Source organism: Anguilla rostrata, chromosome 17, assembly GCF_018555375.3.
Source record: "Anguilla rostrata isolate EN2019 chromosome 17, ASM1855537v3, whole genome shotgun sequence".
Classification (NCBI taxonomy): Eukaryota; Metazoa; Chordata; class Actinopteri; order Anguilliformes; family Anguillidae; genus Anguilla; species Anguilla rostrata.
In genome coordinates, this window is record NC_057949.1 from 8,231,666 (window position 1) to 8,368,891 (window position 137,226).

Sequence of the window (137,226 nt, forward strand, 5' to 3'; positions counted from 1 at the left end):
ATGGCTAAGACATAGATAAGGCAAATATATATAATGCTAATACATGTTCAGATGTTATTTACCACATGTATTTTGTGCATTCTGTAAATACTGTAAGGAAAAGAATCAAGAATTTGATGGTGAGGTAATAATGGGAAAACAATTACCAGGCATATTAACAATGATCGACTGGGAGATATCCTGAACTGTCTTCCAAAGATCTTAAAATGCTTGAAAGTCTGGGTTGTGCAACATGCACCCGGGTGACTATTTTACAACAGAGCCCATCCAATTCACCCCAGGATTGATGATATGACCACACTGGGAACAGAGGGTGTGCCATTTCATTATGACACCGCAACTAACTACCCTCAGCCTTATGATATGTGATGAATGCCGAGTGAACTATGCGAGGCAAAGGCAGAGCGAGAGAGCCAGACCCATGAAGACTGCACCTCCTGCAGCACAGTGTCTTCATCAGTACACCAAGGCACCATCTTCAAAACACAAAATTCGATTATCACCAATTCAGGATTCACCTATAGTTATTTCCTATTTCCACAAGGAAGTTTTCCCTCGTCACTGCCGCCCTGTCGTGGCTGGAATGTTCGTAAATAGTGCTTTGAGACTTTAAGGTCCCTTGTGAAAACAGCATGCAAATAAGGCCAAATCAAACTGAATTGTTCTATTAAAGCCAATGAATACCAATTCCACGAGCGGGCCCATTTTCTGTTCAAATTGCAATGAAGCTAAATTCCTGTAATTTACTGCTGGGGCCTAGAAGGATATACCATCTTTTGCACCATAAAATAAAACTTGCTATATTTGATCATTTTTACAGGACAATGGGCCTCATTTACGGGATATGCATACGATCAGATTTGATAATAGACTGTGTTTACAAATGATTCCATGAACATTTCGGTCGTCATTTGGTTTGTGCAGAGAAGGGTATACACGCAGGAGATATTTCTGTTTTGACTACTTTATTAATATTAAAGCATTCTGAATAGAAGCAGAGGAATTGTGAAGTTATGCAAAACAAAAATCATGTTTAGTATGTGCTTTTGATGTACTCTTTCTTTCATAAAAAAAATTATAATTAAAACAGAAAACACAACATTGAATGAATATTCAGAGAAACCTGAAGCCTTAAACACAGGGGGGTGTCTTGCATTTACAGGAAACTTTGGCCCCCGACAATTAAATCCAAAATGCTTAATTCCAAGTTGTCCCACTCACTCAGTGAAAACAGACTGTTTTGAAGTAAAAGGTTTGGGAGAGCACACATTGTACCGATAACACGCCAGCATGAGAACAAAGCCCTGATTCAGCACAACGAGGGGAAGGAGGGGCCTTGTTTATGAGAACGAGCCCTGTTTTCCTCTTCGTGAATACAGGGACAGATCAACAGCGCTCTTCTTTTTCTCCCCTTTGTTTCTGAGATTGCTTCACGCAATTCCCATTCCTGGGCCAGATGGCTGGCTAATAGCTATGAGTTATTGGGGATGTAAGGGACTGGAGTTTAGTAAGCAGAATTGCATCCAGCCTGGACTCGCGAGTCCACAGGAGATCACTGCACATCTGCCTAAACTCAGGCTAATGTGACACTTCTCAGAATCAGGGCGGAAATGGAGATAATGGAATCGGTGCGGAACACACAAATTTTGTAAACAGACTGCAAACAGACTTTCGCGAAGTTTCGCGAAAGCAGTTTCATGCTATACGTGGACTACGCGCTTGTGTCAGGTCCCCCTGTGACCGATGGGGGCCCCCGTTGCGCCAGTCAGTGGAATGCATCTACCTCGGGATGGCAGAGTGACCACAGGTGACCACAGGTGACCTCAGGTGACAGTGTCAGGATGATGGCAAAGTCAAGGTCCAATCAGGACAAACCGAAGACGCTCTGGCTTGACCGTCACGCTTTCCCACAATACAAGCTGAACGCTGACATTGTTCTATTACCTCAGGTTACTCATTAGTTCAGCAGATGTTTGTAACTATACTAGCAACATGGCATAGTAAAGGAACTAACCATGGGTTTGGATCCAAGGTGGGTTGTTGCACCTTTGAGCACAACCCTTAATTAACCCAAATTACTTTGGCAAATTGATTAACTTTCTAGCACAGAGGTGCGCTAGCAAGTCAAAGGTTCCTGGCAATGCTTAGCAACACACAGAAATCATATAACACATGTAAAACATGTTGCAATGTATTCCGTTGTACAAAATGAGCTATACAAATAAAGATTGATTGATTGATTGATTAACAAAAGCCCTTGTTTTATGCTGAGTGCTGCAGCTTTCATTGCGTACCCACGAGTAAAGGTAATGCATTTCAACATAATGACAATACTGTCACCTCAGCCAGCCCTAATGACCCGACACCAGTGGATTCAGACCCGAAATTTGGGAGCTGCTGCTCTGCAAAAATCAACACAAATCCTTCGGCAGCCACATGGGTCGCAGAGCGAGCACTCACACACCTGTGGACCCGTATCCACGCAGATGTTCCGAGAAATCGAGGCTCGGGGCGTAGGGTTACAGCTGCGCAAAGACTCCGCCCATTTCTGTCAGGGACGGAAGGAGCCCTGGGAGGAGCTGGGGAAGAAGACAGAAAAAACATCTGCACATTCCAGTCTCTGCGTGGGTGCTGGAGTTATGGGGAATTCAAATGTAAAAAAAAAAAAAAGGAAAACTCCACACACTACTCTTCATTGCTTCCCTTTATTAAACTATGGTACAATGTTCCAACCCACAGGTCTGCATCGCGTAAGGTATGTGCCAGTCAACAAGCACTTCAGGTCCTATTTACATCACCCTATTCCAGGAAGTGTTGCTATTAGGAACTTGGAAGAGACAGACAGGAGGGAAACAGCACAGAGAAAGGAAAGCAGCTCTCAGGCAAATTTAACACAAGCAGCCACTGCAGAGAGCTTCAAAGCTATGCCCGAGATGGTAATAGTCTCAGAGACGACCAATTACAAGGAGTTTCTTTATAGGAACTGTAATATTTAAATGATCTCACTCTGGTTCCTCAGGAGGGCATTGGTCAATATTTAGATTACAATATATGTTATGGTCTGCAAGGTCACAAAACTTAATTTGTACAATGAAATGAGGTAAGAGTCAAGGGGTATTAGAAAAGTGAGTATTTAATGATAATTAAAAGGAATCATTTTCATTCATGAGCTTTTTTGTGTGTAGTTAGTGTGTGTATCAAATAGATTATTGATAGCTTTGGTTTGATCTGCTGGCTTCAGAATAGCTTCTACAGGGTCATTGACAGGTTTGTGGTTTATGGCGAGATAACACACTTTAGGTAACAAAAAAGCAGCTCGTACAGTAACAATGTGTGTTGCAATCCTTGTGAGAGCAGGAGGTCAAGAAATCCGGCAAGAAGCCCGTGTGAATTTCCTGTTGTTTTTTTGCTTCTCCCAACATTCTCTCTCCCCGAAGGCTAATTGAGCTGAATGAATGCTCAACAAAGCACAAGCAATACAATATGTGGAATAACTTTTCAGACAGGATAGCCTAGCAGTTACCAAGACAACTAATGAACTGAGAAGAGGAATTCAATTTATACTTCTGCTCTTAGTATACACCAGTCTTCTTTTTTATTATATTTTTATTTCACCAAGGCGCTCATCATAATTTATATGGAATGAGGGTCATAAAACCAACCATTTAAGATAATCTGATTTTTTTTCAAAAAACAGAGCACCCATCACATACAAAATTACACAAAGCTGGCAAGGCAAGGACTTGTAAGTTTACTTACGAGATCCTTAACCTCTTCAAGCCTAGAAAAAGTAAAAGGAGACTTGGGGACCATTGGGGACCATTGGGGACCAGGACCTTCTATGAATTTAAAAGCCTCAAAGTGAACAACAAGTGATTCTTCTGTTAGTAGAATGAAGAGGCATACATGGAAATGAGCAAAAGGTAAATTCTGCACAGACATTAGGAAGTATTTTTTCACACAGAGAGTGGTCACTCTGTTGAATAGCTTGCCAGGTCATGTAGTAAAGGCAGGAACTCTGGAGGGTTTCAACACCAGGCTTGATACGGTGCTAGATAGGCTATTAACATGTTTTTAGGTGAACAGTGAGCACTATTTTTGTCACTATGTTATTTTTGAGTTGCTTGCCCTCAGTTTGCAAGCTCATGAAATGAAATGCAGGTATAAAAATGTGTTTCAAGAAACCGACGCACAGCAGTGGCTTAACTTTTAACCCTTACCAGAAGTATATTATCTGATCCATCCAGCTGCAGACTGTTTGCAACTATCACTGCTTCCTTCACCACATTGACTAGACTGCAAAAATAGTTGCAGTGCATGCAGGCTGCATAGTCTATTCATTTGAGATAGCTCTGGTAACATTTCAAAACATTTTACATAAGTAGGCTACAGCTTTGAGGACAGTCCCTAGCAATATATCAATAACTGGGTAAACTAAATCCAGTGAACTAATTATGTTCTCAGAAATAAAAATGCAGGTATGCAGACTAGAAGCGTCTCTGCAGCATGTTACTTCTCATAGGTGAAATTAAATCATTTCAAAGAAGCAAAAAGAAAAATCCAGTAAAGGAGTGGTTACATATAAGTAGTACATATTTAGTAACTGAACATTCTATGTGGGCTACATATACACAATTTTAGGACCACATTAGGTTATTTAAAGTTGTCTAAAAACTAGACCTGTTATAGCAAGATGACTGAAAAGCTCAGAACCCGCAATAACAGTCGTTTGGTAGGCCTACGTCAAATATTCAGACACGCACACTTCTGCTTTATGTCTACTGACCGACATTTTTCATTTTTTACCCTGAATAGTTTTAAATTAAATGTATTCCACACTGTAACCAAGCAAGTAGATATCCTTCTAGCTTTCGCTTCAAAACACCCCCCTTCTCCGAGGCAGTCCACGCATGAGGACAGCTGACAGGGTAGTGCCTTGGATGCAACCGCAGAGCTGCTTCAGGTAGGATCATCCCTTAGGATACTCTAAACGTTTGGCACACTCGCGTTCCTCGCACCGACAAACGTATCCCAGTGAATACTGAACAGTCCAAGTAGCCTAATCACCACGGAGGGCATTTGTAGGACATAAAATAGATATCCTATGCTGTTATTGACACATTGCTAGGCTACATACTCAGTTTCAGATGAAAGGGCACGAAGCCTACAAGGGATTCAGCCCGAATAGTTTATCATCTCGCCGGTATATCACTTCTAGTCCAGCTAGTAAGACATAGCCTACAGTTTTGGTATGATATAAGAATGGATAATTTTTTTATCTGTGTATTTATTGTTTAATGTGTGTAGGTTTAATGAATAGTATTATCACTTTCGCAAGTCTTCCTTAATTAGCTTCAACCGTATGGCACATCATACTTCTTCCACCAAGTGTCATCGCTCATCGCATGACCAATACAACTGCACTGAACGTTCTTCAAAGAGGCTACATTCTCGGCACGACTTTCTTATTCCAGTTGTCCTCGCTGATCTAGGTAGACTGACGCATGTGCGGCATGCCGCCTGGCTGGCGTGCGTCTGCATGTTCTTCGGTCTGCGTTCTGCTCCACCTTTGTTAAAGCAATAAATAAAGACAACTGTCGGGCTGTAATATCGAGAGTCCGGTAGATTTGAATGCAGTGTCAGGTATCCGTAATAAATAATTATTTCAAGTTCCAAATAATCATGAGTACTACGGTTTAGCCTGTAGGCTACACTTTCGGAAATAAAGGTACAGTGGAGGAACAAATTTCCAAATGGAAGGTACAAGGTAATAGTGGTTGGGTAGTAGGCTACGGTTTTGCTGTTATGTGTCATCAGGCTGCCATCGCGGACCGAGGGAGAGGGCCGTCTGAGATCGTCTTAACTCCCCGGACCCCGGACTCCCCCTTAATCTCCGTTCATGCATAGATGCAGTTACGTTAAGGTGTAACACACTGGTAGGCATGTTAGTCCAACAAAGAGATTAATAAAACAAAACAGTAAAATTCATGAATTTCACGAGGGCTGTGTTCGACATCAGTGTCAGTGTGACCTTCAAAGACATAACACATTTTAATTGCATGTTGTAATGGGGCATAGAAATGCCAGCCAAATTTATACTGTAGATGGATTCATTATTTATCATCATATTCAGAATGCATGAATAAACCAATAGGGCCCATTCATGCATCTAATATATGCACAGTCTGGTTTTACATTCATTCAGTACATTATTTTTGCGATTGTTGTCTGGATTTCTCAGACTGTCCAATAAAGGAATTATACAATGTCTTATGTTGACACCCCCTCCTTAAAACAGAGAACATAACATGTTGAAAAAATAAATATGAACATGCAGAATGGGGCTATAAACCCAGAAAGGCTTATTTGGGGCCCAATCCTCATACAAAAAAGAAAAATTAAAAAAAGATTTAAAAAATAAATAAATAAAAAAAAAATACAATATAGTAAAAGAAATGAGAAAGACAAGGATGCATGTTTATGCGTACGTGTGGCATGAATGAGTGCTTGTGTATTCGTGTATAAGTGGGTAGTTTATGACTTGGTTAATCAGTAATGTTCCTAAGTTTTAAATATATAATCTTTTCAGGTTATTACACCTTTGTCTAAAAAAAATAAAATGAAAAAAAAAACTGACCATGGATGGTGTGAAAATAGAGATGGTGAAGATTGTTTTGTATTGTACATGTGAACTTTGAGTTGACTTTTAAATAACTGGTAAAAATGTTTGGGAATTGAATGAGGAATATATGTGTATTTGTAGATAAATATGCAAATTTGGTAAATATTGATTTTATATATAGGCAATCTGAAGATTTTTAAATACTGATACAGAAGGATGAAGTTGCTTTGAAAAAGTACATTTTTATTTTTTTGCATTTGACAAATGTTAAGGAGGTAGGAAGCATATATACTGGCTAATACAATATTACAGTGTATGAGATGTGGGTAAATCAAGCTGTAATGCAGAGAAAGCAGACATTATTAATCAAGCCACAATTTTCTGATGAGACCAATTGATTGGGATTTTACTGCAAACAAAATGAATGTGTCCTTTCCAGCCTAGCATCTCATCAACCCATACTCCAAGAAATTTAGATTTTAGTGACCCTTTTTTGTTTGATAATGAAATTAGACATTAACATTTAAAGAAAATGCATTTCATTGAAACCATTTTGATATTAGTTCCACAGTAGTGTTTGCACCTGTGATAAGTTTGTGTGTTAAGATCAGGTTGGTGTCATCAGTGAAAAGAATAGGGCAAAAGGCGGAATATACAGCAGCAAGGTCATTGAATACATAAGGAACTCACTGTCCCCCTCAAATGCCACCACCCTATGAGGATGAACCTTGGCTATTACTGAAGTGAACAGGAGGGTAGGTTTACCACACTGACTGATTATTTCCTTCACTAGAAGGGTTCAATTCACAGACAAAATAAGGCTTCAACGAATTAACATGGTAAAGTTTAGTTGATGTTCTGTGATCAGGAGTAGCTATTAAATAGTTCTGATCAGAAACTTCCCATTTCCTTTGGTGTGAAAGTTTACGGCAACCCTTTTCTAGTATTAATGTTGTGCTTCCCTCTGGTGGCCAGTTTCATTTCCAACTTGCGCAGGCGGCAGGTGGAAGTCCAACCAGAAACGCATTTGATTTGTCCTTGTGGTTTGAACCACTGAACACAGTTCATTGGTTTGAACGACAAAATGTGGATCTAAAAATAAAAGATGTATAATAATAACAAATGTCAAATGCAATATTATTTTGTCATACATCAACGTCAAGTGGCTTTTCATTCATTTAGAGTATGGGGTAGGCTGTGTCTATTTTTAAGTCAATTCGTTTTAAAAAGGTGTGTGTGTTCTCTATACACTCCCAATCTAATTTACTCTTGTCGTCTGGTCACTATATAGCCCTGCGTACCACCTGCCATAATTGTTCATCTGAAGTGAAGAGGACAGGACGTAAAATTACCTTCGTCGGGCTAAGAGCACTTGCTGCTTGAAATGCAGTATATCGGTGAATCCTGGTAGCCAAATTGCTGTGTAATGTATCTTACCATAGCTTTACCGGTAAGATACAGGTAGTATTGACCGCTGCCACCACCTTCGATTACCAGTGAGGTTTGGTATTAAAAGAATGCCACAAAAGGCAAATACTCACTGATTTAACTTTAATAAAAACTTTTACAAAAGGACGATAGCGCCCTATAGTAGCAGTTGACAGCAAGGGTTATAAATCAGTTGTCAAATGTAATGCCTACACAGCCCACCATATGTTCACCAAAGTGAGAAACTGTTGCAACACTAATTTGAGGACTAATTTGAAGATCAACATAACCACCCAATTGCCAATACAAGTGTCACTAAATTACACACCACAAGTGGGCTGTTACTTATGACACAAACACAATATCACACAGTGCCTAGGTACAAAGTTACACACCATTCTGAATTAGTGGATGGACACATTTAAAAAGCGCACCACACAAGAGCATTTCACAATTGGCAGGAAACAATTTACACCCCAGTCCAAAGTTAGTTACCCTCATTAAGGCAAAACATTTGATGTGACATTGCAGTTACCAGGTTTCCACCTTCACTCAATAGTAGCCCTCCCTTATTATCAAAACCCCAATAGCCTTGCTGAATTACTAAAGCGGAGATTTTTTTCACTACAAGGTAGGACTATTTTAGTCTAATAATTATAGAACTTAATTCAGCAAGTCTAATATACAATATAAAATTAGTTGTATCTTTAATAAGAAACTGCGGTAAAATTGAGGGAATAAATTAACTGGTGCCCATACATACACACACAATATCGCCGATTTATACGGGAGTCAATTCAGCACACATACAACACAGAATAGATTAAAACCATGCAATCGAGGGGGGTGGGTACTTTCACCCCAAATCAGGGTATACTGACCCGATGAATCCCAAGGAATTACATTACATTACATTACAGGCATTTGGCAGACGCTCTTATCCAGAGCGACGTACAACAAAGTGTATAACCATAACCAGGAACAAGTATGACGAAACCCCTAGAGCAGTGGTTCTTAACCTGGGTTCGGTCGAACCCTAGGGGTTCGGTGAGTCGGTCTCAGGGGTTCGGTGGAGCCTCCGCCGCAGAGGTCCACCCCTCAGTCTAGTCTGCAGTTAGTGGGCACAGTCATTGAAAGCGTTCGGTGAATGAGCATATGAAACTGGTGGGGTTCGGTGCCTCCAACAAGGTTAAGAACCACTGCCCTAGAGAGAAGTACCGGTCCAAGTACAGGGAACAACCGCATAGTTCAACTTGGACCCTGACGGTTAAACTGATTAACACTAACAACGAGAACGGCAACAACGCAATCTATGGAAAAATAAAAATAAAAATAAATAAAAATACAAGTAGTCGTTAAGACAGTTGATGCGCCTAAGTCACCTATGAAACAGCTGCCTAGTTACAACCCTAAGTTTAGTCATTTACAGGGGGGAAGGGAGGGATGGGGAGAGATGCAGCCTGAAGAGGTGAGTCTTCAGTCGTCGTTTGAAATGTGTCACAGTCTCAGCTGTTCTGACCTCCACAGGGAGGTCATTCCACCATCGTGGGGCCAGAACAGACAGGAGACGTGTTCTGGAAGTGCAGGTGCGAAGAGGGGGAGGTGCTAGGCGTCCTGAGGTAGCAGAACGGAGGGATCTGGCTGGCATGTCATTGGTGAGGGAAACAGTCCAAATACTCACGGCAATCACGCCGTTTTGGTAACTCCATAAAGGGAAAATGGAGAGTGGAGCGCGTATCCTTGTTAAAATCTGCAGCACGGCGGCCGTCCGTAGTTCTTTTCACAACATACAGTGAATCCGCAACATGTGGCTCTGATTATCAGTAGTCAGGTTAAACGTGCACAGCCCCCCGTGCCCTCCGGAGCGCATGTAAAGGACATCATTTAAAAACAATCGGTGCCCTCGCGTCACAATGAGCGCCTACAGGCGTTGTTGCAGTCGTCCAATCAAAATAAAAACACATGACTGGAATCGCAATTAAATAGCGTTCTTTTTATCAATCAAGCCATTCGCGATCACTACAGCTGCAATGAACAATATCTTCAGCATTTTAGGGCAAAAAAACTTGAAGGCGAACGCCTTGATCATCCAAGTTAGTAGTCTAGTACTCGTTGTGGAGAAGTGGTTTCGTATCTAGTTTTGGACGCTAGAGGCCACTATAGCACAAATATTCATTGAAAATTAAACGAATATTTTGGCTTAGGCCCGGTAAGACGGAAAGAATGGTGATTTGTCAAACGTACATATAAAAATATTCGTGTAACAGGTGCGGATATAATATTGTTTTGTTGATGATGTGTCTGTAAACAGTTTCTACATGGTATAATTAGAAACGTCCATAGTAATGTAATTTAATGTGCAATGTTGAGTTTTCAACTTAACATTTAATCAATTTGGTGGATAGGGAAACGTTCGAACAGCTGGAAATTGATACTTTCGCAGATTACTGTAGGTACTTTCATTGTAAATCAATGCAAAGGTGTTGCTGCAAAATAAATACTGAATTTGCAGATAAAACCCAAAAACAATAGGCCTATCTGAAAAAACGGTTATCCGAAGTACATTCATTCAAGACTGCAGACCAAGTAAAACTAGTCAAATAGAGGTTGGGCCCCACGGTCTGCTGACCGTTCCAGCGCCGACTGGGGCCGGTAGCCAGGTAGGGCTGCGCACAATGAACGGGCTCCAGCGTTGCTCAGGTATGGGAGGGTTTTACAGTCGCGAACTGCGGTGCGCTAAGATGGCAATCCTACTTCGGAAAAAAAAAACTTCTGCACTTTTATTAATAAACAGAACAGTTAAGTACAACGAAATTGAGTCTTGAAGACTCGTTCAATCAGATTGCCTTGAGCGTTGCAGTGTGAGGATGACTGGGCATTCAAAACGGAGAAAAAATGGGTGAAGATATGAAATAATTAAGAATGCTCTTAATTCTTGAAAAAGACTGCTAAGTAATTGTTATTGTAGTGTATACAGTTACGGCATTTCTCATTTTTGAATTAACACCTCCACATCCATCTTAGTCTTTAGACACTATGAATTAATGCATTTATTTCCAATTCATATGTTTAAAAAAAAAAAAAAAACCTTACTGGAATAATTGTGCTGCTAAAACCGCCATTTTTTAAAAGAAGGGTCCAGATTTACGGGTACAAACATTGGCAGGAAGATCATATTGACTTCATATATATGTCTCTTTGAGTAGTCATTGCTGACGACACCATGTCGTGCCTCGTGTACACTGGACCTAGCTCTGCTTTTCAGTTCAAAATATTCCCGCTGCCCAGCTTCATGATATGGACATAATGGACTATGCATATTATGGACCATATAAATCCAACCTGCCAACTGCTGGTTAAAAACAGCATAGCATGAAACATCCTAATATTCTAGTTAGTGGGCCACTACCTTGCACAGAACCTACCTTGCATTCATTGACTGTAAGCCTCTGAATTCCTTTATTGGTCTTCCCAAGGCACACTTCCAACAGAAAACCAAAATTTTCCTATAGCTTATAAGCTGTTACGAAGATGGATTGGAAGGTGGGCCGGGTCAGAGCAGTTATGTTCTATCATTATTGTTGTTTCATGGGGTGTTGTGAAATTGGTGTGTTATTGTCAGATACACTTGACCTTAAAATTAGGGCAGAGTATAAGCCATCCTTTACACAACACCAGCTACAACACTGTGGCTATTAAACACACCAATATATAAGCGTGTCTAAATCACATGGATCACATCATGGTTCTATATGAGGCACATATAGCTATTTAGCATAATCTAAATAATAAATACAACGACATAGTATTACCAAAGGTGCATAAACACCACTTCAATAGTTGTGCGCATGTATTTGACCAACGAACAATTGTTCAATAAAACAAAACTTCTTGTGTCACTACTGAAAATCGAATAAACTTGAACTCCAACTGACATTGAATTTCTAGGTAGCAAACATATCTGAAAATGTCCATATACACACAGGCTTGCCCATATGCTGGAAAAACTGCAACTTTATAGAACAAATATTCTACGAGTATTTAAAAAATAATTTTGGGTTGATTAATATTTGCCAAAATATGGTCATTAATTGATCATGCTGTTATAATAGATCATTCTAGCCTCTGCATGTCTTTGTGCGCGCACACATTGGTAGGCGGGAATCAGCTAACAGTGGTCGAGTTGATTCAATTGAGGAGGGGCCAGGTCGTATTGGAGGAATATCACTGGTGCAAGAGAGAGAAGGAGAGTGTTGCTGGTGCAAGAATTTTGGTAACTGCGCTAAATAAAAATAAATTTTAACGGGAAATTTGTCGGGAAAGTCGCTCTTGTTTCTCCATAGACTGCAAGTGGTAAGTTATAAATGTCTTTAAGTCACTATCATAGCAGTTCCTCTTATGTGGCAATAAGATCTAACGTTAGCTGTCTAGCTCGCCGGCTAACGGATTTGCAACTGTTCAACGGTGGAGGTCAAGCTTGCGTTCCACTAGCTAGCTGGTACAACTCGCTAGCTATTGTAGCAAGGTGGTTTGCGCAATATGGAATTTACCAAAATGTGTGACTAGCTTACCTAACTGCCTAATAATATTTTGAATTAAACTTAGTTTTTTTAGTTGTTATATTTAGTTAGATATTTCTAGACTGTAGCTAAACCATGATGGAAATGCGAAATTGTACATTTGAGAAGCGAGATAGTTGGCTAGCGTTTGCTAGCTAGCTGGCTAGTTAGGTGTGATTTCACATTACCTATTTCAGTAGGAGTGATAGAACACTTTGCTGAGGGCGGTGTACAATACAAATTAGCTAGTTACTAATAACACCTGCCTGGCAAACTAGGCTGCTTCTAATAGTTTATTTGTAATGTTAACCAATACTAGGAAACTAACTATCTGTGCTTGCAGATGGATGAGTTTTCTTTCATATTGATATCTGTCGCTATAGCTGACTAGTGTGGAACTGGACGCTAGCTAGACTATAACATTCAGTGTCTATTCAAACAGTCTTGCTAGTCCTCTTACTAGCTAGCTAGCATGGCAGATTAAAAGCAAATGGATTAAGAACTGGACCTCCCATTCACTTTATATAAATCACTAAATTACAGCTCTTCTTGTTTACCTATAGTTTTGATTGTGTTTTTTTACTTTTATATACGCTACGCAACTGTGGTTAGAAGTTAATCATCCAGCTCGCTCATGCAATGGAATACGCTTGTTGGGTGTATCTGCGGAGGCGCACTGACACCGTGCAGTGCAGTAGCCAGACACTAATCCTTCAATTTTCCTTCACTCTAACTTGGGAGTACTAGCATTGCTTGTTTAAATTCCTAGTCAAATGAAACGCACGACTGTATTCGCTTATACGGTGCGTAAAAACGTTAAGTCGTTGGTGGATGGGGTGGATGGACGGCTGCAAGACGTTAGGTTACCTATTAAAACAGAGTTAATTATGACGGTGGTGACCTCTCACTTTGCATTTTATTGACTGACACCACTAACAAGTGATTGTAAACCGGTCGTTCCAGCTGGTTCCAGCTCAGATAGGCCTAGACTTAAAAAAAATTTTTTTTTAACAAATTTGCGACCTGTATGTTGCCGGAGAATGTAACAATTTGCAAATGCACAGTTAGAGCCACGGTTTCAGCCGTCTCACCTCTGTACCATACAACACGGCTCCGTTCCCTGCAAATGCCTTGACGTGCGAGGTAATGCTATCCTAGATTAGGTGTGCAGTGCAGTCGAAATATATTGAGTCACGCATGTTACACCTTTTCTTGCCGCATTTTCTCGCTGCCTTGGGCACATATACTTATGGTGATGCGCAGTGCTGGCATGCACATGCATTTTGTATAGCTAAGTAGTTCATTATAGTGGGTTTGAGAAACAAGTAGTAACTGCAGTGATAACTGGCTTTGCTTCTCTTTGCTATACGGTTTATGGCTTTATTGGCTTTTATGGTTGGCATTGGCATTACAAACACCAATGTATAATTGTTACGTTGTCTTAATTAAACTTGTAAAAATGATTAAAGGGATGTTGAATATGAAGTGAAATGAAACGTACGACCTGCATTGTCATTTAAATATATTTCTCATTCATTCGATGAAGAAATGTATGCGTTTGCGCAAGGGCTCATTGTCGCTGAAATTCTTTGTGAACAGGTGCTAGGCAACAGATGGACAAGAATTATTTAAACTCCCCTGATCATACGGCAGTACATTTCATGTATCAGTCCCAATCTGTATGATATGCCAGCCTTTCAGTTTTTCCAGTCTTATGTGTCAGCTTGCGTGTGTATCGGCTGTTCTGTGTTTGTTCTGGCTTTCGGAAAACAAAGCCTGTCATTGTAAATGAATTGCCACTGGTGATTTTGATTGGGTAGTTTGACTGATTGTAACGATCAATGTCATTCTTGTTTTGTTGCAAGTCCACTGGTAACCAGGCCAAAGGATGTAGGGACACATCTTGTGTACATCTTGTGTACTGGGGCAGAGGTGTTTGTATTTGTGGCAATAGAAGACTGTAATTCTTGAGTTTCAAGAGGGCTAGTGTGACCGTTTTGTTACTGAACACACATGTATGTTTGAGTCAAATATGGACCTGTGTAGGGTGTGTATGACAGAAAAGAATTGCTGTCAAGCAAGGTCTGGAAAAATACATCAAAATGTATTTTGATATAAAACACAAAATATCTGAAATGTATAATAATAAATAGCAAAATACTGGTTCCAAAAATGTATCAAAATAAAATGCAGGATTTTATCGTTTGAAAATACATTTTTGAAAACCATTAGCCTATGTTTAGTTGTGAAAGGACCACATACTTTTTACACGTAGGCTAACCATTGTCTGGATAATTTCTAATTGGTTTTCCGAAGAAATATTTGTCCATTCTGGTAAAATGGAAGGGGCTTTGTGGAATAACAGTTCTGCAGTACATCAGAAATTCCCCTTATGTCATGGCAGTTTTTATAGAACTGGGACATGCTTTAGTCTGAAAGCACACTTTTTCTAACTGATGAAATGAGGCCCCGCGTCCTGGAAGATAAGTAATATTGATCAGGGCCTAGTTTCCCTTGCAGCACTTGACTGTCTATGGGGAAATTCAGCTGTGATTGTCAATGAGTACTGCTGGTTAGCACATAATTAGCCAGAAAGGGAGGGTTGCGGTTGGGAGGGTATTGAAGCGCATCAAAGATTAACCCACAAGATGCACAAAATCACAGCTGTGTCTTCGGTTTGGCTTTACCGTTTGCTTTAAAGTAATAAACTTTTAAAAACCAGGGCTTTTCTTCAGCTGGGGCCTTTCTCAGCTATTTTTACTTGCATGTTGTGCAGGTGTTACCACAGAATTTGATCTTACCGCTGGTAGCAAAGAACTTTTCCGTGGTTTTTTGACAAGGGAAATCCTGGACTGTAGGACCCTTTACGGACACCCTTGTGCAAAATAGAGAGAGCTGTCTCTTTACCATAGCAAGAAAAGTTTGTATTTGATTGAAGGGAAGGGAATGGACCTTGAGAAATGGAAGTTGAGAAATATTCCATATCCAGAACAACCAAAATAAGCACAATGTGCATATGTGCAGAAGTGAAGTGCTGCTTCATGGTGATGCTTCAGTTCTCCTACTCGGCATATTTAACATCTAGCTTAACATGTCTTGCGGGACCATAGGCCAATTTTCTGAATGAGGTGTACCCTCCTAAGTGGGTGTATACCAATAGGCAGTGGTGTTTTGGTGGGCACAACGCCCCCTCAAGGCTACTGAAGCGCATCTGATGAGTATGAGTATGCCCACCCCTACCCCCCTCCCCGCCCCTCTCCAGGTGGCTTGTTCTGGGATCCGGCAATGGCGCAGCGTGGGCAGGAGGACCCGGAGCGGTACCTTTTTGTGGACCGGGCTGTGGTGTACAACCCCGCCACACAGGCCGACTGGACGGCCAAGAAGCTGGTGTGGGTGCCGTCGGAGCGGCACGGGTTCGAGGCCGCCAGCATCCGCGAGGAGCGGGGGGACGAGGTGCTGGTGGAGCTGGCCGAGAACGGCAAGAAGGCGTCCGTCAACAAGGACGACATCCAGAAGATGAACCCGCCCAAGTTCAGCAAGGTGGAGGACATGGCCGAGCTCACCTGCCTGAACGAGGCGTCTGTCCTGCACAACCTGAAGGACCGGTACTACTCTGGCCTTATCTATGTGAGTACCCCAACAACCCTTATCCCTACACCCCAACCCTACTACAGCCTTATCTATGTGAGTACCCCAACAACCCTTATCCCTACACCCCACCCCTACTACAGCCTTATCTATGTGAGTACCCCGAAAACCCTTATCCCTACACCCCACCCCTACTACAGCCTTATCTATGTGAGTACCCCGAAAACTCTTATCCCTACACCCCACCCCTCCTACAGCCTTATCTATGTGAGTACCCCAACAACCCTTATCCCTACACCCCACCCTACTACAGCCTTATCTATGTGAGTACCCCAACAACCCTTATCCTACACCCCAACCCTACTACAGCCTTATCTATGTGAGTACCCCAACAACCCTTATCCCTACACCCCAACCCTACTACAGCCTTATCTATGTGAGTACCCCAACAACCCTTATCCCTACACCCCACCCCTACTACAGCCTTATCTATGTGAGTACCCCAACAACCCTTATCCCTACACCCCACCCCTACTACAGCCTTATCTATGTGAGTACCCCAACAACCCTTATCCCTACACCCCACCCCTACTACAGCCTTATCTATGTGAGTACCCCGAAAACTCTTATCCCTGCGCCCCACCCCTACTCAGGGATCCTCTACGTGAGTACCCACAAAGCCACCCCAGGGTCCATTTGTGAGTACCCTGCATGCTTTTATCCCTGCCCCTCTGCTACCCCAACATTGTCTATGCAAGTACCCCAAAAAACCGCCCACACCCCATGCTATGTCCTACTATGTGAATACACCTACAAAAAAAACACCGGCGAACACATCAGTTCCCAGCCCCCTGCCCCAGTCTAAAATATGTAACTACCCCAAAAACCACTGCATCCCCCCCCTCCCGCACTCCCGCAGGCAGGAAGTGTCTGGGCCCCCGCAGGCAGGAAGTGTCTGGGCCTTAGCGGCTCCAGGGGCCCCTGTGCCCTGCAAGCCTACCCAGCAGTCCTTTCTGCCCTCCGCGACCGTCCGCCTGGGCTCGGCCCGCTAAAAAAGCGCAAAAAAACCCACGCTGCTCTTCACGCTGCTCTTCACGCTGCTCTTCACGCTGCGCTTCCCCAGCTTCCCCGCCCCGCTCACATGCTGCAAGTCTGGGGCTCGTCTGGGAACGCTGCGGGAATCGTCTGGGGAAAGGGGAAACGCTCGGAAGGAACTGCATTGTAGCCGAGTACGAGAAATGGCATTACAGTCGAGAGTGTGCAAGCGATGTGAACGCAGTTTGTAATGACTGCGCAAATTAAGAAAGAGAACTTTGCCGTCCCGCCCTTTCAGAGCCCAGAGGCACGGGTAGAGACTGAGTGTGTGTTCTCTCCCCTTTTTGCACTTAGTCTTTTTTCCTGCCCTTCCTCTCATTAATTACCCACATTTTAATGAGGGGAAATGTTGGTGGCCTTGTTTTTTTACATTTTTTTTTACTGCAGTTGGCCCTCTGTGGGCCTGGTGACGTGAGAACCGTTGCTTTCATCTCGGTGGGACCGTCCCGTCAGGCAGAATAAAGGGGCCGGTCGAGGTAATGAAAGAACCCCCGGGCTGTTTAACTTTTCCGTCGTTCTCTGGAGGCTTGTCCAGTTCAGATGAGCAGGAGGCCGCTGTGGATCCCGCACGTCCACACTGTTCCGCACGCATTGTTCTAGCTCCCCCCAGCCAATCGGCTTGCGCCCTGTGAATGATGACTGTCCCTTCGGTAGGATGGCAGTAAACCACACCCTTCCCCCCTTTCTAAAACTTTTTCCCATTTTTCTTGGGTACGTTCTTGGGTTAGTTCTGCATTGCAGTGTGCATCCTCTGGTTTGACGCCGATTCAGTTCTGATGGTTTTGCTTAAACTTAAACTACAGACTCCAGCGAGTAGATTTGACAGTGATGACATGCGTTGTAATGAGTCTTGTCTTCGTTGATCACTGACACGGACATGATCGGTTTCAAACGTGGCTTTTTGCACGTTGCTCCATTTCCGTAACACTATGGCCGTAAAGCCACAGAGGACGGGTCTGCGCTAGGACGGAGTGTAGCACAGTGGTTAAGGAACTAGACTTGTAACCGAAAGGTCTCAGGTTCGATTCCCGGGTAAGGACACTGCCGTTGTACCCTTGAGCAAGGTACTTAACCTGCATTGCTTCAGTATATATCCAGCTGTATAAATGGATACAATGTAAAATGCTATGTAAAAAATGTTGTGTAAGTCGCTCTGGATAAGAGCGTCTGCTAAATGCCTGTAATGTAATGCTCCGTTTCCGTAACGTCATGGCCATAAAGCCGCAGAGGGCGGGTCTGCGCTCAACGTGCGATCGCGCCAACGCAACGGGAAGTCCGTCCCACGCGCGTCGGGAGATGGGCCAGCTTCATTCCCCATCGGCCCGTCGCCCGGGGACGCGGGTTACCCGCTTTCAGTACCGTCCCAGATCGGATCTCGACCCAGTTTTTGTGACGCACGTTCAGGAATAGAATTTGGGTTGGCGGTCACCGGAGACGGCGGCGAGGGAGGCGGGGGGAGGAGGCCGCGGCCGCAGCGGCGCTATTTCTTGCAGCCCGGGCCTCTGAGGGGCCTTGCCTGGTGGCGGCTTTTTTTTTCCCGCCGTTTTCACCGCTCTGTTAAGGCTCTCCGTTTCCCCCACTGCCCAGGTGTGACTGTGTTGCAATCAGTATCCATTAAAAAACAAAAGCAATGAAAAGAAATGTGATTGTGGTCGAGCCACGCCCTGCCATATTGGTATACCCGTAGCTTCTTGTATCTTCTGTTTCTGGGTGATAAATTCTTGTCGATGGGGGAACACTGGTCATGCAAGGCCAACCCACTCACCTAGACTGTTTTGGGGGAATCCAGGACAGAGTGTGACATGTCTCACCTCCCAGCAGAATCAGAAGGGTGTGTGCGTGTGTGTGTGTGTGTGTGTGTGAGTGTGTGAGTGTGTGAGTGTGTGTGTGTGTGCGTGTGTGCGTGTGTGTGTGTGCGCTGAGTCATGGGCCTGACTGAGCCCCTGTCCTGCTCTGGGCTCTTTGTCTCCACTGATAAGCCGCAGTGCAGCTGGCTGGATGTCTGGCATATTTTAGACATCCTTGTTCCTCAGATTAAGAAATGGCTCAATGCCAGTTTGCCCCTGTCCCCCCCCCCCCACGGCTCATTTGTGCTCCCTCTAACGCGCTCACCATCTCGTTATTTGACCTCCTCCTCTCTCCACCCCTGCCACCACCTGTTTTCTCTCTCTCGCACTCAGTTCCATTGGACTTGAGTTCTTTAATGGCATGAAACAACAGGAAATGGCTACGCATTAAACAGCGATCAGCGAGGAAGAAATACAGGACAACGCGCCGCACAATTGACTTGGTCCCCTTATCTCTGCCTTTCTCTTCTGTCATGTTCTCTCTCTTTCTGTCTTCATCATTCTGCCTGCTTTACACTTCAGTAGGATATCTTTTTGCATCGCAGTCAGTGGTTTGTCAGTGTGTGGAATTTGCGGGTACTGACAGACACAGGAATGTTTTTATTGACTTTGTGTCTCCTATGCCCGAGTGGCACATTTCTCTGTTTTCCCTTCCGGTCCTTAAGTTTGGGAACCGTATCAGAAGGGCTTGCTAAAGCGGTCGAGTTCAGCATTATAATCTTGGACTTCATTTCTAATTATTCATTTGTTAATTTCAAAGGCAAGCAGACTCTTTTTGCTTGTGTGAATTGTGGGCTGATCTGGTCTGACTACAGAAAGTTTCTGTAACCTTGAGCTGGAAGTTATGGCAAGTTTTATATTTCTATAGTAAAACAATAGCAGGACCTTTGCCAGTCCTCCTCCTAATGAAAAGATTGTAAAGAGGGGAAGATTAATTTTTTTTTTTTACTTCAGTTAATTCCAAGAAAGACACAGTAAATTGTGCATTATTCGTGAGTTGTCATATATGAAAGACAAAATATGGATGTGAATCTGTTTTGTATTTCTGGAGAACTATGTTTTGAACAACAGAATCTCGCTGAACCCTGGTCGAGATTAAGATGTTTCGAGCCCAGGCTGTTGCACAGGGCCTCCTAGCTCCCAGCCTAAATGGCATGTGGGCACTTTTATTCTTAGAAAGGATCTTCAGAGCCCGCGGATCAAGGCCGAGGAGTTCCTGCACCGCAATTGGTTCCCAGCTGTTTCCTATGTGTTGCGCACACACACACTTCACCGCCCTGCACCACCCTGTTTGGGGTCAGCCTGCGGTTTCCCCACATGCTCGCGGTTACCATGGCGCTGCGTTGGCCCCGGTCAGACGCTGCAGCGGCAGTGGATGGGAGAGCGGGCCTGTGATTGCTGCGGAGAAGGCCCCGTCTGTGTGGGGGTCCCAGAGCTGTGCACTTCAGCTGGTCAGCTCTGCTCGTCAGGAAAGGTTGGGTACTCTCACTGACCCACCCAGGATTTGAACCCGCAAACTCTCGAGCTGCAAGTTACATTACGCCGGCACCAGCGTTTATTCACAGATATCAGTCCTGTAGACGGTTAAAGGGTGAATCAGGGTCTGACAGAGGGAGAGAAAGAGAGAGCACGAGAGAGAAAAATGAGGGGGGAGGAGAGCGACTGGGAGCCTGGTAGCCTTTTATTATTGTTTCTTGGACATATAGGAAACCAAGAATTTCCCTTTTGTTCAAATTCTAGCCTTTTACTACAGCACAGTGACCCACCCAAGGGCGCAGCTACCCAACCCCATAAAACTGTCTTCTTTTTTCCCCCTCCACTGTAGCCCATGTGACCTGAATGGAACTTCAGTCACTGTAAAAAAAAAAACAAAAAAACAAAAACAAAAACCAGGCCCCTCTTTTCCTGCTACGGACCACAGCTTGGGTAGCAGGGCACTTGGGCTTGGGAGGGGGTGAAGCAGGTAATGTGGGTGCTCTGCGTCATCGCTTATATTTTTAGCTGTCTGTCCAGAGTCACAGATCAGAGGGGAATCCATTTTAATTAGCTTCAGAATGGAAAGTGGAGTTTGAGGTGCCGAGGGCCTGGCTGTACTGCATGTCCTGCGTGAGCGCGGCTGGCCTGTCAGATCAGCGGCCTGCCTCATCAGTGGGGTGACCGCACGCACGCGCCTACTTTTCTTCTCGTTTTAGTTGCTGTGTATGGCCATCCCGTACCCCCCAGGCCTGAGGGCCTGTGAGCCGGTGGGCTTGGTCTTTGGGGGCTCATTATGACTGCCGCCTTAACGAGTCCACCTGTCCTGACTCTGGGCCTGCTGGGAAGTGGATGGAGAGTTACCCCCAAACGTACCTGAGCACCCGCGGCGATGTTTCTGACCTGACGTCAGATCACCTGTGGCTGTAAACAGTAAACTGTTGCCTGGTTGGCCGTGGCGGCGTCCTGAACTTGCGTCTGGTCGCCCACGGCGACGCCCCAGACTTTTGTCCTGGGGCGTTCACGCCGTTGCCTCTCGTCACCCAGCTGACTGGCTGATGTAGCGAATCGGAGCTCAGGATTTCAGCAAAGCGGGTTTTGGTCTCTTGGGGGGGTTATATGGTGACTAAAAACATTTTGAAAGCCTCTTTTTCATAAGCGGCGGCCTCTTGGTAATTGTCTTGGTGGGGGAGAGCTCTGTTTGCTTGCGCTGTGGCGGTGTGGCGGTACGGCGTCCCCAGAGCGTAGCTCACAGTAGCTGGTGTGATTTGTGACCTTGGCAGGCCCCCCCGGGCTTGTGTCGTGCACATCTGGATCCGCTCCCCAGCGCGCCGCTCAACGCTGTCCCAGCGGGGCCTCGGAACAACAAACCTCCCGTCTCAGCCTCAGAGTCTGCCCCGCCCGGCTTCCTGCCAGGACCACGCGCATTCCTGCGACTTGAGTCCACACCCACCCGCACCCCACTTCGGGTCCTGTTTGTGGTCCAGGCCGAGGCCCAGATCTCCGCTCTCCCCCCTTGATTGCGGGAGGAGTCTTTGTTTGCCGTGGGGGTCGTCTTTTTTTGGCACTCCTTTTTCTTCGTTCCTGAAAGGCGCGCACGTACAGCGCTGTAAGGCCAGCGCTATGGAAACTGCTCCAGACTGGCGTGTGGGCTGAACAGGGAAGCCCAGAGGGAGGCTCCGCCTCCATACCGGCCACGCCCCCTGCTGCTCAGTAATTGTCACTCTCAGTAACTGGGATTGCATTCGGATCCACTTGAACACATTCCCTTTCCTTGCTCTCTTCCCTCGAGCGAGCGACCTTGTGATGAAATTTGGGACATGAACAGGTGCTCTGCACGGGAGAAGACAAGGACCAGACCAAAACAGAATTACACGGCCCTGTCCTCTCTTCTACACGTGGAGCATTGCATTGTGGAATTCCCTTCTTGCTGGAAGTTGCATTTTCTGCCTTTGGCAGGAGGGAGGAAAAAGGAGGGAGCAAGGGAATGTGACTGCTCTCTCCCATTTCAGAAACTGGATCCAATCGCCATTTGCTGTGGCTGCCATATTTCGTCCAGGCATTTTAGGAAGTCCCCCCTTGTAGCAGGGGAAGGGAAGGGAACATCAGGGAGACTGCATTAAACTCAGACAAACGCTCCCTGGGTTAGCTGCCCCTCCCACCCTGTGATTATCAGCGTCATAATGACAGGAAGTAGGGAGGAGACCACCAGAAAACTGTCAATATCTCTAATCGGGTATAAATTGTTCAAAATGTTCATGTTTTAATATTTCGAATGAATATTCCAGTCGTGATCAGTTATTTCCCCTGCCTGAACACAATCTTGCTTATTATTAATCCAGTCATGTGATTGGTAATCAGTTAAAATTTAAATCTAATTTTATATTAATATCATGGGATCCTTAATCAATTATCCCTCTGCACGAATACCATCATACTTGTTAGATAAATAGTTGAGTTCATTACGCAATTACCTCCCCTGCTGAAAAATTGACTTGTTCTTTTTAAATCGTGATCAGGAAAGTAAGTTATCCTCTGCCTGAGCATGGTAATATTTCATCGTGTGATGAGTAATTACTTGAATAGCTGTTGAGGTGCTTGATAAGTCACAAAAAAATTTTTTTTTTTTGTTTCTTCATCAGTATTCATGACAGAGAGTGTCATGAGAACCCTGCATAAAATGGCTTCATTAAATAATCATTTTCCCACCTCAATAAATGCAGGTTTACTGTGAGTGGTGGCTTGGGTAAATGGAAGAGGGGAGTTGTGCTTGGGGAAGATTAAGATATTTCATTTGGGGAGGTTCCAGATGTTGACCGTTTGATTTTGGGAGCTGTTGACTTAAGTATCAGCTTTGGAAGCTATTCGCTTAATGAATATCAGGAATAGACATTTCGATAAGAACCTTTCTTCCACGTCATTTCTCTGTTAGAAGGCACTTTCTCTGTATCAAGGTGTGATAGTAGCTTACCTTTTTTTTTTGCCAGGAAAACATAAAATTTTGATTTGAGAATTAATGCCATTTCTTTGCAGGTATTTAAAATGTGATATTTCAAGGATTTCTTGGCCAATCAGATTCCCAAGGTTTTATTTGTTAGATCTGCCCTGGGCACCTCTTGCTGTACCACTGGTTGGCATAAGCCTGAAAAGGTGTCTGTCAAGTTCTGCACTGAGTACTTCCTGTTTTTTCAGCTGTGGTGAAGCTTCGAGCTCAAGTCTCTGCACATGCAGTTTCAGAATGTATTTGGCACATTATAGGTAGAAAAGAAAATCAAGACACACGGATGGGGAGTTGAAGATGCAAAGCCTTCTGTCAGATGGACTTAAAACATCTACGTAATTGCCAACATCGTGCATTGTGGCTTCTGCAGCCTCTGCCAGGCAGGATAAATTTAAGATTTATTTTATGTTGCATTGCAACACATTCGTTTTGCAGATGCTCTCATCCAGATCGACTTGTAATGCAGGAGAGCGTGAGTGCATCCACATGAGTAATACTGCCAGACCTGGCTAAGAGCATTCGCAGACCAGTGACATCACTGAAGCACTAAATGCAAGTTGACTATACTGCACTGATGCTAATGCAGAACCGTACTGCATTTTTTGAAAACTTACTGGTAATTCTTTAAGAAGCCCTAAAAAAGTCAATTAATTTGAATTTGATTTGGCTGGAAGTGCTCGTATGTGCGAATGGGAGGGGAACCATGATGCTGGCTGAAGAGGGGGGGGGATTCTGCCTTCCTGATCGCCATGGAAACGGCTGGTACCAACCATACCCGTGCAGAACTCTGGTTGATTTCTGTCTGATTTATGTAGGGTTTCCGCTCTTGTTTTTATCGCTCACCTGCGTCTTGTCGTCTCTCTTCTCTCTCCCTCTCTTCCCCGCAGACGTACTCGGGGCTCTTCTGTGTGGTCATCAACCCCTACAAAAACCTGCCCATTTACTCCGAGAACATCATCGAGATGTACCGGGGCAAGAAGAGGCACGAAATGCCCCCCCACATCTATGCCATCTCGGAGACCGCCTACAGGTGCATGCTGCAAGGTAAGGCCCCCAGCATGACGGCGGCGGCGGGGTGGAGGCCTCAGGAACGCTCTGGCAACCTTTCTATCGCAGGCGTATCTGGCGTGTGCCGAGTGAAAAGTCTGTAAACTCAACATTTGTCTGTAGCTTTGGCTTTGAGTTGAATTTGTGTTCTTTTTTTCCCTTTGCAACCACAGTTTGGCAAGGTTTGGGTTGTTTCTGAATTCAGCAGAAACAATATTTAAAGAGACTCTGATTTAATTGTGAGTGAATGTTGAGGGCAAACGTTGATTGAAAAATCTGGTTAAGTTTCATTGCTACTATACCTTATTGTTTCCAGCCTGGATGGATTTGTGATAGACGAAGTGCAGTATGGAGTAGGAACATAGCCTAATGCTTATTATACTGTATCTTGCCAGAAAATTTTTCCCCCAAAAGTCCTGCTGTCAGTTGGCTCCAGTGTAATTTTGAAAGATTTCCCATTCATAACTCCCTATTAAATCCTTCATCTCTGACTCCCATGCATTTTTTCCCTCTGGAGATTCGGCCAATTCAGCCTTTTCATATCACTCAGCAAATGTGGGGGGTAATACCCAAACCCAGGCAACCCAGCACTGAGCCAGAAGCCTCCCTCAGAGGTCGAGCTGAAGCACAGCCAGCACTGATACTGGGAGAAATGAGCAACAAGGGTGATTTCAGCTTATTCTTTCAGCCAGAAAATGGGGAGGTTTGAGAATTAATAACATTTCTTTGCAAGTGTTTATGACATGATTAGAAAGCCAAGGATTATTTATGAACCCTTGGTGTGTCCCAACAGTTACCCTAGGATTTATTTACCCGCAGGTCTGCCCAGGGTGCGCGTTCACTGTGCCACAGGCTTACAGAATACCACAGGGGTCACGTACCTTGTCCTGAGTCACGTGCTAAAGTTTTCCTGCTTGATCGACTGTGCGGAAAGTGTTTTTCAAGCCTAGCTCACTGTCGGTGCCATTTTAGAACAAATCTGGCAACTTTATAGGTAGGACAGATTTCCCAATCAACTCCACTCCACAAATCCTTCATTAGGGTTTTAAGTCGTTTTAAAAATGGTCAACGTGTGTGTTGTGGCCCCGGGGGATTAATTTGTAATTTGTGGCCCTTTCCTGAGCTATGTTTCTGTTGAAGGGGCCGAGGTCAGAGTCTGCAGTCTTGGTCCCGGGTTCGGAGTCGTGTGGAGTCGCAGGCTGAGCAGGTGGTCCCTCCCCGAGGATTGTTGTGGATTGTTTCTGTGTAATCCAGGAGATTACGGCGTGTGAGGGGGGGTGAGGGGGGTGAGGCGGAGGTTACGGCTTTTCCGAGTGATCATTAGTCCCCGGGGCCACCGCCCTGTCTGCACCTGCACCCACTCTAATGCTGCCTCACACCGCCACTGCAAGGGCTTTTATCACTCCCTGCCACACACAGATGCGCTGCAGTTGCATTTTTGTCCGGAAAGTACTGTACTTTCATTAGGGGTCCAAGCAGCGAAGCTGGTGGAACCCTATTGTATCTGTTAGGATTATTCTTATTATTATTATTATTAGGGGTCCAAGCAGCGAAGCTGGTGGAACCCTATTGTATCTGTTAGGATTATTATTATTATTATTATTATTCTTATTTTTCTCCGCTAAAAGTGTCTGAGGCTCAGCAACCATAAGTCCTGGAGCAACCAAATTTGGCAGGTAGGTTCCTATGGCCCCCCACTACTCAGGCACTAAAAATCACGTACGTCGGCCAGATGGTGGCGCTATAACAAAGGGTTATGCGTAAAAGGCCATAACTCCCACACCATAAGTTAGATCAACACAAAACTTCATCGACCTATGCATCTCAACGTGATCTACAACTTTGCCATTGGGACCACCTGTGTCCGCCATATTGTTTGCCCGCCATTTTGACTTTTTAGTTGGGGTGTGGCAGTTTTCTCTGCTAAAATGTCTGAGGCTCAGCAACCATAAGTTGTAGACCAACCAAATTTGGTAGGTGCGTTCCTGTGGCCCCCCACTACTCAGACACTAAAAATCACCTATGTTGGCCAGATGGTGGCGCTATAATAAGAGGGTCATACTTTAAAAGGCCATAACTCCCACACCATAAGTCAGATCAACACAAAACTTCATCGACTGATGCATCTGAATGTGCTCTACAACTTTCCTATTGGGAGCACCTATGTCCGCCATATGGTTTGCACACCAATTTGCCTTTTTCATTAGGTGGGGTGCGGAAAAAGCTGGAGCTCCAAATCTAAACGGTTACGACATCGAGTAAACTTCTTTACGGCAAGGGACAACCATGGCGACGCAAGTAATCCGACGCCGTAGGGTCTAGTTTTTATCAGTGAAAGGACGGTCTTACACTGCCACCTAGCGTGCATGCTAGGATAGCCTTCTGAGAGGATGAATAATTACTTTTCTTTGGCATGGATCCATTTGAAGACAGTATCGGGTGAGTTCGTTTAGTCTTTGAATATGTCATTATGCTGAGAAATAGTTAAACCATTTTATTGATAGGTTCTGAGTTTCTGTGCACACGCGCGAAAACACGCTGGTATAATAAAACAATGACGGTAACACATATATAGTCCGCTTCGTTCCGTTGCTACCATAACATAACGACCTACAGCTGCAGTTTCTCGCTGCAATTTCTAATATTGAATAAACAAAAACGCAATTTATGCTGTATCTGCCAATGTCTAAATAACTAATATACGGTCCATTTGAAGACAATACGGGTGAGTTCCTTTAGTCTTTAAATCCGTCATTATGCTGAGAGAATCGTATTCTCAATTTAATCTCTAAATTGACTGTAAGTTAGGGTTGTAACTAGTTAGTTGTTTCGTAGGTGACTTAACTTCTGTTCTTGTACTTTGCATAGACTGCGTTGTTGCTGTTCTTGTTTGTGTTAGTGTTAATCAGTTTAACCTACAGGGTCCAAGTTGAACCATACGGTTGTTCCCTGCACTTAAAACGGTAGGCTGCTGCCCTCTAGGGTTTTCGATATACTTGTCCCTGGTTATGGTTATACATTTTGTTGTACGCCGCTCTGGATAAGAGCGTCTGCCAAAAGCCTGTAATGTAATGTAGTGCAATATTCCGTAGCAACAAGATGAACCCGACATTAGCCCTAAAATATGCCATTACAACAGTGACAACGCTGCTCACTGAATAACGACATACACGAGACAATTTTTCTGTAATTATACCATGTCATTCTACAGTCAATATCTGGGACTAAACATTGAATAAATATACAATCTTACCATTGGTTTTACGCGTAGAGATGTCCCTTTTGCGACTGAGTGGTCATATATTGCCTTGGACAATCCGTTTGTGATTCCTGTTGCTTACGGCGTTGTCGCCGTTTTTCGTACAATCTGGCTTGAATGACAGTTCATTTATTCAGTAGGTGAGAGTATAAGCTTTCTAACGATGTATAACATGTATGATTTTTCATTTGGAATAGCGTTTTATAGTTCAGCGCAACGGAATATTTTCTTATCGCACTCACTGTGGCGTAGCATAAAAGACGATTCACCTAACTAAACGTTGTCAACGATTTTCATAATTTCTTGTAGAGTACTATTATTATTGAGGACTTCAGGGCTTAGCTAAGCAATTTCTTTGCTGATAGACCTATCTGAAATCGTTTTCTGACGCAAAACAGAAGCGGATAGGACTTTGTCATTGATTTTCTGTCTCTATACTAGGCTTCTAAACAGATAAAATGTCATGTTGCTATGTAAGTATTACTGCTCAAAATATTTCGGTTATATACGTTCTTTTAGTTATATACGTTCTTTTTGAAATTGGGTGTCTTTAAATAGGTTAGTGGTATTATATAATGTGGATTTTTCACACTGCAATGTAAGCGTTAGTGTAATAGTTTTTGTGACCCATGGAACAGTGATGACGAGAGTGTTGGAATGTTGCTAAAATGTGGTGGACGGTTGAAAATTATTTTCGTCCCATCTCCATCCGTCATTAGGCTATGCTGAGAAATAGCTAAACCATTTTTATTGATAGTAATTGAGTTTCTCTGCAAACGCGCGAAAACACGCTGGTATAATAAAACAATGACGGTAAATATAGCCTATATATGTAGTCCGCCTCATTCCGTTGTTACCATAATATAACAAACTTTCTTGTGTCTACAGCTGCAGTTTCTCGCTGGAATTACCATTGAATATAAACAAAAGACGCAAATGCTGTAGTCTGTCAATGTCTAAATAAATAATAAGGGATTCTTCGCGCAGCACGCATGCTAGCAGGAATGTCCAGTTGATTTTTCGTGTCGTTTTTTTTAATGTCGTATTTATTAGGCTATATGAAATATGTATTATTATCCTATCTGTCTCTGAGGCGCTCTGAAATGTGCATTCTCTGCTAAGCTGAGCAATGGATTGATATATGTGTCTGACGTAGTGTTGCACAGTACACCGACACTTCAGCACTTTTTCGGTACTTAAAAAAAAAAAAAAAAGAAACGGTTCGGTATTAGAATTTTCCGACGTTCGGTAGTTCTGTGTCAAATGTAAAAGCCAGGGAAATGTGTCTCCCGCATTACTGATTTAGCGGATGAAAAGTGTAATTTGTCAGAATCTTCGCTAGATGGCAGTAGCTACTAAGGTTGCCAAGTGAGGTGACCAGCGCTTGTGCATTCACTTCCCTCATACAGCACAAGCTTTGACTCAGTTCATTTCAGTAGCAATAGGTGTTCCAATTTGGAAATATTTTATTATAGATAGATGCTTTATTGTTATTAAAATATGCAGTTTTTAAATCTATTTAAAGGTGAAAGACCTGTTTTAAAGATTATTTACTTTACAACTGTTTAATTTTTGAAATATATTTAACATGTTTTTCTATTGTTCAGTGTTGTAACACTATAGGCCTATGCATATTAATATGTTGAAGAGACTTCAACTTACAGGTTGTTAATGACCCAGGTTGTTAATAAACCATGAATTAGAAAATGAGGTCAACCCTTGTGGACATTACGTTTCTGATCTATTAAGGTAATTTCACTATCGTTAGGTACCGAGTATCAAATTAGCACCGTTTAAGTTTCAAGTATCATTTCAGTATTGAGTATCGTAATACTAAACCTGGTATCAGTATCAAAGTCAATATTTCGGTATCGTGACAACACTAGTGTGACGCCTTTTTTAGTTGCGGCGCAGAAACACTGCAGCTGTGCATGCACACCAGACCATCTAAGTGTTACGACATGCCATCTAAGTGTTACGACATAGTAAAGGCCTTGACGGGAAGCGGCCAGGACACATCCATGGCGACGTAACTAAGTCATCCGACAGCGTCTCTTAGCTCAAAATTGGCCATAAGTCATCAATATTTCATACGATCATCATGATATTCAGTAGATATGTTGGGTGAAGGCATATGATCATGAGGAAAAAGCCATTTTAAAATCGCTCGATAGGGGGAGCGATGCTGCCAATGCTTGGACCCTTCAAGCGCCATTGCGCTTCTAATTTTTTCATTATTATTTTTTATTCTCCGCTAAAAGTGTCTGAGGCTCAGCAACCATAAGTCCTGGAGCAACCAAATTTGGCAGGTGGGTTCTATGGCCCCACTACTCAGGCACTAAAATCACGTACGTCGCCAGATGGTGGCGCTATAACAAAGGGTTTGCGTAAAATGCCATAACTCCCACACCATAAGTCAGATCAACACAAAACTTCATCAACATATGCATCTGAACGTGCTCTAACTTTGCCATTGGGCCACCTTGTCCACCATATTGTTTGCCCGCCATTTTGACTTTTTGTTGGGGGTGGCAGTTTTCTCCGCTAAAATGTCTGAGGCTCAGCAACCATAAGTTGTAGACCAACCAAATTTGGTAGGTGGTTCCTATGGCCCCCACTACTCAGGCACTAAAAATCACCATGTCGGCCAGATGGTGGCGCTATAACAAAGGATCATAATTTAAAGGTCATAACTCCCACACCGTAAGTCAGATCAACACAAAACTTCATCGACTGATGCATCTGAATGTGCTCTACAACTTTCCTATTGGGAGCACCTATGTCCAGCCATATGGTTTGCACACCATTTGGACTTTTTCATTAGGTGGGGTGCGGAAAAGCTGGAGCTCCAAATCCAAACGATTACGACATCGAGTAAACTTCTTTACGCAAGCGACAACCATGGCGACGCTAGTTTTTATCAGTGAAAGCACGGTCTGACACTGCCACCTAGCGTGCATGCTAGGATAGGCGACCAAAAGTTTTTCAGTAAAAGCTTTCTGAGAGGATGAATAATTACTTTTCTTTGGCATGGATCCATTTGAAGACAGTATCGGGTGAGTTCGTTTAGTCTTTGAATCTGTCATTATGCTGAGAAATAGTTAAACCATTTTATTGATAGGTTCTGAGTTTCTGTGCACACGCGCGAAAACACGCTGGTATAATAAAACAATGACGGTAATACATATATAGTCCGCTTCGTTCCGTTGCTACCACAACATAACAGACTATCTTATGTCTACAGCTGCAGTTCTCGCTGCAATTTCAAACATTGAATATTCACAAAAGACGCAATTTATGCTGTACTTTGCCAATGTCTAAATAAATAATACGCTCCGGTAAAGCTTTGAGAGGATGAATAATTACTTTTCTTTGGCATGGATCCATTTGAAGACAGTATCGGGTGAGTTCGTTAAGTCTTTAAATCTGTCATTATGCTGAGAAATAGCTAAACCATTTCATTGATAGGTTCCGAGTTTCTGTGCAAACGCGCGAAAACACGCTGGTATAATGAAACAATGACGGTCGCCTCTTAGTCCGCTTCGTTCCGTTGCTACCATAACATAACGACCTACAGCTGCAGTTTCTCGCTGCAATTACTAATATTGAATATAAACAAAAGACGCATTTTACGCTGTAGTCTGCCAATGTATAAAATAATACGGTCCATTTGAAGACAACATCGGGTGAGTTCGTTTAGTCTTTAAATCCGTCATTGTGCTGAGAAATCGTATTCTCAATTTAATTTCTAAATTGACTGTAAGCTTAGGGTTGTAACTAGGTAGTTGTTCCGTAGGTGACTTAGTCTTAACTCGTCTTAACTATTGCTTGAATGTTCTCATAGACTGCGTTGTTGCTGTTCTTGTTTGTGTTAGCGTTAATCAGTTTAACCAACTGGGTCCAAGTTGAACTATGCGGTGTTCCTGCACTTGGAACGGTATTTCTTCTAGGGTTTTCGCACACTAATTCCTGGTTATGGTTATACATTTTGTTGTACGTCGCTCTGGATAAGAGCGTCTGCCAAATGCCTGGTTTTATGTAATGTAATGCAATATTCCGTAGCAACAAGATAAACCCGACATTAGCCCTAAAATATGCCAATACAGCAGTGAAAAGCTGCTCACTGAATAACGAAATAAACGAGACAATTAAAAAAATTATACCATGTCATTCTACAGTCAATATCTGGGACTAAACATTTAATAAATATACAATCTTACCATCGGTTTCACGCGTAGAGATGTCCCTTTTTCGAATGAGTGGTTATATATTGTCTTGGATAATCCGTTTGTGAAATGTCGGATATTTTCAAAAATAGCTGTGCGTAATACCACACCTGTTGCTTACGGCGTTGTCGTTCTTCTTAGTTCAATTTGGCTTGATTGACAATTCATTTATTCAGTAGGTGAGAGTATAAGCTTTCTAACGATGTATAACATGTCTGATTTGGCTTTTGGAATAGCGTTTATAGGTCAGCTTAACGAAAATTTTCTGATCTGCCAATGTCTACATAAATAAACGGTAGGCTCTCTTGCTCAGCACGCTGGTCGCGAGTTGATATTAAGTCTTTTTTCAGTTTTTTCTCAATGTCGTTTTATTATTTGAAATGTGCATTTAGTGTATTATTCTATCTGTCTCTGTGGCGCTCTGAAATGTGCATTCTCTGCTAAACTGAGCAATGGATTGGAATATGTGTCTGACGTAGTGTTGCACGGTATACCAAAACTTCAGCACTTTCTGGGTACTTAAAAAAAAAAAAAAAAAAAACGGTTTCGTATTTGAATTTCCGATGTTCGGTAGTTCTGGTCAAATGTAAAAGCCAGGAAATGTGTCTCCGCATTACTGATTTAGAGGATGAAAAGTGTAGTTTGTCAGAATCTTCGCTAGATGGCAGTAGCAACTAAGGTTGCCAAGTGAGGTGACCTGCGCTTGTGCATTCACTTCCCTGATACAGCGCAAGCTTTGACTCAGTTCACTTCAGTAGCAATAGGTGTTCCAATTTGGAAATATTTTATTATAGATAGATGCTGTATTGTTATTAAAATATGCTGTTTTTAATCTATTTAAAGGTGAAAGACCTGTTTTAAAGATTATTTACTTTACAACTGTTTAATTTTTGAAATATTTTAACATATTTTCTATTGTTCAGTGTTGTAACACTATAGGCCTATGCATATTAATATGTTGAAGAGCTTCAACTTAAGGTTGTTAATGAACCAGGTTGTTATAAACCATGAATTAAAATGAGGTCAACCCTTGTGGACATTAGTTTCTGATCTATTAAGGTAATTTCAGTATCGTTAGGTACCGAGTATCAATTAGCACCGTTTAAGTTTCAAAGTATCATTTCAGTATTGAGTATCGTAATACTAAACCTGGTATCAGTATCAAAGTCAAAATTTGGTATCGTGACAACACTAGTGTGACCCTTTTTTAGTTGCGGCGCAGAAACACTGCAGCTGTGCATGCAGCCGGACCATCAAGTGTTATGACATGCCATCTAAGTGTTACGACATAGTAAAGGCCTTGACGGAAGCGGCCAGGACACATCCATGGCGACGTAACTAAGTCATCCGACAGCTCTCTTAGCTCAAAATTGGCCATAAGTCATCAATATTTCATACGATCATCATGATATTCAGTAGATATGTTGGGTGAAGGCATATGATCATGAGGACAAAGCCTTTTAAAATCGCTCCATAGGGGCGCGATGCTGCCAATGCTTGGACCCCTCCAACGCCGCTTGCGGCTTTAATTATTATTATTATTATTTTTTCTCCGCTAAAAGTGTCTGAGGCTCAGCAACCATAAGTCCTGGAGCAACCAAATTTGCAGGTGGGTTCCTATGGGCCCCCACTACTCAGGCACTAAAAACCACGTAGTCGGCCAGATGGTGGCGCTATAACAAAGGGTTTCGCGTAAAGGCCATAACTCCCACACCATAAGTTAGATCAACACAAAACTTCATGACCTATGCATCTGAACGTGCTCTACAACTTTGCCATTGGCACCACCTATGTCCGCCATATTGTTTGCCCGCCATTTAGACTTTTTAGTTGGGGCGTGGCAGTTTTCTCCGCTAAAATGTCTGAGGCTCAGCAACCATAAGTTGTAGACCAACCAAATTTGGTAGGTGGGTTCCTATGGCCCCCACTACCCCAGGCACTAAAAATCACCTATGTCGGCCAGATGGTGGCGCTATAACAAAGGATCATACTTTAAAAGGTCATAACTCCCACACCGTAAGTCAGATCAACACAAAACTTAATCGACTGATGCATCTGAATGTGCTCTACAACTTTCCTATTGGGAGCACCTATGTCCGCCATATGGTTTGCACACCATTTGGACTTTTCATTAGGTGGGTGCGGAAAAGCTGGAGCTCCAAATCCAACGATTACGACATCGAGTAAACTTCTTTACGGCAAGCGACAACCATGGCGACGCTAGTTTTTATCAGTGAAAGCACGGTCTGACACTGCCACCTAGCGTGCATGCTAAGATCAGGCTACCCAAAGTTTCTTAGTAAAAGCTTTCTGAGAGGATGAATAATTACTTTTATTTGGCATGGATCCATTTGAAGACAGTATCGGGTGAGTTCGTTAGTCTTTGAATCTGTCATTATGCTGAGAAACAGCTAAACCATTTTATTTATGGTTTGAGTTTCTGTGAAACGCGCGAAAACACGCTGGTCTAATGAAACAATGACGGTAGCCTAATACATATATTAGTCCGCTTGTTCCGTTGCTATCATAACATAATCGACTACAGCTGCAGTTTCTCAGCTGCATTTACTAATATTGAATATAAACAAAAGACGCAATTTATCTGAAATCGTATCCTCAATTGTAATCTCTATATCGACTGTAACATAGGGTTAATGTAAACTAGGTAATTGTTTCGTAGGTAGACTTAACTCGTTGCGCTTAACTAATTGCCAGAGGGTCTGTTTTTATCAGTGAGAGCGGTCTGAGTCGGGAAGACATTGAAGACAGTACGGTGAGTTCGTTTAGTCTTTAAATCTGTCATTATGCTGAGAAACAGCTAAACCATTTATTGATAGGTTCTGAGTTTCTGTGCAAAGCGCGAAAACACGCTGGTATAATGAAACAATGACGGTAGCCTAATACATATATAGTCCGCTTCGTTCCGTTGCTACCATAACATAACGACCTAGAGCTGCAGTTTCTCGCTGCAATTACTAATATTGAATATAAACAAAAGACGCAATTTATGCTGTAGTCTGCCAATGTCTAGACAAATAATACGGTCCATTTGAAGACAATATCGGGTGAGTTCGTTTAGTCTTTAAATCCGTCATTATGCTGAGAGAAATCGTATTCTCAATTTAATCTCTAAATTGACTGTAAGCTTAGGGTTGTAACTATGTAGTTGTTTCGTAGGTGACTTAACTCGTCTTAACTATTGCTTGTATTTGTGCATGGACTGCGTTGTTGCTGTTCTTGTCTGTGTTAGTGTTAATCAGTGTAACCTACAGGGTTTAAGTTGAACAATGCGGTTGTTCCCTGCACTTAGAACGGTAGGCTACTGCCCTCTAGGGTTTTCGACACACTTGTTCCTGGTTATGGTTATACATTTTGTTGTACATCGCTCTGGATAAGAGCTTCTGCCAAATGCCTTTAATGTAATGCAATATTCCGTAGCAACAAGATGAACCCGACATTAGCCCTAAAATATGCCAATACAACAGTGAAAACGCTGCTAACTGAATGACGAAATAAGCGAGACTAACTTTTTTTTTTTAATTACCACGTCATTCTACAGTCAATATCTGAGACTAGACATTGAATAAATATACAATCTTACCATTGGTTTTACGCGTAGAGATGTCCCTTTTGCGAATGAGTGGCCATATATTGTCTTGGATAATCCGTTTGTGAAATGTCGGATTTTTTCAAAAATAGCTGTGCGTAATACCACACCTGTTGTGTACGGCGTTGTCGTTCTTCTTAGTCCAATTTGCCTTGATTGACAGTTCATTTATTCAGTAGGTGAGATTATAAGCTTTCTAACGATGTATAACATGTCTGATTTTGCTTTTGGAATAGCGTTTTATAGGTCAGCGTTACTAAAACTCTTCTCATCTGCCAATGTCTAAATAAATAAATTAAACGGTAGGCTTCTTTGCGAGCAGCACGCAATTCGCGAGTTGATTTTCAGTCTTTCTTCCGTTTTTTCTCAATGTCGTACTTATTACTTGAAATGTGTATTTATGTGTTATTCTATCTGTCTCTGAGGCGCTCTGAAATGTGCATTCTCTGCTAAACTGAGCAATGGATTGGAATATGTGTCTGGCGTAGTGTTGCACGGTTTACCAAAACTTCAGCACTTTCTCGGTACTTAAAAAAAACAAAAAAAAAAACGGTTTCGTATTTGAATTTTCCAACGTTCGGTAGTTCTGCCTCAAATGTAAAAGCCAGGGAAATGTGTCTCCCGCATTACTGATTCAGAGGATGAAAAGTGTAGTTTGTCAGAATCTTTGCTAGATGGCAGTAGCAACTAAGGTTGGCAAGTGAGGTGACCTGCGCTTGTGCATTCACTTCCTGGATACAGCGCAAGCTTTGACTCAGTTCACTTCAGTAGCAATAGGTGTTCCAATTTGGAAATATTTTATTATAGATAGATGCTTTATTGTTTTTAAAATATGCTGTTTTTAAATCTATTTAAAGGTGAAAGACCTGTTTTAAAGAGTATTTACTTCACAACTGTTTAATTTTTGAAATATATTTAACATATTTTTCTATTGTTCAGTGTTGTAACACTATAGGCCTATGCATATTAATATGTTGAAGAGACTTCAACTTACAGGTTGTTAATGAACCAGGTTGTAAAGAAACCATGAATTAGAAAATGAGGTCAACCCTTGTGGACATTACGTTTCTGATCTATTAAGGTAATTTCAGTATCATTAGGTACCGAGTATGGAATTAGCACCGTTTACGTTTCAAGTATCATTTCAGTATTGAGTATCGTAATACTAAACCTGGTACCAGTATCAAAGTCAAAATTTCGGTATCGTGGAAACTCTAGTGTGACGCCTTTTTCAGTTGCGGCGCAGAAACACTGCAGCTGTGCATGCACACCGGACCATCTAAGTGTTATGACATGCCATCGAAGTGTTACGACATAGTAAAGGCCTTGACGGGAAGCGGCCAGGACACATCCATGGCGACGTAACTAAGTAATCCGACAGCGTCTCTTAGCTCAAAATTGGCCATAAGTCATCAATATATCATACGATCATCATGATATTCAGTAGATATGTTGGGTGAAGGCGTATGATCGTGAGGACAAAGCCATTTTAAAATCGCTCCATAGGGGGCGCGATGCTGCCACTGCTTGGACCCCTTCCAACGCCGCTTGCGGCTTTAATTATTATTATTTTTCTCCGCTAAAAGTGTCTGAGGCTCAGCACCCATAAGTCCTGGCGCAACCAAATTTGGCAGGTGGGTTTCTATGGGCCCCCACTACTCAGGCACTAAAAAGCACGTAAGTCAGCCAGATGGTGGCGCTATAACAAAGGGTAACGCGTAAAGCCCATAACGCCCACACCATAAGTTAGATGAACACAAAACTTCATCGACCTATGCATCTGAACGTGCTCTACAACTTTGCCATTGGCCCCACCTATGTCCCCATATTGTTTGCCTGCCATTTAGACTTTTAGTTGGGGCGTGGCAGTTTTCTCCGCAAAAATGTCTGAGGCTCAGCAACCATAAGTTGTAGACCAACCAAATTTGGTAGGTGGGTTCCTATGGCACCCCACTACCCAGGCACTAAAAATCACCTATGTCGGCCAGATGGTGGCGCTATAACAAAGGATCATAGTTTAAAAGGTCATAACTCCCACACCGTAAGTCAGATCAACACAAAACTTCATCGACTGATGCATCTGAATGTGCTCTACAACTTTCCTATTGGGAGCACCTATGTCCGCCATATGGTTTGCACACCATTTGGACTTTTTCATTAGGTGGGGTGCGGAAAAGCTGGAGCTCCAAATCCAAACGATTACGACATCGAGTAAACTTCTTTACGGCAAGCGACAACCATGGCGACGCTAGTTTTATCAGTGAAAGCACGGTCTGACACTGCCACCTAGCGTGCATGCTAGGATAGGCGACCAAAAGTTTTTCAGTAAAAGCTTTCTGAGAGGATGAATAATTACTTTTCTTTGGCATGGATCCATTTGAAGACAGTATCGGGTGAGTTCGTTTAGTCTTTAATCTGTCATTATGCTGAGAAATAGTTAAACCATTTTATTGATAGGTTCTGAGTTTCTGTGCACACGCGAAAACACGCTGGTATAATAAAACAATGACGGTAATACATATATAGTCCGCTTCGTTCCGTTGCTACCATAACATAACAGACTATCTTATGTCTACAGCTGCAGTTCTCGCTGCAATTTCAAACATTGAATATTCACAAAAGACGCAATTTATGCTGTACTTTGCCAATGTCTAAATAAATAATACGCTCGGTAAAGCTTTGAGAGGATGAATCATTACTTTTCTTTGGCATGGATCCATTTGAAGACAATATCGGATGAGTTCGTTCAGTCTTTAAATCTGTCATTATGTGAGAAATAGCTAAACCATTGTATTGATAGGTTCTGAGTTTCTGTGCACACGCGAAAACACGCTGGTATAATGAAACAATGACGGTAGCCTAATACATATATAGTCGCTCTTCCGTTGCTACCATAACATAACAGACTATCTTGTGTCTACAGCTGCAGTTTCTCGCTGCAATTTCAAACATTGAATATTCACAAAAGACGCAATTTATGCTGTACTTTGCCAATGTCTAAATAAATAATACGCTCCGGTAAAGCTTTGAGAGGATGAATAATTACTTTTCTTTGGCATGGATCCATTTGAAGACAGTATCGGGTGAGTTCGTTAAGTCTTTAAATCTGTCATTATGCTGAGAAATAGCTAAACCATTTCATTGATAGGTTCCGAGTTTCTGTGCAAACGCTCGAAAACACGCTGGTATAATGAAACAATGACGGTAGCCTAATACATATATGGTCCGCTTCGTTCCGTTGCTACCATAACATAACGACCTACAGCTGCAGTTTCTCGCTGCAATTACTAATATTGAATATAAACAAAAGACGCATTTTACGCTGTAGTCTGCCAATGTCTAAAATAATACGGTCCATTTGAAGACAACATCGGGTGAGTTCGTTTAGTCTTTAAATCCGTCATTGTGCTGAGAAATCGTATTCTCAATTTAATTTCTAAATTGACTGTAAGCTTAGGGTTGTAACTAGGTAGTTGTTCCGTAGGTGACTTAGTCTTAACTCGTCTTAACTATTGCTTGAATGTTCTCATAGACTGCGTTGTTGCTGTTCTTGTTTGTGTTAGCGTTAATCAGTTTAACCTACTGGGTCCAAGTTGAACTATGCGGATGTTTCCTGCACTTGGAACGGTATTTCTCTCTAGGGTTTTCGGCACACTAATTCCTGGTTATGGTTATACATTTTGTTGTACGTCGCTCTGGATAAGAGCGTCTGCCAAATGCCTGTAATGTAATGTAATGCAATATTCCGTAGCAACAAGATAAACCCGACATTAGCCCTAAAATATGCCAATACAGCAGTGAAAAGGCTGCTCACTGAATAACGAAATAAACGAGACAATTAAAAAAAAAATTATACCATGTCATTCTACAGTCAATATCTGGGACTAAACATTTAATAAATATACAATCTTACCATCGGTTTTACGCGTAGAGATGTCCCTTTTGCGAATGAGTGGTTATATATTGTCTTGGATAATCCGTTTGTGAAATGTCGGATATTTTCAAAAATAGCTGTGCGTAATACCACACCTGTTGCTTACGGCGTTGTCGTTCTTCTTAGTTCAATTTGGCTTGATTGACAATTCATTTATTCAGTAGGTGAGAGTATAAGCTTTCTAACGATGTATAACATGTCTGATTTGGCTTTTGGAATAGCGTTTTATAGGTCAGCTTAACCGAAAATTTTCTGATCTGCCAATGTCTACATAAATAAACCGGTAGGCTGCTCTGCGTCAGCACGCTGGTCGCGAGTTGATATTAAGTCCTTTTTTTAGTTTTTTCTCAATGTCGTCTTTATTATTTGAAATGTGCATTTAGTGTCATTATTCTATCTGTCTCTGTGGCGCTCTGAAATGTGCATTCTCTGCTAAACTGAGCAATGGATTGGAATATGTGTCTGACGTAGTGTTGCACGGTATGCCAAAACTTCAGCACTTTCTGGGTACTTAAAAAAAAAAAAACAGAAAAAAAAACGGTTTCGTATTTGAATTTCCCGATGTTCGGTAGTTCTGTGTCAAATGTAAAAGCCAGGGAAATGTGTCTCCGCATTACTGATTTAGAGGATGAAAAGTGTAGTTTGTCAGAATCTTCGCTAGATGCAGTAGCAACTAAGGTTGCCAAGTGAGGTGACCTGCGCTTGTGCATTCCTTCCTGATACAGGCAAGCTTGACTCAGTTCACTTCAGTAGCAATAGGTGTTCCTAGATGGCAGTAGCACTAAGGTTGCCAGTGAGGTGACCTGCGCTGGCATTCACTTCCTGATACTGCAAGCTTTGACCAGTTCACTTCAGTAGCAATAGGTGTTCCAATTTGGAAATATTTTATTATAGATAGATGCTGTATTGTTATTAAAATATGCTGTTTTTCAATCTATTTAAAGGTGAAAGACCTGTTTTAAAAATTATGTACTTTACAACTGTTTAATATTTGAAATATTTTAACATTTTTCTCTTGTTCAGTGTTGTAACACTATAGGCCTATGCATATTAATATGTTGAAGAGGCTTCAACTTAAAGGTTGTTAATGAACCAGGTTGTTCATAAACCATGAATTCGAAAATGAGGTCAACCCTTGTGGACATTACGTTTCTGATCTATTAAGGTAATTTCAGTATCGTTAGGTACCGAGTATCGAATTAGCATCGTTTAAGTTTCAAATATCATTTCAGTATTGAGTATCGTAATACTAAACCTGGTATCACTATCAAAGTCAAAATTTGGGTATCGTGACAACACTAGTGTGACACCTTTTTTAGTTGCGGCGCAGAAACGCTGCAGCTGTGCATACACGCCGGACCATCAAAGTGTTACGACATGCCATCTAAGTGTTACGACATAGTAAAGGCCTTGACGGGAAGCGGCCCGGACACATCCATGGCGACGTAACTAAGTCATCCGACAGCGTCTCTTAGCTCAAAATTGGCCGCAAGTCATCAATATTTTATACAATCATCATGATATTCGGTAGATATGTTGGGTGAAGGCATATGATCATGAGGACAAAGCCATTTTTAAATCGCTCCATAGGGGGCGCGATGCTGCCAATGCTTGGACCCCTCCCAACGCCGCTTGCGGCTTTAATTTCAAATGCATTTGGCCAGGACCACGCCCCTCCTCCAGCTCTGCTCTAATGGCACTCATGGCAGCTCTGCGTCAGAATACAGTACCTCTCACCAGTACTGTGAAATGAAATGTGCCCCAAAGGTGAAATCTTTCCAGCCGTACCACAGTGCATCTCTTTATCCGCCACCCCACTCCCCCCGCCGCCACCCCACTCCCCCCCCCCCCCCCACCCCCGTGAACGGCCTGTGTTTTGGAGCTGTCAGTCTTCAGCGATGACAGCGTGCTTTATGGTTTAGGGTTTCCGAGCAGCTCGATGAGCACGCAGCATGGGTCGGGCCGTCGGGCTGTTCTGATGGGACCGGTTTTTGCGGCAGGGCCGGAAGGGCATGTTTTCGTATCCCTGCCGCTAAGCGGTCGCGCCCTCGAGCCAGAGACCTCGACCCGTATCGCCGCATTTAATGCCCCGCCGTTGGAGTGGATGACCTGCATAAATAAATAAAGCACTAAGCCGTGCGAGTTGCCTGGAGTAGTGCAAACAAACAGCAACAGGGGGACGCGTTCGCGGCACGCGGTCCTGACCCCATGGAACATTCCGTTGCGCTGCTCCGGCTGCTGGCCACGCCCCTTCGGCCCGCGACGGCGAATCGCGGGGACTCAGCCGGGCCCGTCGCTGGCCTCCCGCCTTCGCTCATATTTTCCATGCTCGCGCAGACGAATATAGCCGCTCGCTGGGGACCGCATCGCACGGCCCCTCGTTGTCAGCGGCTTTGGGGGAAGGGGGGGTCTGGCGGGGGGGGGGGGGGGGGGGCGGCGGTCCACTGGAATGCCGCCCGCCACCCACCCACCCCGCGCCGCTGGGGCCGGGCGGGCCCCTGAGGGGGAGGCGGCGGCGGCTCCCCGGCTGGCGCGGGGGAGTGAGGTCATGGGCGCTCGCTGGCGTCTGAGCCGCTCTGCTGATTAAGGCTCGGTCTGAGCGTTCTGAGCGCTCGCACCGCTCGCCGCTCTGCGCCTGAACGCTCAGGCTCACACGACTCCAGCCCCACCGATAAGATTCTAGTGTGGGGAAAATTCACCAAAAGGGTTGTAATTCCTTACACAGATCACCTGATATGGATGTAAATACCCTCAAATTAAAGCTGGCAGTGTGCAATTTAACACCATATTCGTTGTTTTATTTCAGATCCAATGTGCTGGACTACAGAGCCAAAACCACAGAAATTTGGTCACAATTTGGTCCTTTATGTTGCCCACATGTCACACATGGTTGGAAAATGCCAGTTTCGGCCGATGTATCAGGCCCTGGCCCTTAGTGTGTTGTCAGGCACGTGTGCCGTTGGTCATGCGTGTGATTTCATGATCGTAGTTTTGAGAAGCCTGCTGTGTTCCTTTCATTCACCAATTCTGGCGGCTTTCAGCTCTGTTCTGATACCATTATTTTTATTCCTAGTTTAAGTAGGTTTTTTTTCCTGCTGTTCATGTCTGTGAGTGAAAGCAGGCTTGAGTATGAACTGCGGAGCAGAATTTTCCCGGTGCCAAAAAAACGGGTCCGGCCCCTGCTCCCGGTCTCCAGGCGACGCTTGGCGCCTCGCTTGCATTCTGGCCCTTTTTGCGGCTTTGTTTTTCTCCGAGGTGTTCCGGTTTGGGGATAAGGGCGCCTTTGAGACGCCGACTCGGTTTGGGAAAACACGGACGTCGGCGAGTGAAAAATTGCGTCGTGTGTTTGTCCTCGGCTTTTTGTGCCTCTCGGCTGTGGGACGCGAGGGGCTTCCAGCCGTGCTCCTGCAGAGATCACAGCGGCCTGATTCGGCACTAACGGAGAGGGATATGGAAGATTTATGGGTACGTGTGTGTGTAGAGGAGGTCGGGAGTCCAGATTATGTGTGTGTGTGTGTATGAGTGAAACAGAGGTAGAGGGGTGTCTGTATGAGTGAAACAGAGGTAGAGGGGTGTCTGTATGAGTGAAACAGAGGTAGAGGGGTGTCTGTATGAGTGAAACGGAGGTAGAGGGGTGTCTGTATGAGTGAAACAGAGGTAGAGGGGTGTCTGTATGAGTGAAACGGAGGTAGAGGGGTGTCTGTATGAGTGAAACGGAGGTAGAGGGTGTCTGTATGAGTGAAACGGAGGTAGAGGGGTGTCTGTATGAGTGAAACGGAGGTAGAGGGGTGTCTGTATGAGTGAAACGGAGGTAGAGGGGTGTCTGTATGAGTGAAACGGAGGTAGAGGGGTGTCTGTATGAGTGAAACGGAGGTAGAGGGGTGTCTGTATGAGTGAAACGGAGGTAGAGGGGTGTCTGTATGAGTGAAACGGAGGTAGAGGGTGTCTGTATGAGTGAAACGGAGGTAGAGGGGTGTCTGTATGAGTGAAACGGAGGTAGAGGAGTGTCTGTATGAGTGAAACAGAGGTAGAGGGGTGTCTGTATGAGTGAAACGGAGGTAGAGGGGTGTCTGTATGAGTGAAACGGAGGTAGAGGGGTGTCTGTATGAGTGAAACGGAGGTAGAGGGGTGTCTGTATGAGTGAAACGGAGGTAGAGGGGTGTCTGTATGAGTGAAACGGAGGTAGAGGGGTGTCTGTATGAGTGAAACGGAGGTAGAGGGGTGTCTGTATGAGTGAAACGGAGGTAGAGGGGTGTCTGTATGAGTGAAACAGAGGTAGAGGGGTGTCTGTATGAGTGAAACAGAGGTAGAGGGGTGTCTGTATGAGTGAAACTGAGGTAGAGGGGTGTCTGTATGAGTGAAGCGGAGGTAGAGGGGTGTCTATGAGTGAAACGGAGGTAGAGGGGTGTCTGTATGAGTGAAACAGAGGTAGAGGGGTGTCTGTATGAGTGAAACAGAGGTAGAGGGGTGTCTGTATGAGTGAAACAGAGGTAGAGGGGTGTCTGTATGAGTGAAACGGAGGTAGAGGGGTGTCTGTATGAGTGCTGCTCATGCTCAGGCCACATACCAACTAGGCTCAATGCAGGAATGACCCTGAATGCCCTGCTGTGATTTCCCATCATGCTCTTTGTGTCTAGCTCCATAGCAGTGCCAGGTAAGTCCCACCCTTCACCCGTCACTCCATCTCCCTCAGGGCCTGTACAGTGGAAGTGTGCCTGCCCTTGCCTGTTTAGGTTACCCCCCCCCCCCCCCCCCCTCCACTCCACTGAACTCCACTCCAGGCCAGAGAGAGGCAGAGAGGGTGACCCACATTGTGCGGGACAATGGGACCTTTGTGTTGTTGGTGATGGGAGGGGGTGGGGTGCAGAAGGAGGCCCGTTGAGAAAGGAGGCCTTGTGTGCGCTCACGCAGGGGGGCGTCTACGAGCCCCGGCCTGCTCTGAGCGACGGGACAGGTGCACGGGGTCCGGCAGGCTTATGAGGCGAGATGGGCTCTGCTTCAGGAAGGAGAATTGGGGGGGGGCGGGGGGTATCCCACCATGAAAGCCCTCTCTGTGGACCCTGCTCCTCTTCGTGTGAGTTTGGGATTCTTCTTTGTCACTTGTTTGAATTCCAGCACCCCCCTGCCACCCCACCAAATGCGCGCACACACACACACACACACACACGCGCATGCGTGCACACACGCACATGCTCGCACACACAGTTCAGTTTCACAGTAATGCACAAATATTTTGACCAGCAAGCACATGCAAGTAACTGCATAGCTACTGTACGTACATGCGTATGTACATATGTGCATACAAAGTGACATAGATGCATACAAAATTACTTGCATACACACACGCACCCAAGCATGCACGCATGCACCCACACACTCACGCACACACCCACGCCCGCACACCCACATACATGCTCTTCCCTTGTGGCTTGCTGCTATGGAGTTCTAACAGAACAGAATGTTTTTTCCTCTTGCTGAGTTCCTCTTAGGAATCTGGGTCTCAGACAGCCTTGTGCTGCTTAAGTCCCCTATCCACCCCCCCCCCCACTCCCCTCCAAACCACACCCCCTAGCCCCATGTTTCCTCCCCACACCATGCAACGGTGCGGCTCCAGGGATGAAGAGTGGGAGGCGAGGGCAGTGTGAGAGGAGTGTGTTCCAGTGCTCAAAAGTGCTTTCTCGCGCTCGCCGCTGGGTTGGGGTGAAGGTTGGCTTAACACGCCTTGTTCCAGGGCCTGCGAATTCATGAAGCCACACAATCCCACAGACAAATGTGACCCACCGGGGCAACCCTACAGCCCATTCATAAATGAACACGGTAGTCAGAACTCATAATTAACACAGTGACCGGAGGGTTGGTTTCCGGTGGTAAGGTGTACACACAGGGGCCCCTCTCTCTTCCTTGGGGCTGTGTCCCTCCAGGATTAAAGGTGAAGATAAGAGGATGTGTTCCCGCTCTGTGCCCCACCCGAATCGTGACGAGATCAGAGACGAGCTGGCGAGCCCCACCCCCCAGCACAGCTTCTTTAGATGTGGATATAGCTGGGGTGGCGTGTGAGCCGGTATGAGTGTGTGTGTGTCTGTGTGGGGGGTGGGGGGGGGGGTTGGGTGGCGGTGGTGGTCCAGATGAGAGGGGGAAAATGCATAATCTGCCTATCCAAGAGGGGAGACACTCTTTGATGACCACACAAGTGCCGAGAGGATGTGCTAGCTTTCTTTTGGGGGGGGGGGGGCGGAAATATCTGGTCATGAGTCGGGATGGGGTGCTGTCATCCGTCTGCAAATGTTTTCATTCGTCACACACAGTCCAGATAGCCGCAGTCTGGAGCCAAGGGATATCATTTCCCCCATCGTTTGGTGCTCCTTTGGTCACACTTTGAAACTAAAAATGGGCCTACCGTTTGCCTGCCGCTCGGCCAGCCAACCAACCTGCTGTGTCCCTGCCCATCTCTCCCCTGGGAAAGAGCCGGGGTCATGCGGCATCGTGCCAGTCCTCAGGCAGGGATTCAAACCTGCAACACCACTCGGAATCAAAAGCACCCGCAACCATTTGTGGCCACCCCACAATTCTCTTCTTTTTTAAAAATTTTTTGGTGAAATATTTTTCCTTTGGCAGAGAGGCCAAACCCTATTCAGATTTATCTATCTTTTAGATTTTGGAATCATTGCCAATCATGCAATACCCCATGGTGAAAAGAAATGGTATGGGTGCTGTTTAAAATCCAGTTGGCTCCAGCTTCTCTAGATGTGGATATTCTTATAGTTGAATATGTAATTGTTTAGCTGAAAAAAATGTAAAATGGTTGAACATGATGAATTTCGGTGTGTGGTTGTTGTTGTTGTTGGGTATAAAATGGGAGGACTGTCTCAAGCCCACTCCTGGTGCAATGGACCGTGGCTGTACCCTCTTACTAATGGCTTGTTAACACGAATGATTTTACAACCGTATAAACTGCTATCTCTATTAGGAAGTTCTGAGTGTTGAGATTTTCCAGGAGCAGAATGTTGATTTTGAGCGTTTCTTCACTACTGCAGAATTTGAGAAATGGAAGCTTTCAATACTTAGTTTTTTAAATTGCGTTTGAGTTAATGAACTGTTACAGATCTCTCCTGATGGGGGCACATTTTTATCAATGCAGATGGAGATGAATGATGTGGGATTGTGCGGGAGTACGTGGCCTCGTGGTTTGAGTTTAGAGGTTACGGGAGGTCAGGGAGGTTGTTTCGGAGGTGTGAGCAGTGGCCCGTGTGGAGGGACCGGAGGTTTCGACTCTCACAAAGGGCGATTGTGGGACCCTTTCCTCAGACGGACCCTGCCCCGCATCTGCTCCCAATCACGTTTCGAAACGCTTTGCGTAACCCCCTTTCACCGGGCAGTTGATTGCAGCCAGTGAGGTACCAGAGGCTAATTTAGAACGTTTCTGGGACATGTTGTCAGGAGATGGTAATGTTCCTTTTTAAACAAAGCCATCTGTTGGGAAAGAGCAGGCCCGGCAGCGCCGGACCGGAGGCCGCGCTCACCGAGCTGAGCGCGCCGGCACGGGGCGACGGGGCGCTTCTGGAGCTCTCCGGGGCGTCTGCACGGACGGGAGGGCCTTCGCGGAGAGTTAAGCCCCTTCCGCATTCCAGGAAGGCTGCGGTCTGTCAGTCACTGACCGAATGTACTGACCGCAGCGAACGTGTACCGCCTGGCGAGGGCCTTGAATGCGTCCCACGAAATGCCTTCCAGATCACTGATGGGGGGGCCGAGGGGTGGGGGGGTGAGGACCGTGGCAGCCTGGCTGAAATTCCAATGATGTCGTGAGTGGGGAAGGAGCAGTGTTCCATTCATTCCGATGTTCCTCAGTGACTCCATTACTCGGGGTCAGGATTCAGAGGCCATACTAGGGCTTATTTTCAGGTTAATTAACTCAGAATGATGAGGCATTCTGAGTTTTAAAAATTATTTGTAAGTGTGAAGTAGAGCACGAATGAAGTAGGACATTTCATAATGAAATTTGTTCTTCATGTCAGTTCCCATGAGCGCTGTGATTTAAAAGTAATTCAGAACACCGGTATCGTTCCTCATAACAACAAATAAAAGATAAAATCCGGCTTCTTCCCGCTGTCAAATGCAATCACCTTCAGCATCAAGCCGTAAGTGGCTGCTGATTTTGCAGCATTTCATCGTGATTGGTTGGGGATCTGCATGTGTTATGGGGTGTATAGGGGTTGCACGTGTGTAAGGAAGGGATGGGATGGGAAGGGTAAGGGGAATTCCCCGATTGCTTGTTGTACTTGATATCGGAAGCCATATTGGAATGGGGCACGTGAAGCCGGAGCTCGGTCACAGTGTCAGGCTACAAGCGAACCAGGTCATATCTCTCGCCCCTTCTGCTCACTCCTCCCGGAATCCCTGCGATATCTGGGTCAGCCGGCACCGCTAAACCCGGCTACCGGTGATATTGGGTTTCGCCCACCGGATTACGCTTTGAAGCAGATCCACGGCTTCGCCTCCTTGCTTTCGTGTGCCCCTGGACGTATGGGCTCCCAGGGTGCAGATGGATGAAGGTTATTGTAGTGAAATAAACATGGCCCCTCTTTCAAAGGGTCTCCGGTAAGCTGCAGAATGCTTGCCCGCTGTGGGGGCTGTAGTGATGAAAGCATGCCGGTGCAGTCGTCTGGACCCGCGCAGACGGTTCTTGTTAAAAGGGTTCCTGGCGCGTACCCCTGAAAAGGCGTTGAGGGGGTGTGTGGAGGGAGGGGAATAAATGCACTTTTGATCCAGGAGCTGTGTGCAGTGTGCGGTGTGTGGGCTTGTGCATTCCCCTGTTTCTTTGCCCGCTCAGTGTGCAGATTCACAGAGCCGAAATGGAGGAGGTGTTCAATGCGTGTGATGTAAAAGAGGTCGGGGGGGCGGGGGGGGGCAAACCTACAGCTGGTAGCAGATGTAGTTGGAGGTAAAAATCTCTCTCTCTAATCTGGAAAGTGACCGCATGTATGGGTACTGTAATCTGCGTGTGTGTGTGTGTGTGTGTGTGTGTGCGCATGCGTGTATGCGTGTTTAGTATCTATGTGTGTGTCTCTGCGTTTGCGAGTGTGAGGGAATCTCATTCCTCTGATTCTGGAAAAGTTGTATGTATTTCTTGCCCTTGGGGAATTGTGCAATTACAGGCACACTCAGCATGAGCAGGGGAGAGGGGGAAATGGAAGCACAAATTTAAATAGTGACCCCCCCCCAAGGCCTTCCAGCCAATCAGGCTCTGCTGTGAGGAGTGACACGGCACATGACCCGAAGCCTTGGGAAGGATGCGTATGCAGGAAATCTGTGGCTTTACCTGGGGCCGATCTGGGTATTGAACTTCATATTGGACCTGGATACTCGGCCCAGGTATTGAAAGGATTTACTGGATCATTTATTGCGCCAGATGTTTGAATTCCGCACCCTTGGCATTTCCGTCGCCCCCCTCGGGGCCCTAACACGACTACCCGCTCTGTAAATCTGCTCTGACAGGGTAGGAATGTTTCCTATTGATGTTGCTGTACCCCCCCCCGCCCGGGATGGTGGACAAGGGGGATGAGGTCAGAGCATAGAATGTGTGGCTCACGGAGCATCACCTCAAAGCCACAGCCACAGCTGAATTCCTGTCTGGTGCGGTCAGGGGACCGTTTACGGTTAGCAGGCCCCCGTCCTGAACGGTCTGCTCATCCGTGAAATATTTAATCTGTCAGGCTTCTCTCCCCCCGTATCCTTAGCGGGACTTTCGGCTGCACCCCGTCCTAAATCAGGACAGGTTTTTGTCGAGATCAGGCCTTTTTGGAGTTGGCCTAGAAGCAGGTAGTGGTGGTATAACCCGTGTTTAGTAAAACATGGAGCGGCTCAACGGTTTACGTTGCTGCTTTTTTATAACGGCGATCTTTGTTCCTGGTCCTGGTGGGAGGCAGGTTCTGCCGGTTTTGGTTCGACGTTCAGACCCAAGAAACCAGGTGAGGGGTGAGTTAACTGTGCAATCGACTGCTTCAGTTGAGCAATCGAGTGCGGATTAACAACCAAAACCAGCAGACCCTGCGGCCCGCCAGGACCAGGAATGCGGATCACCTTTTCACTGGGTCGTTTGCGTAGCCTTTTCTGCTTTCTCCTCATGGTGAATTCTTCCCTTTTTTGTGAATTTATGTGGTTTTGAATGCTGATTCATCTACCAGATTACCATTCTTGAGGTCAACCGTTTGGAATAATCTGGTCTCCTCCCTCCTCTGGGGTCAGGTCAGGATGGTGAACTTGGCCCTCGGCTCAGGGGCCCCCCCTGTGTTCTCTGCAGTGGCTGCTGTGCCCCGAGGAGTCCACATAGGCCGTTCTGCCGGTCGCCCTTAGCAACGGGCGCTGCACGAAAAAGCACACAGGAAATGAGGTGCAACCCTTCCAGGCGTCCCAGGAACTGTTGTTCTGGCCTGGTAAACTCAGATAGCGATGGGATTTATTTTGAGTCCCTGCTGTATAATAAGTGTGCGTTTGCTTTAAAAAAAAAAAAAACTGCATTCTTCAGTACGTTTTCCCCCTTGTGAGAAGGGGCTTCAAAGTGAGCATCGCATTTTAAGAGTGCAAGGAGCCGCTTCTCTCTCCCTCCCCTGGATCTTGGGGGTGGGGTGGAAATTGCGGTCCTGGAAGGCCGGTGTGTATGCAGGTTTTTGTTTCCAGCAATTACTGTGGCTAAATGAGCAAATTGGCTTTATCCACCAACACTGGTTCTCTCGTAGATTAGATCAGAGTATAGCGTTTCATATAGGGACGCAAGAACAGTCTTTGGCTGTCATTCACAGGCTTGTCAAGACACGTAGCTAAAATGTCATATGGCATAAATGATAGAGCTGATTAGGCCTATATAATTAAGGCCAGAAGCTGGTATGAAACTCGGACACAGATAAGGCCCTTGTTGTCCACCTCTGCTGTATATGATTCTTTCAGCAGACGAGGGGAAATTTATAGATTTCTTAGGTTTATGGTTTACATAAAGTGAGGGCCACTCCCAGTGCTATGCCTGAAACAGTGGCCATTTTGTCTCGGCTTGCACAGATGGTTAATGGTTAAGATCAGAACAGGCGGTCATGATTTTTTCACCACGTCGTTAACATTGCGTGGGCCGGGGTGCAGATTAGAAACGGGTCTCCTGCCCCATATTAACTACTCGCAGTGACAGCTTAATGTGTGGCGGGAGAAGATCCATCACCTTCCCTTTTTGGCCCCTTAAGCACACTGGCCCTCAAAAGTGTTTTGCTTTGTTTGCCTTATCTTGATGTCTATAAGCCTGCTTGACAGTTACAAGGAACAGGGACCAGCGGAGCAGCAGTCCAAGCGCGCCAGCTGGGTTTACTGTTTCCCGCCAAGGGGGGGGGAGGGGGGACTCCCGTGGTGGGGGAGTGGGGTGGCTGGAGGGGTTGCCATGGTGACAGCGGTGGTGGAGAGACTCCAGGCGTGGCGGGGGCCCGGTTAAGTTCAGGGCCAAGCGCTGTTGGGGGGGAAGCGCTGGAGCGCCCCGCTGGAACCCGGCCCGTCTCGTAAATGCCAGCCCGCCGCGGTTCTTCCCTTAACGCTCTAATGAGTCCCGGTGATGGATTCTCCGAGACTCCTCGTCTCGGGACGAGGGTGGGAAAGGCGCTGGAAAATTGGGGGACAATGTGGCCGTTTGTGGGAAACCAGCGGAACGGGGCATAGCTGAGATTTCTGGTACATAGACTGTGGTTGCCATGGTGCTGGAGTTCTCCCCTGCCCCCTCCTTATTCCCCCTCAATTTGTTGTTAGTTGTTTCTGGACGGGCGTAAGAACAGAATTTCAGGGGATAACTCCAGAAAATTAAGTCTTAAAATGTTTTTTTTTTCCTTTTTCCTCAGAAAATCTGTCTGAAATAAGAATCACACTTGGATTAACTTCTCCTCAATTAAAACACACCCTGTGGATGTTTTCAGCCGCCCCAGCTGCAAATCCCATAATTCCTCCTCTTATACTTCCCCTCCCCAAATCGGTTTAATTCAGAGGAATGTGAGTGACTGATGCCAAGAATAGCATCGTTGTTTTGTATCGATGATCAGCCGTGAGTTAGTGCAAGTAAAATATGAAAAATGCCTTAACTGGGATGAGAGGCATGTGTGCGTGTGGTGAGGTGGGGTAAGGGTGTGCATGATGGGGGGTTGAGGATTGTGTCTGGTGGGGAAGTGACCTAGAATGTGAAGAATGAGCTCAGTTGGATTGGGGCATTAATCCGTCTTGGTGGGGGGTGGGGGGGTGGCATAAATTATTGGCAGTGCAGTATCCCCCCCTAACCCGAGGTCCAGCAGAGGCGTAGTCACGGTTTCGCTGGCTCAGTGAGTTGATGAGTCAGATATTCCAGACACTGCCGATCGATTGATCCTCGTTAGGTCAGGATGAGTACATCCTCTCTCTGAATGCACTTTGGCTTGTGCACTGCGCCAAAAAAAAAAGTCATTGCAATCAATTACTAATGGGTCCTGGAAGCTGATTAGTCATGCCCTTTCTTGTCCAGGACGTTATGTCAATCAACATTCGACCTTAACTTGTCTGTAAATTACGAACAAATGCAAGGTTTACTTTTTCCCCCTTCAGAAACCGAACACATGGTGGGAGTGGTGTAGGGTGGAGATGGGATGGTAAACCCTGACATAGTCTCCACATGAAGGTCCTCGGTCTGCATTTGGTGGTTAGGGTTCGCTGAACTCGCCAACCTGAGTTTGTGGAAGAAAAAGAATGTTCATTTTTTATGCCTTTCATTGTGAAAAAGTAAAAGTTTTAATAAATGTTGATTTCGTTCCAGGCCTGAATGAAATGTTATGCTGAGCTAAAGTAGTTTCGTAGATTATCAGTGTTGTAATGGTACTGCATGTCTATTGAAATCCATCCTCAGGACTGCAAGGAGACCACCGGTATGATGTTGCTGGAAATATGCTCTCCTTGAGCGTGTCCTCCTTGAAGTAGCACGACTGCTTTTCCCGGTGACCGTTCTCAAGGGCGTGCTGAGAGAGGCATCGACTGCCGTGGGTGTCGAAACGTTTCAGAGCTAGCTGCGGGAAGACGGGAAGGGAAAAGGTCTTTGTGTTGTCCCGGGAGACTTGAGGTAGAACTGTAGAACATTAAGTCCTGGCGAAATTCGTTTTGTCCCATTTCTGTACGGTGGGTGGGGAGTGCTGAGATATGGACACATTCCGTCACCAGCTCCTCCCCTTCCCCACCCCCATCACCTCAGCTCCTCCTCCATTACCGCACACAAACAACAATCTTATAAATCATCCCAACCAACCCCCCCCCCCCCCCCTCCAAAGAACAGGAAGTGTTTCTGGAGCATGAACACCGGTTAACATTGTTCAACTGTCTGTATGCATAGCGTACTGTAGTGTGATATACACATGGGACTGATCCAGGAGGGTGTCATTAATCCAGGTGGATGTCCAACAGAGCTTACTTTGAGAAGTGGAAGGGGGCTTTAGGTGGTCTAATGGTGAAAGCTGGAAGCACTTCAAATTTTTGCTTCCTCAGCACCCAGGGTGTGTTGTGCTGCTTTGGATCTCCTTACATACATTAAATTCATTCAATTGTTTTAGATTCAAAGACTTGAATATGCCTGAATCTGTCACTCACTGAGTACTCCTAGTTAGCCCACCAGCAGGATTGTGTCCTTTGTATTAACCATTGTGGAAGGTTCATTGCTTGTAGAGCACCAAATTTAATTTCTGAGGGAAAAAAATAAACTGAAAAAGCAAATCGTGAAGGTAAACGGAAAACAGTGAGTTCTTCTGTTTGCTTGAACCAATATTATCTTGGAAGAGTAGATCTTGTCGCCTCTACTGAGCAGAGAAGAGGTTTTTGCTCTGAATTGTGGGCATTGTATTTCCACAAACCCATCCCGATTCACCAGAATCTTCCTGAAACCCAAAGCAGCCAATCCCTCCTGTGGTCTTGGATAAATGACAGGTGTCAGAAATCGCGGCAGACCCTGTGAGGAGTAGAGTAGAGAGCTGTAATCAGACCTTCCCTGACAGGAAAAGAAAATAGGAAATTGGAAGTGTAAATGGCTGCCAGGGTCAGGGGTGGGGGGGGGCAAGATGAGGGGTCAGAGAAAGGTCTGGTTATTGATGCTCAAACTTTCCCTCAGCCTGCTTTGGGACCTTGTGTTCAGAACAGTGTTGTATGTTCTGGCACATGTTCGGGTGCACGCAAATGATCACAGTACCTCTGTGCCATGATGTAGGCCTAATTATTTTGCAATTATCAGGCACAATTGACACAATCTGTGCAAATTTAATTGCTCCATTTCCCTGCTCCCTTTCGTGCATTTCCACTCCCATTCATTGTAGATCTTGCTCTAATTCTTAACCATTTTACATGTGATTTTTTTTTATAGTGCCTTTAATTCTTGTATCTGTTCCTGTGGGAGCATTTAGGCAAGTCTGTGTTGGGACCCCTCCTGCGTGCCGTGTTCCACCTCCGGTCCGAGATGAATGTTCACACTCCGTCGCCTCCCCCCTTGTTAATGCCAGGCATTATTAATCGACGGCGGAGCTGCTTGGCTCGGGCCCAGCAGGCCACTGGCTCACAATGCCCTCACTGTTGGGAGAGAGATGGAGAGAGAGTCTCCCTGACATTCCTCTCATAACCTCTGGAGAAAGAGAAACCGTTTTGTTCAGCGTGGACACTCCTCTGAACTCGTGTGGTTTTGACATTTACACAGGAATTATAGAAAGAACACTCTGAACAGCGCTGGGGTGTAGTTATGGGGACATGAGGAGGAGAGCTGAAACACAGGAATATCCTGTGTGATATCGTATAACTGCACGAAATATAAGGTATTAAAAGGAAGAATTGTAAAGTTTGTTTCTGGAGGTTATTTGTAGGAGTTATTAGTAGCCCTCCATTTACCATTCTTTGTACATGGAGGGCTATATTGAGTGAAGTTGGGTGGGTTAAAAAAAAAAAAAAAACTGGATTGCCCTAACAGGCCCCACCTACCCAATGGGATAGTGGTGGGTATAGGTCCGGGTTTCCATGGTAATGACCTCACCCATGCTGCTCCAGATTATACCTGTCAGTTCCTCTGGAATACGACCACCAAGAACACTCCACATGGGCACACTTCACATACCAGCTACACACACACACATACCAGCTTTTCTCACCCTCTTCACCTCTTCTCCTTCCCTCCATCATTTTCTTCACTTCTGATCTCTCTTCACACACCATGTTCACAATCCAGTCGTTTTTCTGTCTGGAGTACTTGTTAGTTTGTCCCTTCATCCATTCCACTGTGTGATTCCAGAAGATTCTTCTTCCATCTTTTGAACTGAATTTCACAGGCTTTCCAGAAAATAGTGACAATTACATGAATATGCCCCTGGGAACCTTGAGAGATTGTGGCTTCCACAGTGCATATGCACCAGACATCCTGGTTCCACATGTGAAAGCAACCATTTCATATGGTTCGGCTATTAACGTTCTGTCTGCCCTTGTTTCTTCACATCATGGCCGACCTGCTCTACTATGATGTCCTCCCTATGGGGAAGGTGAAAGGAAGCTGTCATAAACCTCAAATTGGGCGCAGCTGTGTCATCAGTTCACTCAGTGATTTGAACCAGTCGTCACGTTTGGCTGTGGAACCCCTTGTTTCAGCGCTCGTTTTTGGTGAGTACGCCTGAAGCCATTTCAGAGCAGCGGGCAGCTAGAGGAAGGGCTCTTGAGCTCTTCCTGAGCCACTCTTCACAGTACTTCCATCCCAAGTGTGGTTTTATTCTTATACTGTAACCGTGATTCTGCTCAAAGGACAGACCTGCGAGAGGAGACCCAAAACGAAATATTGACTGAAACGCTACATTGGCTCACTCATTTTTCTAGAAAACAATGGAAGTGGGAATTTGTATTTTAAGTGGTACAGTGTTCGCTGAACTTGGTTCTCTTGGGAGGGAGCCAGGGCTTTTTTTTTTTGCAGGGACAAGTCAGTCATCTTTGTTTTTACTTCTTTTCGCTCTCTCCGTTCTTCACCCTGTCTAATTAAAGCGGGCGGCGAATGGCACGGGGCTGCTGGTGAAGTGAGGGAGGTGAACTCCACAGACTGAACTCCGCTCTAGCAGTAGCGCACCCTGCGGGACCATGGTCCGTGTTCGGTGCGGGCGGGTGGGCACCGCTCCTGCACCAGGCACTAGTGCCTCAGTGGGGGTGACGGCACTCAGAACAGGGGGCCCAGAGATGCCCGTTCTGTTCAGTTTTGGACACTACTGTGTGGTATCCACGATCCCTTTACTGGGTGTGCTCCTGCTGCTAATGTTCTCAGAGATGACACATCCTCAGGTTAGCCCAGGTTAGGACGATTTGCACGAATCGTTTCGGGATGCTCATTCAGTGGAATGACGGCCTGTTTGGTTAGCTGAAGCTGGAAGCCGGAAGAGCCATACGTTTCCCCTGGAGTTAGGACACTGTTTTTTAGTACGACGCGTCGTGTTATTCCCTCACGAATGACCCAACACCATTACGGCGGTGATGCGAACCACATGCTAATTAATCTCTTCAGAACGATAGGAACCAGGTGTTCATGAGTTTCCGCGGTATGTTGCACACAGAAAGGTGTCCTCAGGATCATTTCAGTAGTTGAGATGTTGGCTAAAATGTTTTGAGAAATCAAATCTGTTTTTTTGCTGTAATGTTATTGTTGAACTTCAAGTTCAGCGGCCGTGTCCTTCGCTGCTGTTGTTTTCTCAGCTGTTATAATGGCGCCAACTAGTTTAATTCATTTAATGGGGAAAAACGGGGAAGAAAAAAACCCTCTGGTACTGCAAGAGCCAAACATCAATGACTTGAGTCATAGTGGTGGGCTGCTATGGATCATGACCTCTGACCCTCACTAGGCCACACCCTTCACTGGTGGGCTGCTATGGATCATGACCTCTGACCCTCACTAGGCCACACCCTTCACTGGTGGGCTGCTATGGATCATGACCTCTGACCCTCACTAGGCCACACCCTTCACTGGTGGGCTGCTATGGATCATGACCTCTGACCCTCACTAGGCCACACCCTTCACTGGTGGGCTGCTATGGATCATGACCTCTGACCCTCACTAGGCCACACCCTTCACTGGTGGGCTGCTATGGATCATGACCTCTGACCCTCACTAGGCCACACCCTTCACTGGTGGGCTGCTATGGATCATGGCCTCTGACCCTCACTAGACCACACCCTTCACTGGTGGGCTGCTATGGATCATGGCCTCTGACCCTCACTAGGCCACACCCTTCACTGGTGGGCTGCTATGGATCATGACCTCTGACCCTCACTAGGCCACACCCTTCACTGGTGGGCTGCTATGGATCATGACCTCTGACCCTCACTAGGCCACACCCTTCTCTGGTGGGCTGCTATGGATCATGACCTCTGACCCTCACTAGGCCACACCCTTCACTGGTGGGCTGCTATGGATCATGACCTCTGACCCTCACTAGGCCACACCCTTCTCTGGTGGGCTGCTATGGATCATGGCCTCTGACCCTCACTAGGCCACACCCTTCACTGTCCTTGTTACCCTTCTCACCATGACTTCCAGCCCAATGGCGCGCCACCAAGCTGGCTGCTTGCTCTGTTGAGCCGTGCTGTGTTGTATTACTCAATGAATTTGGGAGGGAAGCAGACAGAGTGTCACTCCCAAACCCTGTGGAAAAGCAGCAGGCCAGCTAACCACTCGCTCGCAATCCTCTGTTTTCACTCCAAATCTTTTTTTTGGATCCCCGACAGTCCTGCCTGCACTTTTCCAATAATTACTAAATCAAATTTCCAAGACAGGACAAGACTGGCCATTTAAGTCGAAGGCTGAATCTCTTGTGTGTGTGGATTGGGAACTGGTTGCAGTCTGAGGCCTGGGAGTTGTGGGGCTGTACTGGGGCTGGGGGCTGGGGGCTGGGGGCTGGCTGCAGACCTGTCCTAACAGGGCCAACAGTGGACAACCAAACTCTGTAAATACACAAATACCCTTTTTTCCCTTTTATACCTAATACCCTTTTACCCTTATTTCTGTGCCTCTGGTCTGTCAACCAGATTAAAATGAAATTGGAGTGACCCAGCGTTCCAAATCCACATTCACTTTATGACTGTGCATTATTCATCTTTTGCATTGGCCTCAAAAGTATTACCACTTATTTATTGTTTACCGGTGGATTATGAGACGGAAGATGGGCTAACCCGGTCCTCTCCCAGCAGGTCAGCATGTCCCACATGATACTGGGCAGATTGTGTCGTTCTTGTAGGTGCCCAGTTATGCTTAAGAGAAGCTTACAGTAAGAACACTACATAAAACATAGTGTAGAGAGCGAAAAGGATCTGTGAAACCATCATGACATTAAATATAGGCTAAGTGCTGACATTATGCCGGAAGAGCGGTGTTAAATTTCATTATGTTATTGCAGTGACATTGGACTGAAAAGGTTTGAGAATTTGTTTTAAGATTCTCCTGACATTTTCAGAGGTCAGTGGCTGAGCATTTTCAGATGTGGTTTTCAATAACATAAACCTTTGGGGGGTGGGGTGGGGGGGGGGACATGATACAAGCCCATAAAACATTGAGGATGTTGAAGATTACTCCCCCCTCCTGGCATGCCAAAGGCCTGTGTGAATAATGCAAGCAAAATGTGTTGGGAAATGCACAGTTCATAAAGTCGCTGGATGCTAATCCAGCTGTTGCCTCTCCATGACCAGGCCTGAACAGACATGACCGCAGCGTGATTACGACTTGACCGTGGTGACCGCACTGCAGTCTCATGCTCAGTCAAACGTCTGACTTGGTAACCAATGATTACACTCACATTCAAGAATCTTTATAGGTCTTCTTGAAATGAGAACTTAATTTTCATTTTTTTGTGATGTCACTTGGTTTGTGCTTATGTTGCGTGTTAATGAGTAAAAGAAATTAAAGGCTGATCTCTGTACTAAGTTATTGTTCATCCAGATGGCAGCTGGAGGATCACACAGAGGGAGATTGCACATCCCCACTAAGAATATGATGTATAGTTTTGCTGAAGAGTCTTCGTATAACTAGTGTCTGTCAGAAGAAAATTTCCACATCTGATCAAAGTTCAAGAAAAAAAAAACTTCACAGTAAAATGAGACCATCTCATGCTGTGAAAACTGTGTGTGTGGAACTTTCTGGAAATGTCCTCTGCTGTGCATGCTAGCATTACCGTTTGCCTGGCACACGAGCTACCAAACAGGAAATGACATCAAATACCTGAAACTGTACATTCTTTAAATATTTAGAATCATTTTGATGACACACTTCTTATGTGAAACTACTTTGTTCGTGTAATGAACACAGTTTATTGTGCAGTTCTTGAATCTTGAATCAAAGATGCTAGCATAAAATAATTTGTCAAGGATAAGCACAAGACTACTTTCCATTGCGGTCGTTGTTTTTGAAAGTGCCCCCGGACAGATGGTTTGCGGTCATAAGTGGTACGGGGCGCTACCTACGATGTTCGGATTGTAGCGCCGCGGTGTCTGCGGAAGCCTGACACACGGAACCAGAAACGGCGATCGAAATCGCATGTTGTTTGAAGGAGCGTGAGAGAGTGTGTGTGTGTGTGTGTGTGTGCGTGGGTGTGCGTGTGTGTGTGTGTGTGTGTGCGTGGGTGTGCGTGCGTGTTCGTGTGCTGTGGTCGTGTGTGCGTGTGTGTGTGTGTGTGTGTGTGTGTGCGCACGGGTGTGCCTGCCTGGGTCAGTAGCTGTCTCTCCAGAAGAGGATGTTCATCCATCGTGCGTCAGATTTGTGCACCTTTGAGGGCCACCTGCTCTATACCCTCTCTCCGGGTGCCAAGTCGGGCGTTCCGGAACGTCCCGTGCCTCAGGACCGAATTTATGGCGAGCCGATCTGCTTAGATATTTGCTTTGCCTACCATAACTTCTAGGGTAATGTGAGCCACTCGATGTCCCTGAACACCTATGCGGGTGAGCAGGGGAACGGGGAGTGCATTCCCTGCAGTTAGCGCTGAATGAAGAACAGTGCCTGTGATAAATATTCCCATTTAAGGAAAGTCATTGGGCTGCAGGTTTCGTGCCATAAAGAACAGCCTAAAAAAAAGTTGTCACACCAGCCTTATTCCACAGTATAAATGGCAGCAGTACATCCCATAAAAGCACATCATCGTAATCAAAATAATCAAGATAATCATTTAAAACCTAGGCCAACAAGGTTTTAATGCAAGTGGTGTCTTAGAATAAATGATTAATTATGTTTTGAAGAGGTGGTTAAAGAAAAAGGTGTATCTGTTTAAAAATACTCGTCGTTAAACCATATAGCTGCTGAAATGAACATTCTGCCCATTCCTGAAAAAGGCTTAACCTGAGCGATTTTATGTGTGCTTAACGCCAGGGTCTATCCCAGATCAGGCTTCTAACGGGCGCTGAACGAGTCTCATAAGTCCAGTTAAAAAATCAAAAGGCCCCCCCCTGCTGTGGAATCATCTGTACTAACACTTTGGGGGAAATTTGCTCAATAAATTCCACATGCTGTACAAGGAGAAGCTGGCTTTCTTGATCTGTCCTTTACAAAGATTTTGGTTCTGCGCATGAGCGCGTGTGCTTACGCGTGCGTGCGTGTGCATGTGCCCGTGTACATCCCAAGGAAGGGCTGACGGTGTGTTTCTGTCTCCCCCACAGATCGTGAGGACCAGTCCATCCTTTGCACGTGAGTACGCTCCACTCTCACTATGATCCTTGACCCAAAAACAATTCCGATTTTGAAAATAAAAGTGAAGGATTGTGTATGCATAACATTTCCTTCCACTTCCTATTTTTACAGGAGATGAGTCAGTAGTTTGTCAGTCAGATGTTCAGTACCTGGGTTTCAGTTAAGGCTGCATGACCTCGTTAGATGATGGCGTGCCGGAGAGCACAGTTGCTTTTCCGACAGCTAGCATGCACACTTTACATTACATTACATTACAGGCATTTAGCAGACGCTCTTATCCAGAGCGACTTACACAACTTTTTACATTTTACATTGTATCCATTTATACAGCTGGATATATATGCTGAAGCAATGCAGGTTAAGTACCTTGCTCAAGGGTACAACGGCAGTGTCCTTACCCTGGAATCGAACCTGCGACCTTTCGGTTACAAGCCCAGTTCCTTACCCACTGTGCCACACTCCGTCCAAAGCCTGAGCTGATGCATCTGCATCATGGGTCCACTGTTCCCCCCTCAGCCTGCCTTGCACAGTGCACACACTGCAGCTTTACTGAGGCCCAGCGAGTGGCAGTGGCACGTTTGCAGTCCTCCATCACAAGGCCTGTTGGATAGCTGTCTGAGGTGGTGTGGGGGCAGAAATGGGGGCAGTTGGGTGTTTTGGTTAGCAGCTCTTGCCTTTGGAATATTTAAATGGTAAATGGACTGCATTTATATAGCTTTTATCCAAAGCGCTTTACAATTGATGCCTCTCGTTCACCAGAGCAGTTAGGGGTTAGGTGTCTTGCTCAAGGACACTTCGACACGCCCAGGGCGGGGTTTTGAACCGGCAACCCTCCGACTGCCAGCCAATCGGTCTTACCTCCTGAGCTATGTCGCCCCTAGCTCATTCGGGCATGCCAGGGAGTCTGCACGCTGGCTGCGTTTGCTTCAGATCTGAATAGCAACGACGATTTCCTCCCGCCAGTGAGAATTGCTGAAAAGGCACGAGGGGAGAAGTAAAGTTGAATAATCGCCGTGTGTCTCGAGTTTCAACGAGACCGACGCATGAGTACATTCATTTTTTTACGATGTCGTATTTTAAAGAAACCGTCAGAAGAAGGGTTTCCAGTTATTTCCAGATATTGGCTTTAAAGGGGGATTTTTACAGCATGGAGATCGCACAAAAGCCCCTAGGAGAGTAACAGAGGCTGTGAGCATGCCCTGCCTTCCTCAGACAGCCATTTTGTTTCAGTTTCACTGAATAGTCATTTTCCCTCCTAATTTTCACCACAGTTTGAAATGCATAATCAGGACCCTATTACTGCAACATTCCCGTGAATTTGGGTTGGCCACCCACAAGCGCGTGTTCTTTGAGCAGGTGGGGGTGATGCTGTGTCCACTGAAACCCTTCTTCCTTGAGTAATGCCGTCGACAATTGCACCTCTTCCCACGGGCCTCTTGCACTAGAATGGTCAGAATTTGTTCAGAACTGCAGGGTGAATCGGTGCACTCTACACGGCCTTGTGGAGCCGCCAGGTTTTTCCGTTCGCTTAAAGAGGTGGTTATTGTGAGTGCCGTAAAGCCGAAGAGTACGTCGGTTTGTTTGGACTGCGCTGGCGCGCGTGGGGGAGACCTGTGTCGCCGGAGTTCACTGCGCCCAGTCTCTGTGGCAGGAGGACCCGTGGAATGTAACGGGTGCATAAAAAACGGGCGACCCTTTGACACGCACCGGGAGCGCCGACGTCACGGTTGAGCCTCCATGCGCTACCTGCTTGACTTTCACACGGGAACGGCCAGCCCCCGCGCGTCCCGAGCGCGCGCGCGCGTGTGTGTGTGTGTTTGCCTGGTCTTTAAACCACGTTAAAGCAGCTGTGTCAGATCTCAGCACACTGCACCTTCTTCAGACTCTGTTATAGTCGTCATTTTTACGAAGCAGTTCTGGAATTTGGTACCTATATGTCGAGGAGCTTGCACCAGGAGAAGCAGAGCCAACGAAAATGTGCTCTGCTTAAAAAGTGTTGGGTTTCTGTGTTAAGTTGTCAAAGCTGAAGAGGGTGCGCAGCGCGCTAATGGCCGCTTAGCGTAAAGCCACCGGCATCCAGTGTGTATTGACTTCATCAAGCTCCCCCGGGTTCCCCCCTGCTGAGATTTCAGCAGTTTGCAGAAGGCTCGGTCTGTGGACGGGCGCTGTCTTTGCCGGGCCCTGTCATTCCTCGTGGGCCCAAAAGGCTGAACCAGATAAGCCCTGGAGCCTTGGCCTTAAAACCCACGGACGTTTAATAAAAAGCAAAAAAGCACTGAAAAAATAAACGACAGAGATAAACAAAAAATGTAAGCTAATCCTTCTGGTTCTGGGGGAGTTTTTGGGCATTTTGCTGATATTTATGGTTCCAGGGCTTCTCAGGGAGTTTTGCCCCTCGCAGCAGTGGAGAGCAGTTGTTATCGCTAGGTTATGAGTTTGCTTTGGCAGGCGCAGGAGGACTTGCATAGCTCACAGTACTTTTTTTAACAGGAGAGCGGGACACCCTTTGGTGGGCCCCATTCGGTATTTGTTGGGTTATTCGGACAGGTAGAAATCAGGGGGGGTAACGGGGGAGGGACCGCAGCTGTGTGCCATGGCAGGGCATCGGAAGTCCGCCTGTGCGGCAGGACTTGTGTATGGTTTGAGAACCCGCTGCCCTATGGACTGCACCACAAGCCTCAGCGTTATATAGATTTTTTTCCCCAAAAAAACAAAGCCGTTTTGACAGCTGAATGTTTACTGAAATGGTTGAGCTGCAGTAAAAGTACCCGCCAAGTGTGATTTAGCAGTACTGTTTTCCCAGAAAATGTGAAATTCATAAATACAAAGGCTAGTTTGAGTTGACTGTGTCCCTTGCCCTCTGCCCCTTTCTCTCTCTCTCTCTCTTTCTCTCTCTCTCTCTGTCTCTCTCTCTCAGTGGTGAGTCTGGTGCAGGTAAAACGGAGAACACGAAGAAGGTAATCCAGTACCTGGCTCACGTCGCCTCCTCTCACAAAGGACGGAAAGACCACAACATTCCAGTAAGTTCTGCACCCCCCCCCCCCCCCCAACTACTTCAACTTCCATGTCTCTGTCCGAGTTACAGCTCATACCAGTGACATTCAAGGGTGCTTTTATAAATGCAAATGTCAGGGCCAAATGTCACATGCAGGTAGTGGTTTGCTGGAGGATGGCCATAAGACTACTTCGGCTTGAAGCCACTCTTAGGTTGAGGGAATCATGTCCTAACGCGTCATTTTTGCATACTAATGTAATACTACTCTATAACTGTGGTTTCATGGTATGGGCTGCCCTCTTGAAAAGGAGTCACACGTTGACCGAAACATAGTTTGTCGTTGCATAGAGGAGAAAAACAAGAGTAATTTGTGTTTGCTAATGCGTGATGTGTAGAGTCCTTGTTTTGGAGTTAAGTATCCCCTCAGCATTACCACCATGAATACGTCCAGCTGCACTGTCGAGGCCTACCCAGGAGGTTCATATGAAACCTTGCATAAATTGAGGTTTAATCATTGATGTCTCATTGGTCCCTCTCTGCTTCTATTGCCTCCACTCATGACAGAGAAAAGACATGGAAATGCTGCTCCATAGCAAATGAACATGGTGGAGGCAAACAGTCTTTAGGTGGAGCTACTGTATATGACTAGTGACTCATTCATTTGAACCAATCATAGTATTCAGCTTTAGAGAGAAAATTCCTTTGATTGGTCACTGATTGGCAGCCTAGGGTAGCTTCTCCTTTCTAGTAAAGTGTGTGAGGTCAGAAACAATAGTCCTTATGTCCCTTAATACGTCCAGCCAGGTTAGCATTTTTCATGGTAGGAGTGTTGGCATGCTTCTGAGTGCAGTGATGAAAGTTGTACATGCGTGTGTGCATGCGGGCCTGCGGGCGTGCATAAGCATAAATCTGCATTTAACTAACATCTGCATTTTGTTTGTTTGCAACTATCAGCCCGACTCCCCTAAGCCTGTGAAGCCTCAGGCAAGTCTCCGTTTTTTTTTACACGCGGTGTTGATGTGTCTGCATGCTCCACCTTATACTGTCTGCTTTTCCTGCGGCCGCAGAGCGATCCTGAACTGTGGGAGCCGATGCAGGGTGTTTGTTCTGTCGATGGCTGCTGGCTTGTGCTTTCATTTCAAATACAGCTTAATCAATGTAGTGTTGTGAGTATAGAGTGTACTTTTGTTTAAAAATGTGAAATTCTCTAGTGTGTGGTAGGGCACCGTGGCCTGGTTTTAAATCTGGATGTCCAAAGAAGAGGCTGCATGACATCACAATTTCGGTGGAGAGCATGTATTTGCGTTCTTGAATTGATCGCACTGGTGTCAACAGTGAGTGTGGCTGCTGAGTACGAGTGGGCGCTCAGAATAGGGAGAAAAAGGGAAAACAGTGTTTGAAAATGCTTTAAAAATGCATAAGCACTGAATTACAGGTGCCACTTCAAGAGGCAGCAGGACGTAGTATATTAAAGACATACGTGATCAGACGTGTCAGAGGTCATTGACAGCACTTGTTAAATGCCAGTCATGAAAGTAATTTTAAGATGTGTGTAGAATTAGAAGAAAACCATTCGTGTATATATGTCACATTTCATTTCAGCTGTGAATTCATTCATCAGAAGTTTGCATTTATAAAAAAAAAAAAAAAAAAGGAAAGAATTGGATTTAGCATGGTTGGTTTTAATCACGATCAGACTTGTCTTCAGTTTATGTTTAATGTATTTTTCTACACAATTCTCGTTTAAGATGAATGGCACTGAAGTTTAAAACTGCTTGATTTATCACATTTATTTAATTCAGAAGAACAGACACACAAATGAATGAAGTAATACTTGAAAGTTTGCGGGATTAAACTGGAGAGCTGTTCTTTTTATTTCCCCTAAACGCAGTCACACTGCTGCATGTCAGTCTTAAGCTGTTAGCCTCTTTAGAAGGTCTTGCTTTGGTCTCAGCACTCGCTTTGGTGTTTTCTGCATTTCTGACTTTCATGAGTCTTTTATTTCCCTCCCAGCATGCTTTGCACTCAGCCTGTGTTTCTCATCAGCACTTTGTCTTCTGCACCAGGGTCAAAGTTTTCTCTCTTTTTTTTCTGCCTGTACCCGAGTATTCAGAATGCTTGTCAGGCATTTAGGGATGAATACATGACTATAACTGGCCTAAAGCAGGTGGATAAACACTGCAGTAATGAGATTGTGTGGGGTTCTTTTGCAGCAGACCAAGGCCAGAAATAAGATGTGTAATTAGGCTGAGTGGTGAAAGGTGGATACCTAGGGGTGGATGGGGTTTTTCAGTCTTTCCTCAGAGATTCATTGGCCGTTGAACTCCAGCCACGGACACATTCCAAGGGGAAAGTTTTACACTCCCGTTATTATTAATGCTGTAACAGGGGCGAAACACTTTTTAAACTTGTGTTTCATCAGTTTTTTTCTGAACCGTTGAACCAGTGGAATGCCGCTTGTCATGTGCATATCAGAGCAGCAAAGACTTATTGCTTGGGGGCGGGGGTAGAGGGGGGGGGAAATCTTGGCGTTACTTCAGCTTTGTCGTCCTTTCAAACTCCAGCCTGATGGTGTGTGTAATGATTTATCCAGGCCCAGATGGAAAGGGAACTGTCTGCGTCTGTCTGCCTGGTCCTATCACTTTGCAGCAAAATGACCCGCCTCATACAGGTCACTGTCTGTTTGGGGAATGTTGGGTGACACTGACCTGCTTTCCCAACCTTTCCACCTTTTTAACCCTCTGTTTGTGTTTGCGTTTACGTAGTTTGTGATATCTAATGGTTTGTTAGTGTGTCTGTGACTGTTAACAACTGTGTCTTGCCATGATAACCTCCTAAATCTTGCCTGTTGTTTACAGAGTGGATCCCTGTCCTATGTGAGTAGCATGCAATCCCTCCTTTCACTTTTCCCTCATCAGTAGTTCCACTGTGCTTGCTGTTCACCGGTGCTTTCTGTTTCTCCCCATCCTGCAATGTTAAAGGAAGCAGTCACCACTTTTGCTATTATAGTTTGCTCATAAAAGCAATTAATAATTAACAGCCCAATTAATAGCATTAATAGTTTCATCCTCTACCTTTGCAGTAGTTCTGCTTCTTCCACATAAGAATCCCAGCATGGTTTCCACTCGGGTGTGCAGAAAGAGCTCATTAAAAATGGAAACAAAGGAAGAAACGCTTCTCACACGCATTCCCTGTGTTATTTTTTTTTGTATTCTCTTCTTCGTCCTTTTTTTTCTATCCAGTTTGGTGGTTAGCTATGTGGCTCGTCCAGAGCCGCGCTGGCTTCAACCAGGATTCACAGTGAACAGGTGTATGTGGCTTGTGTTTTGGAAGCATGGCCTTCCGTTGGGGTGAAACCTGGTGCCGCGTTCTGTCTGCCGGAGAAAACAGGCTGCTGCCCCTTCCCCTCTCTTTGCCCGGCAACCCCCTTTGCATCCCATTGGCTCCTGGTGAGGTTGATGGAGAGGAATGCAGGGAGCAGCCAGGTCTGCCAAGCTAAAGCTTGATGGAGAGGCTTGGCTTGTTGGTCTGCCTGTCGGACAGTGAGGGGAGGGGATTTTGAGAGCTAGAGAGGATCCACTCAGCCATCATACCCCTATCAGTTTTGCATTCTGGGAAAATGGATCATCGTCTCCTCACTCCCTAGAATAGAATTTACCTCCATTAGGAAGGTGTAGGGTTTGCTTCCACACCAAGTTCATTCCCCTCAGGCTTGGTGGCCCTCAGATCTCAACTCTTGGCTTCTTACATTAGGCTTTCCTTATCATTCATAAGCCATTCAGAAACGGTACTACCTCTGACACCTAATGCCAGAGTGTACAAACTGACACAATGCTGTGCTCTGGCAGTTCGTAAGCTTTTATGAACCTCTGTAAATTGTTAACAGATTATCCTGTTATACTTACAAGGTTTTGTTGCACTCCCACTTTCACTCTCTTCCACTCTCTCGCTCTAAGAATAAAGTGATTGATGGGGTGATTTTACTGCTCTCCACAGGCTTGGGTGAAAGTGGCAGTGCTGATGTGAACTCTTTGGCTGGGCACAGGGATGGCAGTGCTTGCTGGACATGATATAGAGAGGGCCGTAAAGATTAACCGGAAGCCCTTAACACGCTACGCACTCCAGTGCTAAGCTACTGCTCACAAGATAAGCTTCGCTGCCCCAGATGGCACTTTATCACTCACAGACGTGGAACTGACGGTCACTTTTATTGAGGAGCAACTGAAAAGATGTACAAGTTCTAATGGAAGTCGGTGGAGAACAGTCCCCGCTGCACTGTACTTATAGTCAGTATAGTATAGTCCGCCAGGGAACTTAATGGACATGTGCTGAGAATGAACAAGTGATTCAGTCTGGCAAGGTAACAGGCTTCTGAAACAGATGTACACCATGAATATATAACACACATACCTTGTAGACAGTTTTCATAAACCTGACTTATTGTCACATTTGTGTTTGCATCTGTATTTTTTTTTTTTCTGCCTAGGCATTCCTAGTCACTGTTCCAACAAATATAACTAATTTAATTTCTGAGCAAAATAGCTCCTTTGTGACAAGATTGAACGAAATCCCATTGGCTCTTATTCAAACCAGTATGCCACTTCCTCTGCAATAGCGGCTTGCTTATTCGTTGCTCCAAGTTCTTTGAGGTAGCTTTGGTATAGTGCATTAGGTCTGGGAGAGTACTGCAGCAGGCGCGTCCCCCTCTGAGAGCAGGGCTTCTGTTTTCCCAGAGGGCCATGGGGCGTACACTCCTCATTCCAAAAAAGAGCTGCGTTGAGATGACTTTGCTTCACAGGGCGCAACGGTGTCGTCTCCGCACTCTGACCAAAATGAGGGTGGAGCGGCGTAGTTGCTTGCTGGAGCCATTTCCACCTTTCCTTACCCCCCCCCCCGATGCTATTCTAGTGGTGTAGGGTGAGGTGGGCGGTGGAATCTCTCTCTCTCTCTGCCTCAAAGGGTTCATTTTAATACATTTATGAAATTGTTTTTTTAACATTTTTTTTTTTTAAACCACTGCCTTGTCACAATTAGCCTCCCGAAGTGGGCCGAGCGCCTGGTGGCGGTTAGCGCTGAAATAGCGCGCCGCAGGAATTTGGGCTAGGCCCAGACTCCCGAAATTGGAGCCGTGCTGCGTGTCTGCGATCCGTCTTGCTCTGGCCCCCTGTCTGCGAGCGCGAGGGCCCGTGATGGATGGGGCGAGCGGCAGGTAGCTCCTGGGGCAATGGCGGGAAAGGCGCGGAGGGGCTGCGGGACTGAATCCGCCCCTGCGGCCTGTTGCGCTGTCCGGCACGGTCGGGAAAGGAAGTGTAATTCATGGGCTCAGCGGCGGGTGCTCTCCTGTCTCACCGTTTCCAGCAGGAAAACTTAATTAAATCCGCTGTGGGCCCCTCTTTAGCCTGCATTAGAATACAGAGTATTCCACCATGACAGCCTGCCCCCTTACCTAAACTACAGAGAGGGCGAAAGTGGCAAACTGGGGCACGTTACTCTGGGTAATGTGAAATGCTTTTCTTTCTCACTGTGTCTTTTTCCCCCCACGTATTGCCACAGAGGGAAATTAATCTGAATTCCCCAGAATTGAAATTCAAGCTTTTAAGCGATCCCGGATTCCCCCCCAAACCCCCGCCTCCTGCCTCCCGCCCCACCCCTTTACTGGAGACAAAGCTGGGAGAGCCCCTGGACACCTGTGCAAACAGTATGGTTTAGTCCCGTCTGAGAAACAGGGTGTTCTGCTCTGTTTATTGGTCAAGAGAGGAGATCTCACAAACCATTTCCCCCCAATCCCGCTTTGCTGCCACTTTGGGCCTTTTGCCAGCAAGCTGGGTGAATGCTGGGCTGGACCCAACACTGGCCTGGTGTAGTTGGGAGGGGAGGAATGCTACTCTTCAGACCTGGGTCAGATACGTCCTTGAAGTCCTTTCATTCCTCAGATGCCAGTAAAGTTTTTAAAATACTGTTGCAGATCCTTCAGAATTATGTTACAAACTTACAGTCATACAGATGATGGACTTCATTCTGAACATTAGTGAAAATGGATGTTTCTTTCAAAAGTAATTGGACAGTAATGGACTGGAATTTCTTTCTGGTGTCAAAATTTGTTGTTTTTAATCCACCTGGGGCTCTGACAGTAGAGAGAGTTCTTTCAGATGGTGGCACGTACTGCGATTTATTTGGAAAAAGCAGATTCTGTACTTTATATCAACCCATCCCTCTTTTCTCTTTTTCTTTATTCTTAAGTCCATCCATGGTAATCGTCAGTAAATTAAAAAGATATAAATGAATGTTTAAAAAAAGTTGTTGTCAACTTCAAGGTCAAAGGTTCCACAGATTGAGTAGTGGCCACAAAGATGATGGGTTTTTTGAATATATGTTTTTAAAACAACTTGATTTCTGTAGCTTTATGGGAAGATTTCTGGGTAACATTTTCCGTTTAAAGAATAGTTTCTGTATTTCATCAAACTTATATTTTATGTTTCCTGATGAAATTGATCTTGTCTATTCCAAACTTCCTTGATAAAGTTGTGATCATTCTAATAATTATAGATATGTCATACTAAATGGTTCTGTATTGTATTGATCCGTGGTATAATGAAGTGACAATTTAGACATGCTTCCATGTACTATTATGTTGGATATCTGCTGTAATACAGTCTGTACTGGGATTAGAATCAAGGTGTCGAACTAACCATTTAATCAATGTGGGGGTCCTCTGCTACAGGGTGGTCATTTTAGGGGGTCTCGAGATGAAAAAATTTGGGAACCCCTGCCTTAAGTCACAGCACCTCGCTGGTCATGCACTCTGCGTGCTCCCATTGGTGTCCGCTGTTTCCTCCAGCATTCTGATACCTGTGCTCACACCTGAGGGCCAGATCACCTGAAACAGCCTGCCCCCAGTTTCCCTTCATTCGTTTACAGCCCCTAGGTGGCACTGTGCATTTTGTGGGTGGAGGTGAGGGTCCCGTCACTCTAGATGTCTCCTTCACCCTGCTCCTCATGCTGTGCACAGTTTGGGTGTCCTGTTTTCTGGAGGGTTGGTTTTGTGGCAGAGGTGTTGCACACAGTTGGTTTGGCTCTTACCCCCCCTCCCCCCCCCCCCACTCTCTCCCAGGGCGAGCTGGAACGGCAGCTCCTTCAGGCCAACCCCATCCTGGAGTCTTTCGGCAATGCCAAGACGGTGAAGAACGACAACTCCTCGCGTTTCGTGAGTAGCTCTGCCGTGCGTGCTGAGCACCTCCACCTCCCCCCCCCACACACCCTGCTGGTTCCTTAATGTCCCGTGAGAAAACGACGCCGCTCGTGCCGTACTTGTGGAAATGCTTGCATGCGTATATCTTGACCTCTGCAATCCTTGGACCCAGTGGACCAGAGGTACATCTGAACACACTTAGCCCCCCCTTTGATGGCAGCCATCTGGAGTCTGACAGACAGGGTCTGTTGGGCAAACCTAATAATGAGTGCCGAATGAGCTGCTGGAGAATTCGCTTATCGCAACCTTGCTGTGGGTGTTTCCAGAACATTCCAAGATAGTTGGCTTTGGTGTTTGTCATTTGGCCTATTTTTGGGCCGGGGGCTGTCAGCACCACAGGCCGCCTGTACGAATCCTGTTTTGAGGTACACCAGATGAGCTACTGGTCTGCCAGTATTTATGCTTGGCAGACAGCCCTTATCTTTTTGCCGTAAATGTGAACCCGAAAACGCAATATCTAATGCCAGCGTCAGGCAAAGAATTATGGTCCGGACTCTGCACCATGAGACTGACGGGGGTCCTGATTCCGCCTGGTTTGCCCACCCTGCTGAGCTCAGAAGAGGGGCCAAACTAAAGACTGCCTCCTGAAAAACCTCTCAGACAGGGCCCTGTGTGGTTTCTCAACCTTCAGCCAATGCCTGCTGAACTCCCAGAATATTGCAGCGCCAATGAAATTTTTTCCTTATATGGCTTTGAGGGGTTTAGTCTCACCAGAGTGTGCTGCTCCCGTGTGAAAGAACAGAAGAGCATAGCTGGAGAGGTGGCCAGGTGTGCTTCTGCCCCCACTAGCCCCGCCCCACCTGCCACAGTCTGTGGTGATAAAACTGACACCAGGTGGTAGGCTGCCCAGTGACACTGTATAGACACAGCTACATTCTGTGGACACAGTGTGCTCCACAGATAGCAAACTGTCTGCAGGATGGGAGCGAGACATAAACACACGTCTAATATTACATACAGACAGGATTTAGCAGACGCCTATCCAGAGCGACTTACAACTTTACATAGCACTTACATGTACCATTTATACAGCTGATATATATACTGAAGCAATGCAGGTTAAGTACCTTGCTCAAGGGTACAACGGCAGTGTCCTTACTCGGGATTCGAACCTACGATCTTTCGGTTACAAGCGCAGTTCCTTACCCACTGTGCCACACTCCGTCCTATATGGTGTAACCTCACAGACAAACCGAGACTCACATGGCGGGGCCTAGCCGCACCTATGACCATACCCTATAAACACACCCTCCAGACACACCACATTTGGACGTGCTTGGCAAACACCCCCCCTTCCCCCCCTGTACTATCCCACATACCCTCAGACTCACTGCTTACCGCTTTTCTCACTGTGTTTCACCGACAGGGCAAATTCATCCGCATCAACTTCGACGTCACTGGCTACATTGTGGGGGCCAACATCGAGACCTGTATCCTGGGGAACGGCAAACATCGCTTTAAGCAGCTCCACGATAACGGGCCACGTAGTTTGTTTCCATGGCCGTCTCCATTTATGTAATTTTAGCAAATGCCCTGTAAAATTGAGAACATGAACGCCTGTGAGTCCGCTAAGCTAACGGAGCCAGTTTTCCCATCATGTTGTACGAGCTGAACAGACCTTGACTCCAGCACCCAGATCTTTTGGAGAAATCCAGGGCCATCCGCCAGGCCAAAGATGAGCGCACCTTCCACATATTCTACCAGCTGCTGGCTGGAGCTGGGGAGCACCTGAGGTGTGAGTGTCACCCGCGCACTTTTGGGGAGGAGGAGCCGGCTAGTGAACGCCTCGCCGTCTCTGTGATGTCACCGTAGTCGTATTCCTGTGTCGTGCTTACATTTTTAACATCTCACGAGCTGATGTATCTCTAACCTCTCATTAGTGTCTCAGTAGGGTCTCGGTTTCACCAGCGACTCGCCGTGTGGTGTTGCGTGAGCTCAGTGTTTCTTCATCTCCCGGACGTTTCATTTATGTCTCACTTTTAACGGTCTCCTCACTAACATCTGATATTGAGCTCTCACCGCTTCTAGTGTCTTTTCAGTATCCCCTGAGTGGGTCACACAGATATGGATCACAAGATATGGATTCGAATTGCATGCATTAGCCCTGATTATTTTCACAGTTACGGCATCCACATCAGTTCAGGGTGGCTTTGTTTCTCTGCCTTGTTCTTTCCCAGCTATCTAGAATGCTACATATGCTCCAGTGTTGTGATAATGACACACAGGGTCAGTTCCCTGGTCTTCGGTTTGCTACAGGCTGCATCCTCACACCGCATCCCTGGCCTTGGCTTTGCTGTGCTGTTGGAGTTGCAGTGGTGTTCAGTGTTGTCTCCCTTTGCTCCCAGCCGATTTGCTCCTGGAGGGATTCAATAACTACCGCTTCCTGTCCAATGGAAACATTCCTATCCCTGGCCAGCAGGACAAGGACAACTTCCAGGAAACCATGGAGGCCATGCACATCATGAGCTTCTCGCATGACGAGATCCTAGGTAAGCACACACACACACACACACCCACACACACACACACTGCATGTACACACACTTACATACCACACATGCACACACCAGCACACACACATTCAGCACATGCCACAAAATTCGCAAACAGATTATGATGCTTCTGTTCCCATTAAAACATTGCTGGTACCAGATAAAAAAATGTATGTAAGGTTCACAAAGCACCTGCAGTGGGTGGTATGTGCACGTAACAGCACTACTAGAGAAATACATTACTTTAGTGCATCAGTTGATAGTATGGTGCAAATAGAGTTAATAGCTGATGTAATAACCAAAATTAACTGTGCTCTTTGCTCTTTCTTAGTGTGTGTTAGTATATCTGTGTTTTATATTTAATTAATCAGGTCTCCCAGAATTAATGTAGAATTCTTCTTGCTGCTGTAGCCATGTTGAAGGTGGTGTCCTCAGTGCTGCAGTTTGGGAACATCGTCTTCAAGAAGGAGAGGAACACAGACCAGGCCTCTATGCCAGAGAACACAGGTAGCCCTCTTTAGCAGTGACATCATTACCACTGCCTTCATGTCACAGAGAATAGGTGACTCTCCCTGCCAGTGACATCATCACCATGCTTCTTGCACCCACTAGTTAATTCAGGCTGTGAATCACCTTGTTATAAAATGGTGTACCACAGCCTTTAAAGAGATGTTAGAGAGGTGGGGGAAGGAGATCAGCAATAGCCAAGGGACATGGAAGTCTGTGAGACGACATGGCGGGGCCAGAAAATTTTAAACTTGAGAAGTTTTGCGTCGACACAACAGATATGAGATCAGCTTTTCCACTGTGCCAAATTCAACACAGATCCCGCTCCCCATAGCATTAAGAAACAACAGAAACTGAAATGTTTCTGCTGAAATTGCACCCTGGAGCGAACAAGCTTCAGTTTGCTCAAGGGTGAAATAAACGTACCAGGTGTGTTTTTCTTTCCAATTTTATTACATTTTTTATTTCTGCATACCTTAGTCATTGGAGCACCAGGAAATAGAGAGGAATCCATGCAGTCGTTTTTCTATGAACACACTTTAACAGTCATTCAGGGTCAGCTGCAGCAGTGAAGCTTTTAAATGGTGGTTACCTGTTGAGATCAGACCAGGGTTGTCTGTGGGGATCCGCATATCTGGTGGTTTAGCCAAACAAAGAATGTCGGAATCCATGCAAAAAAAAAAAAAAAAGACTTGAGATAAATACGTATGACTCATTTTCCAGACCTCAAACCTGTCAAAAGTTTAAACCAGAACCGGTCTGTGAACAATTTAAAATGTGCTCTAAGCATGTAAGACCATAGATGGAGTTTAACTTCTGTCTCCACCCCTTACGCCTTCTCCCCCTCCCCCCTGACTCCTCCCTTTCACTCTCCCTTGCCCCTTGGCTCAACCTCTTCTTCCCTCTCCCTTTTGCCTCTTGCTCCACCCCAGGCCCCGCCCCCCCTCACCCCATCACTCACAGCTGCCCAGAAGCTGTGTCACCTGTTGGGTATGAATGTGATGGAGTTCACGCGCGCCATCCTGTCTCCCAGGATCAAGGTGGGCCGTGACTACGTGCAAAAGGCCCAGACCAAAGAGCAGGTATACGAGCTCCCTTTGCTGAGATACGAGCCACATATGGCACCCGAGAACAAGAGCTCCATGTATTCATAGCTAGATGTGCCTTAGAAAGGGGATGGATACATTTGCCTTAATTTAGCAGATGCTGTTATGCACATTGACTTATAATGCAGGAGAGCATAAGTGTATCCAGATGAGTAATACTGTGAGTAATACTGCCAGACCTGGCTAACGGCATTCCCAGACCAGTGAGCTTAAGTGTAACATTGCTAAAGCACTAAATGTTAACAATGTTAACAATGCCAACCTATGACACCGCTGCTGGATCAGTTAGCCAGCGAAGTCGTAATTAAGCCCGGTTAGTACCCAGTGTTCTCCTCTCCCCTCCAGGCGGACTTTGCGGTGGAGGCTCTGGCGAAGGCCACGTACGAGCGGCTGTTCCGCTGGCTCGTTCACCGGATCAACAAGGCGCTGGACAGGACCAAGCGCCAGGGCGCCTCCTTCATCGGCATCCTCGACATCGCCGGCTTCGAGATCTTCGCGGTACGGAGCGAACCGTTGCCGCCGCTCACAAGTTTAAGCCGAAGAGGTGTCTCGGGAGAGTAACTGCCGTTTGCTCCTGTTCTCTCCCATCTGTTGCATTGTTCTTTTTTTTTTTTTGAAAACGTCTGCATTAAATTATGGATGAGCACAACTGCTGCTGTGCATTACTCTGTCTGAGGTCTTTGGGGTTGTGTGTGTCTGTGTGTGAGTGTGTGTGTGTGTGTGTGTGTGTGTGTGTGTGTGTGTGTGTGTGTGTGTGTGTGTGTGTGTGTGTGCTTGAGTGCCTGTATATGGGTGTGTGTGTTCAGGTATATGTAACTTCAGGCCCTACCACTAGAGGCCCAGTCTGCCCTGAAGGGGCCAATTTGATTTCAGGCAGTTAACCCTCAACTGTGTAACTGACCTTGAAAAGGAGGTGAAGGAAGACAGTGTTTTATTTCCATTGAGGAAACATGATTTTTCTCTTCAACAACTCCTGATTTACTTTTGGATAATGATGAACAGCAACTTGCCAGTGCTAAGGTCTGTCCATAGGCTGCTGTTCACAATGTGAAATGGATTGTTGAGTTGTCTGCTTTGTTGTGAGCTGGGGTTTATGGGCAATGAAAAGCTTCTTCAGAAAATTTTTGGAAACCTCTCGGTCTGTAAGAGAACATGGGTGAGGTGATACGTGTGTTGTGCTCATGTGTCATCTCTGCTTTTCTGTCTTTCAGCTGAACTCGTTCGAGCAGCTCTGCATCAACTACACCAACGAGAAGCTGCAGCAGCTCTTCAACCACACCATGTTCATCCTGGAGCAGGAGGAGTACCAGCGGGAGGGCATCGAGTGGAGCTTCATCGACTTCGGCCTGGACCTGCAGCCCTGCATCGACCTCATCGAGAGGCCGGTGGGTGACCTCAGCAAGGCGGGGCAGGGAATGGGGTTGCCGTGGAGTCTTGAAAGACCTGAAAACCTTTGTCTCGTTCTTTCCTCTGGCAGACGAACCCTCCTGGTATCCTGGCCCTGCTGGATGAGGAGTGCTGGTTCCCCAAGGCCACGGATAAGTCCTTTGTGGAGAAGGTGGTGCAGGAGCAGGGCACGCACTCCAAGTTCCAGAAACCCAGGCAGCTGAAGGACAAGGCCGACTTCTGCGTCATCCACTATGCCGGCCGGGTACTGACAACCTTTCCGGGGACTACATTTCCCATGGTCCCACAGCCCACTGGGGAGAATGGTCCTTTGTGCATTACCTTAGATTTTGACCAGCAGCCAAACCATAGATTCCATATGCCCACAGGTTACTTGCTCTCTTGTAACGCAATTCTCATGTCAGCCAACAAAGATAATGAAATAGAGATAAGGTTGTGGTGACATCACTTTGTTAGTATAAAACACAGAAGAGCAGTGAAGAAGTGGCCCGAAAGAATCCTGTCGCCATCGGGGTAATTTTGTTTGTTACTAGCCTGTTTGGCGATTGGTGGAGCTGTTCACAATCTTATCCCTCCTATCCCTGTTAGCCACCAGAGAGTAAGATAGCAGTTTTTTTCCAGCTCTGTTTTACATAGAGAGGCCTCAGAGCTTGCACAGAAAGCCCTCGTGCATGTCAGTGGCCCAGCTTATTTCAAATTTATTCCGGATTCATTCCACAAAATGTTGTGTCAATGAAGGATTGTAGAACCCTCTGCCCCATGGTTTGTCACAGTGGGTTTTTTTTATTTTTTATTATCAAAGTTGAGTTTCCACAGATACAGTTTTGCTCCACATATACTTTATATTTCACAGTGTGGATATATGACTGTATTACTGGGGTTTTACCTTTGACCTATGACCTTTGCTGTCTCCTGTAGGTGGACTACAAGGCTGATGAGTGGCTAATGAAGAACATGGACCCCCTGAATGACAACGTGGCCACGCTGCTGCACCAGTCCACTGACAAGTTTGTTGCTGAGTTGTGGAAGGATGGTAAGCATCCAGGCCCATCTGGTGGCGTCCAATCCCCTCCGGGAATTTAACAAATATCAGAGGGCCTGTCCTTGACTCATTTTCACAAACTTACCACAGCTCACTGTTATTGAGCCAATAATACTCCTTCCCTCACCCTGGTGTTTGTGTGACTACATTTGTTTTGTTTTTTTTAACCCTAACACAACTAGTCATATCCTCCCTGGTTTTATACTTTTTACAGAGTACTTTTTATACTTATTTTCTTTCTATCTTCTTTTTTCCTCCTTTTCTCATTCTCCTCTTCCTGCCGCCTCCTTCCGGTTCCTCTCCCGTAGAGATTCAGACTTTTCAAAGAGCCTGTTTCTATGACGGCGTGTCCATGCCCTTTGACCCTGCGGGTGTGAATGTATGTGACGACGCAGGTGTGTGCTTACGGCCTGCGATGTGCGGTCTCAGAAACACTGACATCGTAGGGCTGGGGGGTCCATTCAGACCCGTAAAAGCACCGTGCGGGTGCAGTCCGGCACTACAATACAGTCAAGACTGTGATTTGTTGGATCCAGTGTTAGTTCTGGATCTGTGATCATTAAAGCCGCGTTTCCACCGAAATTACCCGGAACTTTCAGTCCCAGGAACTACTTTACCAGGAACTAAAAGGTTCCTTCAGCCAATGGTTGTCTGCGTTTCCACCGGGGTCTAAAGTACCGCGAAGATTAGGTAAATTAGCCCACTGACGTTGTCGTCGGTCCATCTGTCATATGAGTTCTTCTGTAACCCCATACTACCACCGAAGTAGCCTACATTATTTTCTAATAACCGGGACAGCCCGGAGGGGTTTATTCCATTTATATACAACGGGTTACCAACAATGACTATATATGGTTACTTTTGTATTTATTGATTTTCATATATCCTCTCAAACACATTCATTAACAGCAGAAAACATGCACACGTTGTAAACAATTAGCTGTTTTATTACTTTCTCGTCGTCAATTCCATATAGGCTAATCGCAAAATGACAAGAATAGAACGAAAACTCGGACTTGCGTGAAAATGTAAATTAATAGTGGTACAGCCACCGTTTGCTTTCCTTCGAAGTTACTGCTAGCCGAGCAGCGACGTGTGCCCTCCAGATGCGAACCATGCACCATAAATGAGTCCATAGTCTTCCTGGTCTTTTCGTGGAATTGAAAAATGGCAGTAAAATTGAGTAAAATTACGGCAGTCTGAAAAAGCTAAAGGGAAGATTACTAGAATTAACCTGTTATTTTACCCGGATAAAAAGTGCGGAAGGTGATTTCCAGTTTGCTTGTACTGTATCACCAATGTTAATCGTGCAGAACTACCGCATACCTCACATAACTGTATCAAACGTTTTGAGTCAATTACAACGGGCTAACAAAGAAAATCCGGAAGAAAATATTCAGCAACCGAATTAATCCGTTTGAATGTTTTGGTAGCCTACGTAATATGCTGTCCCAGCACGAATGCTTAGCATTTTATAAAACGAATACTAAAGCAAGAAAAGAACAGAAGAGCACACGTTATAATTCCAAGACGTTGACAGGTTATAACCAAAAGTAGGCTACTGCGCCGCAGTAGTTTGATTTGAAGTTATTATGAAAATAAATTGGTTTGCGCTGCATATTTTCAAACATGGCGGGTAATGGCGGAAAATAAATACAACACAAACGCTACGAGTACTCGACCAATCAGAAATGTTCAGCGCTGCAAGCTCCACCCAAAAGGTTCCTGTACTTTCGGAAAGTACTACCCCCCGAGCAGGAACGTTTTGGGGGGTAAAACAAAGCCCCCAGAACTAAATTTAGACCCTAGTTCCTGCGGTGGAAACGCACTGAGTTCCTCAAAAGGTTCCTAGTTCCGGGGTATAGTTCCTGCGGTGGAAACGCGGCTTAAGTCGCAGAGTGAGAGTTCACAGGAGGATCCGTTTCAGCTTTTAATTCGTAATGGATTATGTTGACCGTTGGACAGGAAGCAACATTGTCAACCTTTATTTTTTTAGGAAGTCATATTGAGATTAAAACCTCTTTTATAAATGAGACCTAACCAAGATAAGACAAGGGTCATAAGGTAGCAGACAGAATCACAAAACCGTATAACAGAAAGACTGATACTTGAAGAAACAACAGACATACAGAAAGAAGAAAACTAAAGAAACATATATGGATACATTTTTTTTAAATCTGGAAACTCGCCGAGCACATTAAGGAATATCTGTTTAGATTTAGTTGGAGATGTAAAAGATTCAAGTTTGAGGTTTGTTCCAAGATGATGGACCATAGACATTTACTCCCATTTTCTGTTCTATTGCTAGGAACTTTGAAAATCAGCCAGTTGTGTGATCATAAGTTATGTCGGTTCTGTGCTATGTGAAACTTCAAAGAAATATATCCAGGTAGTTTTCCTTGAATGGCTTTGAAAATGTCATTGAATGCATAGCAGTGATGCATCATCAACTGCACAAGAGAGATCCAGCCAACCAAGGTGTATGATTTACAGTGGTACATTGTGCATGTACATTGTGCTCTGAATTTGTGATGGGCCATAGGCTTGTATTTGTACTTGTCGAGCTTTTTAAAGGACTCTTAAATCTGTATACAGTGTCTGGAGGTTTTATGCCTAAACATTTATTTACCTCCCAGATCAATTGTGACACCATCCAAGGTGTTGATATGAAGATTAGTACTACAAGAATTCACTACATGTGCATTCAGTGGAGAAACTTGTGGCCTTGGTTTTTAAGGAATTTAAAAGTAATTTAAGATCAGAACAGTACATGTTGAATTTATATCGGACTAAATTCTTAAACTAATTCTGGGTTCACAAACCATATTATCAGTATTGCGATTATAGTCACAAGATTGAATGTAATCCCTCCCCCAGTATGATTTAGATAAATGATAAAGAGCATTGGCCTAAAATCAGCCGTACTAGAGCGCCATTATTCATGGTGTTAGAATCCTCAGATGCATCTCGGTTTTATAATCTGTGATCTTTCATGCAGATAACTTTGAAACCGACCATAAACTAAGAAACCTGATGCTGAATCAGCACTCCTCTTCTGCAAGGTTTTATTAATACAGGCCATGGGCTGTTTTGTATGTAAAATTATGCATTGAATGCGAAAAAAGATGAGCAGTGCTTTAAGTTATGTATTTAATTCCATTTAATAATTTCATGTATTCATTTATTTTCATAAATTTTGCCGGCTGTGGAAGGTAGGATTGTAATCTGTCCTGCTGTAGAACTTCAACCTCTTGACGCGTGATTTTTGGGTTGGTGAGAGGGGTTGGGGACCCAGAGGAGCCGCTGGGCTGTCCGGTGGCTGGTGGAACTCCTGCAGGGTTTACTGCGGTGTATGTGGACTTCAGGGGGAACGGAGGAACGGATGTTCGGCCTGGTGGGAGGGAGAGATTGATGGAACGGTCCGTTTGTTTTCTCACGGAATGAAAGCAGCGAGGTGTGGAGAGGTGCTGGTGGGGACGAGCGCCGGCAGATGTTCCGGTGTGTGTTCCGCACGCCCGCGGAGGCCGAACTCTGGGCCGTGGGGCACCCAGCACCAGAAGCTTCCGTCTGCTCTAAACGCATTCGGCACTCACCTGCGAACTGGCATGTGTGCGGTCAGACACAGTGTTCAGAGCTCTCACGATGGATGTCCGTTGTGCCATTTTTGCGGTCATGTGGTTTTGATTGTGGAAGGTAATGTTTTTTTTTAATGCATATGTGCACTCTCTTACTGCTGGAATTTTTTGTACAAAAATGTCTACCTCGGAGGATGGTGTATTTTTGTAGTACACTTTTATGTGTGAGCTGAACTGCATGCTAGACCACTAATCTAAGGCTTTGATCTCTGAAATGTAAAACATTTGTAAAATTGTATGTATTGTTATTGTTAATAATATCAGTAGTACAAAAAAAACAACAAGAACAGGATGGTTTATATGGAATTATACAGGTCAGTATGAACTCCTATACTGACCTGTATAATTCCATATCAATTCTATATAATAAGTGATTATTAACTGCCAGAATTGACAGGAAATTCCCTCTAGAGATTATAATAGACATCGGGTGCAGGTGCTGCTAGGCAATAGGAGTTCTGATTTACAGGAGGTTGATGGATGCAGTGTGGTCCAAAAACTTTTAAAGCGCTTTTTGTTTTTAAAGCAGAAAACTCAAGGTTTTGAAAGTGCTTGATTTTTTTCTGTTCTTGAATGTTATAATGGACCCCTTTATCCTGTACATAAAGGGTTTCAATCTTTTTAATTATTGACCCCTCATCAGCCACACTGCAAAGCTATAACTGGTACTTACCTAACTGTTGTTTTTATTTAAAACAAAATGTAGCATTACAGTTCTTTCGTGATTTGTTTTCCATAAACCTATGGAAAAACTATATAAGTTTTTTTTTTTTTTCTTTTTTCCCCCTAAAGTATATATTTGGCTGGACACATGGAATGAGAACAAAAAGTCTTTCTTTTTTTTGGGGGGGGGGGTTTCCTGGCAAGGCCTTGGTCTCTGGAGGCTGTTCAAATATTCGCCCCTCTCCATCACACCATTGCAAACGCTGCCCCCATCCACAGCCGTAAAATTCCGTGCCTCGGTGATATTGACATGTTTGATTCTACCAAATACTTCCCCCGCTTTATTTTTATATTGATTGATGGATTTCATTTGACGCTGGGTTTTGCTTCATTGTATGTGAAGGGACTTGCACGATGGCATCGAGTGGAGCCACTGCTCTGAAAAAAATGGCTTATATTTTAAAAGGAAGAGAAGCAGAAGCAGAGGCAGAGGAAAAATGTGTTCAAATCATCTGGGTGTTTTGAGAATTATGTTGCCGTGGCAGTTTCTTGAACGGCTTTGATATTTCCTTTAGATTTATGGGTCCACCATGTTCTTGAGTAATATCCTAATACGGACAAAAGAAGACAAAATCCATATTGTTTCTGGAATGAAATGGAAGTCAATTTCTGCCAGAGAGAGAGAGGTAGTTACTTATAACAAGAAATAAGGCCTCATTGGCTACTTATTTGGTGCCTTCTGGCTTTCACTGTGTGATCTACTAAAGTAGACTGTTCGCTGACACATGGGAGAATGAGATATCACAAAGCTCACTCATGATTTTACTTACTGGAAAAATGCAATAACTGGAAACCACAGGAAACCGCAGTGGCTGGTTCTCTGATAACATATGGTAGCTCTGCCCATTTTTGGACTCACTAAGTCTCACTTTTGCATCGCTTCAATATGCTAACCTAACCTAAAACAATGTATCAGCTAATACATGGTACACACTGTAGATGACTTGTGGAGGACCTCATAAGTGACCTTGCGCTTTGCTGGTCTGAGCCCCTTACATTATGGTAGCCAAGGTAATCCCCCCCCCCCCCTTCCCTACAATACCCCACAGTCTCAACCCCCACCTTTGGATGACTGGTCACCTGAAAATTCAGATTCTATTTCATGTAGGGCCACAAAATATGGAATTGGACCTGTGACCAGTTGGCTGTCCCGTTGTTCCCATTGGCTATCCTTGGTGTTCAGCCAGACCAACTCCCCATCCTAGTGTACTGCTCTGCGTCCTCTCATCCCTTTCCTGTCCCTCCAACCTGCACCCCCCCCCCCCCCCCCAACAGTGGACCGCATTGTGGGCTTGGACCAGGTGGCTGGGATGAATGAGACCACATTCGGGGCTGCCTACAAGACCAAGAAGGGCATGTTCCGCACCGTGGGACAGCTGTACAAGGAGTCCCTCACCAAGCTCATGGCCACGCTCCGGAACACCAACCCAAACTTTGTCCGATGCATCATCCCCAACCACGAGAAGAGGGTAAGAGCGCCCGCCCCCCCCCCCCCATTTCACAGTCTCTTCTTCGAAACCACACATGCCTCATGGGATTACCCACCTCGTCTGCCAAAATTAGGACCCTGTGAGGGAAGTCTGTTTTAAGGAGTGGGTAAAGTGGTGGCCTGCAGGCCTTACAAAATTTCACCACACACATTCCTGTCCGTTTTCACAAGACATAAATGGTTTCTGGTATGTGGTACGGTATATGCCCCCCAAAAAAACCCACAAATGAGCATCTGAAAATGGGTCACACAGACAAGTGTGTGAAGGAGAAATGTTTTTTTGTTTGTTTTTTTTTTTCCTCCCTGTTGACTGCTCATTGCTTACCACACAGCCGCAAGGTTGTGGTGATTACAGGTCCCATAGAGAAAGCAACGTTCACCGTTCCGAGATGCATGTTTAAATTCAGGGAGGCGATTGGCAGGATATATCTCTTACTGTAGTTACTGACTTTTACCTGTGATTGAATCGCCACCTATTTTGATCTCTCCTATTTTGATTTATTTGGATTTAAATACATTTTTTTAAATTTAAATTTAAAAAAATGGTAAAATTTAAAAGAGCTGTCCTAAAAACCGACTTTTTTAGAGGCTTCCAAGAAACCAATTGCATGAGAAAAAAGCAGTTTTCCATGAGAAAAAACGACTGTGGGAAAAATTCTAAAATGTTTTGGTATAAAGATTAAATGAACTGCAGTGAGGATCCAAGTTACAGTATAAAGGACACTGCAGCAATCAGTTCAGTGTACTTAAGATTAAATGTGCTGTGGCGTCCCAGAAAGTATTCCATGAGCTGAAATATTTGACCTGTTATGCATCAGGGGAAAAGCGGTCTTCCACAGGAATTGGCTGTGTGTTGGTTGAATTGGATAAGTGAAGGTATTCAGTGTTGGGGTAACTTGTGTATTACTGTAATGAGTAAAAAAAAGACCCATAGTCTTTTTTTACTCTTAATCCTTCTTCCCTTTCTCTCTCAGGCCGACTTTGCTTTTGTGTTATTGCTCCTGTGCCCCATAATCCTACTGTTATCCTCCATGGCTCATATCCCATAATGCCCCTTTCTCTTCCTCCCTGCCTCAGGCAGGTAAGCTGGACCCCCACCTGGTCCTGGACCAGCTGAGGTGTAACGGTGTTCTGGAGGGGATCCGCATCTGCAGACAGGGCTTCCCCAACCGCATCATCTTCCAGGAGTTCAGACAGAGGTATGGAGTGCATTATATTTTTTCATTTTTTTTAAATTTCCAATTACTTTGTAAGGGCAGATACACATTGACATAGATACATTGTAGAAAACATTAAAGTTAGCTTATGCTAATTTCATTGGTTGTCCCTAGAAGGCCCCAAAATACAGAATATGCATAGGATGGCATGGCATATACCAAAATTTACTTTCTTTTTATTTACTATTGATTCCACTAGGAAACCAGTCTGTAAATAAAAATTGTATGTAAAAAAAAAAAAAATTGTATGTAAATTACAAAGAATTAAACATGGTGGAATCAGAAGTACATTTGGAAGGGATTTTTTCCCAGGCGTGATTGTATAATTTTAATAACGTCCAGTGTCATTCTGAGGTTACTCCGATTGGTTAAGAGACGCGCACGCGCAGTATGCACCACATGGTGGCGCTGTGGCTGCCTTGCGGCTGCCTGTGTCGACGGTGTCCACACACTCCTCACACTGCGGTCCCCGGCAGTGCCATTCCGGTGCTCGCGGCTGGCAAACGAACAGAAGGCTCACGCTCTTCCCTCTTTTTCCATTTCAAAGGTATGAGATCCTCACCCCTAACGCCATCCCCAAGGGCTTCATGGATGGCAAGCAGGCCTGCGCCAGGATGGTAATGGCTCATCTCTCTGTGCTTTTTCTGTGACTGTTATTGGCATACGCAGGTATTTATTTGTTTCTTAAAAAAAAAAACATGAACTTAAAATGTGGAGAAACTCAGTGGAGCATTGTGGGATTGCTGTTTCTCTGTGGCCCCTTCCTCCATTTGGGCTCTGCATCCAGGGATGTTATCTTTACCGTGATGAACGTGAACACATGAATGCGAATCAATGACCATCATCACATCCCTGGATTTCAAGAGCATGCCATGCTCTGCATTTACAGTCCATTTTTCTATTCCAGTGGAGGTTCCCTTTAATAACATACAATAAATATGGAGAGAAATCATGGGTCTTCTTTATAGATTAAATATTTGGTACAGTCCAATTCATTTGTCTCTGTCTCACACCCAACTTCCATTCTGCTTGTTTTTAATCCTCGCAGATCCGGGCCCTGGAGCTGGACCCCAACCTGTACCGGATTGGGCAGAGTAAGATCTTCTTTCGAGCCGGGGTGCTGGCTCACCTGGAGGAGGAGCGTGACCTCAAGATCACCGACATCATCATCTACTTCCAGGCGGTCTGCCGAGGGTACCTGGCGCGCAAGTGAGTCCCTCTTTCTGCCCCCAAAAACGCACAGACCAAGCATGTGCCCCGCTGGCTGCCAAAACGGACCCGCACCCCCGTAATGACCGTGTCATACGCACAACCAACTGTCATTTACACAGGCGCGACTGTGTCTCTAGCACAGGCGTAACCGTTAGCCCAGGTGTGACTGTGACCTGTTTCCTGTCTCAGGGCCTTTGCTAAGAAGCAGCAGCAGCTCAGTGCCCTGAAGGTCCTGCAGAGGAACTGCGCAGCCTACCTGAAACTGCGCCACTGGCAGTGGTGGAGGCTCTTCACCAAGGTGTGTGTGTGTGTGTGTGTGTGTGTGTGTGTGTGCGTGTGCGTGTGCGTGTGCGTGTGCGTGTGCGTGTGCGTGTGCGTGTGCGTGTGCGTGTGCGTGTGCGTGTGCGTGTGCGTGTGCGCGTGCGTGCGTGCGTGTGTGTGTGTGTGTGTGCGTGTGTGTGGTTTCTGTGCATGGGCAGTAAGCACTCACTAACACTGTTAATCTACCTACTTCTCTGATGGCTTCAGAGCTTGCATTTTATGAGTATTTTGTGATCAGCCAATAGCAATTAACCGGTGTGCCACTGGGCCCCGCCCTCCCGCCTCCCGTGCAGGTGAAGCCGCTGCTGCAGGTGAGCCGGCAGGAGGAGGAGATGCAGGCGAAGGATGAGGAGCTGCTGAAGGTGAAGGAGAAGCAGAGCAAGGTGGAGAGCGAGCTGGTGGACATGGAGCGCAAGCACCAGCAGGTGAGTCTTCGCGATGGTGTCCCTTCCCTCCCCCATCTCCAAGGCGACGCCAGGCCCCTCCGCCCCCTGCCTCCACGGTGGCAGAGGCCTCAGGGTCACCTGGCAGCCATGCCAGTATACTGGGCCAGGTGACCTGATACGGCTGGCTTCAGCCCTCCAGGGTAGGGTGAGTTTGTGGGAGGCGAGCTTTGCTATGTTACTGCTGCATTAGCTCCTCCCAGTGACATGTCAGCCCCTTGGTCTGAGGGGCGGGGCTCTGACGGGTCCTGGGTTGTGAGGGGCGGGGCTGTGACGGATTCTGGGTCTGAGGGGCGGGGCTGTGACCGGTTTCAGGTGTGAGGGGGCAGGGCTGTGACGGGTTCTGGGTGTGAGGGGGCAGGGCTGTGATGGGTCCCTGGGTGTGAGGGGCGGGGCTGTGATGGGTCCTGGGTCTGAGGGGCAGGGCTGTGACGGGTCCTGGGTTGTGAGGGGCTGGGCTGTGATGGGTCCTGGGTTGTGAGGGGCGGGGCTGTGATGGGTCCTGGGTTGTGAGGGGCGGGGCTGTGACGGGTCCCTGGGTTGTGAGGGGCGGGGCTGTGATGGGTCCTGGGTTGCCCTGCAGCTGACGGAGGAGAAGAACATCCTGGCGGAGCAGCTGCAGGCGGAGACGGAGCTGTTCGCGGAGGCGGAGGAGATGCGCGCCCGCCTGGCCGCCAAGAAGCAGGAGCTGGAGGAGATCCTGCACGACCTGGAGTCCCGCGTGGAGGAGGAGGAGGAGCGGAACCAGAGCCTGCAGAACGAGAAGAAGAAGATGCAGTCTCACGTACAGGTAAGAGTCTCATACATGTAAGAGGGTCACACAGGTTGGAGTCACACATACAGATCACACAGTTAAGAGACTTACACACAGGTAAGAATCGCTCGCATACTGGTAACAGTCTTGTATACAGATAAGTGTCATTCACTCAGGTAAGAGTTATAAAAGTATAAAACTAATTTATGAAATATAGGATTGTCAACAAAATGTCCTTAAAAGGGGACCCCATGTTAGGAACCCTGTGTTTTACACATTTGTTACCAAGGCTGCTCATAAAGAAACCGAAAACCCGGGGCAAGCTTTTGGAGCACATCATTTGTGTGGTTCTTGGATTGCTGTTGTGGGTCGGTGTGGGAGCCGCGTTTGTGTCTCTCTTGCAGGACCTGGAGGAGCAGCTGGATGAGGAGGAGGCCGCCCGGCAGAAGCTCCAGCTGGAGAAGGTGACGGCCGAGTCCAAGATGAAGAAGTACGAAGAGGACATCTTGCTGCTAGAGGACCAGAACTCCAAATTCCTCAAGGTGAGGGGAGGGGCAGAAGCCCATCTCACTTCACAGCCCCCCATCCTTAGCTGGGCAGTACCATCTATAGCTTTCAACTTACATTATGTCATGATTCTCCATTTCAAAGTGTCAACATTAATATGTGTGCTACTATATGTAATTAATATTAGTCACATGCTTGTCATAGTTTTAACTCTTAACATTTATGAAGCACTTTTGAAATGAATGAGCAACGTGTCTCTGGCCCCTGCCTGCAGGAGAAGAAACTGCTGGAGGACAGGATCAGTGAGATGACCTCACAGCTTACTGAGGAAGAAGAGAAGGCCAAGAATCTGGGGAAGGTGAAGAACAAGCAGGAGGTGATGATGGTTGACCTGGAAGGTGAGGGATACCCCCTTGGTTGTTGGTGTGCGACCACCAGGTGTGGCTGTGGAGACGGGTGATCATGTGACCCGTATAAACCTCGATCCTGCACCCTTCAGAGCGGCTGAAGAAGGAGGAGAAGACTCGCCAGGAGCTGGACAAGGCCAAGCGGAAGCTCGAGGGCGAGACCACGGACTTTCAGGACCAGATCGCCGAGCTGCAGGCCCAGATCGAGGAGCTCAAGATACAGCTGGCCAAGAAGGAGGAGGAGCTGCAAGCCCTACAGGCCAGGTGAGGTCACATGACCTCCCCATCTGTCCTGGGAGGCCAAAGCCACAGATGCTCTGCAGCTCCTGCTATCCTGTCCTCCACACTGCCCCGTTCTACTCAGGGTGGTCTCCAGACAAGGTCCTGGACAGCCTCAGGGAGGCTATTGTTTGTTGTGACTCAGCATTTAATTGATAATTTAAAGCAGCTGATTACACAGTTAACTCAACTCTCCTGGTATTTGGGTCTGAACTGGTTTTTGATTATAAGGTAAAAAAAACGAAAACCAGCAAACTCTGTGACTCCCAAGAGCCCTGTTCTCGTTGTAGGAGGTTCCAGTTGGACGTTCCTGGTTCTCTGTTGCAATGCTTGGTACAGATTCTCTTTGACCATTCCCACTTCATTAATATTTGTAGAAATTCAGAAAGTCACAACATGTTTTCAGTAACTTTGGAGACAAGAAATTTTACCACCGGGATTTCGGTGTTGGCCAGTGCACGTAAATCTATGCTGAAACAAACCTCTCCACATCTCATTTAAACCAGTTGTGATGACTTTGATCATTATGAGAAATGGCTGTGCATTCCAGCTGCTCAATCCAATTGGCATTTCGCTTGCTCTCTCACTCTCGCTACTTAAGGGAGTTGGAGAGTAGGCTGATTTTATAAAGCCTTCCCCTACCACCTGAGGCTTGTTGATTTTTCTTGGGAAATAAAAACCCCATCTGACAGCTGTTTTTCAAGGCACTGTTGTAGGTGGACGGGCTACACGGTCTGGTTGCCCTGTTAAGATGCAGCAGGAACATAACATGTTTCAGCGGAGAGCATGTTCTTGTCTACCCTCTCCCGAAACCCTTCCACGTTGCCATAGTCCATTCCATTTCACGCTCATCAGTGACCGCAGTTCCGTTGTGTGGTCTTCTGAACCGCACCCATGTTTTGTGTTATCCGGCTCTGTGGTCCACGTCCCCCTCTCCTTCCCAGCTCAGCCCGCCTGCTGGGAAATGTAGTAAAATGCCTCCCAAATGAACACATCCATGAACTACAAAAACAATGGAGGCATAGTTTGCTTAGCAAGGTGGCACTGATGTATAAACCGTGTAAAGATGGTGGGAGCAACCTGCAGTACGTGTGAAATGCCTGCATGCAAACGCGTGTTTTAAATACGCGCTCGTCCCTCCCCGCCTGTCCCGTTCATTCTCTCTCTGGCGCCATTCAGACACGATTGTGGCCGACGTCTTATCGGCATGGAAACGAGTCCCGCTTCTTGTCGCATTCCATAGCCGGCGAGACTGGGAGAGGAAGCACTCCTTGCTTCCAGGGGAGATTTTAGCCTTTGAGGTGTAATTGAAGTAGAAAAGAAGCATTTCTCCCTGCTTTGGTCTCTGGAACACAGAGCTCCTGGCTTCCTTCCCCCGATAATTCTGTTTACCCAGATTGTTCATAAACTCCTTCTGGGTCTTAATGGTGTTCCAAAAAAAAAATCTTTCTGTTTTGAACAACCCAGTTTTGACATGTGAGTCAGAGTTTGGATCAGAGGTCACACCAGAGAAGTGTTGTTAATTTTTGTAAATGTATTGTTTTTTCCCTCCTTTTTTCTTTTGAAAGCATGCAGTCATTAGTTGGTTTAAGGTCATGGCGTTAAGTTGGCCGGGGTCATGGCTGCGTGATTCAGCTGATCTAACCACTCACATATGTGCGTGCTGAACGTTGGCTGCACAACCTCATTAAGGTTCGGCACAAAGCCGGACAAACTCTCTCCGCTTGTCCTCATTTCCTTCTTTTGAAGGATCAACGTTTATGACTCCCCCTAGTGGCGTATGCATGTTTTGCATTCTGTATTGAAGTATTGTCCCCAAAGTGCTCCAGGTAATTCCATTTAGAGAAATTGAAACCCTATTTTGTTTTTGTTTTTTGGGGGTGTGTATATATTTAGTTAGTGTAAAATGATGGCAGAGCACAGGAACGATGCGCAGCCTCAGCTCCAGCTGCGCGTTTGTGTTAGGGGCGACGAGGAGATCGCGCAGAAGAACAACGCCCTGAAGCAGGTGCGGGAGCTGCAGGCGCAGCTGGCCGAGCTGCAGGAGGACCTGGAGTCGGAGAAGGCCGCGCGCAACAAGGCCGAGAAGCTGAAGAGGGACCTGGGAGAGGAGCTGGAGGCGCTGAAGACCGAGCTGGAGGACACTCTGGACACCACCGCCGCCCAGCAGGAGCTCAGGTAAGGGCGCGCTGTCTCTGCACTGATTTACGGCAGGAGCTCCGCTAGGCGGCTGTGCCCCCTGTTACTCATCTCCGCACTGTGGCGCTGACGTTTCCCACGATCCTCCAGGAGCAAGCGTGAGCAGGAAGTGGCGGAACTGAAGAAGGCCATCGACGAGGAGACCAAGAACCACGAGTGCCAGATCCAGGAGATGCGGCAGAGGCACTCCAGCGCTCTGGAGGAGCTGTCTGAGCAGCTGGAGCAGGCCAAGAGGGTGAGCCTGGCCGGGAACACCATGCGCTTTTGACTAGAGCCAATCAGCTGCCAGCCAGGGGGTCACATGTGCCCTGCCATAGGCAAACTATCGGCCCTTTGATCATTGAGAAGAAAAATATATTATTTATACGCGTCAGTGCCTCTGATTAGTTACAGAATAAGTCATGGCTGTGCATTGAGTATCATTTTGTTTGTAAATTGTTTAATAAATAGCATGTGGAATATTTTTGGGCCACATGCACTCTTATTCAATTGTCACTGGAATGAATACTGCAGGTAGCCATAATATCATCACCAACAAACCACTGCTGTGTTGAGATTTTGCTTTCTCACATAAAGTAATTGAGTGCATGTGCGTGTGTCTGTGTGTGTGTACGTGTGTGTGTGTGTGTGTGTGTGTGTGTGTGTGCGCGCTCATAGTTCAAGGCAAACTTGGAGAAGAACAAGCAGACGCAGGAGTGCGCGAATAAGGAGCTGGCCGGCGAGGTGAAGGGGCTGCAGCAGGCCAAGGCCGAGTCTGAGCACAAGAGGAAGAAGCTGGAGGCCCAGCTGCAGGAGGTCATGGCTCGGGTCGTCGAGGGCGAGAGGTCAAAGGGCGAGCTGGCCGACCGCACCCACAAGCTGCAGGTGAGGGGTGCGCGGGGTCCCGGGCCGTGTGCCTTCCGGTCTGCATGAGCAGCCTAGTGTCCCAAGCCATATTACCATCATCAGGACTGCGAGGGCTCCAGTTCTCTGGCTGATGAATTGGTCGTATTGATGGGTTTTGTTGAGTCCCTTGCTGACTGATATGTATGTATGAGCATGCAAATGCACATATTATTTGGAGGATATTTTTTCAGCGTTCAAAGAATCGCTCTGATTGTTGGTCCTTTGTTTGTACACCGTGTGTGTGTGTGTGCGCGCGTGTGTGTCTACAGACGGAGTTGGACGGTGTCTCCACGCTGCTGGAAGACGCGGAGAAGAAGGGGATCAAACTGACCAAAGACGTGACCAGCCTGGACAGCCAGCTGCAGGACACACAGGTGAGCAGCCGACCACTGGTCCAGGATCAGCTCACACAGCACCCAACGCTTTGTGGCTCCTCAGTTCTGCCATTGTTCACCGTGTGAGTCTTACAGAGTCCTGAAGACTGGAAGAGTTATAACTGAGTAAAAATACACAAATCGGGGAGGAGGAATGATCTCTCAGTGGGGCGAGGTAGGGGAGCGACCTCAGTGTGGGGTAGAGGTGAGACTGTAGGGAGGGGTGCACGACTGACCTCCCAGTTTGGGCCGGGGTTTGCGTGTGCAGGAGCTGCTGCAGGAGGAGACGCGGCAGAAGCTGAACCTGAGCAGCAGAATCCGGCAGCTGGAGGAGGAGAAGAACAACCTGCAGGAGCAGCAGGAGGAGGAGGAGGAGGCGCGCAGGAACCTGGAGAAACAGCTGGGCACCCTGCAGGCCCAGGTCTGAGCAGTGCTGAACACTATACACCACATACACACAAACACACACACACACACACACGTGCATGCACGCATGCACAGTGAAAACTCATACAGAAACTTAACATATTTCAGCATTTCTGCTGTCCTCTACAACAAGGCATTCCCTTTAAGGGGTTGATAAAACTTCCTTGTTTATCATCAGTATTTTATTTTGCATACGCATGTGCTTGTATGTATATATGCAAATGTATATGATTGTGTGCATTTATATCTGTGTAGTTGGTGGAGACCAAGAAAAAGCTGGAGGATGACGTGGGCATGGTGGAGGGATTGGAGGAGGTGAAGAAGAAGCTGCAGAGGGACCTGGAGAGCAGCGCCCAGCGGCTGGAGGAGAAGAACGCCGCCTACGACAAGCTGGAGAAGACCAAGACCCGCCTGCAGCAGGAGCTGGACGACCTGATGGTGGACCAGGACCACCTGCGGCAGATCGTCTCCAACCTGGAGAAGAAGCAGAAGAAGTTCGACCAGGTTCGGTCGCGGTCGCTGCACTTCTTTACCGCATTAAAATGTATTAAAAAGGGTGTAATTATTTAAGATACAACCCAGTGCAATTGTTCATTTGAACATGCAGCGCCAAGTCAATGGGCACAGATCAGGCTGACCAATGAAAGCCCTCCTAGATGTGCCTCGGCGCCCCTTTTTAAACACCCCCCGTGCCGTTGTGCCCCCGGGTGGCAGATGCTGGCGGAGGAGAAGTGCGTCTCGGCCCGCTACGCGGAGGAGCGGGACCGGGCGGAGGCGGAGGCGCGGGAGAAGGAGACCAAGGCCCTGTCCATGACGCGCGCCCTGGACGAGGCCCTGGAGGCCAAGGAGGAGCTGGAGCGCCTCAACAAGCAGCTCCGCGCCGAGATGGAGGACCTGATGAGCTCCAAGGACGACGTGGGCAAGAGCGTGAGTCCGGCCGCCCGCCGCCAAGCAGGCCGCTTCAGCCTCGACTCCGTAATTCCGCCGGAGCAGGGGATTGTGGGACGCCGCCAGTGCACTTTTCACCCCGGCACTGTGAATTTGTTTTCCTTCGAAGCCAACTTTTCACACGTTCCAGTCAAGCCGCTTTGATGTTTGATTTGTGATGGGGTGGGAATTTGGGATTTGTTCATTCAAAAAACGATTTACAAAGTGAACTAAAAAAAAAATTTCAAAGACTTGACTCAGTGCTGGACGCTCTCTTGTTTGTGAATGGCAAGTCTAGATGGGCTGAATACCAGCGTTCCTTCTTCTCTCAGCACCAAGCAAAATACATAACATAGAGAGAGGACGGTATCATTTAAAAGTATCAATGGCATGCAACACATACACTGAATATAATTATAGAAACAAGAACAAGAACAACCTTAGTTAAGGAGGAAGAAGGTCTCATCAGACAGCCCTGTGATTTGGTCCGGAGGGCAAGTGGCTCTTGTGACTTGTTCCCCCCTCTCTCTCTCTCTCTCTCTCTCTCCCCACCTCTCCCCCCTCCAGGTGCACGAGCTGGAGAAGTCGAAGCGAGGGATGGAGCAGCAGCTGGAGGAGATGCGCACGCAGCTGGAGGAGCTGGAGGACGAGCTGCAGGCCACGGAGGACGCCAAGCTGCGGCTGGAGGTCAACATGCAGGCCATGAAGGCGCAGTACGAGCGGGACCTGCAGGCCCGCGACGAGCAGAGCGAGGAGAAGAAGAGGTCCCTCGTCAAGCAGGTGACTGGAGATGAGAATCACCTAACCCCACCCCCCGTGGTCGCCCAACCTCGCCCCCCCACCCCCTGTGGTCACCTAACCCCCCCCCCTTCCATCCAGTTCTGAGCCAGCCCCTTTTCCTACCAACCTTGCCCCCTGCTCTCCATACCACATCCTCACCCCATGCCTCTGACCCACCCCACACTTGGTCTGCCCCCTGCTTTGCTTACATTTACATTACATTACTGCCATTTGCCAGATGTGAGCTAACAAAAACAGAAGTTCTTGGATCCGGAGTGGGGTGACGGTAGTACTCTAGAAGAGGAGGGAGGATGTAGAGCCCTAAGAGAGACTAATTACAGTGTACCAGTGCTGGACAAACTCCCCTGACAAACCTAGTTTTGAAATTGTACAAATAAAAAGCTAATCTGCATTTCAAACATTCTGAAACGTGTATAGGAGTGTAATGAGTTAAGACCCCTCCCCCTTTCAGCCCCTGTGTTAACGCTGCACCATGTTCAGGTGCGGGAGATGGAGGCGGAGCTCGAGGACGAGCGTAAGCAGAGGGCTCTGGCAGTGGCCGCCAAGAAGAAGCTGGAGATGGACCTGAAAGACCTGGAGGCGCAGATCGAGGCGGCCAATAAGGCCCGCGACGAGGCAATCAAACAGCTGCGCAAGCTGCAGGTAACCCCGCCCCTCGCATACCCCCTCTGTTTCGGTTTTCAGCTTTATTGGCGTGGAAGTGCCAAAGTGCCATCGGCAGAGTCATGACCACACAACAGAGAAACGGGAAAACTCACAAATTAATAGGAGGAAAGGAAGTACACGCTGTGTACTGTGCTTTACAGTGGCCAGCAATTTTAAAATACGGTAGTTTGGAGAGATGTCTCGCTCTCCTATCTGACTTTCCTGTCTTTCTCAATGTCCTCTCCCCCCTCCCATAATCCTTTCCCCTCCCCCTCTCCCCTCCTGTCTCTCCTCCTCTCTCTCTCCCTCCCTCCCTCAGGCGCAGATGAAGGATTACCAGCGGGAGCTGGAGGACGCGCGCGCCTCCCGCGACGAGATCTTCGCCCAGTCCAAGGAGAACGAGAAGAAGCTGAAGAGCCTGGAGGCCGAGGTCCTGCAGCTCCAGGAGGTGCGCCGTCCCCGTCGGTCGTCCCCTGGAAACCGTTTTACTGTTGTTCGATCCAGTGGCAGTTTTTAGAGCCCCCCACTACTTCAGAACGCTCTGCACTCGAGCGTCTGCGCTTGCCAGAAGCCCCCACAGGGTGGCGCCTCACAGGGAGGGACCGTTTTGGTACGCCTCCTGTGCACTGACTGCACAGAAAAAGTAGCGGTTGGTTGAGTGAGATCTCTGCCACGTTGGTGGAGGAGAATGTTGCTGTGATGAGTTTTTTCTTTTTTTTTTTTTTTTTTTTAATCAGGGTTAATAATTCCTTCAAAAATATATTTCCCTGGGGAAGAAGTATTATTGGTTGCTGAGTGGCTGATTGGTTGAGAGTGGCATTGACCTCCCCGCGACCCCTCTCTGCAGGACATGGCGGCGTCGGAGAGGGCGCGGCGCCACGCGGAGCAGGAGAGGGACGAGCTGGCGGACGAGATCTCCAACAGCGCTTCCGGAAAGTGAGCGACCTCCGGGCGACACCGAGGCGAGGGCTGTACCAGCAGGGGGCGCGGTCCTAACATGTTCTCTTCGAAATTCTCCAAAAAGACATTGAATTAAAAATAATTCAAATGAAAATCAACTACGTGAATACTTGAAAGCTTTTATTTAAAAATAAAATATGACAATGGTATTTTGTACCAATTGTGGAATAATTTTAGGTTAGGCCATTTGAAAATATGATTCATATCATTTAATATATTAATCTAGGGTATAAACATTCAAGTAACTTTAATATAACTAGGGATCGTTGGTCCTGGATCAGAATGCATATTCCACTCTCAACTTGGATTTCGGTTGAAAGTTCTGGTGCATTTTCCTGAACAAATTTTCATGGATATATATTGTATATACCAGTATTTATATTTTATATTGCTTTGCTGCAGCACAAATATTATAGCCTACTGCACAGTTTGTTCTGGGTGAATGTGAATGTGGCAAAATGGGGCCTTGAATAGCTCTAGATTGGGTAGCATAGATGAGTGAAAGTGTTGGAGCCCTGTTAATGGCTGTGTGGGCGTGTCTCCGCCCCTGCAGGTCCGCCCTATTGGATGAGAAGCGCAGGCTGGAGGCGCGGATCGCCCAGCTGGAGGAGGAGCTGGAGGAGGAGCAGAGCAACATGGAGCTGCTCAACGACCGCTTCCGCAAGACCACCATGCAGGTACTGGGCCTGCTGCCTGCGCCTGATGCATGCGCCTGCTGCCTGCGCCTGAGGCATGCGCCTGCTGCCTGCGCCGAGGCATGCGGCCTGTTAGGGGGAGGGGCACGGCAGGTACTGGGCCTGCTGCCTGCGCCGGAGGCATGCGGCCTGTTAGGGGGAGGGGCACGGCAGGTACTGGGCCTGCTGCCTGCGCCGGAGGCATGCGGCCTGTTAGGGGGAGGGGCACGGCAAGGTTCTGTAAAGCGCACTACTGTATGGCAACCGCAGTTGGGGTCAATTCTGTTTCACTTCAGAAACTTAAGGAAATACATTCTCTAAGACAGTTTGCTCATTGAAAAGTCCTTAAATAACATTACAGCCATCAAGCGCTTAAACTGGTCTGTCTTTGACTGAGAATACTCAGAAACCTTCTAGCTCCAAATAGCTGGTTCATAATCTCAGAAATGCTAAGGCTGATCCAGGGTCAGTGTTTTTGGTGAATGTGTAGACAAGCCTTTCGTCTGACCCCCCCCACCACCAGATGGACTCCCTGAACACAGAGCTGGCCGGCGAGCGCAGCGCTGCCCAGAAGAGCGAGAACGCCCGGCAGCAGCTGGAGAGACAGAACAAGGACCTGAAGTCCAAGCTGCACGAGCTGGAGAGCTCGGTCAAGTCCAAGTTCAAGGCTGCCATCACCACTCTGGAGGCCAAGATCGCCCAGCTGGAGGAGCAGCTGGAGCAGGAAGCCAAGTGAGCGCGTTGCTTCTGCTGTTTATGACATCACAGCTGTAAAGTTCTCAGTATGACTTCTTGTTTATGACATCACAGCTGAAACTATCTCAGTGTGTGACTCTTTATGATATCACAGCTCTATGACATCCCGTTTCACTTCATTATGAGATCACAGCGTAAATGCTCTCTCTAGGCCTTTTACTGTTTGTGACATCACAGTTCAAATGTCAGTTGTTGTAGAACAGCTGATTTTACCAGATGCAGCAATGCTTGTGCCCTAACGTCCATCCTTTGCCCCTGCAGGGAGAGAGCTGTGGCCAATAAGATTGTGCGGCGCACAGAGAAGAAGCTGAAGGAGGTGTTCATGCAGGTGGAGGATGAGCGTCGCCATGCCGACCAGTACAAGGAGCAGGTGAGGACCACAGTGAAGGGTGAGCCCGGCCCTGTTTGTCGACAGCAACCAGTTACACGGGTTGCTTCAAGCTCTGATGTTTGGTTACCGCAACAATTGGCAAAGGCTAACTGCACGATTTCCAAATCCTTTATTTTAATCCTTTACTGTGGGGATATGATGTCATTTGGTCAGAGTGGGGTTAGGAAGTTTCATAATGTTTGATTGGGATGGGGTTAATGTGGGGGTTTTATAATATTCAGTAGGGATAGGGTTAGTGTGGGAGATGAAGATATCTGGCTCCCCCCACAGATGGAGAAGGCCAACTCCAGGATGAAGCAGCTGAAGAGGCAGCTGGAGGAGGCCGAGGAGGAGGCCACTCGCGCCAACGCCAACCGCCGCAAGCTGCAGCGCGAGCTGGAGGACGCCACCGAGGCCAGCGAGGGCCTGAGCCGGGAGGTCAACACTCTGAAGACCCGCCTCAGGTCCCGGAGCTCCGCCTCCACGCACCTTGTGTTACATTCCATTCTGTTCCTTCCCATTCAGTTACAGTTCAGTCTGTCCTGTCCCAAAACATTCCAGTCGATTCAAATGGTGGACTTATTTGTTTACCCTTATCATGAGAGACATACCCAGTCGGTGCTGATTCTACACCTTTATGCAGCAACCAAATGTAGAGGTTGAGAATAAGAGGTTATCTGTTCAGTTAATGTCGTCAAATGTGCTGAACATATTGTAAATGGTAACGCTGTCACATTCCCTTGGACTGAGGGTGCAGGTATTAAATGCATTTCGATGGCTCCTCCCCCCTTAGGCGTGGAGGCCCAATCACCTTCTCCTCCAGCCGTTCGGGCCGCCGACAGCTCCAGATAGAAGGCGCCTCCCTGGACCTCTCCGATGACGACGCTGACATCAGCAAGGCCGGCGACGCCAACGACACCCTGGCGCCGCAGCCAGAGTAGAGGCTCCGCCCACAGGCAGCCATCCAGCCAACCGGCAAGAGACTGTACCTGGCGCACCCCAACCCTCTTCCCCTCTCACCCTCCCTCCCTCCCACACCCCGCCCTGCCCTGCCCTGAAAACTGCCAGCACTGCAGGGAGGCCTGCTGTACCCCTCCCAGCCAGAGGGGGCGCACAACAATGCTGTACTCCACACTGGTGCAAGCTGCGCAGCTGAGCAGTCATCTCCTGCGTCTTAATGTAACTCTTAGCCTTGGAATAATGTACTCTCTCTCTCTCTGCTTAAACTATAGGCAAAAAAGCATTGTTACATATAAACCGTGGGAGAGCAAAGCCTACGCAACACACATTCTCAGAATATAAAGGAACTGCCTTTTAAAAATAAGAATTTTTTTCTCTTTCAGATAAAGTGTAAAGCCATTTCCTAGGTTTCTAAGCGAGCCACTCAGAAATGACAAACTTAGGTGCTGGGTTATTGCAGGATGGGCTGTTTTTCTACCGTGCAAGCGCTCGTTCAGAACACCCTGAGAACCAAGCAAAACATTTTGGGGTCCAAATGAAAACACAGAATAGCACTTAAATGGGACTAAAAACTTTTTTCTGACCACGAAAACATTCCCCAAGACACAGGAATAGATTAGAGAGAACATCATATTTTGGTTTTGTACCAAAACAAACTTACTGATCAAATTTAGTTCAAAATGTACAGATATATGACTATAAGATTTGGGGTCAATCCAGTTGTATGGAGGAGGGAGTGTTCCAGTTTGGTGATGTTAGGGACAAAGCTATAAATTGCACACAACCTTGTGATGAGAGACTTTAGATATGTGGGTAAAAAGGAAAACTGATGTTCTGGCATGTAGCAAAAGTATTACTGTTGAATACAACTGCCAATTAAGGCCCTGCCACTCAGCACTTAAAAGCACACTCAGTGGTTGGCAAAAATGGTAGAAATCAGGCACAGTGACACAGTTTGTTGTCACAGACAATAACACACGAAGCACTTCATTTAAAGGGTTTTTCGGGAGGATTTTGAGCACTTCCCCTCTCGATCACACATCCAACAGTACAAGACTGGCTGGTGATCCCAAATCCGGCCCACGGGGTCCAGCCTGAGTTTTGCCCCCGAGAGTGGGGCTTTATTCACCCGCGTGTCTCAGCAGGGCTAGCGGGTGCTTCTGCCCCATGCTCCAGAATCAGTACAACGCCACTAGTCCCGCAGCATGGGTCCTACACATCTGCAGGACTGACATGCCAGAATCATATTCGTGTTCTTCCGTACTATTATTTCATTTTTCTCTCAGTTTTATTCCCCTCGGTATTAGCGAAGATTAATTAAATGCTAAACTCTCATTTAACCTAAAGTTCGATCATATACAATTAAAACTTTTTTTTTTTTTTTTGAAAAGTGCCTTAGACACTACATAAGAAAGCATTACTGGGAGGATTTAAAAAAATAAAAATATACAAGAGACATGCATATTGATGCATATGCACACAGGTTTTTTTTTTTTTTTTTAGTGCATAAATATCTTCCTTTGTCGTCCAGCCGTTAGTCCCCCACATCTGGTTCCGCCACCCTGCCGATCATCGTGGTAAAAGCGCAGGCCCGTCCTGGCACACGGCCGGGAAGCGTCGTCATTTATCATTTTGGTCGAAAAGCTTTAATGGCCTCCAGGTCGCTAGGTAACCAATACCGGGGGAAACTGGCTGTTGACACCCTCCCCTTTCTTTCTTCCCTCCCTCCATGTATACCTGTATTTCTAGAACAACGATTTTGTAAGACAATAAACGTATTCATTATAGAAACGGTCTTCTTTACCTTTTTCCCTTCCTTCTTGAGATCCTTCATTCCAAAGTTTGTTTCCGGTTTCAGAATGGTAAGTCTGATTAGCTTTCTTATATTCATATAGATTGACTGTTCTTAGTTGTGAAGGATACGGTGAAATGCAGGCATTCAGATTTATTGTATAGGCATAACACCACCCCCCTTCCCCACAGGGTAGATGTTTAAATGAGACCAAATTTAATGTGAAACCAAACAGTTTAAAGTACAATTGCGCGTAGCTTTTGAAATGCTATTTAAAATTCCAGTGGTACGGTCTTGCATACGCTATGGAATACTGTTAACCTAATCCAACTGACTTGATCCCTTGGAATTTCTGTGGCTGACAAAAAAATTCTTAAATTAAATGCCATTTTCATTTATATTTTAAATACAGCCAGAACTGTATTATCATAGTCCAAACACTGTGGCATACTTCAGAGTGTCAGGTGGCAAGAGACACCAAACGTTCACACATTTTAAATGCCCTTGACCTTTTAAGGAATGGAGGCACATCTCCCCAAAATGGCTACCGGTGCATCCGACCCATCTGAGAGCCACAAGGCTTATGGCACGCATCTGTGGTCCATTCAATCGGCAGAATTACAGAGCAACGAAACGCAAGCTCTACACTCTGTTAAGCACAACCTACACAGTGGACACACAAACCCAATAAGTCATGTAGAGGGAAGGGTTGTCCTATCAAACTCGGAGATGTGCTTTCGCTGTGGAGACAAATCATTGTCGTCAAACGCACAGGGGAGGGAACTGTGTTGGGGCCCAAGAGAGGGAGGCAGTAGAGTTTACGAGGAAAGAGTAGATGGAGAGGAGGGCATCTGCAAGTCCCATCTCAGAGGAAAAGGGAAACGGCCTAGTGCATCCACACCGCCATACAACCACACTCTGATACAAGTGCAATCAGACACAAGGAATTTTAGCCCACAGCTCACTGTTTTGGTTTGACAAACATTTATCACCCTGCATAGTTATTTTTATTACACGCTAAGGCTTTTTGATTTGTGTTTTTAAGCCAAATGCCAAGAACTGTACATGTATTAAAAAAAAAAGAATTCAAGCAGAAATACAAACTTGTTCCCTTTTACTCTCTCACACACACACACACACACACACACCTGCACCAGTGTAAAATACAGCACCAGAGAGAGGGAGTGGGAGAAAGAGGTGGGGGGGGGGGTATGCTCAAACTGACCTGGAAACTGGAGTATAGTGCACACACAGGCACAAAAAACCTGCACATACTCCGAGACGGTGATTGTTGTTTGTCTTTTAAAAACACTACAGGCTAGCTGGTTTTACCAGAAATCTTGGTGGCAGTAGCTAATAAATACAATAACTCCCAGAATGCATTACATCTACTGAAGGGGACCGTACCATATAAAACTGATTCCAGACATTACATTACCATCCACCTCTCCTTCCACAGTGATAAAGGTCTGTCATGTAAACATTGTCAAAAAATAGAAAAGGTTCATTCATCCAGCCATCCATCCATTCATTCTGTTGACATTATTAATAATGTATTTATATTACAGTACAAAAACATTCAGACATACTCAAGTGAGCATTCATCACCAAGTCCATCCTGCTTTTCATCTGTTCATCCAGTAAACAGAGCCACCCCAAGCACTGATTTGTCCAGGGTGATGTCATCCTGGTGGGTGTGGCCCTGTCGTGTCTGCGTTCCCATAGATCTGGGTCAGAGAGCCTTCCTATTCGTATCCCCTTCCTGGCTTTGATTGACATCTGGGGGGAGGAAGTGGGGGGGGGGGGAGGGTGCAAAATGATGAGCTGGCACAACAGATGGGAAAACCAGAAACTATTGCCAGAATATCTGCTCTGTCTTGCAACCCTCTAGATTATGCTCTGAGTGTTTCCTATTGCTAACAGGTGGCATAAGAGCCACTGCCGTTGATGTGCCAGGTAAGGCCAAAGCTGCACATCTGCTCGGCAAATAGAGTATCTGTGGTGAAATCTGTGGAGGTTGACAGACAGACGAGTGAATGGGTCTACAAAGCAGCCGGACAGAGGCGGGACGTGCAGCCGACAGCCAGTAAACAGAGAGGCAGAGGGCTGGGGGGCGGGGCCAGGACTGGGAGAGTTTACCTGAGAAAGCAAGCTGCAAGTGAGGGGGTAGTGCAGAGAGAGGCCCCGACTGGAGGCTCTTATACAGATCTGAGGAGAAACGGATAACACGGACAGACAGGGAGGGGCGTGGCGGGAGAGGCAAATGAATGCAAGGGCACCAGACGAAAATGTGAAGGGGAGAGTGTACGAAAGGAGGGCGCCAGAAGGGGGCGCCAGAGGGAAATGTGAAGGGGAGAGTGTAGGAAAGGGCAGAAAGCAATAAAGGAAAGAGAATGCAGAAGGGACAAATGAACAAAACGAGAAAATGTCAGACCGTACAGACACTTACAACAGTTACAAACACCTGATTGGATAAACACTGATATAAGAACACTGGGACGCAAGCACAAACACACACACACAACTTCTGAGATGTTCACAGTACCAGGTCTCATTTCATCCATCTTACTTTATTCTGAAAAATGAGGCCAGATAATTTAATGTGTTTTTGGCTGGAATACTGACGTTAAGAATATAACTTCTAATGTCCGTTTTGTAAATGGGGGCGGGGCTTCCTTTGATGACTCACTCTGCGCCAGGCCGTATCCTGAGTTGTTTCCGGTTGCCGTGGCGCCCTCGCTCCCGGCGCTCCCCCCCGCCGGCCCGGTCGGCGGAGTGAAGTTCAGGAGGGACGGGAACTGAAAGGGCAGAGACACGGGGACCAGTCCCCCCAGCATTCCAAACCCCAGGGGGAGGGACGGGGGCGGAGTCCCCAGGAGACTGCTCCCTGCCGACGATATCTAGATTTAAAGAAATATAAATACGTAAATGTTACATGCTGCTGCTGACCAACGGACTGGAAATACTGTTACTTCACAAAGCTGAATTGTCTAGTCTAATGTGGTTCATCGTTTCCCTAAACATGGAATCTAGCCTGGGGTGAGACCCCGACTACAGCATTCTGACTGAGCCTGGTCTGGTTGTGTCAAACTCCTATCAGATCTGCCCATGTGCAAGCTGCTATGAGGTTAAAAACAGGCCGCTGTGGAGGCAGAGGGCGTAAGAAGTGAGGTGGTGAATGGCACTGGGAAACGGTGTTTGAATATAACTCACTCAATTTGGCTTACTGCTAATGTCCAGTTATAGCCGACTCACCTGCGATAACTGAGATGTGACTGGCAGGGACGGTGGAGTGGGAGCAGGAGCCCGGCTCACAACTGGCTTAGTGCCCGGGCTGGCCCCGCCCACTGTCCTTTGCCGCTGCTCATGATTGGTTGGAGAGGCAACAGGGGAGGGGCTTGAGACCGGGCGACCTGGAGTAGATGAAGTGCTTGGAAGACTGGTGCTGGTGTTGCCGTTGCCTTGGGAGACGGCCTTCTGATCCCCAGGGGTGCCGTAGCCGCCTTGTCCGCTTTTAGCCCCGCCCCCTGGCACAGGGAAGGGGGGGCGGACGGCGGAGCTCTTGGAGGAGTGCAGGTGCAGGTTCGGGATGGACTGTGGGTGGGAGTGGGAAGGGAGGGAGGGAGAGGAGGAGGATGAGGAAGAAGGGGGCGCGGGGGCGGGCGGTCGGGGGCTCAGTTTGATGATGGACGGGTTGCTGCTGTGTGAGGACTTGCTCAGGGTGACCTGCATTGGGGTGATGAAGCTCGACTGCTGCTGCTGATGGGGTTTGGTTTGGGAGGAGGGAGAGGGGGAGGACGGGGGCGGGGCCTGGCGAGGCTGAAGGGGACGGCGAGGACGTGGGGGAGGCCTGGGGGGGCGTTCTGAGGTGTGGCGTTTGGTGTGGCCGCGACGTCTGAGGGACACTGGGGCTCGGCTGAGGAGAGGGGAGGGCGCTTGGCCTACACTGAGGCGGTACACCCATGCTACCATTGCTACTGCTGCTAGCTTTACCGCTGCCCTTGTCCAGCCCACTAGGGGGCGTGGAGAGCCCGGGCCTCATTCCCTGTTTGACCCCGGGGGAAGAGAAGGCCTTCTGCTGGGGGGGCACGAGCGGGGAGGAGGTGGGGGGTGGGCGCGGCTTGGGAGGCAGCGGAGGACTGGAGGACTGGAGCTTGTTCAGCGCGGGGAAGGCAGGCTGGCGCGCGTGAGCCTGGGGGTGTCTCTGCGCCTGGGAGAGGGGAGCCCCGCCCTTCGGCGTCCCGAACGCCACAGGAGAGGACACGGGCCGGGGAGCGGGCGAGGAGCCGACGGAGGGCGCGGCCTTCTTCCCCGCGGGCGGGTGCGAGGGTTTGGGGGAGGCGGGGCGGTCCTGGATCAGGCCCTTGGCGGCGCTGCTGAGCAGGGCCAGCGCGTGCGAGATGGAGTCCGGGGAGGGCGGGGGCAGGTCGTCGTCCGGGGAGTCCGACAGGCAGATGGTCTCAGGGGAGGAGGGGGCCGGACGGCAGGCCGTTGGGACTGAAGCGGGGGAGGGGGAGGGCTTCTGGACCCAGGCGGCCCCCTCCTGCAACCAATGGAAAGACAGAAAAGGTTGATGTGTGAAAAACGCGAGCGTTAGCAAAGCTTAAGTTTCCTGCTCACTCTATGAAACCAATGTAGATTTCAAAGCAATGCAAAAATTCCAAAGGACACCCCCACAGCAGACCCCTGACACATCCAGAGATGCACACCTCACCTTGGGTTTGGATTTTGGAGCGGGGACCATCTTTTTCTTGACTCTGAATGGGACAGAAAGGGAGTGAGCGTGAGCCTGAATTGACTGATCACAGGAAGAACAGCATGCATGGACAAACAATATAGCTCTTTAAAAAACACTTTTAATCAAATTTCTATTCAGTATTCTATTATTGCCTGCTTGTGTGTTGCTTAACAAGTGTGGCTTAAAGAACAGACATAAAACCTGTTCCAAATTATTCCAGAACTATAGTTCCAGATTAGTATAACCACAGCAGCTGTGTGTAATGTACTATTTAATGTTCTATTTCATGTGAAGTAAGCCTACAAGCAGTGACTAGAAGAGTGAGCTTTGACGAAATAGGCGGAGCAGTCGAGTCAAACTGATGCCAACCAATCACAGTGCTTTGGAAAGCAGAGCAAGAAGAATGGTAAAACACAGGTTACTCACGGGTTATCTGTAAGGTGACTGTGTACAGAACGGCTTTCTTTCAACAGTATCCTGAGGGAGAGAAGGGAGTTGGATTTAAAAATCAAAGCTTTGTAGGTTAACCGACATGCAATCAAACAAAGACACAAGAACGTTACAGACACAAAGACGACGGACACGCATCATTACATTACATTACATTATAGGCATTTAGCAGACGCTCTTATCCAGAGCGACGTACAACAAGTGCATAGGTTTCATGATGTAGAGGCGCAAAAGAAACACTAGAGTGAAGTAAGGATCGTAGTGCCAGAAGTGACCACATCGATCAGGACTCCAACCCTGTAGAGTAAGCTTGTTCAGCAAGCAAGAATCCTACCAAGTACAAACTAGCACTGGAATCACACCTAATCATACAAAAACAATCCTGCCAGATACACTAACAATCAAATTATCCTAGCTAAGTACAGGGAGCTGAACTATAGGCTAGGGAGGGGTGGGGGAGAGGTGCAGCCTGAAGAGATGAGTCTTCAGTCTGCGTTTGAAAGTGCATCAGACATCGTGCACCGTTGCCGTGGGAACGCACCTGGCCTGCATCCAGCCCTTGGGCCAGAGCGGCTTAACCTCGGTCTCCAGGAAGGCTTTGAGATAGTCCTCCACAGACAGAGAGCACTGCGACTCCAGCTCGTAGCAGCCCAGCTTTACCCGCACCACGCTGCACAGCAGAGTCCTGGAAAACCACACACAATGGTCACAACACTGCCCCCTACAGGCAGGAGGACACATTTGCTGAAGTCGCAAGGTGAAGGTCAATAGCAGGGCTCCAGCAGGACGGCGTGTGGGGGCTGTACGAACCGCAGTTTGTCGTCCCAGAGGAATTTCTTGCGCGGACCCATCACTCTCTTCCCGGGCTTCTCTTCATCGTCTTCCTCAGAACCGTTTTTCTCCACCTCCTCAGACTGTTGCCTGTAACAGAGGGTGGAAAGTAACAATTTTTCGATTTGGACACATTTTCCATGCGTTTCAAACACAACAATCTAACATCCTTCCACAACCTTTTGGGGACAGAAATATTTCTTGGAGGACTCTCAAGTGAGGGTGTGAACCCTGGAGGCGAGTCATACTTGGCCACCCTGGCGATGCAGTCCATGTTGTATCTGGTGATCTGCTCCGGCATCACGCTGCACACGGCCAGCTTCAGCTTCAGAAGAGGCGCTCGCAGCCGGTCGTCCTGGAGGGACGGAGGGAGGGAGGGAGGGAGGGAGGGAGAGAGGGAGAGAGGGAGAGAGGGAGGGAGGGAGAGAGAGAGAGAGAGAGAGTGAGTGAGCCAGTCTTAGCTTCAGAGTGTCGCTGGATTTGCGCACAGGCAGCTTGGAGCAGAGGCGAGTCCCACCTGCACGTTGAGGCTGAGCTTTTTGAGACGCTTGAGGAGCACCTCCTTGTTGCACGGAACGAAGGCCTCCAGGTGCGAGTACACTGCAGAGCGCACAGCAGCCGGCTGCTCCTGCACCTGCAGCTCAATGCTGCCACACACAGAGAGGAGAGAGGGGGGCGTTAGATCATGCTGGGTTACGGGGGGGGGGGGTTACAATGCTCTGGAAGGTCAATACAAGACAGCTGACCTGTGGATAACAGACATGGGTTATATACATGTGCACCACAAACATCCGAAAACAATTTTTTTTAAATTATGCTTTTCCCCAATTTCTCTCCCTAATTTGGAATGCCCAATTGTAAATACCAGTGGTGCAAGCGCTGCTATTGATTTGGGAGAGAGCAGACAAGCATGTGTTCTCCTCTGCGTGTAATTGAATATTATTCTCTGATAATTATTCAAGAATTTTTTTTCCCCAGATAGATTTCAGATATCCTCAAACATTGCCCAACAAGTACCCATATAAATTGATTACCATATAGATAATGATGTTGATTATTATTACTATTATTATTTTCCACCAATTTATTATTTATAGAATTAGGCATGTATATGTTGTATGGGTCATTATTGCAACTGTGATCACTGACAACTTGAAGCACAACTTTCAAGCGCGTCAAGAAATTTTCATTTCTTCCGTTTCTTTCTTCTTCCCAGAATGCCCGTCAGCACCATGGCCCACGCAATGGTTAAGCCACCGGCATTGAGGAGACAGATGGACCGATGGACACTCACTCCAGCAGGATGCTGTTCATGTCCAGAGTGAAGAACTTCTTCCTCCCCTCTTGGTCGAACTGGCGGGATGCCTGGGGGGGGGGAGGCGCCAGAGATAAACACACTAGCACACAGCTGAGACGTGAACTGCAGTACAGTGCTTACGAACCCCAACAGCAGCTTCGCTCATCTGTAAAACTCACTGCCTGCCACCCTGACACAAGCAAATCAGTATGTCCAATGTGGTGTCACTCCCTTTTCTCTTAAAACTCCTCTTCCTGCTCTCTCGCACTGTCTTTTCAAATTTGCTGGCCTCCTTGAAAGAAATGAAGATTTTCACCTCAGGCTTAGCTAAGGCTTCAGTTGCTGGGAGAGAGCTCCACTGTCTTTCCTTTATAAGAACACATCCAACCTCCATTTATACTGCAATGTCACGTGAATATCAAAGGATTACTCACTAATTTATTGTTACTAAAATAAACTGGGCCACTAGGCACAGGTGACAAATTAAGAGTTGTTAAGGAACTCACCAGGCGTAGGTCATCTATGCGTTTTAGGAGGGGGGCAGGCAGATTGTCAGGGAGGGGCGGAGGTACCAGGAGGCTTGTCGCCTGGGCCTTCCCCAATACCCCCGACCCAGCTTTCTGCCCTGCCCCTGCCCCTGCCCCCGCCAGGCCATTCTCCCCCTGGGCAGGGCTGCAGGCCTGGGGCGAGTCCAGGACGCCGAAGTCCAGCTCGCCCATCAGGTCCTGCAGCATCTCGCTCTCATTGGCCGAGCCCAGGAGCGACATCACCGCGGGGTCGGCCGTGAGCTCGGACACGGAGATGTCGGCGTGCGCGGGGCCGAAGGCGGGGCGCGGACCGTGCGGCGTGGCTACGCCGGCGGGCGGGGCGGGGTGGGCGGGGCCTCGGGAGTTGGCGGTAGAGAGGGTCTTCTTGCGGTGCTCGGCGCTCTCCGGGGTGAAGCGGCGGAGGATGGCGGCCAGGTGCAGCGAATCCTTCATCAGTTTCTTCCGCTTCTTCTTCTCCGGGCGATGGGAGCTCAGACCCAGCGCTCTGGCATCAGAACGAGAGAGAGCGGGGGGGAGCGAGGCAGGAAGAGAAGGAGAGGGAGAGAAGACATGAGGAAAAGAGGAAGAATGGAGAGGGATGAGGAAGAGTCTATGACAGCACTCAATGCCTTCAGACCACGATGGCAGGGCACTGGACAACTGTAGAACTTCCTTTTTTTTTTTTTTTCAACACTTAAATTTTAACCAGGACACTAGATAGCATTCTACACCATAAATCCCACATTGACTGCCCTCTTGATATTCTAAAATATTGCATTAATAAAGTATAAATATTTATAATGCTCATAAAAAGAAACTACATTAAAAGCAATACGTTAACATAATGCCAGTAGCATGAAAGTGAAATAAATTTATACGTTCTATGGTCTCAATAACAACATGCTGACAGAAGCGTCTATGGTGCCATCGTACACATATATAGTCTCTCACCCAGGCTTTGGTGGTCGGTTCTTCTTAGGTTTCTTCTCCTCCAAACTCACTCCTTCTTTTTTCTTCCTCTTCTTAATCACTCGCTCTTCTCCATCTTTCATTCTCTGTTGAGCAGAAATGGGCAGATGGTGAGCTTTTATTTCTCCACGCTGCAGGTTTCTCTCATTCAACCGCCAATCACAGGAAGACTAATTCTGCATAGAACTTTCTGGAGGGAGCTAGTCTGCCAATAACATCCGCCAGACACACCGTATCCTCCACGGAAACTCTTAGCATGTCTTTTCAAACAATGAAGCTCAATTTAAATGCATGCCCACAAGCTAAACCCTTTCATGAACAGAACAAAACCAAATTTCAAACCTAGCGCAGCCAAGCCTAGTAGCCGTCATGATATGTTCTCCCAGTGCAGGACTGAAGCATTGCTGAAGTGGACACAGAAAAGCAAGAAGCCCCTTGCCCAGCACAGTGTTTCCTCCAGAAATCGTTTTTGGGTAGGTGCTCAGCTGACCATGGGGTAGAGGGGGAACTGTTGCTAAAAAAAGGAAGTGCTTTTCATATGGGGAGTGGGGGGGGTGACAGAGGCATGCTAACAGAAGATATCTTTTTTATTATTTACAAATGCAGCTGGCGTGAGCACAGTGCTCATAGCCTGCCTCCGGCTCACCTTGTGCAGTTTCTCCGCCTTGCCCCCCTCCTCTCCCTCGGATTCGGACGCGGCGCGGAAGTGCAGGGTGCCCGTGTTGATGTAGAACCCCCCCAGCTTGGTATTCAGAGATGCTGGGACCAGCTCGTCATACTAGGAAAACAAAAAGAGAGAGCACATAAACAGCGCGGTGGTCCGGTTTCCACAGACCTGCCTTATATAGAGGTTGTCTGTGTGCCAGTTTGAACCGAAATAGCACTGGGGCTGATAGAGGTTTAATCTTCTGCTCAGTCGCTGCTAGACTTAAACATTTTTCAGAGTTCACCTTCTTTTAAAATCAACGTCTGTCCTCTAATTTGGGGATTTTTTCCTGCTAATATTGAATAGCCAAGCACATGCTGGCCCATCCCTGTACTCCCGCTTCCTTTGTCAATTCAGAATGGATGGGTGTAGATGGGGGAGGGGCGGGGGATTGTAGCGAGGGACAGTAGATACTCACAGCTTCCGAGTTATCGATGAAGGAGTCGCTCTCATCGTAGCCAAAGCCAATGTCAATCAAATCCTGCATCCTGTCCTTCCTCTTCTTCTTCACACTGTTACCCTACAAGGAGGAAGAGATAAGCAAGGGTTATGCAGGCACACTGTGCACACACAAACAAACATTCCAATTCTGTATTTCTAATTTTTCCACTCCCGTGCTCTCAAACCCTGACATCATCACTGTGAGCTACTCACATATTTGCTTTCGAATTTCCTGGCAAGAGCTTCAACTTCCCGTCTCTCCCTCTGCTCGTCCGCTAAAGGGTCATTGGGGTCACAGGCAGGTGTCAGCCCCTGTGGGGGGTGCCTCTTCACCTGAGTAGAGAGGAAACTGCAGGTTTATACACACACACACACATACAATCAGATGTAGATATGTATATTACAGTTACATGTTGTTCTATTAGTCTACATATATAAAAGTGAGTATAGTGATTTTCTACACATTGCTGATTCTATGAGCTTAGTAATAATAAATTAAAAAAACAACGATCCAATATCCACAGCAGGGATTTTACTCGCCTTTTGTGTTTTTAGGAACACTGCCAACGACTTCAAATAAAAAGTAGAAGGAAAAATACCTAGCCACATGACTATACTTGGTAATTCTAATTATTATTAGTTACTGTGGCATAGGATGCAAATCAAGCCCTTAATTTTCTGGCTAAAATCAGCGCACACCAACATAATAAAATCAAAGCAGGTGACTTCAGATAGAAAAACGAGTTTGAAAGAGTGACAGAAGTGATAAAACTGTTCTGGTTAATTACGCACTCCTAGTCGGTCAGGGGGCGTCTAGCCGATAAATTTACAGTGAGAAGAAAAGCATTTCAAGGTTCATGCACGTTTGTAACAATGCTTTTTGGGGTAAACGTGTACTCTCGCTGGACTGAATCAGCTGCAAGTTTAATACAAGACATGGCAACAGTTCGCGCAAGCGAATGTGTTTCTCCTTATAATACCATGCAGAGTATGTACGTTGGGATTTTGTGATTACAGTCGTATTGGTGGGTTTATGAACTTTGGGCTAACTGTTGTGTTCGCCAGCAAAGGTTTATTGGGTAGCTGTCCATATATCATTAGACTAGATGGAGAATATCAGCGCATGCTTCAAGGCAACTAGCGCTAACTGTACCTGGATGAAATCTATCTATATGTGATAAACTGCTCGCTATATAGCAAACTTGGTAGCACCTTTTGAAAACTAGCTCGCTTTAAAGCTAGAATTCGGTCACAAGAACGTCCAGGCTATTATATGATAAGCAGAATGGAGCAGATAATTTGAATCATTCGCCTGCAAGATCTATCGTTCTAACGCTAGCGTTACCTTTAATGTTAACATGTTCACCAGCTAGCTTCACTACACTGTTGGGGTACACGAGTTTGACAACCAACCCCAGGCTTTTCCCGGCCTACGCGCGTACAGTTCCAGCTCTTACCTGGCGAGACTGGACCAGCTCGCTGTAGCTGAACTCGGCGGACGCCTGGTCGCTGGGCTCGGACAGACAGAGGTTTAGTCGTACCGTGATCCCACTAGGTTCCCCGGTGTCTCCCCCGCCAACTTTAACGTTACCAAAGAGAGCGCCGCCACCTCCTCCTGCCCCAGTCTCTGCGGTACCAGGCTTTCCATGTTCTAAAGTGGTCTCGATTTCGTCCTCCTTTCGACGTTTCTTGGGCTCAGGGGCTGGTACCGTGGCAAAGGCCGACAGTGTGACAAACGGTACTTTTCTAGGTCCTGCCATGGATTGGGTGCGGAGTCGCTGGACCCAACTCACTCCGGACACAGGAGGGAACACCAGAGAGCAGGCAGCTAGCTATGTGTATACAGATGAGTTAAGTGTTGCTGAGCAAGCTAGCTAGCTAGGACGGCTAAAAGAATGCTTGTTGGCAGGTAGCTTGGATGATTCTCCTGCACCTCAGTTACCTAATCTGGTTCTCTGAGAATGTTTTTTGAAAATATATTTTGCCTGCATCCAAAGGCTATGGAACGGATATATCTTTATCTGCCATCTTTGATTTTAAGACATAAAATTACCCATAGGAGGTCACTGGACCTGCGCACTGACGAAGACAAAGCAAAGCCTGCAGCGCGCGAAAAGGGGCGTAACCCACAGCCAGCCCCTTCCTTCTAGTGTCAGAGGGAATTTTTAAAACGTTGAGCAAATTTAACCGTGAATGCATTAACAAATTTATAAGACACGGACTGTCATTTCTGCAAGCTAAACCCTACGGGGACAGACGATTCTGATTAATAAGTCTCCTGTCTGCCTGTTTAAATTACATTACATTACATTCATTTAGCAGACGCTTTTATCCAAAGCGACGTACAAAAAAAGTGCATTTTCATGATCGTAGACAACTGCTGGACACGGGTTCAGTAAGGTACAATTACTTATTTTGTACAGCTATTTCTAGCCGAGAACAATGAACACTATCCTGGTCTAACATCTGCAAAGCCAAACTAGGCAGAAGAATAAGCTACAGTATTAGGACGAATACAATTTACCAAGAAGTGCAGGGATGGGGCAACATGTAACAAGTGATAGGAAAAGGGTTTTTTTTTTTTTTAAATGAATCAAACATGGAAATTACTAATAAAACTAGTAATAGAACTGAAACTTAAGAGCCCGTTCTTTTGGATCCGTTCACACGAGAGCTGTTCTTTTGGCTCTCCTATGACTCTTAATTCTGTTTTTCTCTGGTCCCACTCCAAAGCCACATAATAGGCCTATTTCACAAGATGGCGACCAAAACCGGATGTAGGGATACTTTGTTTCTGGTTACCGTTGCTACGGACCAGAGACTGTAAAAAATAGTAGTTTGGTGTGCGCTGGGGCTTGCCATTGAGCCATAACACGGTCTTCTGTCGCATGCTGCAGCAAGGGTTTCTATGAAACTCTCGCTGGTTAAGAGATTATTTTCTATTTCTCTAGCTCTTTGGGCCCTTCCCTGTGAAATTTGGTGCCCCCACTTGAAAGGTCCTAATACCAAGAAAATAAGGACCCCTTAATGAAGTCCGAATTATTGCCTCATTCAAATTTTAATTATTTAACGTTTTTGTTTGCTTATCCTTGATTGTACTGTCAAATTTTACCGATGCTAATGTTAAACTTGTTTTTCTCACTCAGTAGCCCATGAAGAAAAAAAAAAATTCAAAAAATAAAAACGGCTGTCTTGTGATATGTCTGATTATAAACTGAGTTATTTATATATTCAGAATTGTAATTTATATATTCAGAATTTAATTTATATATTCAGGAATTGAATTTATATATTCGGGAATTTAATTTATATATTCAGAAATTGTATTTATATATTCAGAATTGAATTTATATATTCGGGAATTGAATTTATATATTGAGGAATTGTACTTATATATTCAGAATTGAATTTATATATTCGGGAATTGAATTTATATATTCAGAAATTGTATTTATATATTCAGAATTGAATTTATATATTCAGAATTGAATTTATATATTCGGGAATTGAATTTATATATTCAGAAATTGTATTTATATATTCAGAAATTGTATTTATATATTCAGAATTGAATTTATATATTCAGAAATTGTATTTATATATTCAGAAATTGTATTTATATATTCAGAATTGAATTAATATATTCAGAAATTGTATTTATATATTCAGAATTGAATTTATATATTCGGGAATTGAATTTATATATTGAGGAATTGTACTTATATATTCAGAATTGAATTTATATATTCGGGAATTTAATTTATATATTGAGGGATTGTACTTATATATTCAGAATTTAATTTATATATTCGGGAATTGAATTTATATATTCAGAAATTGTATTTATATATTCAGAATTGAATTTATATATTCAGAATTTAATTTATATATTCGGGAATTGAATTTATATATTCGGAAATTGTATTTATATATTCAGAATTGAATTTATATATTCAGAAATTGTATTTATATATTCAGAATTGAATTTATATATTCAGAAATTGTATTTATATATTCAGAATTGAATTTATATATTCGGGAATTGAATTTATATATTGAGGAATTGTACTTATATATTCAGAATTGAATTTATATATTCGGGAATTTAATTTATATATTGAGGGATTGTACTTATATATTCAGAATTTAATTTATATATTCGGGAATTGAATTTATATATTCAGAAATTGTATTTATATATTCATAAATTGTATTTATATATTCAGAATTTAATTTATATATTCAGAAATTGTATTTATATATTCAGAAATTGTATTTATATATTCGGAATTGAATTTATATATTCCGAATTTAATGTATATATTCAGAATTGAATTTATATATTCAGAATTTAATGTATATATTCGGGAATTGAAATGATATATTCAGAAATTGTATTTATATATTCAGAAATTGTATTTATATATTCAGAATTGAATTTATATATTCAGAAATTGTATTTATATATTCAGAAATTGTATTTATATATTCAGAATTGAATTTATATATTCAAAATTTAATGTATATATTCAGAATTGAATTTATATATTCAGAATTTAATGTATATATTCGGGAATTTAAATTATATATTCAGAAATTATATTTATATATTCAGAAATTGTATTTATATATTCAGAAATTGTATTTATATATTCAGAATTGAATTTATATATTCAGAAATTGTATTTATATATTCAGAATTGAATTTATATATTCGGGAATTTAATTAATATATTCAGAATTGAATTTATATATTTAGGAATTTAATTTATATATTGAGGGATTATACTTATATATTCGGGAATTGAATTTATATATTGAGGGATTGTACTTATATATTCAGAATTTAATTCATTTTCGGGACAACCGAGAGGAACAGATACGCTGTTAACGGACAGCAGATGTTGCTTCACATTGCGAAAACACAATGGAGTCGCCTCCAGAAAAGAATTTATGTGGAAGTGCAACATCTCTTTAATCGGCTAACTTGATGTGGTTAGCAAGCTAGCTATTTAGCTTTCTTGTGAACCAGAGCTAACGTTATACTTACCTTCATAACCGAATATAAACTTCTCAAAACATAATTTATAGCCCTTGTCCAGTTTAGACCGCTTAACGTTCACTGGCAATGCTTCGACAATGCGGATAACATCGGACATTGAACTTTGGCAGAGCTATCAGGGACTGTGAGAACACACGTCGCTGTTTAGGCTCAATTTTTCGCTGTCAGGAATGGACTTGCGTCCGTAGCAACGGTAACCAGAAACAAAGTATCCCTACATCCGGTTTTGGTCGCCATCTTGTGAAATAGGCCTATAGGCGAACTTCAAGCACTTTGTGTGGATAGGTGACTTATTCTCAGCTCCTAGTCCTGGAGAAAGGATGGTCCTATATTTTATTACCAAATCAAAATCAGACCATGTTCAGCATGTTTCATAAATTTCTGACTCTGATTTGATATATATTTCGACAGTTAACAACTTTGGGAGCATTTGACTTCTGAGCGTATGTATCTGCCGTTATCATTTATGAACAATATTAATTTACTACTTCTTATATTAACCCATATTATCAAATTGGTCGTATCCTTCAATTCTTATTGGCGGTGCACCACGCATTCTCGCGGGATGTGCAGATGTGCGCGATACCAATGGGACGTTACTGCGCATGTGCTGAGGGAATCTACAGCAGGAGGCGTGAGACTGTCGACAACTGAGGATAGCTAGCGTGAATGATATACCGTGTACACGGTGTGCAGTAGACAACTGGCGCTTTAAATTAACTTCATGTGAGTTCTGTTCTGATTGTGAAATATTTGTGCATGTCTCGCAGAAATGCATTGTTTTCAGTTGGCTGAACTTTCGCAGTCGGACCTTGATTCTTTGCGAGGACAATCGAAGGAAGCCTGAGCTAGTGTGTTAATGTAGCCAACCCAGCTACTATTTAATTATGGTAAAACGTTACGGTTTTGCATGTTAAGTTGCTAACTTTGTGACTTCGAGTGGTTTTGTTTGTTTGTGTTGACTAAAATGTGATATTGGATAAAGCTAGCTAGATAACATTAGATATTACGCAGCACGGTTCCTTGGGAATGCGGATGTTCCTCTACATAATATTCTGTATGGTTTAATATTTGTATTTGGAACAGGCTACTTGTTACTTGTAACAATGTTTCTATAGTTCGTAGTTAGCTAAGTAGAAATTTGCCTTCTGTAGTGAAGCCAACGTATTACAAACCTTAGCTAGTTAGCATGTTCAATTCACTGGCTCGTACTTTAACATCCGTGTTAGCTAGGTAATGTTAGCGTTTAGCTAGTTTGGTTGCGGGCCGATTCGTTACACCAAATAATTGTGAACAACGGAACGACATACTAGTCTAAAATTTTAATGAAAGGTTCATTTGCACATTGCTGTTAAGCGAGGAATTCCACGGGAGCTTAGCGTTAATTACGGGTTTTGTGCAATACGTGAAACTAGAACAATGAGCTGCTTGTACTGGTTTTCCCTCTGTCATCCCCGGTCCAAGTGAACCCTAATCCTTACTATAAAACATTAACTTTTGCTTATTGAAACATTAACGTTTATATGGGCCCTCAGGCTATCGTGAATTAATAATCATGTGCGATTGGAGTATTACTCGTGAATGTTGCTCAGTCGCACGACATTCCATCGGCGTGGGTGTCCATTTATTATCCACACAGTTACTTCAAAGTCCAAAACGTTTGTGGCATTGAAAAGTTCGTACAAATTTAAGTCTGTGTACGTTGTGCTTTACTTTGAGGGAGAGGGAACTCCCCCCCCCAGCTGTATGTGGCTTTATCAGTAAATGTTGCCGAAATTCCTTTTGGTTCTGAGTGTTTCCCATTAGATTTTTAATGCACGTCCTCCTTTCAATACCAGCAACCTCAACGTTGCCATGTCTGCCGGGAACGCAAAGATCGGCCAGCCCGCACCTCCGTTCCAAGCCACTGCGGTTGTGGATGGGCAGTTCAAAGAGATCAAGCTCTCTGACTACAAAGGTAAAGGCTACACAAGGCACTGTGAAACCTCAAGACTGTTCATGGCTTCAGTCTGTACATGGTTTAAATCTCTACTGTCTTGCATATTTGCGTGAACAGGCACACATGCTCACATTCACACAAACTCATACTCACATGCATACTCTTCCTTGCACTCTCACACTTAGTCAGGCACATTCGCACATGCAGACTCACATGCATAAGCTTTCATACACATACTTTACCTTTCCTCTCAAACTTATGCTCACTCAACAATATACTCCCACAAAGAGAAGCATATACTCACAAGCACATGCAGTCTGTCTCACTCTCACTCTCAGATTTGAGAGCAGGTGGACCACTTCAAAATTGGTAACAAAAAAAATGATGGGGGGAATGATTTGACAATATTGTTTTTAAAGGACCTTGGCCCCTTAGCTCAGTGTGTATCCAGCATGAATCCCTCATTTCCGGTGCCAACTATCAGAACAGGAAATGAGGTGCTGGTAGTTCTGGACACAATATTGTTTTTAATGACTCCCGATTTTTGTCTCTCCCTGCTGCCACCCCAATAGGGAAGTACTTGGTGCTCTTCTTCTACCCCCTTGACTTCACCTTTGTCTGTCCCACGGAGATTGTGGCCTTCAGCGACCGGGCGGAAGAGTTCCGGAAGATTGGCTGTGAGGTCATCGCTGCCTCCGTCGACTCGCACTTCAGCCACCTGGCCTGGTGAGAAGAGCAGCGTGTTATGGATCTTTGGGAACCAAAAGGGGTGCAGTGAATTGTGGACATGTACTTTGCGTGTGTGGCTCTGAAGATTCACTCGGCCTTTAACTCCTGTGGGCCTCCAGACCTTTGTGCTCTTGGTAAGAGCTTTGCAGCTTGCAACAGAATAACAGTCACCTCTGTGGGCAGGGCTAGCTTAGACATAAGCTTTCCATATCGGTGAACTCTAGCACAGATGGCATGTCTTCTTCCCCTCACATGAATCTAATTATGCCTTTACAATCTAATTCATGTATCATCGTGTGCAAATGTGAACTTCAAACACAACCGGGCACACATTGCAGGTTTCTGTGGTTGCACATGATACCCTTCAGGGCTTAAGCTCCATCTGGTGAATAGGTAAAACCAGAGTTGAGTGCAGCACTTAAATTGAGGAATTAAATTGCCCCATTTTTGCATTTGGTCGTAATAATGAAGATAATCTTTTATTGTGGGCGGTTGGGTAGCGCACTCTGTAAAAGCTCTGCTTTAGGCACACGAGTGAGCTACACTGATTGAATCTGACCTGTGCTGGTGCTGCCTTCCACTTGTATGTCTCAGATGAGAACCGTGAGCTGTCTTTGTTTCCCTGAGCCGGCAGCCAGGGGCCACATGGAGCGTGCTTGTTCACAAATTGGACATTCCAAATTCTGGTGCCATGCCAAATTAAAAATGAAAAAAAAAGAGATTATTTTACTGTATAGTATTGTAGAATATTTGAAAATGTAATCGCTCACGCAACTTCTGGGGTCGTCCCTCGTTCAGTTGACTGGAAGGTCCATCGCTCTGGCCTTTGTATCGGTAAGGTTCTGCGGTAGAGGAAGTCAGTTTTGGCTATGAACGTTGTGACATTGTTTCAGTTATGCATGGCGTCTGGTTAGCCGTGTCATGATGCATGCCGCTACCTGTTCCCTGTAGGATAAACACACCACGGAAGCAGGGCGGCCTGGGCCCTATGAAGATCCCTCTGCTGGCTGACCTGGGCAAGTCCATCTCCCAGGACTACGGAGTGCTGAAGGAGGATGAGGGCATCGCCTACAGGTGTGTACTGAGATAAGTATCCACCCGCTCATTTGATGCCATTGGCAGGGCCTCCGGTTTAATGTGTGGCCGAAGCATAAACACAATTGGCGGATTGCTTAATTAGCGGTGTTAGCCTGTGACTGTGCACATTAATGCGTTTGCATGTGTGCGCGCGTGGTGTGTTTGTCCTTGAATAAGTGCGTTTGTACATGAGTGGGTTACGTGTGCTCACTTTCATACATTTGCTCGGGCTGGTGTTTATTATGCACTGGTTTGTGTCCCTCAGAATACGTCTTGTCTTTTCTCCTTATTGAACTCCGTCTTCCCTTTGATCTCTCTCTCATACCTCCTGTGCCTTTTCCTTTCTCACTGTTCGTTGCGTCTCCTGTCTGCTAGGGGCCTGTTTGTGATTGACGATAAAGGCCTGCTGAGGCAGATCACCATAAATGACCTGCCTGTGGGACGCTCAGTGGACGAGACCCTACGGCTGGTGCAGGCCTTCCAGCACACCGACAAGTTCGGAGAGGGTAAGAGTGGGTCGGTTACTGGGGGGGGGGGGTTAGTTGAGAGATAGAAGGCTGTGGTCAGACATTGGGTTTTCGTTTCCTGACGTCATAAAGAGTGGTGGAAATTAAATGCATTTAGGCGTAATTTAAAAGTTTTTTTTTTAGTCTTTTTTCAAATTATTTTTTTGTGGAAATTAAAGCTGTTTCTGGCTGTTAGGAAGAGTGTCATTGGTATCTTTTTATCTTTCTCACTTGTGTGATTGAGTAAAATATGTATCGGTATATCAAAAAATTTAAAAAATAAAAATAAAAACCTACATTCAAAATGCTTAATCAAATGTTAGTGGGTGCACATTTGGCTGAACGACGAATATTGCAATGTCAATGCAGTAGGAAACTGGTTAGCTACATAGTACTAATGAAGTTTTCATGAAGTGATGAAATGACAGGGCATGCAAGGAGAACACTCAAAATATATGACTACTGGTGATCTGGTGTAAAATGTCAGTGCCTGTTTCGGTTCAAACACCTTTTCTGTATTGAATCCTGCACCATGGAACTACAAATATATTCTCCAAAGTTCAGAGGACTCCAGCCCGGTTCTAGCGCGCTTCTTAAGTTAATAAATGTCATAGATGATAGTGGTGGTCATTTGGAAATCGTAAGTCGTCTGAGTGCGGGTAAGATGGCAACTAACATTCTCTGTGCGCAGTGTGTCCAGCCGGCTGGAAACCAGGAAGCGACACCATTGTTCCGGACGTCCAGAAGAGCAAGGTGTATTTCTCAAAACAGAACTAACTCGTCCCTTTCTGGCCCATGCGCACTTATCTCCCTGAACCCGAGCACTTAACGTTCCCGAATTACTGCTCACGTTGGCCCCCCTCCCCCACCATCTCCATGCACACGTTCTAGACGCAGCATCCTGTTCTAGAACTCATGTCTGAATGGAAGTAAAGCAGTGAGTCCTCGTAAGCACTGAAACTGTGAGCCATGTTTTTTTCTAGAAGGTTATTATGCCAGGAAAGGGAAAGATGAAAAATAAGAAAAACCTGAAGTGTTTTTATGGTTGCTAAACTGATGATCAATATCAGAAGTGTCAAGAGAACTGGAATGATGAGTTAAGGTAATTCTGGTGACTTTGTGACTGGAGAAATAAAGATCAAACTGAATTTAAAATATAGATATGGTGTCTGGATGTCTGTATCTGCATATTACCAGTGTTCTGAAATGGGCTTAAAAATTGAACAGTTTGTTTTTCACTGGTATATGTTACTTAATGTGCCATCTTCCTGCTTCAGTGAAGCTGAATGTACCTATGGAATATCTGGGTTTTAAATCAGTAAGGTTTAGATAGCGGTGTGGTATGATGGTCTGGGAACTGGGCTTGTAACTCAAAGGTTGTAAGCTTGTTTGCCAGATAGGATAATACCATTTTGCACTTGAGCAATGTGCAAAATGTTCAACGAATGAATGGAATTATCCAGCAGGGTGCCCAAAGAGATGAATAACCTGTGACAGGCGTGATTCAGGCAAGGGCACAGCCTGCTGAGAGAAGGTTCTAGTACCAGGCTGCCCAATCCTGTTACTGGGGATCTACTGTCCTGTCTAGGTTTTCATTTCACCCCTTCTTGGGGAATGAAACTTATTGGCAGCACAACAGGATCTATAGTTGTTGAACGAGGTGTACTCTGTTACGGTTGGAATGAAAACCTACAGGACGGTTGATATCCAAGAACAGGATTGGGCAGTCCTGCTCTAGTAGTTCTTGTTGTGAAATGCAGCAGACAAGTCGGGAAGGATGAGGATGGAGTGAAGAGCCTCAGTTACTGTGAGCAGAACAGTCTAGTGGAGATGGTTGCAGACTGCATGCTTCAGTTTTGGTTCATAAGTAAGAGCTACAGTTAAATGAAAAATTATTGGGACAGTTGTTGGGAGAAATCGATTGTTCTTCTGTGATAATCAAGTTTGTATTGTCAAATCAACCGATGACAATGCTTTTCATGTTTTGATTATTTACGCTCTTAAGCCATATAATGTCAAATAGCTGTGCATGCAATAATGAATGAAAGTCCCATTCACATTATGCTTTTTGTGCTAGATTGCAAACAAATAAAAAGACATAAATACTTTTTTAAAAATTAAACACCGGAAAGAATCAATAGGCTCCTAATAGGTAAAAATTTGACACAAAAAACTAACTATTTGGTAGAGGATGAAGAATTTAAAGACAAATAACAAGCGAAACCAGCGTTGTGTTCAAGGAAAACATTATTAAAGAGCTTAAGCGAGTTCAACAGCCTTAAATGAGCAAGTGATTTGCTGTAACAAAAACTAGCATACACGGGGCTCCCGGACTGAGTTTGAGAGCCGTTGGTCAGCGGCACTTCAAAGCTTGTTACTGAATGCCCACTAGAGGGAGCTATGATTACACTATCAATTCCAGCATTGCTAACCAAACCGGTTTGATGTTTTGGGTTTAGTTTCACATGACGGTTTGTGAACTGCATCAGTAGGCGATACATAAAAATATTTGAAAATATTATGTCTATAAACACACATCCAGAGTGTCTGAAATCTTTCTAACTGGACTTAAATTTATGACCTCACAAATCGCCGACCTTTCATGACATAGATGGTAGTCAAACTAGTCCTTGTCAAACCCTCTACAACTATACAAAGCCATGGCTTCATCTTTGACCCCTCACTTGGCTCTCTCGCTAAGAATTGAATTTTTCCATCGCTGGCATTACACTGCTCTGCCCATTCCGCATCCTGATGGATGCTGAAACCATGATCCATGCATTCATAATCTCCTCTCTTGATTACTGCAGTGTCCTCCTTTGTAGTATTGTTGGCAAAACACTCTGAAAACTGCAGTATGGCAGTTTGGCAGACATTGCTTTCACAGTGTTCTTCATTTGAATGTAGTCCATGACACCTGTCTTGAAGAGCACAAGCCTCACTAGCCTCCAAATGGTATGAGTGAATGCTTTCTACATGTGCTCATGTGTACTATATAGATCTGCTGTGAGACTTGAATATGGTTCGACTGAGAATGAATTTGTGAACCACTAGATGGTGCAGTATACAAATTAATGATGCCCATCAGTTTGGTTGTGTTAATGGTGATGAACTGGTGTACTTTTAGGTGGATAAGGAATAATTCCGAGAAGGGACATAGGTGTGGCCTTATCACTTCTGGAACGCAGCTCACATTGCAAGCCTGTTGTTGTCCAGCGTAACGTACTAGCAATTGTTTTTTTTGTTTTTGTTCTTTAGCACAATGAATGCTGTATCTATGGTAATTCATGTATGTGTTCTATTCTATACATTTAAGAATTCTAAATAAATGCCATTTTCAGCGGCATAAAATTTGTGATCCTTACATTGGCATATCGATCTGAACTTTTATCTATCATGGTCAATGGGTGAGGCCAGCCAGACTTGAACAGCATCGTAGATCTTATTTTTGGCATGGTATCACAAACACTTATAAACATACACGTCAGACGTGTATGTTTATAAGTGACTGTCCCATTTTGTCTGCTTCCAATAACACTCCATGTCAGTAGACAAAAAAAGCCTGACACTTGCTTATAAGAAAATGTGTAGTCTGTTTATTGAAGGTTATTTTAATCATATTTTTCTTCAGTCAAGTGTCATAAAATGTGTATGAATGTTTAACAGATATAAAAGCCAATATGTTTTTTGTCTTAGTAGTGATAGCTTGTGCCCCAGAACCAACTATACCTGTAGATGCATACAGAAATATCAGAAGAAATGACGAAATATGACTGGAACAGGAATGTAACAAAGATGGAATGTAATAGAAATTGCCAAAAAAAAAATATGAATAAGCAAATAGTACGGTAACTAACAGCTAGAATAGGGTGAAGTATGCCATGTTTCACTTAAAATCAGACGATTTAGTCTTTAGTGGTGTTTTACTTGTGAAGATGGCAATGTAAGTTTATATGAGACTCTGAGACTTTCCAAGTGTGTGCAAATCTGCAGTGATAGTATTGGGTGGTCTAAAGAGGGGGGCTCTTCAAACACAGGTGATGTAATGGGTAAAATGACATTGAAGAGGAAGCTGCTTAGCTCTCTGAAATGATCTTTCTGTGTGGTCCTTAAGCAGGAGGGAAGAGAGACAGGGTTTTGGTTGGTGGGAGGGATGCAAAAGAGAGGTGAGAAAATTACCCACCTCCATCTTCATACTTCATTAATAATGTAACGGATGTATTTCCTTGCGACTTGTGGGTAGAGGCGTGTGTGCCTGTGTGCTTAAGACCACGCCATGGCAGTTTCCCCTTGGGTGGGATTGTGACGAAACTGAGGTACAGCAAGGCTATGGAAATGTTTCAGTGTAAGGCAACACTTCATTTTTCTGAAAGTGAACATTGCCATTAGTAGATTTTTACAAACATTTGTGAACAGGAGTGGATAAATGTACCGGCTTCTACATAAAAGGCTCATCAGTAACAAAGATGTTCAAATAGAAACACTATATTACATCTTATGTATTCATTGAAGAAGTGGTTGCTCTGAAATGTATCTTTGCTCCGTCTTTTTATTATTCGCCGCATATAATGGTGGGTTGGGTAGTTACCACGTGAGAGAAGGGGCAACGATTGAACAGCCCAACTCCTGCAGGGAAGAAACCAAGACCTGGAAGAGTAAAATACGGAGACGTATAAAAAAAAAATAGCACTCGTTAAGGCGGGAAGTTTTACCTGGGCGAAGAAAATAGGTTCAAAAATAGACCGTGTGTAGGTGCGAAGGATAAAGTTTCCACAGAAAAGAAAAATGCGTTATTGGAAACGATTTGCTTTTGTGTGTACGTCAGTGAGTAGCGGCTCACCTATTTGTCCTTGTTCCAAAACATGACGAGCCGCTGAAATGTGAAAGTGCGTACTAACCAGATTTCGACAGTGTTTTGAAGTGGGTTGTGGTTTGATTTCCATGTGAAGTACAAAGCCGTTGAAGGCGAACGTATGTGCGAGGTTAACTTACCGTAGTCTACTTGCAGGAAGGCTAGGAAATGAGTTTTCTCCTTTTCTCGGATCAGTTGTGGAGAACAGTCGGGCAGAGAGACAGCCGAACTTATAGTGTCACAGCTGTTTTACTTTCCTATTTGATTCGACTATATGATCACATTCGTGATATAACAGAAGATTTAAGACACTGCAGAGACGCTTTACTCATGACAGCAAGGTTACTATTTTACCGGTGTATCGTGTGTGGACAAATGTAAGAGGGAAGAAGCTCTGGAAAATCTAGATATTTATTTGTTGGTGGAGAGATGTTACTTTTCCTGCAGCCGGATGAAACGAAAGTACTGTGTGCATTCTTGTGGGGCGAAGTATCTCAAGAATGTCGTTGGCACTAAACTCCATCCAATCCGGCCAGCCTCAGAAGATGGACACATGCATACCAGACGCCCACTCTCGCGCTGCCCCGAGAAAGGCTTGGCAGCGCATTGAAACCCCCAGCATTCCGCTCGACGCTGTCACTTCCCTCCAAATGTTCCGGGTGCAGTGTTATAAATATCGAGACTTATCTGAGCCAAACAACACACATAACTGCAGTGAGCTCCCCTCTGCCGCATTTTTGGCAATAAATCCCATGCAAGCTTTGTCCATCTGGTAACATGGAGATGTGCCGCAGTGTGCGTGTGCTTACCTGTACATTTTGTCAAGCCTGTTTGGATCCTTGGATACTGATATAGCATGCTTGATATTAGCTATGTATTTGTTTAACAGATGTCCTTATTCGTTACTTACACGACGTACATTTTATAACTAGGCTATATGTACCATTTTACTGGAGCGATTAAGTTCCTTGTTCAACGGTGCAACGGCAGTGCTCCTCTCGGGATTTGAACCTGAAATCCCTTTGTGTTTCATGCTCAGTTTCTAACCCACTGTGAACTAGTGTACACTGCCGCACGTTGGCATATTACAATTTTCTTGTCTCAGCTACCCACTGTAGGCTCGAAATCCGTAGTGTTGCTTGTAGCCTATTACGACTAATATGTAGGCTCTACATAGCCATAATATTGACAGATATATTGGAATCGCAGGCATGGTGAAATCCGTGTTAGGTGCTTTGTGGGGTTGAAAACCGTGCTGGTTTAATTGTTTGACTATATCCGTACGGAAGTGGTGGGATGTCATATAAGGGAAGAACGAACTATTCGAAATTAACTTGTTCTGTGAAATATTTTAGCTTTTAAAGATTTGTTAGATTGTTGATCTAAGGATTTATTTTTTTATTATAAGGCAGTGCACTCCACTATCGGTTGGTGTGAATCTAACATTGCTGTCTGTTAGATTGTTTAAGAGGAAACAGTTTTCATTTAGGAGGAAATAGTTTTATTATTTAGGAAGAAACTATTTTGGATGAAGAACTAGAATGAATTGTCGTGAACTAGAACAGTAGTTCTACGCCGCTTTGGTTTGTATTGGAGTTTGTAAGCCATGGCTGCCTATACTTTTTTTTTATCTCGGTTAAGTTTTTGCGGCGGTTGCATGGGTACTGGACAACAGCAGTACTTATGTTGTGGTGGGAAACTCCCCCGTCGCTATTTAACACTCACCTCGCCGACACAGGGAGGGCGAGGTAATAGAAAAAAAATTAAATTTGAACGCCGCTAACTGGCAGCGTAGGTGGGGGTTCCCGGAAAGCGTTCCTTGTTGTGACGTCTCAGCACCACAAATGACCATATATGGACATGCTCCTGTGCGTCAATAGGAAAAGACCCCAACGCGCTCAAGTCAGACGTCAGGACTGCTGTTTATTGCAGAACATCCTGCCTATCTATAGATCTGTTTGTCTGCATGTACCAATGATTGTGGATTCCCCGGTTTCAATTCAATTCCCTGGAAATGTGAAAATTATTCATGTGACTACAAGGCAAACCCATGAAATAAACTCCACACCATTATCACTGATCAATATTCAAATGAAGCCACTCGATTGAAATCAGTGGTCTCTGAATTCAAGTAGGCAATCGAAGAAACCATCATTTACATTAACTTCTACACATATCGATATGTTTTTTCAGACAGACGCAAACTTGAATCAAAATTTTAAGATTTTACTTAAATATATTGTGCACAAAAAGTAAACATATGACATCATAAAGGTTCGTCGGGATCAACCTGACAAATACAGAATAACTTAATTATTTGGAATGCAGCATTGCATGACAATATCAAAAGTATTTCAAAATGAACAAAGCACCCCATTCCCCTCAATCCCTCCCAAACCATCACCCAATACAGAAACTAGTCAAATACTCATTTCCCACTTGAAAATATTCGTTCCGAGTGTTTCTGACTAGTCAGTCCTGGACATGAGACTACTCCACAGCTTTAGCCTACATTTTACAATTAACATGGTCCCAGTGCATCGTGACCGGAAGTACCATTGTACAATCCATACAAATATGTAAGCTACCCATACTTCAAATTATAAGACATGAAAGAACGTTCATTTTCAAAATGAAACATACACATGGCTCAATTTTTCATTATCAGTAATAATCCAGTGATGTCGTGTTTTTGTTTTACAATAAACAAAACGTACATTAGGAACAGGATAGTCTTCCAGTGTTCTTTTAAAACAATGTTCATTTGATCGTTTCTCCATTTAAAACGACTCCATCTTGCTCGCTAGCATTAGTTGACATCCGCTGCTGACGTGCGTCATGACTTTCTGTTTGAGCTGTGCGACTTGTTCTCGCAGGAGAGAAGCGGTGCTGGACAGTCCGGCATTGTCCGACTTCAGGACCTTCACCTTGTCCTCCAGACGGGCGATGCGCTCGAGCTTTCGCCGTCGGCACTTCGTCGCCGCCAAGCGGTTCCTCAGCCTTTTCCGCTCCGCTTTGATTAGCTCCTGGTTTTCCATATTAATGGGCGACATTGGTGGCGAGCCGTCGCTGCTGTGCAGGTCTGGAACAGTCTGTGGTTCTTCTTTCAGTGAAACGAGCCGCGGCGTATGCAGGCCGGCGCCGGTTAAAGAGTGCTGAAAGTGGCCCGATGCAAGCGTCGTTGTTTGATGGTGCTGTTGCTGCTGATGGTGTGTTGGCAGGTAGCTGATGGTGGCTGTGGGGTAGCTGGATACAGACGCGAGGGTAGTGTTCGGAGCATTCAGTGTTGTGTAAACGGGAGGTTCCGGCTGCAGGGAGGAGCCGAAGACACTAGAGGCCGCCGCCGTGCACGTCGTCACACCGCAGGCTCCCAGAGACACGTTGGGCGGGGGCATGTGGTTCATTTTGTGGAGCTCGTCCAGCGCTTTGACAAAACCGTCAGCGAAGCCCTCCTGTTCATCCGTGATCCCCCGACTGTAGAAATATTGGCTCGGGGTAGGTGTAGTGGTAATGACGCCGTTGCTGTTCTGGATGATCAGTCTCTCCAGCTCTGGAGAGGCCAGCTTTAGCGACCCAATCTCTGGGTTTGTCGACTGGTAATAGTCCGCCTCGGCACGCAGCTGGGACTTGAGGCTCCGGTAAGGCTCGGCCAAGTTCATACCCATATTCTGCTTCAGGAGTTTGTACTCGTGCAGAGCCGTGTCCGAGTTAGCGTAAGATGAGATGAATGAGTCGTCATGATAAAACGGCTGTTCCATTTTTGTAGACATGCAGCTAATTGTAGTCTAAGCACAGTCAGTAGTGCTTGATCGACAGAAGAAAACTGTTACAACAGCTACAGAGTTCTATCAGGAAACTTATAAATGCAAACTAAAAATTCTTCAGAAGTCCCTCGGAATCAGTCTTAGCGAATCTTCTCAGCAATGACAGATGTCCAGTTTCTAAGGGAACATTAATAAATGTCAACCCTTCCAAAATACCCCAAAGCGTACGAGTTCAACGCACCAGAACCGATGTCTCTTGAACAGAATAGCGACTTTTCTTTTCCTTGACAGTCGTATAAAAGTGATACTCGATTATTGGTTTTTGCTTCCTCTTTTCGTCTTAGGTATTTTCTGACATATAACGCGGTATTCTCGGGTGGAAAGGTGGATCCTGTCCCTGTCGGCTCACGAGAACGTTTTCTCATTTTTGTCCGGTTATTCCATGCCGTTTTATACAACACTGACAGCGCGCATTGTGTCAAGACAGCAAGCGCCCACTGGATTGGTTAGAACTTCGAGTGATGGGCGTGACTACTTCATTCCACACCCAACGCTACGAAACGTCAGACAGGTGGTGACGTTATTGCCAGTAACTTTTGGGGTTGTAAACAAGCTTGGCTTCGGGCGAGCGACGCGAGGAGTTTATTGCTTTGGAAACCAGAGGATTGCAACGCCAGTGTCAGATGTTGTGCTCGCATCTGCATGCTTTGTACGAATTTGTCTAACGTGCAGAGTTACGGACAACTATGCGTGATTATGTTGATTCTTTTACGTATTTTGTTCGTGTTTGTTCTGGCGAGCGATTGTGCAAGTTAGCTTGTTAGGCTACCATGAGGATCATTCTGTAAGTTCAGTTTTCACGTTCAAGCGTCACAGATTTTCTTGGATGTGCCATCATCCATTTATCTATCTGGCGCCCTAACTAAGCCTAGTTGTCGATTATTTGGGATACATTTTTGCTCTTAAATAATAAATTATTCTGTGGATGCAAAAATGTACCACGACTCGCCCTGTTGACCACCATTCGTGTGGGCACAGAGACACAATGCAATTTGGAATTTCCACCCCCCAGTCTAATGTAACTGTAGAATTTACGAATTGCTGGCCGACGTTTCGAAGCAGGAATTTGAGAGCTTGCGCGAAGCAAACGTGAGAAGTCGCTGAATGTTCGGGTACAATCTTATCGGCTTCCACAGGCTACATGTAGGCTATTTTACGAAAGCTTATCTTGACACATTTAAAAGGGCTGTGTAGGCAGCTAGTGGCCATACGTGAACTGACGTACTTAACGACAGTAGTAAAGCGCGTAGGATTTATCACGATTATATCGAATTAAAGAGTTTTTGGTTTTGAATTGCATCCTTTTGCAAAAATGTATATTATCGTTTAATACCAACTAATACGCATACAGTAGAGTTGCATTAATTTCAATGATATAACCTGAGAAAATCGAGTTCATAACTGATCGCAGTCTCTTGATCCTCTCGTCATTGTATTGTGGAAGTGTGTAATCCTTATATGGGCATACGGTGACGTCAGTTCCTTTGAATGAGGAAACCGGGAAGTATGTCTTATATCAGCCAGCTTCCAACGTTACGCCCATGGAAGGGGTGAAGGGGGCGGTGGAGGGCTACACAGCTCTAGAACTTCTAGAACTAAGGAGATATACCTAGAGCAACATATAACATCGATTTTAATTGAAATAAACACGCTTTTGTGACAGATCACTTGAGCGGGATATTTAAGACAAATTGAAGTGTAGCCTACCGTGAAAAATTGAAGCTTTCATAGGGCTTTTTACGTAGAACGGCTTGATGTGCTCTTGCTGGATGTATTGGGTCAAGTCAAGTGTATTTCATTTTCATGAGCGATCACGCTAAAAATTTTGACACTGCACCTATGCTTATTTCAAATCCACCTGTGTTCAATTATATAATTGCAGAATACATATTTTCCCCTGAGGTGTTACTGCTGAAACAGCAGAACACATCGATGGAGTAGTATAAGCCTATCAGTAGTGAATTGACTTTGTGGGTTGAATACAGTTGTAAATGAGAGTCTTTCATTTTTGGACAAAGAAATTTTTTTCCTTGTATTTTTTTTATTGGTCTTGCAGAACGCAGCATGCATCCTTCTAGAATTCTGGTAAGACCCTAAACACAAGGGGACCTAACTGGTTCTAAAAAAAGTGGCCGGTCAATTTATTAAGTCAAAGTAATTAGGAATTGTTAAAGAGTGTCACACAATCAGTCACTGAAAATTGTCAGCATATCCAATAATAGTATTCCTATGTTTAAGCTTATATATTTAAGTGTGAGAAATTGCACCCTCCACCCCACAACTCCACAAATGATCAAATTAGGCCATCAAATGAACATCTGTTGTGATATTAAAGAAAAAAAGCCTCATTCTCATATGTAGTGATGTGCACTGAAGCACATAGACTTCACCCATGTTTTCATTGTGTTCTTCACTTCTCATCCAAAAACATGAATTGCTTAATAAACATGGGATTTTAATTAAGCAGTTAACATCCCAGTATGCTCATGGTTGTGTATAAAAATGTTATTTCCGGGAACACCCTGTTATTTATTAGTTTGGAATCCATTGCTAGAAGAAATCTCGGTGTTGTTGTTTAGCAGGAGATTCGGTGACTAAGGCTACCGATTTGGCCGATGGTTCATCTGGCAGAGGTGATGTTGGCATGAAAGTCTGAGGGGCATCATCAGCTACGGTGTCGTGAGAAAGTGCTTGCCCCCTTCCTGATTTACTCTGTTACTGCACGTCTGTCACGCTGAATGGTTTCAGATCTTTAGATAAAACGTGACTTTGGACAAAGTGAACCCGAGGAAACACAAAACACTTCATTTCATTATTCAATGAAAAAAGTTATCAAACACCCACATTACCCATGTGAATAAGTAATTGCCCCCCTTAAACCTAATAACTGGTTGCTCCACCTTTAGCAGGAATAACTGCAACCAAATGCTTCCAAAAATTTGATATCAGTCTTTCACATTGCTGTGGAGGGCTTTTAGCCCTTCTTTGCAAAATTGCTTAATTCAAACAAATTGGCAGGTTTTTGAGCATGAACTGCTTGTTTCCGGTCTTGCCCCAGCATCTACGGGGCCTGCAATCAAGCCTGGCTGTGTCCAGTCAGCTGAATCTATTTAATTACATTTGGTTAACTGGTTGATTGAGTAACTAAGGTGGCAATTTCTTTTTCCGGTGGGTGATATGGGTGTTTGATAACTTCTTTCATTAAATCATTTTAAAAATGTGTTTTGCGTTTACTCAGTTTCCTCTGTCTAATATTACATTACATTACAATAATATAAATCAGGAAGGGAGCATATACTTTTTCACAGCACTGTGGGGGCAAGTATTATCAAAAGTGCACAATGCTTAACACTGATGTCTGTGCATTGGTTTCAGATGCAAGGCAAAACAGATGAGCAACAATGTATCAATTGACTGCAAATATCAATCTTGGGCATGAGCTGGCAATTTCACAAAGTGCACTCCATCAAAAAATTTACAGAGGGTGATACATTGGTTGGTCTTTTCTTTATTTTGGCAGTACCCGTAGTGTAGTGGTACTTCAACGCTTTAATTACTACGCTTTAACATTTTCCAGCACTCCCTGGGTTCTCCTGGTTGAGGCCAATATGAAAAAAGAAAAAGCTGACTACACAGTGTTCTAAAATAACACATGTATGTATATTGGCAAAAAAAATATAATCGTCAAGAAGCAAGCTGGCATTGTGAGCAATGCTGCCTTCCTGGCCAGTTGGTAGGCGGCACAGCAGTAACACAGAAGAAGCAGTTGGACACATGTCGCCCCCTCTGGTCTTGCTGCCATTCCGACGTTATTTTGTTATTCAGTGGGAAAAACTCACACAAGTAATACCCCTCCCCCACCACCACCTCCAAGAATCAGTATATCAGTTTTTAAAACATTTATTTTGTAAGAAAAAGAGAGGGGGTATTGCTTAAGAATATTTTAAAAGCTTTGATTGCCTAAAATTTAGTTCCCTTTGATGGTGAAAAGTAGTTGCCTTCTCGTTACTTGACTGACAGATGACCGTATGGGAACAGATAAATGGGGGTCCAGGAAAAAGAAATAGCATCCTCTTGGTTGTGATACCCCTGTTCTTTTTCCCCCCACGGTGCCACACTGCCACCTGTCTGCTGTTGAGGGTACAGGCTGCAGCGCTTCTGTTTTTGGCACGGACGTGTGGAACAGGAGCCTGACGGAGCGGCGGTCTTACTGGCAGCCAGCTCCTCCAGGGTGCTGTAGCACCTTTCCCGCTCAGCCTGCTCTGCGCTGCCTCTGCGGCCCGCTGCGCTCTGCGTGGTTTTTGGGCAGAGGTGCTGACGTCACAGTGCATCCGAGAGCTGGCGTGGTGCGCTGCACGGGGAGCAGTCATCCGCCTTTACCGGAACACCCATCAGAGTGGGCAGGGAGCCAGAGCAGCACGGCCGCGGGAGTGTAATGAGTTTCCCAAAGACTGGGTAACTGCAGCAATCTGTGTGTGTGTGCGTGTGTGTGCGAGTGTGTGTGTGTGTGTGTGCGTGTGCGCGTGCGCGTGCGTGTGCGAGTGTGCGTGTGCGTGTGTGCGTGTGCGTGTGCGCGTGCGCGCGTGTGTGTGTGTGACTGTGTGTGTGTGCGTGTGTGCGTGTGTGTGTGACTGTGTGAGTGCGTGTGAGTGTGTGTTATTGTGTGTATTTGTGTGCGTGACAGTGTCTGTGTGACTGTGTGTGTGTGTTATTGTGTGTGTATTTGTGTATGCGAGTGTCTGTGTGTGTGTGTGTGTGTATGTGTGTGTAATTGTGTGTTTGTGTGTCTGTGTATTTGTGTGCGTGACAGTGTGTGTTTGTGTGTGCGAGTGTCTGTATGTGTGCATGTGTGTATATGTGTGTGTGACTGCATGAGAGAGATTGTGTGTGACTGTGTGTGTTTGTGTGCGACTGTTTGTGTGTGTGTGTTTTTTTGTGTGTACGGGCACGTATGTGTACATACATGTGTGCATATGGGTGTATTTGTGCTTGTGTCTATGGTCGTGTGTGGCTGTAGTGCATATGTATGCACGTGTGTTTTTGTGCATTTAAAATACCCCCTTTTCAGATGTCAATTTTTCTCTTTATAAAAATATGCACTTGACAGTGATATTTTTATGACTATAAGTTTGTTTAACTATGGCTCTTGTGTTGTTTGCTTATCATGTGAAATGTTCATCTGTAAGTTGCTTTGGCTGGAAGATTCTGCGAAATGATTGAATTGTAAATTGTGTGTGGATGAATGTTTGTGTGTGTGCATGTATAAATGTGTGAGTGAGGAAGATGCCGATGTTGTATCTTATTTACTTTTATTTATTTTTACATTTTGACTGTCATTTAAAACCAAACTCTTCCCATGAATAGCTGATTTTCATATACAGTACATACGACACCCTTGGTGGATACATCTCATTCTTAAAGCTAGAGCATGAAATTGAGCTGGGCATTAATTGACAGTAATAATTGCACTGTGTGCGCATTGTATATAACCTCAAGCTCACTGATAATACAACATCAGGCTAATTAACATTGGATTGATTTGATATATCCCTCTGTTGGTGTTTAGTGCAGTAGACACGATCTTGCACTGTAATTAAAGTGCAGTGCAGTGACTAGCAGGTTTCTGGATCTTTTGTTTGTTTCTGCTGATCTGTATCTGCATAGTGGATTCGCTTTGCACTCTGTTCCAAGAAGTGTCACATTTTCTTCTGCTTCTAGGTATTTCTATGTCAACTTGGGATAGTTTCAGAATACAGTTGACTGCTAAAGTCCTGCAAATGAAATCTTTTGTCTGGAAACTATTTGTCTGACCTGTGCATGTACAGTATGGGTGTGTGTCTTTGTGTTTTTGTGTGTATGTGTGTGCACGCATATGCGTGTGGCTGTATGTGTGTGCCTGTGTGTACATGCATGCATGCATGCAAGTTTTTGCATGCGTGCGTGTGTCTATGTTTGATCTTTAGCACAGTATGGTGATCTGTTGGACATTACATTACATTTATTTGGCAGACGCTTTTATCCAAAGTGACGTACAAAAAGTGCATTTCATGGTCATAGACAACTGCTAAACACAGGTTCAGTAAGGTACAATACTTAATTTGTACAGCTATTTCTAGCCAAGAACACAGTTTAGTTCACACAGTGAACACTATTCAGACCTAATCTCTGCAAAGCCAACTAGGCAGAAGAATAAGCTACAGTATTAGGACAAATACAAATTACCAAAAAGTGCTGGGATGGGGCAACATGTAACAAGTGTCATGAAAAAGGGGGGGGGGAGATTTAGAGTGAAATATACAGGGTGGTGGTGGTTAGCCTAGGCATAGTCTGAAGAGATGAGTCTTCAGGCCACGGCGGAAGATGGGTAGTGAGGGGGAGGTTTGGAGAAGGACGGGGAGTTCGTTCCACCTCTGGGGAGCTAGGGTGGAGAAGCTCTGTGATCCCTTTGGGCAGGTGGGAGGGGTTACAAGGCGCCCTGCTGCCGCAGAGCGGAGTGGTCGAGCAGGCACATAGAATCGAGTCATGTTCTGAAAGTAGATGGGGGCTGTCCTGTTGGCAGCAGTGTAGGCAAGGGTCAGGGCTTTGAACCGGATCCTGGCAGCGACCGGTAGCCAGTGGACCTTTTTCTTCCTAAGGTTTGCAGGAGTTTGTGCCAAAATCTATTGTAGCCTGCACTGTGATACATTTGGGAAAGTCAACCCTCAGGGAAGAAGTCAACCCTTAGCCAGTTACTGTAAGATAGGGAAAAATGTGCATGAGGGGGGGTGTCAGGTACAGGTAAACAGAAAGGGGGAGCGTATATGTGTGTCTCTGCATGAGACAGTGAGTGTGCATAAAGTGGGACTCACAGTCCAACAGTTTAATTTATATAAAACTCATTCATAAACATTTTATTAAATAGAATAAGACAAAAACAACAATATTACGACAACAAAAACAACCTCAATTCTTCAGGCTGAAATTTTTGTGATTCATGGTTGCAGTCTTGTTTAGCGGGGAATGCTGCCTTCTCGCGGCTCCTGCCACGCTCGCTCTGTCAGGTGCGCCTTCAGAACTCTCCAGCCCACTGCTTCAGGTCACACCTGTGGAATGAGCTGGATCTTTGGTGTTAGAACTCGATATGTGGCTAGTGAAAGAACTACCTCAGAGCTCATTTAAAAATACCCCTGTCACTGAGTCTTTATTCTCTTTGCTCATTAGCAGTATATGCCTGCTATCTTTGTGTTTTAATGGGACGTAGGGCTCTTGATATAACAAGGCATGTGTCTATATATAAATCTAATTTTTAGTGCTATCCTGCTTTGATAAAGTAGAATTTATTCCTCTGTTTGTACTTGTATGCGTTCACAATTGAATTAGTTCTGAAAGGTTTCTGGGAAATCACTGTCCCCTGCCAGTCTCTGACAGCTCCAGCCACCTCTACTCAGCTGTGCTGAGCACTGCAGGCTGCCTAACGCAGACTGGCTCCACTGGGAGGGGTCAAGGATGGCTGTGCCTCAGCCCAGCTAGAGGTCATGTCTTCTCAACCTTCAGGTGCCCTTTAAACTCCGCAGTTAGTCATCAAGCCGATACGAAGAAAGAGAGACAGAGGAGGGAGACGAAGAGAGAATGAAAGCGAGAGGGGGATAAATTTAGCCCCGATGTCGTCGGTGCCAGCGTGCATTCATTATGGCTCCGTCTATAAACGCACTCAGGGCCCGGTCCAGCCGTGGAATCGTTGGGGACACAATGGTGGCTTTTACTCTCGCTGTTTTTTTGCGCGGTTGATGCGGCCGCGAATGAGCTGGCCTGTGATCTCAGTGCCGCATGACTCCTTGACGATTGACATCCTGCTGAACCCTGATCAGTTTTTATTCATTAAAACGAATTTTTTTTTTCTTTTTATTTTCATTTATAGAACATTTGCAGCAAGACAATAAGTAATGCAAATGGGATGTGCTAAAAGACATTACTATGTATTTTGTTCCAAATTAACTCTCTAAGAGTATCTATGCGCTACATTTAAAAGTGACTGAAATTAAAGTAATTACTATAACTTTATATAGCTTTGCAGGTGGATTTGGAGGTTTAAACCACACCAAAGAAAGAGGAGAGTGACCGTTATTACACATGAAATACGTACATAGTCATACTGTGCTGTAATTGTTCAGGGATGTGGTGGCCTGGGTGTGGTGGGGCGCAGCATGGTATATTTTTATGGGCCCGAAATCTCTGGCGGTGCTCCTCTTGATGTGGGGTGACAGACTGCTGGTAATGTGGAGAAAGTCTATGGTACTTTAAAGGGGTAGGGCTTGAAGAAGGATAGAGGAAAGGGGGGAGGTAAAAACACTGGAGGTCTGGGATGAAATTGGATGTGTGGAAGCTCTGTGTTACCACGCTTGTGGATAGCCAGTTTGCTCTTCGTGTGAGGGAGTCTTAAGCAAATACACTGTAATTTTGCACAGACACAATATTAACATTGGAAACTGAGCACAATTCTTCAAGTCAGCTGTGTCAGTGATGGGAAATGGTTTTTTTTTTTTTTGCATTTCTCTGGAAGAGTTTGGCTTACACGAAGGGGGATTTTGATTTGGGTTTTGTGTTTATTCTTTTTTTTTTTTTGGAGGGGAATTTGGCGTTATCGCAGTGTTCAGTTGACCTTGTGTTTCCGGGGAAGGGCTCAGCTAAACGGCTTTACACAGCACTTGACCACAGAAACCACACAGATTGTTTCAGAAAGGTGGCTTTTAAACTCCCATGAGACTCCAAGATACATGGTTCTTGTTTACATAACAAGTTGATGGTTCTACTGTATATACATGTGCTCTTATAGACCATAGGCCATATATTGATATCTTAAAATGCACTTTTGTATGACATATGTATGCACTTGTCAGGCAGGTTATGAATTCTTATACTACTATACTATAGACTACAGTTATATATTTTTATGTACACCGGTTTCAGTAAGCATCATTTGAAACACAAAGCAAGTGTCATGTTCTGTAGGTGAACTGGAAAAAATTAAAGGTATGCTCCACAAAAGCCCACTCAGGTCTATGTATGTAAGTGTAGAACGTAATTATGATTTTGATTATTTTAAATGAATGTTTGCAGAACAGAGATATATTTAAAACAAATGAAAACAAAGGTGATATATATATATATATATATGTGCTATAATCTGATTGCTTCAGCTTCTACATTAACATATGCAGCCATACAATACCCGTCAGGTACTTCTCTAGGTCTTACGCAATGAGTTCAGCAACAGCGGAGTCCTCGGCTGAGATAAGGACAAACCAATCAGCGCCCTGGGGACACGCAGCCTCTTTGGCCCGTTGAGCGGCTGTCA

General features: G+C 45.5%; 4 protein-coding genes across 8 annotated transcripts; 2 read left to right on the top strand and 2 right to left on the bottom strand.

Annotated features, from left to right (window-relative positions):
- Window positions 1-12,244: 12,244 nt before the first annotated feature.
- Window positions 12,245-99,943, top strand: LOC135243821 (myosin-10). Of its 5 annotated transcripts, XM_064315893.1 has the most exons (43): window positions 12,245-12,403; window positions 15,872-16,236; window positions 24,501-24,657; window positions 60,360-60,387; window positions 63,308-63,410; window positions 64,340-64,369; window positions 66,244-66,261; window positions 70,497-70,589; window positions 72,001-72,064; window positions 72,271-72,369; window positions 72,980-73,123; window positions 73,538-73,633; window positions 74,597-74,715; window positions 75,085-75,237; window positions 75,951-76,124; window positions 76,217-76,390; window positions 77,065-77,179; window positions 82,822-83,015; window positions 84,113-84,234; window positions 84,800-84,869; window positions 85,301-85,461; window positions 85,654-85,762; window positions 86,079-86,210; window positions 86,812-87,018; window positions 87,387-87,524; window positions 87,764-87,887; window positions 87,989-88,160; window positions 90,141-90,353; window positions 90,465-90,609; window positions 91,032-91,238; window positions 91,529-91,633; window positions 91,902-92,054; window positions 92,315-92,563; window positions 92,774-92,986; window positions 93,554-93,766; window positions 94,268-94,429; window positions 94,752-94,880; window positions 95,280-95,368; window positions 95,946-96,069; window positions 96,590-96,798; window positions 97,084-97,192; window positions 97,484-97,656; window positions 97,986-99,943. In XM_064315893.1, the coding sequence occupies exons 2-43, from the start codon at window positions 15,895-15,897 to the stop codon at window positions 98,131-98,133; spliced, it is 5,979 nt and encodes a 1,992-aa protein (XP_064171963.1). In that variant the 5' UTR covers window positions 12,245-12,403; window positions 15,872-15,894; the 3' UTR covers window positions 98,134-99,943. The 5 variants fall into 5 exon arrangements, with proteins under 5 accessions (XP_064171963.1, XP_064171957.1, XP_064171961.1 ...); XM_064315887.1 differs by lacking the exons at window positions 64,340-64,369; window positions 66,244-66,261; XM_064315891.1 differs by lacking the exons at window positions 12,245-12,403; window positions 64,340-64,369; window positions 66,244-66,261 and adding an exon at window positions 12,556-12,575.
- Window positions 99,944-100,911: 968 nt separating this feature from the next.
- LOC135243823 (ubinuclein-2-like) lies at window positions 100,912-112,018 on the bottom strand. The gene is given in 18 exon segments (XM_064315894.1): window positions 100,912-101,723; window positions 102,084-102,152; window positions 102,634-102,844; window positions 103,200-103,733; window positions 103,735-104,487; window positions 104,659-104,701; window positions 105,109-105,159; window positions 105,674-105,817; window positions 105,943-106,053; window positions 106,212-106,318; window positions 106,481-106,610; window positions 107,258-107,328; window positions 107,767-108,292; window positions 108,739-108,842; window positions 109,403-109,534; window positions 109,881-109,982; window positions 110,117-110,236; window positions 111,361-112,018. Coding segments are annotated over 18 exon segments (3,558 nt in total). The 5' UTR covers window positions 111,664-112,018; the 3' UTR covers window positions 100,912-101,676.
- A 3,513-nt stretch (window positions 112,019-115,531) lies between these two features.
- On the top strand, window positions 115,532-120,375 carry LOC135244121 (peroxiredoxin-1-like). Its single transcript, XM_064316331.1, has 6 exons — window positions 115,532-115,691; window positions 116,804-116,922; window positions 117,477-117,630; window positions 118,585-118,707; window positions 119,086-119,216; window positions 119,908-120,375. The coding sequence occupies exons 2-6, from the start codon at window positions 116,820-116,822 to the stop codon at window positions 119,991-119,993; spliced, it is 597 nt and encodes a 198-aa protein (XP_064172401.1). The 5' UTR covers window positions 115,532-115,691; window positions 116,804-116,819; the 3' UTR covers window positions 119,994-120,375.
- A 5,898-nt stretch (window positions 120,376-126,273) lies between these two features.
- Window positions 126,274-128,284, bottom strand: LOC135244120 (transcription factor JunB-like). Its single transcript, XM_064316330.1, has one exon. The coding sequence runs from the start codon at window positions 127,836-127,838 to the stop codon at window positions 126,849-126,851; it is 990 nt and encodes a 329-aa protein (XP_064172400.1). The 5' UTR covers window positions 127,839-128,284; the 3' UTR covers window positions 126,274-126,848.
- Between the last annotated feature and the right edge of the window lie 8,942 nt (window positions 128,285-137,226).

Excerpts from the sequence above, each read along its gene's own strand:
- LOC135244120 (XM_064316330.1), bottom strand. The coding sequence starts at position 127,838 with ATGTCTACAAAAATGGAACAGCCGTTTTATCATGACGACTCATTCATC.
- LOC135244121 (XM_064316331.1), top strand. The coding sequence starts at position 116,820 with ATGTCTGCCGGGAACGCAAAGATCGGCCAGCCCGCACCTCCGTTCCAA. Across the intron at positions 117,631-118,584 it reads CACTTCAGCCACCTGGCCTG|GATAAACACACCACGGAAGC; the intron begins GTGAGAAGAGCA and ends TGTTCCCTGTAG. Across the intron at positions 119,217-119,907 it reads CACCGACAAGTTCGGAGAGG|TGTGTCCAGCCGGCTGGAAA; the intron begins GTAAGAGTGGGT and ends CTCTGTGCGCAG.
- LOC135243821 (XM_064315893.1), top strand. The coding sequence starts at position 15,895 with ATGGCGCAGCGTGGGCAGGAGGACCCGGAGCGGTACCTTTTTGTGGAC. Across the intron at positions 70,590-72,000 it reads ACGACAACTCCTCGCGTTTC|GGCAAATTCATCCGCATCAA; the intron begins GTGAGTAGCTCT and ends TTTCACCGACAG. Across the intron at positions 72,370-72,979 it reads AGCTGGGGAGCACCTGAGGT|CCGATTTGCTCCTGGAGGGA; the intron begins GTGAGTGTCACC and ends CTTTGCTCCCAG.